At 43.5% G+C, this 135,589-nt stretch overlaps 1 protein-coding gene and 1 pseudogene across 2 annotated transcripts; both read left to right on the plus strand.

Moving 5' to 3' along the window:
• Window positions 1-10,014: 10,014 nt before the first annotated feature.
• On the plus strand, window positions 10,015-74,993 carry LOC149440899 (class I histocompatibility antigen, F10 alpha chain-like; annotated as a pseudogene). The gene is made up of 6 exons (XR_016307469.1): window positions 10,015-10,150; window positions 21,389-21,649; window positions 61,021-61,299; window positions 69,925-70,204; window positions 73,643-73,756; window positions 74,944-74,993. The product of XR_016307469.1 is annotated as a class I histocompatibility antigen, F10 alpha chain-like (transcript).
• Window positions 74,994-91,492: 16,499 nt separating this feature from the next.
• LOC149440900 (class I histocompatibility antigen, F10 alpha chain-like) lies at window positions 91,493-115,082 on the plus strand. The gene is made up of 5 exons (XM_089658013.1): window positions 91,493-92,128; window positions 100,803-101,063; window positions 103,924-104,202; window positions 111,027-111,299; window positions 115,027-115,082. The coding sequence occupies exons 1-5, from the start codon at window positions 92,080-92,082 to the stop codon at window positions 115,080-115,082; spliced, it is 918 nt and encodes a 305-aa protein (XP_089514139.1). The 5' UTR covers window positions 91,493-92,079.
• The last annotated feature ends 20,507 nt before the right edge of the window (window positions 115,083-135,589 follow it).

Consider the following 135,589-nt stretch of genomic DNA (forward strand, 5'->3'; position numbering starts at 1 on the left):
GATTAATAATTGTAGCAACAGAGCTCCTGGGTAACTCAAAACTGATAACCTTTAGGGACTTTTAAAGCATCACGTAAGCTGTTTAATTTTTTTTTTTCGCTGTTCACGTGCATTTTAATGCTTGACATGTTGGGTATCTATTTACTCGGTGCAGCTTCATATTTTTTATATTGCAAAAAATTGGGTACTTTATTGCGATTGTGTGCCCTAGAATTAACTTTGGTGTATTTTTTTACTGAAATTTAGCATTTCATAACCCATTTGACTAATTTCATGTGCTAAAAATTTTAACTACCACAAATGTATTCTATAAGGTGTCTGCTTTCAGAAAACATATAATGTTTGGGGGGGTTAGGTAATCTTCAGGCCTAAAATTATTTTTTAATCATGTAAACAAAAAATGCAAAAAAACCCGAACAAAATGCTCCAGGCTCAAGTGGCGAAGGACTCCAGCTAGTGGATGTAAAACAAACTAATGTAAAAACTAAACTGATATAAGCCGATGTAAACTGAATTTGTTCTTTGAAAAAACATGACTGAACTGATGCAGCAAAAACTGATGAAGCAGGCAGGCCACCCGTGTGAAAAGTGCATCCCGATTCACATATATATGTGCACTGTGGCTTGGTAACTCCGGTTTCAGTGCAAATTGAAAAGCAGTCGATCAGCGGTTCAGGTCCAGTTCAGGTTCGGGTTTGAAGAGAGGAAACCTTCCTGAAACCGTGTTCACAAACTCATGACATGTGCAATTCAGAAGCAGTTCCCATAGAAGTCAAGTCACCTTCTTCTGCACTGCTCAGAAATGGGACAGGACTCTTTTTCAATCCAGTGCACCGGACATATGTGAACAGACACCATAGGAAGCAATGTTATTTCACATGTTGTGCAGATTGGATGCGGTTCAAACCACTCAGACTGCGATTTTTTTTCAGGACAAGATGGACTCTCATTTGGTGGTAAATGAATGGATATATCCTGATTTTTTTATTATCAAAGAAAATCTGACATTGCTATCACCATATCTTACCTCCAAAGAACAATCCAAAATAAATTCTCCTGCTCCTGACGATTGCGTCCATACAACGTGTATGTTTATTGTTTGTACCCGCGGTAGGACCTGGAAACAATAGCACACATTTTGCTTTTTTTTTTACCCTACTTTAAACACACTGATACTAACGGACACAGAAACTAATTTAAAAAATGCTTTTTTTTATTTCTTTTTTTTTTATTTTTGTAGATTTGAATCTGATCATGACCCCTTAATTCTAACTGTAAGCCTGGTGCAAAGAATACCTAATCATATGTGAGGAAAATGTAAAAACAAAAAACATTTTTGCTTGCTTGAGATTAGATGATGGCAGAAGCTCTACTTCCCCTCATTTACTAAGCTCTGGAGCAAATGCCCTTGCACAACACAACTGCACTTGCAAAGTGCACAGTCTATTTGCCTTTAGTAAATCAAACCCAGTATATCTTTTTCTCCATTCAAAAGGAGAAAATAACACAGGTGTGAGCTGTAAAGTGATCAGAGGCTATCACAGCAATCAGGTGATTGGAAACTGGGCCTCCTAGTTCCTGATTGCTCAGACAGGACCCTGGTGTATTGGTGAGAGCTCGGTCTCTGTGCTGGGAGAACGATGTGCAGTGCGCTTCCAGCACAAACACAGGTTACACATATATGCAGCATCATGGATGAAGACATAAAGTGTTACTAAACTCACATCAGTAAAATAAGTATGTATATGCAGTAAAGCATGCTTGTTATACTCACTGTGGAACCTAAGGGGTTAATCCCCATTGTGTAATAAGGCTGCTTGATCCTGTCTTCTTTGATCCTTCCCTTCTACTGTCCCCAATCCATCTACTGATAATACAGAACTCTAGGAGTCATTCTGCACATGCTCCATTTAGTAGGTATTGCTATAGAGTTTTTTTATTTCTTTGGAAGGGTGCATGTGATCAGCACAGGGCCAATCAGCACTGTCCAGACGGAGAGTCAGGGGACTTTTTTTATTTTTAATATTTTATTAATTTTCAAATTTCAACATATTTCATACATTAGTGATCAACTATCATATCATTACATCAAAATATAAAAATACAAATACTAAATCCCAGTTTTTACCTTCCCCCACTCAAAACCACACCTCTCCGTCCACCCCCCAGACTCCCCCCCTACCTTTTTCTCCTAGCTCCACGTTCTTCACAGCTCATAGGAATCCTTGGACTTGTCATCTCCCCTTTTTATCTAATTTATACCTTTTTAATTATCCACATCCTTCAATTCAACATATTTATTTGATCTCCTAAACTCTTCCCATATTTCCCACCTTTTACGGAACCTATTCATCTTATCTTCATTTATATGATAAAGTTCCTCCATTCTATACATATAATCCACCCTTCCTATCCAATCCTTTATTTTCGATACCTCTTTTTCCCTCCAGAACTTATGAGATAGAATAACCCTGAGTTTTTATATTTTTCCATTGTAAGCTCAGTTCCATAAAGTAAGCAGACCCCTGGGTCTTTTGGAATTTTAACCCCAGTTATCTCCTGAGTCTGGTGGATTATTCCCTCCCAATAATCCTGAATTTTAGGACATTCCCACCAAATATGTGCCATTGTGCCTTTTTCACCACATCCACACCAACACAAAGGTGAATTATGTCCATATTGCTTGTGTGGTACACTCGTTGTAATATACCACCTCACTAAACATTTAAAATTAATTTCCACCACCTTCATATTTACAGTCCCATGTGCTAATCTATAAATCTTACTTTTTTATTCCTCAACTAATAATATTCCCAATTCCTTTCCACATTTCTCCATATATAAAGGGGCAGCGCCTTCTATCATTCTCATGAGAATTTTATAAATTCGGGAAGTCCCATGCTTCCCGTCCCTGCGTGTACTCAGTAATTGTTCAAAAGGATTCCACTCAGCTTTTGTCCTTAGGGGCCTAGGGCGCTTTTCCACAAAATGTTTTAATTTAAAATACCTCCACTCATCAAATCTAAAAGACAACTCATTCTTATTTTTCAATTCCTGAAAGGAACAAATCTCCTCACCATTCATTATATCCTTTAATTGTGCATCTCCCTTTCCCATCGAATTCCTCGCAATGCTTTCATTCCCAGGTGGAAAGAAATCTGTATCCACTATAGGCATCAGCATAGAGTTAAATTTCCACCCCATTTGTTTGTGAACTATATCCCAAATTTGTAATACATTACGTGTATAAGTGCTTGTGCTTTCTGTCAAGCTACGATATTGCGGTAACAACCACACCATCCTATCCAATTGTATCTCGCTTAGTGTATTTTCTATATCTATCCAACTTTTCGCACGTGCGTTGTGTGTCCAGTCAAAAATACGTGATAGTACTACTGAATGATGGTATCTCTTAAAATCCGTCACCCTCAGTCCCCCATTTTCCTTATCTCTACACAGCGTTGCATAGCTTATTCTAGGTTTTTTTCCCCCAGATATACCTTGTTAAAATTTTTTAATTATTTTAAAATACATTTCTGGGAGCTGTATAGGCAGCATGTGGAATTTATGCAAAATTTTTGGAACAATTACCATTATCAAATGTATTCGTCCTATCCAAGATAAAGCTCCTGATATTACTTTCCTTAATTCATCCTTGATCTCGTTTATTAATGGGATATAGTTTACTTTGTATAGATTTTTTGAGGATGCGGTTAAATTTATTCCCAGATATTTTAATTCCCTTTCCTTCCATGAAAAGGGAAATTCTCTTTGTAAGATTTTCTTCTCCCTATTAGGGAAATTAACGTTTAAAATCTCAGTTTTAGTTGGATTAATTTTTAAAGTTTGATAACTCACCATACTCTTTCATTATTTTCATTAGATTAGGCAATGTTATCCTGGGGTTAAGCACATAGAACAACATGTCATCAGCATATGCTGCCACCTTGTGCTCCACCTCTCCTATTCGGATCCTTTTTATGTCTAAAATTTTCTTTATCGTTGCTAGGAGAGATTCCAGAGATAAAACAAACAGCAGAGGTGACAATGGGCATCCCTGCCTTGTCCAATTATACATCCTACAAAACTCTGATAACTCTCCATTAACCTTTATTGCAGCAGAGGGTTGGCTATATAGCTTCCTTTTCTATTCTCTCATTCTAAAATCTATCCCCACGACTTCCAACGTATCTAGCATATACCCCCAGTCAAGCCTATCAAATGCCTTCTCTGCATCCACAGACAATAGCAGGGCTGGAACTTTTTCTCGCTTGCTTCTTTAAATAAGAAGCAATGATCTTAATCCGTTGTCCCTACCTACCCTCCCTCCCTGGGACAAACCCCACCTGATCCATATGAATCCTTTCTGGCATTAGGGCTTTCAACCTATTTGCCAATACTTTTGCATATAGTTTAGTGTCTGTGTTTAATAGGGATATAGGTCTATAACTAGAACATTGGGTTCCATCTTTTCTTTCTTTCTGTATGATTGTAATATGTGCTTGCAAGAACTCCTTCCTCATTTCCATCCCTTCCCCCAGTGCATTCATATATAACCTCAACTTGGGAATTAATTGATCTTTAAATTTTTTTATAGTATCTCACTGTATACCCATCCGGTCCCGGGCTTTTCCCTGCTGTTGTACTCTTTAATGCCACCTGAATTTCCTCCTCCGTTATTGATTTTTAAAGGGCTATTAACTGTTCTTGTTTTAACCTCAGTAATCCTGCCTCTTTTAAATATATTTGTCTTTTTTAAATTCTTTCTTCCTCTTCTCTTATGGGCCCTTCAGAGATAATATTATATAACTTACTATAGTATTTTTTAAATACCTCAGCGATATCCTTAGTTGAATACACAAGATCTCCATTAGAGTCTCTAATTTTCCCTATATAGTTCCTAGATTTCTTTTTCCTCTGAGCTCTCATTAAATATTTCCCTGGTCTATCTCCCCAATGATATCTCTCGCTTGCCATCCTATTAAAAGCTCTCCTCATTTCTTCCTCTAGTACATTACTTAATTCCGCTCGCTTGTCTATCATAAACTGCTGAGTCTCGTTATTCACTTTTTATGAAGCTGTTCTAATTCACATAGATCCCTGAGAAGCGTGTTTATTCTCTCTTTTCTTTCCTTTTTTTGCCTTACCCCAATCGCTATTAAGACTCTTCTAATATAGGCATTATGGGTTCCCACACCGTTGCCACTGAAACTCCTTCAGTCTCATTCCTTTCAAAGTACTCTAGAACTATGATCCTGAAGGAGTGTCTCATTTAATTTCCACATATTTAACTTATTTTGCTCTCTTCCCCATAATGTCATTGTGACAGGTGCGTGGTCTGATATTGTTACAACTTCTATATTTACTTTAACCAAGGATCCCACAAGTCTATGGTCCAACATTATATAATCTAACCTCAAATACGTCTAGTGTGCATGAGAGTAGAATATATAATCCCTGTCTCTCGGATATTTGATTCTCCAAGCATCCACAAGTTGACATCGATGCAGCAAACTCCGTATAGATTTCAAGGGCTTATTCGCCACTCTCTGCACAAGCGACGTCATGTCAATCTGAGGGTCCATACAAAAATTAAAATCTCCTGCCACAATTAGTTTGCCTTTTTTAAAATCCAGGAGCTTTCTCTGGATATTTTTTAAATAAACCTCAGGTTTTCTATTAGGACAATAAATGTTTGCCAATGTACATTCTATTTCCTGTAGTTTCCCCCTTAAAAACAGGAAGCGCCCCTCAGGGTCCTCCATCTTTTCTTCCTCATAAACCTTACATTTTTAGCTATACCAATTGCCATTTCTTTAGCTCGCTTGATCAGTGAATCTGCATAAAACCAGGTTGGATAATACCTGGAGAACAGCTTAACATTTGTTTCCTGCAATTAGAGGGTTTCTTGTATAAATGCCACAGCAATAAATCATTGTTGTAATTCTCTAAAGATCTTATACCTTTTCCCTGGACTGTTTAACCTCTTAACATTGTAGGTCACAAAATTAACCTCCTCCATTTCTTATACATTTTTCCACTTCCTCCCCAGGAGTCTTCCTTGATGGAGTACCACCATCTTTCTCACCGAACGTGGAGCTTGCCTCTACCCCCCTACCCATCCACCTCCCCTCCCCCCACCCATGACCCTCTCTAACCCCTCTTAGGCTTTTAATTTGCCTACAAATCTTTTTTGGTCCTAGTCCTACCATCAATCTCACCATAGGGAGGGACTCTGGCCATGCATGCCTCTCCATTTCACTTATCCTGTCCCCCATGTCCCGCCTTTCAATGAAGAGGGAGAGAGAAAGAACAACAAAAAAGGAGAAAAAAAAGAACAAAAATCAAAAAATACATACACATTATTAAATAAAATTGAAATACATTTCCCCCTCCCGCACAAAATAGGTGCGGGGGAGGAGGCAGGGGGAGAAAAAGGGAAAAAAATGTATATATACATATATATATTCATTCCCTGTTGTCTCTTTGGGGTCTGTTTCTCTTGTGAGGGTATGTACCTTTTAATTGAACTTGTTTGGGAAGCCTTTGGCCCTCCTCCAATTCAAGCCGCATCCAATCCGCATTTATGTGAACCCGCACTCAGTCTATTGCAGAGCAATGAGGATGACAGGCCAGTATGGTGTACAGACTTCTGCCTTGACAACATGGGCTGCTCACCACGCAGGTTCCCCCCCGCACAGTCTCTGCACACTGTTCCTCTGCGGAGTTTCAGCTGAAAAATAAAAGTCAGCAGCTACAAAAACTGTGCTGCTGACTCTTAAAATAAGTCACTTACCTGTTCCTCGGTCTGGCGGTGTCCTCACCATGGCTGGTTTCACTGGCCATCTTCTCTCCCCGGCATCTTCAGTGTGGGCACCCGGCTGAGACAGCTTGCGGCTTCACAGCCGGGTACCCACTGCACATGTGTGAGAAGCGCTGCACTTTGTGGTCTTCTAGGACTTGTCATGTGTCCCAAAAGACTACAGGGAGGGAGGGGGGAAGACGACAACTTCCACTTCCGATCGCATAGGTGATCACAGCGGAAGTGGGAGCTGGTACCTGTCATATTCAGGTACCCCCTCCCCCCCGCTCCCCAAAAGTGCCAATCCTTAATGGGGAGCGGGGGACAAAGGTTTAAAGTGGAATTTCCCCATTTGGGTGGAGCTCCACTTTAATAATAAACTGTATCACTCCGCCGGAGAAATGTAGAAGAGGCCAGGACCTGTCACTGGATTGCCTAAGCTGCCTGCAGGAGGAGACACAGAACGGTGTTGGAGACCCATCCCTCCCCCTACCTCCTCCCCAGAAGCTCGGTCCAGGAGATGACAGGGAGGACTCCGACATCCCCAGCACCCCCCAGGCAGTGGCAGTTGGTGGGAGGGGGTGCAGCCAGCCTCAGCCCCCCTTCATTCTACTAGTGAAGTGTCAGCAATGGAGGTGAGCGCTGTGCTGGGGTCGGGGATTTCCACACCTGCTGGGCTATTATAGAAGGGAATAAAGTCTGCAATGGGCACATCTCTCCGGATTTCTGGCAGCACTGACTGTGAGATATCGGGATTAAATCTACACTGTCCAATGTCTCCCAGTCAGGACACAGCCAATGAAAAAAAACTTCTACTTCTATCTACAATATTAGAACAAAGTGCTGTGTGCCGACAAAGATGGCGTCTCTGTATTCATGAGGCATTGTCCTGACTGACAGAAATTACACAGTGTCCTTGTAAACCCAATGTGTCCCAGTCAGTGCTTGCTGACGCCATCATCGCACATTGCAAAAATTGATGTTGAGCCACACCCACAAGTGAATGCCCCACCCCCAATTAAAATGATACCTCGCCCACACCACCTTTCTGGACATACATTGGGGCAAAAAAGTCTTTAGTCAGCCACCAATTGTGCAAGTTCTCCCACTTAAAAAGATGAGAGAGGCCTGTAATTGACATCATAGGTAGACCTCAACTATGAGAGACAAAATGAGAAAACAAATCCAGACAATCACATTGGCTGATTTGAAAATAATTTATTTGCAAATTATGGTGGAAAATAAGTATTTGGTCACCTACAAAAAAGCAAGATTTCTGGCTCTCACAGACCTGTACCTTCTTCTATAAGAGGCTCCTCTGTCCTGCACTCATTACCTGTATCAATGGCACCTGTTTGAACTTCTTATCAGTATAAAAGACACCTATCCACAACCTCAAACAGTCACACTCCAAACTCCACTATGGTGAAGACCAAAGAGCTGTCGAAGGACACCAGAAATAAAATTGTAGACTTGCACCAGGCTGGGAAGACTGAATCTGCAATAGGCAAGCAGCTTGGTGTGAACAAATCAACTGTGAGAGCAATAATTAGAAAATGGAAGACATACAAGACCACTGATAATCTCCCTCGATCTGGGGCTCCACGCAAGATCTCACCCCGTGGGGTCAAAATGATGACAAGAACGGTGAGCAAAAATCCCAGGACCACACGGGGGGACCTAGTGAATGACCTGCAGAGAGCTGGGACCAACGCTACAAAGGCTACCATCAGTAACACACTACGCCGCCAGGGACTCAGATCCTGCAGTGCCAGACGTGTCCCCCTGCTTAAGCCAGTATATGTTCGGGCCCGTCTGAAGTTTGCTAGAGAGCATTTGGATGATCCAGAAGAGGATTGGGAGAATGTCATATGGTCAGATGAAACCAAAATAGAACTGTTTGGTAGAAACACAACTCGTCGTGTTTGGAGGAGAGAGAATGCTGAGTTGCATCCAAAGAACACCATACCTACTGTGAAGCATGGGGGTGGCAACATCATGCTTTGGGGCTGTTTCTCTGCAAAGGGACCAGGACGACTGATCCATGTACAGGACAGAATGAATGGGGCCATGTATCGTGAGATGTTGAGTGCAAACCTCCTTCCATTAGCAAGGGCATTGAAGATGAAACGTGGCTGGGTCTTCCAACATGACAATGATCCCAAACATACCACCCGGGCAACGAAGGAGTGGCTTCGTAAGAAGCATTTCAAGGTCCTGGAGTGGCCTAGCCAGTCTCCAGATCTCAACCCCATAGAAAACTTTTGGAGGGAGTTGAAAGTCCGTGTTGCCCAGCGACAGCCCCAAAACCTCACTGCTCTAGAGGAGATCTGCATGGAGGATGGGCCAACATACCAGCAACAGTGTGTGCCAACCTTGTGAAGACTTACAGGAAACGTTTGACCTCTGTCATTGCCAACAAAGGATATATAACAAAGTATTGAGATGAACTTTTGATATTGACCAAATACTTATTTTCCACCATAATTTGCAAACAAATTCTTTCCAAATCAGCCAATGTGATTGTCTGGATTTGTTTTCTCATTTTGTCTCTCATAGTTGAGGTCTACCTATGATGCCAATTACAGGCCTCTCTCATCTTTTTAAATGAGAGAACTTGCACAATTGGTGGCTGACTAAATACTTGTTTGCCCCACTGTACAGGGAAAAAAAGTGTCCCTAAAAATTTTTTTGGAAATGTTGCCAACTTTGCCATTAGAGCAGCCTATCAGTGCCCATCAGTGCAGCCTCATTAGTGCCCATCAGAGTGATGGTGCGCTGGTCTTCTTTCAGTGCCCATCTGTGCTGGTTTTCAGTGCCTCCTCAGTGATGCCTGTCAGTGCCACCTATCAGTGCCCATCAGTGCTGCATATCAGTGCCTCCTCATCAGTGCAGCCTCTCAATGCCAATCAGTGCCACATATCAGTGCCTCCTCATGATTTCCCATCAGTGTAGCCTATCAGTGCCCATCAGTGATATTGTGGTGTCAGTGGGCGGGGCGGTGTCAGTGGGCGGGGCGGTGGCCCTCTGGTGGGAGGAGATTGGACATTTGTGAACATCACATTTCTCTTTCACTTTCCCCTTCTATACATTGCATTGAGCCATCCTGAGCACACTCCCTCTACCCGGCAACTGGTGATCAGCTCTGAATTCATTTTCCTATTGGTCAGAGAGCCAAAATCATCCAATCAGCACACAGTTCCGCCCTCCTGTACAAGAGTCCTGACTCACCGTGTGACTCCCCGCGCTATGTGTGGTGGACGGAGCTGAGTTTTGGGGTCTCTGTGAGGAGGAAGAAGATGATCCCCCTCATCCTGATTATTATCGGGGTGTCCGGGGTGTATGGAGGTGAGTCTGGGGGGGAGGGGCTGTTATTTATAATTATGATGTCATATATTTCCTGATATTAGGAGAGACAACGTTATATATTAGTGATGTCACAGCTGTACGGATATCTCCTGTATATGGGGAGTAGTGATGTCACACCTGTACGGATATCTCCTGTATATGGAGAATAGTGATGTCACACCTGTACGGATATCTCCTGTATATGGGGAGTGGTGATGTCACACCTGTACGGATATCTCCTGTATATGGGGAGTGGTGATGTCACACCTGTACGGATATCTCCTGTATATGGGGAGTGGTGATGTCACACCTGTACGGATATCTCCTGTATATGGAGAGTGGTGATGTCACACCTGTACGGATATCTCCTGTATATGGAGAGTGGTGATGTCACACCTGTACAGATATCTCCTGTATATGGAGAGTGGTGATGTCACACCTGTACGGATATCTCCTGTATATGGAGAGTGGTGATGTCACACCTGTACGGATATCTCCTGTATATGGAGAGTGGTGATGTCACACCTGTACTGATATCTCCTGTATATGGAGAGTGGTGATGTCACACCTGTACGGATATCTCCTGTATATGGGGAGTGGTGATGTCACACCTGTACAGATATAAATGTACAGGGGTGTACAGCCCCCCCTCTATGACCAGCTGTATGCTCTACCAGGAAATGCTGCAGTTTTCCTCTAGACCAGTGGTTCTTAACCTGGGTTCGATCGAACCCCAGGGGTTCGGTGAGTCAGTCTCGCGGGTTCGGCGGAGGTGAAGACCCACACCCGACTCATATGATTCGTGATGACATGCCCCACTTGTCCATCATTGGCTGCAGGTGGTCACGCAACATCGCTTAGCCCAGTGGTCGGCAAGCCGTGGCTCGCGAGCCACATGCGGCTCTTTACACGCTTTAATGCGGCTTTTGTGTGCCGGGCGCCCGCTCCCCTCCCTCCTCTCGGGCGGCAGGGACTCTGCAGCGTGATCCAAAAAAAAAAACAGCCAGGGCAGCGCGCTCAAATGCAATGATTGGCCAGTCTCGCTGCCACTCACATCCTGATAGCCAGTGATTGGCTGTCAGGATGTGTGTAGGCGGGCCAGCGTGACGAACGTGAGAGGAGCTAGGCTCCTCTCACAGTCCGCCCTGAAGACCGGAGCGGCGCGGGAATACGGCGAGAGGAACGCGCGGAGCAAAGGTAAGTGAATTGACACAGGGGGGACTTGGCTTACTACTTGCTACTTACTTACTACTACTATATAAGGGATGAATTAATATGGGGGATGAATTACTATGGGGGATGAATTACTATAGGGGGATGAATTACTATAGGGGGGATGAATTACTATAGGGGATGAAGTACTATATGGGGGATGAATTACTATGAGGGATGAAGTACTATATGGGGGATGAATTACTATGAGGGATGAAGTACTATATGGGGGATGAATTACTATATGGGGGATGAATTACTATATGGGGGATGAATTACTATATGGGGGATGAATTACTATGGGGGATGAATTACTATATGGGGGATGAATTACTATATGGATGATGAATTACTATGGGGGATGAATTACTATAGGGGGGATGAATTACTATATGGGGGATGAATTACTATGGGGGATGAATTACTATAAAACAGTGGTTCTTAACCTGGGTTCGATCGAACCCCAGGGGTTCAGTGAGTCAGTCTCGCGGGTTCGGCAGAGGTGAAGACCCACACCCGACTCATATGATTCGTGCAGTAAATATTCATTATTATGTTTTTGTGTGAAAATCATGTTTTAATGGTTTTGTTCTTAACGGTTTTGTTCATTTTGTGCACCTATGTATAAATATATACCTATGTTTTGAATTTTAAAAATCATATTTTATTTTTCCAATTAAGAAGGGTTCGGTGAATGCGCATATGAAACTGGTGGGGTTCAGTACCTCCAACAAGGTTAAGTACCACTGCTCTAGACATATCACACGCTCGCTCAGCATTCTACCGCTCAGCCGGAATCCTCACAAAGCCGTATTTTCTGCTTTACAATTTGATATAAAATATCTCGTAGAGTTTTTCTCATATTTTTTTGCAATTCACAAAACCCCCCAATACTAAAACACGGCGTGCAGCATTTATCTCAGGACGTGATATCCAGGGGGATGGATACAGTGGGGAAGGGTTAGAACCCCTGTCAGTTTTTATTGCTAATAAAGAGGTAATGTTGTTGGATTGGATGGTGACAATAGTGGATCTGCACGGCATCTGAGCACCCAAACCAAACACAATATTTCATTCATTTTTATTATTCAGAGCAAGCTCCCCCATCCCTCCATGTCTTCATGCTTTATTTTGGTGAGAAATCACTTAGAACCCCCTCCCCCCCAGGCATTTCTGGCTGTGGCCATTTTGAGTAAGGGCAAATAATTCATGTAGCATATACTTCCTGAAATCCATCTACCCTTAGCTCAGGCATGTATAGGGTGCTTAGCTGAAAAAACTCCTCCTCTCCTCCCCTCCCCTCCTAAAGACTCCTGGGATGTATGACATAATTTGCCTAGGCATGGAAACCAGGAAGTAACTGAAGAAATTAAAAAAGTTTACAAGGAGTAAATATGATTTACCGTATTTTTCGCCGTATAAGACACACTTTTTCTTCCCCAAAACTGGGGGGGAAATGTCAGTGCGTCTTATAAGGCGAATATGGAGAGGCCGGTCCGGTATTTCCACCGCGGCCGTGTCAGAATACCGGGCCGGCCGCTCAGCTCTGCAGTGGGACCTTACCTGTTCCTCTATCCAGCGGCGTGCTGTCTTCCCGGCTTCTGTAGTGTGGGCACTGGGCATGACAGCCGGGTGCCAAGTGCACATGCGCAAGAAGCGGTGCTTTTTGTGAATGGTAAGGCGGTACCTGGGACACATGACAGATCCCAGAAGCTGCCGGACCAATCACAAAGCGCAAGTGCTTCTCGCTCATGTACACTGGGCACCCGGCTGTCATGCCGAGTGCCATTACAGAAGCCGGGAAGATAGCGCGTGGCTGGATCGAGGAACAGGTAAGATCAAACAAAAACTCTGCGGAAATAAGAACGGGTACCTGTCAAATTCAGGTACCCGCTCCCCACCTCCCCAAAGGTCAGCAGTCTTCTGTACTGTCCGCAGTCTCTGGTCATCCCTGTGCTGTCCGCAGTCTTTGGTCATCCCTGTGCTGTCCGCAGTCTTTGGTCATCCCTGTGCTGTCCGCAGTCTCTGGTCATCCCTGTACTGTCCGCAGTCTCTGGTCATCCCTGTGCTGTCCGCAGTCTCTGGTCATCCCTGTGCTGTCCGCAGTCTCTGGTCATCCCCTGTGCTGTCCGCAGTCTCTAGTCATCTCCTGTACTGTGTCTGCAGTCCATTAGTTCAGAATTTTTTTTTTCCTGTTTTCTGCCTCTAAAACCTAGGTGCGTCTTATGGTCAGGTGCGTCTTATGGTCAGGTGCGTCTTATACGGTGAAAAATACGGTACCTTCCTATCTATTTACTAATGCTGGCAGCATAAAGATGAAATATAATCAATGTTGATTGGAGAGTGAAGATCCTCTTTAATACAAGGTTTGCCACCATTTGGACTCATGACTTCCTTACAGAATTAACCAAATTTCAGGGTCTCACTCCTGGAGAATGTTGGGGTTCTCCACCTTTTCACAGCCATATTGGGAAATGTCTGAAATCCATTAGGACGGCAATCTGACTTCTTGCTGATTAATCAGACCTTTGTGCAGTGCCTGTAATGGTGCCATGCACTTCAGGTGGAATGTATCTCTCCATATCTGACATTTGTGGATCTCGGGGTGTTGGACGGCCCGCTTCGGTCTGACTGTATGAAGGGTCTGGTAATGTCCTCCCAATACCTCAATCCATCACACCTTTTGTTGGGTTCTCTTCTATCATTCTCTAGAGCCCGGTGGGGGTCAGACCTGAGGGAATAATGGAGGAAGTTTTATGGCTCCAAACTAGCATTTCTTTGTCTCTTTGTCACAAATTGCCACAACTTTTACTTTCCATCATTTTTATTGTTTTAGTAGAAGAGAAAAAAGAGTTACAAACATTTGATAAGACAGAGGACTGAGTAAGGCACAAGGAATCGCCAACTAGGTACAAGTATACAGAGAACACGGCACAGTGTCATAGAACTGAACTCTGCATAGATGGAATAGTTGGAGCCCCTCGTCTCTACGGAGAAATAGTCCGTGTCATGATTTGTAATAGTCCACATGGCTTATCAGCCCCCTGGAATTCCTCCACAGGATAGGTATACATGACTCCCCTAATTGCTCTAAATGTGGGCTTCCCCCAAGTGACCTTATCCACCTGTTATGCCAATGACCAGAACTATTTAGATTAGTTTTTAGAAATGCGTCAGGTAGAGCCTCCCTTGTGATGTCATCTGACGTCATCGCGTAGTAATTGACATTTTTACCGTTCCTTGCTGTTTGAGGATTTTATGATCGCTATAAAGTTCATGATGCTTGTAAGTTCGGTTCGTTTTGTTCAATAAATGGTCTTCTAAGTTATCTGCACTATGAGAGGCGCCTTTTTTTATTTTTACATGAGTTCATGTCAACCCTACGAGATCGGGACGGTCTGAGGAGTCTTTGATGATACATGTGGTCTGACTTGAGTTATATGAGTCTGGATGGAAGTATTCAGAACAGGCGTTTGTTGACCCCCCTATAGTTAAGGGGTCAAAGGATCTGGTAAGCCCCCAATCTGTCATCACGGTGGTGCAGGACTCACATTGGTGGTTATATTGGAATGAAGATTTTTGGCTATTCATCACAAAACAAGAGGACTGTTCTATAGACCCTCTAGGGACTGTTACACATATGTCAGCCCTATTCACACCACAACTTCTGGCATTGGTTCACCATTGAGCACTTTTTTCCCTGTTTATCATTGGTTATGTAATAATTGTACACTATTTCTGTATTATTTCTGTATTTTGTTTTTTATTTAGCGCAACACTAGAGATTTATTTGTGTTTGTGATTTAGAGAGGATTTCCTCTTGGTGTGTTTGCTGCTTTGTACATAATTTGGTTTGAGTATTTGTGTGGATTTTGATTTATTATATGACCATTAAAGTCAGTTAAAGTAACGCAGCGCCGTATCGCAAGAAATGACCTGGTCAGGAAGGGGGGCAAATCCTCTGGAGGGCGAGGGGTTAAAGAGTCTCCTCTCTGGAGGGGGTGAGTTAGGCAGCAGGGCTGCATGTGCAGAAGATTAGGAATGCTGAGTACAGGGGGGGGGGGGATTTACTAAAACTGGAACGTGCAAAATCTGGTGGATCTCTGCCAGGGTGGATTTGATTTAAATCACTAGTCAGTAAGGCTTGATATAAATCCTAGTTTTCTACATAAAGACTAATTCTTGCTGGTATAACTTTAATATACAAGTAGATGAAGATTTTTAGAACAACTTTTCATATTAGTTTTTTATCCCCAGTTTAATAGGTTAATCATTCATATTTGGACAACTTTTCTGTTGTACTTAGGAAGGAGAAAAATAATCATTACCTTAATAATAACAATTTAAATAGATTTATTCAACTGAAACAATAACATTCCAGCATATGTGATTTGCTTAAACATCCATGTTTGTTAACTAATTTGGCTTAACAAAATACCGTATTTTACGCTCCATAAGACGCACTTTTTACCCCCCAAAAAAGGGGGGGAAATGTCAGTGCGTCTTATGGAGCGAATATGGAGTGGCTGGTCCGGTATTTCCACCTCCGCCGTTTCAGAATACCAGGCCAGCCGCTCAGCTCTGCAGCGGGACCTTACCTGTTCCTCTATCCATCCGCGCGCTGTCTTCCCGGCTTCTGTAGTGTGGGCGCTCGGCTTGACAGCCGGGTGCCAAGTGCGCATGCGCAAGAAGCGGTGCTCTTTGTGAATGGTAAGGTGGCACCTGGGACACATGACAGATCCCAGAAGCCGCCGGACCAATCACAAAGTTCAGCGCTTCTCGCTCATGTGCACTGGGCAACCGGCTATTAAGCCGAGCGCCGACACTACAGAAGCCGGGAAGACAGCGCGCGGCTGGATAGAGGAACAGGTAAGGTCCCGCTGCAGAGCAGACACTAATTAAAGAACAACTCTGCGGAAGTAAGAGCGGGTACCTGTCAAATTCAGGTACCCGCTCCCCCCCCCCCCCCCCCCCCAAAGGTCAGCAGTCATCTCCTGTACTGTCCGCAGTCTCTTCTCATCCCTGTACTGTCTGCAGTCTCTGGTCATTTCCTGTACTGTGTCTGCAGTCCATTGGTTCCGAATATTTATTTTCCTGTTTTCTGCCTCTAAAACCTAGGTGCGTCTTATGGAGCGAAAAATACGGTATATATAATTTATTTACCAAAAAATTAACATATACAGCCTTATTCTACATAATTAAAAAACTAATCTTTATTTCATGATGGAATAACCTTTGGATGGTAATATATTTTCCTCAAAAAGCATTTTATTTAAAAAAATCCGATTTTTTTTTTTTTTTTTTCTTTTTTTTTTTTTCTTTTTTTTTTTTTTTCTTTAAATCATTGATTTTTATCCACCCTGATCTCTGCATAGAAACCAATCAGCTTTCAGGTTGTAGTGTCAAAGCTTAATTAAACAAGCTGAAGTTAGAAGCTGATTGGCTCCCATGCACAGCTGCACCAGATTCTGAGTGCTCCAGTTTTAGTAAATCCCCCCCCCCGTGTACTTGGTACGAATTGCACCTTTGCCATTACTGGCATTTCTTCTGAGGACTCTGGTTGCTTGGCTGTCATGTACATCCACAGGCTTCGGTGCTGGCTGAGTGATCAGAGGAGTGCAGCAAGTAAAGCTCGGACTTGTCATCGTCTTACTTGCACCCAGCAGTGAATAGCAGGAACTCCAGCTTTGTCTTGTATACAGAATATTGATCTGTGATGTGGCAATGTTCTAGGGGTGTGCCAAGAATAATCCTGAGCCTAGGCTGCCCCCCCTCATTGACCTCACAGTTGCTGCAGGGAAGGTCTTTGCTGCCGACACTTACATAGACTATTCTGCCTGGCAGGGGGCAGTGTAGGCCTCATGTACACTGGGCATGTATCCGGGGGGGGGGGGGCATGACACTCCAGCATATAGGTACAGACAGAAGGCACTGGTGCACCATTCAGCCCCATTGCTGGCCGCCTGTACAACTCTATAGGATTCTGACAGCTGCTGGATGGTGCACCGAGCACTACTAATGTTTAGAGCGGTCAGTCTGTCTGCAGTCGCAGCGGGACCCACCAAAATTGCACTGGAACGCACATGTCTCTATGTAGATTGAAGGAAAAGAGAGGGAAAAAATGAGCCAGAAAGCATCAAAAACATGCATCTGGAACGCATTTGGACTGCATTTCTATAGTGTGAACCGGCCCTCAGAAAAGTCCATTCTCTTGCTCTCAGCCTCCTCCAAATCTTCAGTTTCCTTTTTTTGCTGCTGTGATCCAACTTCCCGTTAGAGGGTAGCCATGTTTATTATCTATGGTCCCACTGGATGTAGGGACTACCCATCCTTGCTTGTACTAAGATGAACTAGGGACTATGGACAATGGAAGTTGTAGTGCAGAGAGCAGTGTACATGACTGCCACTAACATGCACTGCTCATTCCAAACATGAAATGGAAGTGAGGAGGAAAAGGAGAGGTGTGGGAGCTCACAGAGGACATTATACAGAGGAAGAAAATAACAGAAAAAAAATCATGACAAATAGATTACAGGACTTTTAAGTAGTGGATGTAAATGGATTATTTTTGGAGAAAAAGATACAGTTTAGTGTCACTTTAATGGATCGATCATCTGTCAGACCTCTGTTGCTTCCTGGGTCCCTGTTGGAGGGCCAGTTCACACTCCATGCGTTTCAGTTGCTTTTTTTCCTCCATCCAAAATGCACAGAAAGTAGGTGATATGGCTTTCGATGTCATAGTTTACATCAGTGCTTGCAGTTCCAGTTGCAGAAAAAAAGTAGAACATGCTGCATTTTTTCTGCACAGAACTGGTACGCGGTAAAAATGTACCGGAACGCACCGAAACACATAAAAAAATGCACTTGAACGCACATGTCCCTATTTTAACCACTTGCCTACAGGGCACTTTCACCCCCTTCCTGTCCAGGCCAATTTCCAGCTTTCAGTGCTGTCACACTTTGAATGACAATTGCGCGGTCATGCAACACTGTACCCATATGAAATTTTTATCATTTGTGACAGAGCAAAATTTTGGTGGTATTTAATCACCTCGGGGTTTTTTATTTTTTCTTAAACCAAAAACCACTGAAAATTTTGAAAAAAAATGTTTTTTCTTAGCTTTTGTTATAAAATTTTGTAAATAAGTGATTTTTCTCCTTCACTGATGTGCGCTTATGAGGCTGCACTGATGGACACTGATGAGGAGGCACTGGTAGGTGGCACTGATGGGCATTGACAGGCATCAGTGAAGGGCACTGAAAGGTAGCACTGATAGGTGGCACTGACTGGCAGCACTGATAGGCGGCACTGACTGGCACTGATAGGCGGCACTGACTGGCACTGATAGGCGGCACTGACTGGCACTGATAGGCGGCACTGACTGGCACTGATAGGCAGCACTGACTGGCACTGATAGGTGGCACTGATTGGCACTGATAGGTGGCACTGACTGGCACTGATGGGTGACACTGAAAGGCAGCTCAGATGGGCACTGCTATGTGGCATTGATGTGCACTGGTAGGCACTGATATGTGGCACTGATGGGTACTGGCACGAGGCACTGATGAGCACTGACATAAGGCACTAATGGACACTGACAGGTGGCACTGCTGGGGCTACACTGATCATCAGTGCCCTGATGATCAGTGTACATGTCCCCTCCGCAGAAAGCCGATTACCGGCTGTCCTCTCCTCTGTCAGCGTGACAGCTCGAGAGGAGAGAAATGCCAATAACCGGCATTTCCCTGTTTACATGTGATCAGCTGTGATTGGACACAGCTGATCACATGACCGAGCCGACATCTTCGGCTCTTTCCGTGACCGCCGATCGCCGTGCTGCGCGCTCCCTGAGCCGTGCATGCGCAGTGAGAATGGGAGGACGTCATATGATGTCCTCCCAGAACGAGAGAACCACCTTGTGCCCGTCATATTACTATATGGCGGGCGGGAGGTGGTTAAATTGAAGAAAAAGAGAGGGGGAAAAATGAGCGGGAATGCGTCAAAAACGCATAAAAAATGCTCATGCAGAAACGCATCCAAAACGCACCAAAAATGCGCAGACAGAAACGCATCCAGAACGCATTGGGACTGCATTTTCTATGGTGTGAACTGACCCGGAGAGTTTTGCCTTCACAGATGCAGAGAAATCTCTCCAATAAGGACACAGCAGGATTGTAAATTGTGAAATAAAACCTCCCATCTGTAATCATTCCAGACTCTTTACCCAATTTAACAATAACAATCATTGGCTGAGATTATAACGGAAGTGAAAAAAAATAATTTGCTGAGAATAAAAAAACTTCTCCCTTGTTTTACCCAAAGCCTGGGCAGCCTAGATCCCATGGTGTGCTCTGTGTACATGATATACTCCTGACCCCTGCACTATGGATTGTACCTGGTTGTTGTCACGATCGCCAACACCAACATGCGACAATCGCACGACCGCGACCAACAGTAATACGTCACGATCGCTGCGTCAGACCCCAGACCTTCTCACCAAACTCGTGACCGAAGGACCGACCGATCTAAAACCATGGTGTGACGCGCGTAACAAGGCCACACCCAGCTGCACCCTGCACAGCGATTGTCCAGCAAATGGGCTACAATCTGTGCGTGCAGCCTGAATGCGCTTGTTACTGGGTCGGGTTAATTACACAACTAACCCTTTCACACTGCCACCACCACTTTTTTTTAAAAAAAAAGGAGACTGGGAAACTCCTGTTATCAAATATACACTATAATGATTGAAAAGTCTCCTGTCCAATGCGGATCCCGCAGGCCAATTGGGCAGAGAATTAAACAAACACAGTAGCGTCTCTTCGAAAGGCAGGAATTCATGAATTGCAGGTAAGCGCTTAAAAACAGTTTAACACTTTTAGAAAGAAAGATTTATTACTAAAAGAGTCAAACAGGTGCAATAAAATATTTTCAAAGAGATGTCACGAAAATATATATATATATGTATATAAAGATACAGCAAAGAGATAATAGGAAGGAAGTTACAGGGTTAGGTTACTTGCCAGCATGCCTTGGTAGCAGATCCAAGTTGCAGAGCAGGATGGTTCTTTGATCTCCTCGTTCGATGTTAAGCTTAGGAGATGTGTGTTTCTTAGCTTCCAGGCTTGCAGCCTGTCCTTTTTAAAATCCCCCTGCAAGGGGGGGGGGTGGCTTTGAGTCTGCCCAATACAATATTTTGGCCAGGATGTCAGTGGACTCTCAGTTAAAATTAACAGCTTCATACTCCATGATATGAAACATACAGTTGACCTGAGGAATGTTCAATTAACTGCTGGTCAGTTTTATGATGTGTGGGCCTACACCGTTTTGAGTCAGTGCTTCCCAATTCTTTGAGAAATGCTGGCCTTATCAGGACATAGGTGAGAAGGTTACACTTTCGCAGACTGCCTGGCACCTTACGGAGGATACCTTAACTTGGGTTGACCCCCCATCTGTCAGGAGATAACCTTTGCCTCTCAGGAAGGGAGGGGGTAGGGAGTGTGAGGAATACTTCCAATACAAAGAAAAGAAAAAGGGGAACTTCGCGTCCAACTCTGATGAGCTAATTTGCTACAGTTGTCATTATACTTGCTGCCTTTTTCTTCTCCTCTGGGTGCCCAAGAGGGCCCCTGTCAGATCGGTTGTATAGGGCCAGCCTAATTGTGATTCATTGGCTGTACAGGTAGTGCAGTCAGCATATGTTTGGAAATCTTCTCAGTCTGATAGTTTGCTGGGTGATCACACTGATCCTCATAGCATTCCTGCAGGTGATGTCCTGGAAATATGTGTTGGGATTTGTATTTCCTCTCCCATGATGACGTCAGTCTAGGCTGAATATATGCAGTGCTGTGTAAAGGAAAATTGTCTATTCCTTTTATTATTAAGTGCAGTAAACCATGGCAACCAATCTGATTTCACTTTATAGCTGTCAGGTGACTGAGAGAGGAAATCTGATTGGTTACTATGGATTGTTACATTCAGAACTTGGCTATTTGTGTTACTGAATACCCTCCATGTCTCTCTATCAGACAGTCACTCTATGCGGTATTATGTCACTGGAGTCTCCTCTCCGGGATCCGGGCTCCCTGTGTTCTCTGCAGTCGGATATCTGGATGATAAGGAGATAGCAAATTATAACAGCGACACTCGGCAGTGTCTTCCCAAGACTGAATGGATGAAGAAAGTGGAACCTGACTACTTGGAGAGGAACACACAATTAGGTCGGAGCAGTGAGCCTGTGTTTAAGCACGGTGTACAGATATTGATGAGCCGATTCAACCAGACTGGAGGTGAGACAATTCTTACATTTCTATTTCTTTATTACACCAAATACAAACATGGAATAAAATGTATACAAATGTGCCAGAAATGTGTCTGATGTATGAAAAGATTGGGGGCCGTTTACTGAATGCTCAGTGAGTATGGTATACATCGGGGGTAGAAACCCGTCAATCACGATCGACTGGTCGACCACGGGGAGCCGAAAGGTCGATGATGACAGCGGTTCTTCCTCCCCACAGCCCCCGCCGCTCTCATGTTATCAGCAGAGCAGGAGGCAGCATAGTGCTGGATGGAGGGCGGGGTAGGGGGCAGAAGCTGCTCATTGATTAGTTGCTAGGCAGTCCTATAAACCAATCACCAGCTTGGTATTATGAACTCCAGAAGCTCCTGCTCCCACCTTCCACCCAGCACTATGTTGTCTTCTGATCTCCGCTCTGCTCTACACACGCTTACAGGTAGGCAGTGCTACCCCTGTGTGTGATATGGGGGGGGGGCAGGAGACACTGGGGGGGGGGCAGAGGAGAGACTGTGGGAGGGGGGCACAGGAGAGACTGTGGGGGGGGGGGGGGGGCACAGGAGAGACTGTGGGGGGGGCACAGGAGAGACTGTGGGAGGGGGGCACAGGAGAGACTGTGGGAGGAAGGGGGGTTTAGGAGATACTGTGGAAGGGGGACAGAGGAGACACTGTGGGAGGGAGGGGGGACACAGGAGACACTGTGGGAGGGAGGGGGATGACATGAGACACTGTGGGAGGAAAGGGGGTTAGGAGACACTGTGGAAGGGGGGGGACACAAGAGACTCTGTGACTGTGAGAGGACCGCATAGGAGACACTGGGGGTGGGGGCAGAGTAAACTACAATGGGGGGATTTTGATGAGACAGAGGACACTGCTCTGGGGGAGTGGATACAGAGGACACTTTGGGGGGGGGAGAACACCGCTATGGGGCAGGGTAGAGTACACTACACAGTGGGGGGTGATACGAAGGAGGGCAGAAGACACTGGTTTGGAGGGGGGGGATACAGGACACTACTGGGGGGCAGAGGGTACGACAGTGGGGGAGATGTGGTGTGAAGGGGGGCAGGGGACACTGCTTTGGGGGGTACAGGACACAGCATTGGTGGCTACAAAACACTACTGCGCTGCCTAGTAACCCCCCCCCCCCCAAGGGGACCTCATCCTCGGAAAGGTTGCCTACCCCCGGTATACATGGTGAAGTTGTGTTCATTCCAATTATCAAAACCAATGTGACAGCAAACAATCCTGTCTTTCCTCTCCCTTGTACATGATTGGGTATATACAATGAACAGAGATCTGTCTTATTACTAAGCTCAGTGAATGTTCCCTTTGCATTGTGATCTGTCTTTTCCTTTAGTAGATGAACCCCATTGCTGTGACTTCACAAAACAGCTAAAGTTGGAGAGATGACATGAACAGCGATCCCAGAGAAATCTCTTGTAGCAATGCTGTCTGTCTCGGGGCTGGAGAGCTGTGACCCCCCACCGTACTAGGATTCTTATAAAGACAGTAATGATCTGAAGTCAGAGAACTTCACTAGATAAGTAGTTACCCCCAGAGTCCTGTATGTGGTCCCCAAAAACTAGATTTGTCTGGTCCTGTATTTATAGGATTACCAGGGACATGTCTAGTACTCTGTATGTACACCGACATTCCATGTGACCTCAGATCATGAAATCAGAGGATACTACAAAGATTACTACTGTACAGAAAGTGTGCAGAACCTTTGTAAGGCTACGTTCACACCTATGCAGGTTGTGTTTGACCCATTTCTACGTTGCTTTTTACGTTTTTGTACCCGTGTTTTTGATGCGTTTTTTTTTTTTTTTTTTTTCTTGTTGCTAAGCAGATTTAAAACTCTGCAAAAACTCAATTCATGCTTTTCTGCAGCGTTTCCATTGAAGTCTATAGAACAAAAAAAACTCAACTTTTTGCATTCAAAAAAGCCTCTGGCCCTTTCCAGAAAACTCACCGGGTGAAAACGCGGAGATGTGAACATGTCCCATAGGAAATCATGTTAAATGGACTGTACTGCGTTTCTGCAAAATGCTGTGAAAAACACTTAGGTGTGAACAAATATTCTTTCCCAACGAATTCTGGAGAGATCTCGGAGTATGAGGCCCTATTCACATCGTGTAGCAGAAATGCGATTATCACGCAATTTTAAATGTTGCATAGAGTAGCCCATTCACTTGAGTAGGCTGCGCTATGCACGTTTGTCACCTAAAAAGCTCCTGCTCAATTCCAGTTACAAGCTTCACATAATTTTGAAGGGGGCAGTTTGCCACAATAGCCGCGCAACAATCGCGTCAGAGTCGCATCCCATTTGGGGTGTCATTAAAGGATAATGTTTTTATGTTGTGCTGCGGCTGCCACATGATTCAGGATCGCAGGAGGAATCGCAGCGATTCTTCTCACAATCCCAAATCGCAAGGTGAAATCGGGGCCTAAAATCTCATAGTCCCTATGGGGCTGAATGTGGTCACATGGTTCTGTGCAAACATAATGATGTCACACTTGTGTGATATAATTGGAGCTTTCAGTGGGTGGGTGGAGCCTGCCGGCTGAGATTTAGAGTTCCTGTTCTGATTGGTGGATCAGGTGAGATGGGAGCCAGAAAATAAATGTTGGTTGGCTTACAGATATTACTGCAGTGCAAAATTGTATATAAACACAGAAATCACACAGACAGTCTATTCATGTGAGATCAAAAATCCCAGAATTCCAAACTGAATGACGCTCACCAGACTTTTATCTTTCTGGTATAGAAAGGTAAAAGACGTTTTATCAGACCTCCATGGCAGCACACCTCCAGCTTGGTCCACTCCACCCTCCGCTGTACTTCTCCAACATCCAGGTAAACAATAAAAGGCACAAAGAACAAAACCGCAATAGTGCAAAATCATGTTTATTACTTTAAAAACACACAAAATGGTCCATATAGACTCCCATTTGTCTTGTGCAGCAAAGCACTATGTAATAAAGCGCTAGTAAAGGTGCCAACCAGTCCGCCTAGTCAGCTCCCCATCTATCATGCTGCAGCTCATCCGCCAGATACATCCAGCTGCCAATTTGCACCATGACTCTGCCCTTCTGTGATGTCATCAGGCTCCGCCCCCATGCATTTTGTTCCAAATGGAGTCTGTGAGGAGTACAGTCTGGTCATGCATCCCGCTGCTTATACTGTATAACCCATTATGGTGAATTAGACTCCAGATGGCAGCAATCTCCTTCTAGTTAGATGTTGAACAAGAATATTATTGTACTATTAACCCTTCCATACCAGCGGTATTAATACAAAGGTGAACAGAAGTGGATTCATGGAAACCTACAAATAAAAGCAATTATTAATTTCAAAATGAAGAATTACAAGTACATTATAATGGGATATAAATCAATAGATTAAGCATGCGCAATATAATAACTGAGTCTGTGTCTGAGCACCACAAACTGAAAATGCTATTTAATTCATTTTTAATATTCAATGAAAACTCCCCCATCCATCCATGTCTCAATGCTTTATTTTATTGAGACACACCCCCTAGCATTTCTAGCCACAGCCATCCTGAGTAAGGGCAGATGATTCGTGTAGCATTTACTTCCTGATATCCGTCTGCCCTTAGTTTAGACATGCAGGCAGGAGAGTGTGCTTAGCTGAGAGAGCCCCTCCTCCAGATAACAAAAATGTCCATGAAGACTCCAGGGATGTATGACATCATTTTGACCTAGGCTAGAAACCAGGAAGCAACTGAAGAAATGTAAAAAAAAGCTTTAAAAAAGTAAATCTAATGTACCCTCCCATCTATTTACTAATGTCAGCAGCATAAGGATTTAAAATAATGTTGATTGAGAGATTTTAATTCTGCTTTAATGGCAAACAACTCTGTATAATTACAACTCTACAATGTGGAAACGTAACAACACGGAGTTAATGGCCCACTTGGGACAGCTCACTGAGTCTAGGTTCACGCTGCTGTGCTGCAGTAATCATTGATGTGCCTTATTCTGGGAGTTATTCTGCATTACATGAAAGCAGCCGATTCATTTACAACTACTTTCTGCATCAAATGGCAATGATGTGTACATGTTATTTTATGTTCTGTATTATGATATTATATGTAACATAGATTTTGTAGCACAGCACAGTGCATGGTGGTGCATTACTTGTGTTCTGATGCATTTCTTTGGCAAAGTGCATTGAGATGCCATTAAAGGAGAAGTATAACCAAAGCTTTTTTGGCTGCACTTCTCCTGTGGACCAGAGGAGTGCAGATAGTTCTACACTTATGTGATCCGGACTGAAGCCCGCTGTCAGCTGACGTCATAGAGCTGGTCCAGGCTCTGGAAAGATCCCAACCATTTGAACGTGAACTTCCCAAAAGCCTGGACCAGCAGCTAGCTCAGCCTCTCTGCAATCTGCTGAGAGTCTGAACCAACTGTTCCTGCCCCTCTCCACAGTCCAGCACTCCAGTGAGCGCTAGAGGAGAGAGCCGGAGACTGACAGTCCCCACTCTTTGCTCACAGTGGAGGAGGAGAACTGAATGATCAGCGGTGTTCGATCATTCAGCTCTCACTACAGAGACAGTGGGGGACAGATGCAGTATTGGATCAATGTTGCATTCACCTAGGTGAGTATAATTTTTTTTTCTAAACCCATACTTCTCTTTTAAGAACAGATTTCCAATGTGCAAAATGTTTTTCCACTAGTTGTGGCAATGCGTGTGATACCCCGGCACAAAAGTGTGAACTAAATCTAATAGCTGAAAAGAGAAGTATGGGGTTATTTTTTCCCCCCATTATACTTACCTAGGTGGATGAAGTATCGGTCCGATGCTTCATCTGTCCCCAGCTGGCTCTAAGGGTGAGAACTCAGCGATCACATGATCACTGATCACTGAGTGCTCCTCTCTGCTTTGAGCAGAGAGTGGGACTGTCAGTCACCGCTCTCTGCTCAGCTCCCCCAGCGTTCACTAGAGCATGGGCTGTGGAGGGGGAGGGAGTGACTTGCTGAGGCTCGCGGCGTTTCACTGAGAGGCTGAGGTAGGTGCCGCTCCAGATTCTGGGGTGGATCCTGACTGTGAAGTCACCATCTTTCCCCAGTCTGGACCGGCTGAGTGACGTCAGCCAACAACAGGCTTCAGTCCGCTGTCAGCTGAAAACAGGTCACAGGAGTGTGGAACGAACTGCACTCCTGTGATCCACATGAGGAGTACAGCCAGGAAAGCTTTGTCTGTAGTTCTTTAATTCACATTTGCTCGGGACTTCTCACTGAGGGGTACATGTACATAGACCACTGCTATTACAGCCAATCAGTGAGGTCTGTGTGCTGTGGGGACCATCTCACTACCGGGATGGATGCTGGGAAGTGATGTGTATAGGAGGGGGGGGGGGGGTACAGGGAACCACCAATGTGTCTGCTGGGTTTGTACAAACTTTCTCTGTTCAGCTAAATTCAAGAATGGAGGCTGAATCCCCGAGAGAAAACAAAAGTGGCAGTTAGGCTTTAAAATGTTTGTAACCAGAAATCATTGATGTGTGGATGTTCTGGCAAAAATGATAAGTGTCAGTATGGGGTTGATTTACTAAAACCAGAGAGTGCAAAATCTGGTGCAGCTCTGCATAGAAACCAATCAGCGTCTAACTTCAGCTTGTTCTGTTAAACTTTGACAATAAATCCTGGAAGCTGATTGGTTTCTGTGCAGATCTGGACCAGATTTTATACTCTCCAGTTTTAGTACATCAACCCCAATGTGTCTGTAACTGGAAATAATTCTGTGACTTCGTTGCTTCCTAAATATTTATTATATATTTGTAAAGCACATATATGCCTTTTATTTGGTACACTTTAGAGTAGAGTTTTACTAGAAAAAAATATATATATACAGTGAGGAACAGAAGTATTTGAACCCCCTGCGATTTTGAAAGTTCTCCCACTTAGAAATCATGGAGGGGTCTGAAATTCACATTGTAGGTGCATTCCCACTCTGAGAGACAGAATTTAAAAAAAAACAATTCAGGAAATTCCATTGTATGATTTTTAAAGAATGTATTTGTCTTGCACTGCTGAACATAAGTATTTGAACACCTGAGAAAATCAGTGTTAATATTTGGTACAGGAGCCTTTGTTTGCAATTACAGAGGTCAAACGTTTCCTGTAGTTCTTGACCGGGTTTGCACTGCAACAGGGATTTTGGCCCACTCCTCCACACAGATCTCCTCTAGATCTGTCAGGTTTCGGGGCTGTTTCTGTGCAACATGGAGTTTCTGCTCCCTCCAAAGATGTTCTATTGGATTTAGGTCTGGAGACTGACTAGGCCACTGCAGAACCTTGATATGCTTCTTACGGAGCCACTCCTTAGTTATCCTGGCTGTGTGCTTGGGGTCGTTGTCATGTTGGAAGACCCAGCCACGACCCATCTTCAATGCTCTGACTAAGGGAAGGAGGTTGTTGCTCAAAATCTCACAATAAATGGCCCCATTCATCCGCTCCTTAATACAGTGCAGTCGTCCTGTCCCCTTCACAGAAAAGCACCCCAAAGCATGATGTTACCACCCCCATGCTTCACAGTAGGGATGGTGTTCTTGGGATGCAACTCATCCTTCTTTTTCCTCCAAACACGACGAGTGTAGTTTAGACCAAAAAGTTCTACTTTGGTCTCATCTGACCACATGACTTTCTCCCATGCCTCCTCTGGATCATCCAGATGGTCATTGGCAAACTTCAGACGGGTCTGGACATGTGATGACTTGAGCAGGGGAACCTTCCGTGCAATGCATGATTTGAAACCATGACGGCGTAGTGTTCTACCGACCGTGACCTTTGAAACTGTGATCCCAGCTCTCTTCATGTCATTGACCAGCTCCTCCCTTGTAGTTCTGGGCTGATTCCTCACCTTTCTTCTCATCAGTGATACCCCACGAGGTGAGATCTTGCATGGAGCCCCAGTCCGAGGGAGACTGACAGTCGTCTTTAGCCTCTTCCATTTTCTAACAATTGCTCCAACAGTTGATCTATTTTCACCAAGATGCTTGGCAATTGCCCCGCAGCCCTTCCAGCCTTGTGGATGTCCACAATTTTGTCTCTGGTGTCTTTTGACAGCTCTTTGATCTTGCCCATGGTAGTAGTTGGCGTCTGACTGACTGTGGGGTGGACAGGTGTCTTTAAAGAGCTCAGACAGGTGCTACTAAGTTAGATTAATGAGTGGAGTAGAGGTGGACTTTTTAAAGGCACAGTAACAGGTCTTTGAGAGTCAGAATTCTTGCTGTTTCTTAGGTGTTCAAATACTTATGTTCAGCAATGCAAGACAAATACATTCTTTAAAAATCATACAATGTGATTTCCTGAATTTTATTGTTTTAAATTCTGTCTCAGAGTGGGAATGCACCTACAATGTGAATTTCAGACCCCTCCATGATTTCTAAGTGGGAGAACTTTCAAAATCACAGGGTGTTCAAATACTTCTGTTCCTCACTGTATGTGTATATATATATATATATATATATATTTTATTTTTTTTTTTAATATAGGCAGACATGCAAAAATGTTTTTTACGTTAACTTTTGTTTTTTGTTTTTTTTGTGTGTGTGTGTTAATCAGATTTTTTTTGTCATGTTTCAAACATTTTGTCATACTGAAAAACAGAGACTTGCATGGTTAGGATTACCTTATTAACAAGAACAGAGAAAATATAGTGGTAGAGCTTCTTGTTTTGATAATATAAGTACAATTTCTCTCAGATATTAGAGATGGGATCAATCATTACAAAGTTTTTTTAACCACTTTGGAAGGTTTTACCCCCTTCATGACCGGGGCATGTTTTGCAATTCAGCACTGCGCTACTTTTAACTGGTAATTGCTTGGTCAAGCAACACTGTATATTTTTTTTTCTCACAGGGTTTTTGATTTTTGTATTCTATAAACGATAAAAGACCAAAAAAAAAAAAAAAAGATATTTCTACTTCCTGTTATAAAGTATATCCAATAAAATCAAATTCCTTCATACGTTTAGGCCAAAATGTATTCTGCTACATGTCACAAGTGCTGGCGTAAGCTAGGCTGATCTTGCTAAAACTACAGTTTTGGGGACACTATACTATTAGAGTGACTAATATAGTTCTGACTGTGCCCAGGATACTGATCTGTACAGACACTATACTAGTGATAGTGTGGCGGGCAATCAGGGACTGCCGCTAACTGACATTGGCTGGGAGGGACGCTAATTGACTCTAACTGACACGATCTGATGTTGCTAGTGATGCTAATACAGTGATAATACCTTACACTGACACCGTACTACTAATGACACTGGCTGGGTGATGGGGGAGATCAGGAGGACAATCAAAGGGTTAACTCTGTGGCTAATAAGTGTATGTGTGCTGCTTTTACTCACAGACTGGCTGACTTTTCTCCCTGATTTTAGCTCTGAACAGTAAGTGAAATCGGGGAGAAAAAAAACAGGCAGATCTGCGTTGTTTTTTCCAACTCAAAACAGCGCAAAACACACAAAAAACAATCTGTAAAATACCCAACCTATAAGTAATATTAGTGCAGATATTACAATTTATATATAAGTGTCAAAAACAAAATAATTTGTGACACATACAAAAAACAAGAAAAGTCCAGTGACATGTCCAAAAAAACATCCCGTGATAAAAAAACAAACTTATATTTTCATAAATTTCTTCAGTGCCAATAATAGTCCTTCCACCATCCACCAGTGCAAAACCAACATGAACCGCACTCACCAGATGTTTGGTGAGTATAACGCCTTTCAGGATTATTAAGGGCTCCTGGACCCCCTTTTTAACCTCCAAATATTGCCTCCTCTAGGACATAGAAACCTCCTCCGATTACTCCCCTCACCGACTCCACATTTTAAAAGATATTAACCAGCATTTTATTGATGTATAAATGATTTTCCACAGATCTTATAATAAGACCCCACAGCCAGGTAACACAGCAGGATGACAGACCTCAGAAGCAGCTTCCTCCACTAGGCAAGATGGCCGCTGGAACGCACCGCTCGGCATGCGTTCCACTCACCGGAAATTACATCGGACGCCGGGACGAAACAGATATGTTGTGTTTACGAAAACACACATATCTGTGCTGTGATTGGCCACAGCAATGAGCAGGTTCACAGCCAAAATCATTGACTGCAAGCCTGCTGATGATCTACAACATGAGAGACACCGCACAGGTGAGCACAAACCTGTAAACCTGAAAGTTCGGCATGACGCACCTGTACGTTGTGTTGCTCGGGGGAGCCGACTGTCAGCAGTAAAATTACTACTGACCAGTCAACAAGAGGTTAAATAGAACAATTTATAACCCCAAAGGACCAATAAGACCAAATACTGTCATTCCTGCATGGCATTGTGTAGATAATAAGTGTGCCTCTCAAAGGCAAAACACCTGTTCAGTTCACATATCCGCTCTTCCACCAAAGGAGGTGTTAAAGCGATATTAAACCCAAAACCAAAAATGTCATCAATTGCAACTTACCAATCATTAGATACGTTGGCTGCCCTAAAGTGTTACTAAACCCACAACAGTAAAATCAGTCTGTAGATGCAGTAAAGCACGCTTGTTATACTCACTGGGGAACCTAAGGGGTTAATCCTCTGCATTGTGTAAAAAGGCTGTTTGATCCTGACTTCTCTGATCCTCCCCTTCTTCCAGTGTCCCCCTCTTATGTACTGATAAGACATATCGTGTGGAGACACTCTGCACATGCTCAGTTTGGTGTGTATTGCTAGAAAGGGTTTTTTTTTTTTGTGTTTGTTTTTTTTCTTGGGAGAGTTCATGTGATCCGCACAGGACCAGTTAGCACTGTCCAGACAGAGTTCAGGGGTTCTGCATCCTCCTAGAGCAAAATGAAAACTCCTTCTACAAGCATCAACATGTGCTGAGCTGGACACTGATAGAAGTCATAAGACTGCTCTAACTGCTGATGAAAAAAAGTATTTAGCAGTTTATATTTACTAAAATAATTGCACTTCCATGTTCTGTGTACTGTGGAGACCAGATATAGTGAATGCCGGGTCCGGGGGTTTAGCAACACTTTATTCTGGCCAATAACACACCTCCTCTGGATGAATGAGCACAGGAGGCATAGCAGACAGCAGCCTTGTCAGTCTATGGGGAGGGGAGTGTTAGATATACTGGCAGATTTAGATACCCAAGCAATTACAGGAACAGCTTTTTTCCTTTTGGGATAAAAGTTTTACCTAAAGCTGATCATTGTAAGCATCCCTGCCATTGGTAAATGGTTTGTCTCAACCCTCTAAACTGCTACATCTGCAGGAGAGCTTGTTTTGTTGAAAAACAAGAGTTACTGGCCAGATCACCAGGTAAAAATAAAGGAAAGAAAACCTAAAAAAGAACTAATGCAGCCATCACATCTAAGAAGTGGTATGGTGCAATATAACAAATGTTTTCTTTTGTGTTTAATACCGCTTTAACCCTTTCACTGCCTGAGATGGTTTTGTGTTTTTTGCACACTTGTTTAACCACTTGCCCTCCAGAGGATTCCGTCCCCCCCCCCCTTCCTGACCAGGCCATTTTTTGCGTTACAGCGCTGCTTTACTTTAACAGACAATTGCGCGGTCATGCAACGCTGCGCCCATATGAAATTTCCATCCTTTTTTTTTCCCCACGAATAGAGCTTTCTTTTGGTGGTATTTGATCGCCTGTGCGTTATTTTTTGCACTATAAAAAAGACTGACAGTTTTGAGAAAAAACAATGTTTTTGACTTTTTGCTATTAAACATGTCCAGTAAAAAAAAATTTGAAAATCAAATTTTGTAATAAGTTTAGGCCAAAATGTATTCTGCTCCATGTCTTTGCTAAAAAAAAATACCAATATGTGTAAATGAATTGGTTTATGTGAAAGTTATAGTGTTTACAATCGGCGGTATATACAGTTGTGACCAAAATTATTCAACCCCCACTGAAATTGAGTGTTTTGGCCAGTTTGACATTGCTTTTGATCATTCAGTCATCTTGCTTACATTTACATTAAAGAGGCACTTGTAGGTCAGACAAATATAACATAACAGTTATAATGAAATAACCACAAATGTCTTTTCTGTGCTCACAGCATTATCAGTTTTATTCAACCCCCAAGTGACATTCAATCTTAGTACTTAGTACAGCATCCTTTTACAGTTATAACAGCTTTTAAACGTGAAGCATAGCTTGACACAAGTGTCTTGCAGCGATCTACGGGTATCTTCGCCCATTCTTCATGGGCAAAGGCCTCCAGTTCAGTCACATTCTTAGGCTTGCGCACTGCAACTGCTTTCTTTAAGTCCCACCAGAGGTTCTCAATCGGATTTAAGTCTGGTGACTGCGATGGCCACTCCAAAATGTTCCAGCCTTTCCTCTGCAACCATGCTCTAGTGGACTTGGAGGTATGCTTGGGATCATTGTCCTGTTGAAAGGTCCAACGTCTCCCAAGCCTCAGGTGTGTGACGGACTGCATCACGTTTCCATCCAATATCTCCTGGTACTGAAGAGAATTCATGGTACCTTGCACACGCTGAAGCTTCCCTGTACCTGCAGAAGCAAAACAGCCCCAAAGCATGATTGACCCTCCACCATGCTTCACAGTAGGCAAGGTGTTCTTTTCATCATAGGCCTTGTTCTTCCTCCTCCAAACATAGCGTTGATCCATGGGCCCAAACAGTTCTAATTTTGTTTCATCAGTCCACAGAACACTATCCCACAACTTTTGTGGTTTGTCCACATGGCTTTTGGCATACTGCAGTCGACTCTTCTTATTCTTTGGAGACAGCAAGGGGGTACGCCTGGGAGTTCTGGCACGGAGGCCTTCATTACGCAGTGTGCGTCTTATTGTCTGGGCTGAAACTTCTGTACCCACATCTGACAAATCTTTTCTCAGTTCCTCAGCAGTCACACGGGGACTTCTCTCCACTCTACGCTTCAGGTAGCGCACAGCAGTCGAAGTCAGCATCTTCTTTCTGCCACGACCAGGTAGCGTTTCAACAGTGCCCTTTGCCTTGAATTTGCGAATGATGCTTCCTAAGGTGTCTCTTGGTATGTTTAACATCTTTGCAATCTTCTTATAGCCATTGCCCTTCCTGTGAAGAGAAATCACCTCTTCTCTTGTCTTCCTGGACCATTCTCTTGCCTTCACCATGTTTGTAACCACACCAGTAAATGTCTAGAAGGAGCTGAGTATCACAGTCATTTTAAAGCTGCCTAATTGGTGCTTATTATGCTTGATTGCTGCTCGGTGACATCCACAGGTGTTTTCAATACCTGATGGAAAGCACCTGTATGAACCTCTGTTCTTCAGAGTGGTAGTCTTTAAGGGGTTGAATAATTGTGGCAATGAAGAAACCACATAAGAACCATTTACTACTGTATTACATAAACAATTGATGTCATTTTAGTTGCATTTGGGTAGTTACAACGTCCTTGTAGGATTTGATTCTGAATACAATTCCAAATGTACACTATAGTCCCTAAACCCCTTTACAGCATTGGGGGTTGAATAATTTTGGTCACAACTGTATACTGGGATTTTTAAAAAATGATTTTTACTAGTAATGGCAGCAATCAGCGACTTATAGCGGGACTGCGGCGGATATTCTGACACTGGGGGGGGAATTGACTTGGTGTCACTGACATCCCCAGTGACACCAATACAGTGATCAGCGGTAATAAAAAGCACTGACACTGTACTAATGGCACTGGGCAGGAAGGGGTTAACGTGGGGAGATCAAAGGGTTAACTGTGTGCCCTTTATAACTGCTTCACAGTGTTTGTGCTTCACAGTGTGCAGGAGCTGACATGGAAGAGAACTGTTTTGTTTACAAACCGTTCTCTCCCACCCCCTCGTCGTGCTCAGCAATCACCAGGCGCCGGCGAGTAATCACTGGCTGGGACCCGGTGATTGACAGCCGAGGTTGTGAATGGTGGCGTGGGTAGGGCGCGCGAGTCGCGCGCCCCGTACCTGGTAATGTGAAATCCGTATATATACGTGATTTTGCATACCGCTGCCGCCCTTTAGCAGTATTTATGCTATGGAGCGGCACTAAAGCAGTTAAAATAATCACTTTAGCCATGAACATTGCATAAAACCCCAAATATTATATATTTTCTTAAACCAGACTCACTAGAGAATACAATAGTGGTAGTTCCAATTCCATATGTTACCCAATATTGGCACAAAATGTCAGTAAACAATAAACTAAAGTTAATTTTAGGTCACACCTTATAGCAGGGCTTAACATTTCCAGTCTAGATCTACTAGCCAGGCACAAACCTTACTCTCCACCAGTTGCCCCACCCAACCTTGCCCAGGTCCGCCCCCACCCCCAGCCTTGCCCCAACCACACCCCCTTAAAGCTTATGAAATTACATTTTTCTTTAGACTAAAGAGTCCAAAATATAAAAAACTGCAATTATAACATCGCTTTATTATGTCAATTTAAACACAACAGCAATAGCTTAATAGCAATAGGGTGCAATCAAAATATCACGTTTTACAGCTTTAAACTGTAGTAAACATTTTGTATTTTTTTTGTTTATCTCCTGCATCATTAGTAACTAAAGTCTCTTTTAAAGATGTAAGTTTACTTTACAGAATTATATATAATATAATGTTTCTTTTATATCCTTGTATATAGTTATATATTAGGTATGAGTATCAGTGTAATGGCAGTGCCGAAGAAGAAGTCGGAAATCGGAACTTAGCTTCACAATGAGGCTTGGAACGCAGGTGGAGCCGCTCCATTTGTGCTCGCCACACAAGGATTTCCCCTCAAATTTGGCGAGTGGCTTTTTCAAGCCCTGCCCTATAGCACCCTGTATTTGCCATAGGCAATGCTTTAAAAACTTCCTATAGGTCATCAGTTCAGAGTTACGCAGAAGCTCCAGTGCTAAAATGTTTTTTCTCAGTCCGTCGTGCACAGCGATATGTACTGTAATGTGTATTGCAATCGATGTTTTTGCGCATAGGTTGCCCGACGCTTACAGCTGTATGTGGGGGTGGGGGGCTCAAAAATTTGAACGGATTTATGATCTTGGGTGTAACTTTAATTTTTTACATTTTTTCATCACATGGGGGACAAAGAGTCCACTATGTGGTGATTTTTTTGTGGTAGGTTCTTTTAAATGAGATACAAAGGGTCTAAAAGACGCTGGATGTCTCACGTGTCCTCCAGTAAAGTGTAGATCACACTGTATTAGATTCTTCCTCAGCCATACTGGCCAGGGAAAGTGAAAGGGGGACCAAGAAGTGACATTATACTTGCCACTGCTGGGTCATCAATAAGAAGATGACAGGACCTGCACAGGACACTCACATGGGGGGGCAGCCATTACAAGGGGGGTTGGAAGCGATGACGCAGCTGCTGTCAAGGTCCTACTTTTCCCAGAGATTGTGCGGCTTCATGTACTGGCTTCCATCTTGGGTTTCTGCAGAGCATGGTGGGAGTCTTTTATGCCTTCAGGTCTCTGAGGTCCATCCCCCAGAGGGGTGTGGCTGAGTACATATAAGCCTGTGATCCACACATGCTCTTTGCACTTGTGTCTTGGTCTTGCTACAGCTCTGTGTATACTCTTGTGACTCTTCTGGTATCTGACTCAGCTTGTGACTAGACCATTCTCTGTGTTTTCCTTTGATCTGACCTTCCGTTGCTGAACCCGGCCCGTGACCTGTGATTCTTGTCTACTGTTCTGTACCGTTTTGTACCGTTGTTGTCGACCTGGCCTGCCTGACTACGCTATTGTCATTTCTACCAGCTACACGCCATTGGCGGTGGCCATTATCGCAGCCGGGGTGTCTTGGGGGCCGCGACCTGGTTCCTGGCTGCGTCAATTCCATCCCCACCATCAGGGGCCCTGGTGAAGGGCAGCCTGGGACTTGGACTCCACGCCCTGAGGGACTTCGGTCTGTTGGTGGTGGTTGTCGTCAGTCAGTGCGTTACCCTGCCACTAGGCCTACCTGTCCGTTCCACAGCCCTGCCCTGACATTACACAAGTGCCATGAATCCTGACGGTGCAGGTACGCCTTCGCTTCCAATGTTGGTCGCCAGACTGGATCAACGGGATCTCCTGTTGGATCAGTTCGCTCAGGCGTTGCAAACTCTGCTTGCACGCACCGCGCACCTTACTCCTGGTGCTATTAGGCTGGTTGTCACTCCGGTGGTCGCTTCCGCTGCTGTTCCGCTTGTTGTGCCCACCGCCACGGCTGCTGCGGCACCCGCAGTGCCCAGAGGTATGACTGGTTCAGCCCCTCTTCCACAGCGCTTTGGGGGTGAGCCGAGTCAGTGTCGTGGGTTCCTCAACCAGGTGGGGATTTATTTCGAATTCATACCCCACGCTTTTCCGAATGTGAGGTCAAAGGTGGGTTTCCTAATATCGCTGCTCTCAGACAAGGCCTTGGCCTGGGCAAATCCCTTATGGGAGAGGAATGACCCGGTGATTCACGAGTTTTCCGCTTTTGTCGACGCCTTCCGTAGGGTATTCGACATACCGGCTCGCTCCGCCTCGGCTGCCAAGCTGCTCATGTCTATGCATCAGGGTTCACGGACCGTTGCCGAGTACGCCATAGAGTTTCGTACCCTGGCGGCAGAGGTGGGTTGGAACAATGAGGCTCTGGTGGCTGCGTTTTCTCAGGGTCTTTCTGATGCATTGAAGGACGAGATTGCAGCCAAGGAATTGACTGTGGAGCTGGAAGCACTAATTTCCTTTCTGATCCTGATTGACACCAGGCTCAGGGAGAGGCCTTCACTAAAGGAACGCCTGCGGAGGCCTTCCAGTCGACTGGCACCTGTGTTTTCTGTCCCACCCGTTCCTCCCTCTCCTCCCACGCCTCCTGGGGATAGATTGTCTGGTGGTGAGCCCATGCAGCTGGGGTTTGCTCGCCTTTCCGAGGGAGAGCGGGCCGCTCGGTGTCGGGAGGGTCGCTGCCTGTACTGTGGCCTTGGTGGGCACTTTCGGCAGTCCTGTCCGGTCCGTCCGGGAAACGCTCGCACCAGAGATCCTGTCGGGGACAGATCTTGGGTGGAGTCTCCTCGTCCCCGGCATTCCGCGAATATAAACCGCTGATCACCGTTGTCCTCTCTTGGGCGGAGGGTTCGGTGACGGCCCAGGCGTTGGTAGATTCTGGGGCCGGCGGGTTGTTTATGGACAGCTCGTTTGCTGCCCAGCACTCCATTCCCCTGCAGGCTCGAGTTACCCCATTGGTTCTCGAGGCAATAGATGGCAGGCCCTTGCAACCACCGCAGGTTACCCACGAGACTAGGCCAGTTGAAGTAGCTATTGGGGCTGTTCACAGGGAGTTGGCCTGTTTTTTCAGGTAATTTCTTCCCGCACAATTTGGTGGTTTTGGGGTATCCCTGGCTCCAGAGGCACAATCCAACCTTTAATTGGCGAACGGCCAAGATTCTCTCGTGGTCTCCACAGTGTGGGGCCGGGTGCATCGGTGGGCCGGTTAAGGTGTTGTGTGCCTCCTCGGACTCTGCGTTGCCCACCGATTATGGGGAGTACCTGGACGTGTTTGATAAGGTACGTGCTGGTGCCTTACCTCCTCATCGTCCCTACGACTGCGCCATATCCTTGCAACCCGGTGCCACTCCTCCGCGTGGCAGGATGTATCCTCTCTCGGTTGCGGAGAATAAGGCCATGGAGGAGTACGTTGCGGATGCGCTTTCCCGGGGGCACATTCGTAAGTCTACTTCCCCAGCAGGAGCGGGCATTTTCTTTGTAAAGAAGAAGGGTGGTGAATTGAGGCCTTGCATCGATTATAGGGGTCTCAATCGAATCACCACTAAGAATGCATACCCAATTCCCTTGATTACTGAGTTGTTCAACAGCCTTAAGGGAGCAACAGTCTTTACCAAACTCGACCTTAGGGCGGCGTACAACCTCGTACAGATCAAACCGGGGGATGAGTGGAAGACCGTGTTTGACACCAGAACCGGTCACTATGAATACCTGGTGATGCCCTTCGGGTTATGTAACGCGCCCGCGGTTTTTCAGAAATTCATAAACGATGTCCTTCGTGACTTGTTGCAGCAGTGCGTGGTAGTTTACTTGGATGACATCCTGGTTTACTCTGCCTCCATGCAGTCCCATATCCAGGATGTCAAGCAGGTGCTGCAACGCTTACGTGAGAACAAATTTTTTTGTAAACTCGAGAAGTGCGAATTCCATCGATCCCAAGTTGCCTTTTTGGGCTACATCATTTCTGTGGAGGGATTCTCCATGGATCCTCAGAAGGTTGCGGCGGTTCTGCAGTGGCCTCGTCCCAATGGTCTTCGGTCCATTCAGCGCTTTTTGGGTTTCGCCAACTACTATCGGAAGTTCATCAGGAACTTCTCCACGCTGGCAAAGCCTCTCTCAGACCTAACCAAGAAGGGCAGTAATACTCACGAGTGGCCATCCGAGGCCATCATAGCTTTCGAGGCTCTGAAATCCGCCTTCGCTTCGGCTCCGATACTGTCTCATCCCAATCCTGGATTGCCCTTCGTCCTCGAGGTTGATGCTTCCGAGACGGGAGTAGGCGCTCTCCTGTCTCAACGTCGGTTGCCCGATGGACCCCTACTTTCCTGTGGGTTCTACTCCAGGAAGCTTTCCTCTGCAGAGTGCAACTACCAGATTGGAGATAGGGAGTTGTTGGCAATCATTCTGGCTCTCAAGGAATGGAGGCACCTGCTCGAGGGCTCCGCGGTTCCAGTTCTCATTCTTACCGATCATAAGAACCTGACTTATCTTTCGGAGGCCAAGAGATTGACACCCCGTCAGGCCAGATGGGCCTTGTTCTTGTCGCGGTTCAACTATGTGGTCTCCTATTTGCCTGGTTCCAAGAATGTCAGGGCTGATGCATTATCGCGGCAATACTCTGAGTTGTCCAGGGAGGACTCTGAGCCAACCTCAGTCATACCTCCGGATCAGATCCTGGCTGCCATTCGCACCAGTCTGACTTCTCCCCTTGGGGAGCAGATTTTTGCGGCTCAAACTGACGCTCCTCCCGAGAGACAGGAGGGTAGATGTTTCGTATCCGAGGGGTTGCGCACCCGTCTGCTGCGTACCTACCATAACTCCAAAACTGCCGGGCATCCGGGGAGGAACCAGTTGTCTTGGGTTGTCTCTCGTTTATTCTGGTGGCCAACTCTCCGTGCCGACATCTCCTCTTATGTAGTGGCATGTTCGATCTGTGCCCAGAATAAATCTCCACGGCATCTTCCAATGGGTCTTCTGCAACCCATTCCCAGTGGGGAGCGTCCTTGGTCACACCTGGGCATGGACTTCATTTTAGACCTCCCTGTGTCTCGGGGTCATACGGTCATTCTCATGGTCGTCAATTGTTTTTCCAAAATGTGCCATTGCATTCCACTCAAGAAATTACCAACAGCGCAAGAACTGGCCACGGTTTTTTCTAGGGAGATTTTTCGCCTGCATGGGTTGCCCAAGGTGATTGTCTCAGACCGCGGGAGTCAGTTTGTGTCCAGGTTCTGGCGCGCCTTCTGCTCCCAGTTGGGCATTAGTCTCTCCTTCTCTTCAGCCTACCACCCGCAGTCCAATGGGGCTGCGGAGCGTTCCAACCAGGCCTTGGAACAATTCCTTTGTTGTTATATCTCGGACCATCAGGACAATTGGGCCAATCTCCTGCCTTGGGCAGAGTTTGCCAGGAACTCGGCTGTCAACTCCTCCTCCGGGATGTCTCCCCTCATGGCCAACTATGGGTTCCAACCTGCGGTATTACCTGAGAGGTTCTCACCACAGGACATTCCGACTGTGGAGAACCATCTTGCTGCCGTGCGTTCTTCATGGGGACAGATCCAGAAGTCCTTGAGGGACTCGCCACAGCGCCAGAAGTTCCAGGCTGATTGCAGACGGCTGCCCGCTCCTTCATACCAGGTTGGCGATCGGGTGTGGTTATCTACTCACAACCTCAATCTGCGGGTGCCCGCACCTAAACTAGCCCCCCGTTTTGTTGGCCCTTTTCGCATTCTCCGCAGGGTGAATCCGCTGGCCTATGCTCTTGCTCTTCCTCCTGGGATGTGGATCTCCAATGTCCTCCATGTATCCCTGTTGAAGCCTCTGGTCTGCATTCGCTTCACTGCCTCGGCCCCGTCCCATCCGGGTTGACGGTCATGAGGAGCATGAGGTGAGCCGGATCCTGGACTCTCGATTGGTGCGCGGTCGGGTGCAGTTCCTGGTTCATTGGCACGGTTATGGTCCCGAGGAGCGTTCCTGGGTTCCTTCCGCGGATGTCCATGCCCCTGCCCTCCTCCTCGCTTTTCATGCCCGCTTTCCTCTAAAGCCTTTTGTTGAGCCGCGGAGGGGGAGGGGCCCTTGAGGAGGAGGTACTGCCAAGGTCCTACTTTTTCCCAGAGATTGTGCGGCTTCATGTACTGGCGTCCATCTTGGGTTTCTGCAGAGCATGGTGGGAGTCTTTTATGCCTTCAGGTCTCTGAGGTCCATCCCCCAGAGGGGTGTGGCTGAGTACATATAAGCCTGTGATCCGCACATGCTCTTTGCACTTGTGTCTTTGTCTTGCTACAGCTCTGTGTATACTCTCGTGACTCTTCTGGTATCTGACTCGGTTTGTGACTAAGACCATTCTCTGTGTTTTCCTTTGATCTGACCTTCCGTTGCTGAACCTGGCCCGTGACCTGTGATTCTTGTCTACTGTTCTGTACCGTTTTGTACCGTTGTTGTCGACCTGGCCTGCCTGACTACGCTATTGTCATTTCTGCCAGCTACACGCCATTGGCGGCCCTGGTGAAGGGCAGCCTGGGACTTAGACTCCGCGCCCTGAGGGACTTCGGTCTGTTGGTGGTTGTCGTCAGTCAGTGCGTTACCCTGCCACTAGGCCTACCTGTCCGTTCCACAGCCCTGCCCTGACAGCTGCCCAGCCACCAGATCTCTTCCATCTGACAGCCAGCAGTCTCCTTGTTACATATACAATCTGACAAGTGTGTAGAATCCCCCGTTGTCAGGTCCGTACGATGGATGGAAGAGGCTGAAGAGGAAGCTTTGTGTGGTATGGGTTTTTATTATATATCAGAACAGCTAACCCTTTGTGGAGGTTATTAGTGGAGTGGACGTGGTAGGAGAGGGGCTAAGAAGGATGGTTCTGGCACACATTTTGGAACTAGACGCATATATCACATGGTGTGTATGAAGGATATTCACAGCAGATAAAGTCTGAGAATTCATAATTGGTAAATAAGAGATGTGATGTCTGATTCCAGATGTCTGAGGTGTGCAGGTCTAGTTAGATGGGATACAAGCAATAGTTGGCAGATGTTAGAGCGGCACACAGGGATATGTTGGAGATGTATCAGGGAGAAGTGCGCAGTGTGTGGCCAGTCAGCATGGGGTACATGGAAAGATATCAGGACCGAGCGGATCATCCACAAGTCACACTAAGCAGAAGCCTGGGACCCGATGTATCTCCAGGGGGCCCAGCTACTGTTCATCCTCCATGCTCCAGCAGAACACCAGTAGGACAATGCAGATGGTCCATGCTGTGTACCTCTCTGCTACTCGGTGAGGCCTCGGTCACACGGTCAGACTTCAGAGTACACCCGTGTGCAGGGCTGTTTTTGCCCGCATGGAATGCACAGGTATTATGTACATCTACATACAGGCAGTCCCGTACATGCCTGTATGGACACCGTCACGGCTCACAATTGGACATCCATGCAGGAGCGTGTCCCCTAATGCAGACAGTGGGAGTGTGAGGACATGCAGCTGCTCATGAATGGGACTGCCTGCACACGTATGGAAGGAACACGTGTGTATCCTGTGCGGACAAACAGCCCTCTGCACAGAAGTACACTTTAGTATGTCCATGTGAATGAGGCCTGAGGGAGGATGTACTTGTAAGCAACTGGATCATGTCAGTACAACGCAAATAGTGCCGATTCATTGCGCCTATTGAAATCCTTATCAATGCCAATTGAAGGGCTGGGTAAGGACAAAGCTGCTACCTTGCCTCGGGCCTCTTTGTGACTTCATTCATCATTATGTAGGGGAGACGTGTGCAATGTGTGGATGGGAAGCAGAGTGTTGATGGGTATTAGGGCAGTACAGGGCACAGGGATCATTCACAGACATGTCAGGGAGATAGGAGTGAGGTGCGGGTAAAGGGCTGATTTAGAGGTGTCAGGGACAGGAGCACCCACTGTGGGCAAGCGGCAGAACATTGATGAGAAGTGAGTGAGGGATGGAAAATGAGCACAACTATACATACAAAGGTCAGCTCCCCCCAATATGTTCCATCTACATCCACAGGACTCTGCCCTGCCGTAACACAAATGGGAGGCTGTTCAGTGAGCCACAAATATAAATCAGAACAATGGAGTATTAAAGATCATCATTTGAGTAACAGCTCTGAGCCTGTCCGGGGCTACTGACTTCTCATCCAAGATGGCAACAACCAGCAGCAGTCCCAGGCCTGTTCAGTGTCATAATATCACCAATCATTACAGGGAGACAAAACAAAGTCATCTGACATGTGATCTTATAGGAAGATTGTTGCTGATACTAATATTATGGGAACAGGATCTCTAACTTCAGCCCCAATCTATGCTTTATGGTACACTTATTAGGCAGAACTTCACCCAAAAGGGAAAGTTCCGCTTGTTTGCATCCTCCCCCCACCTTGACTGCCATATTTGCACTTTTTGGGGGAGAGGGGGGAGCAGGTACCCGGTTTTGAGAAGTACCCGCTCCCACTTCTGGTCTGATGTGCCGCAGCGATCTGAGCCAGAAGTTTGCGTCCCTCCTTTTCCTGCAGCCTTCTGGGATACATCACAGGTCCCAGAAGACTGCGGGACCATTCACAAAGTGCAGCACAGGAAACAAATGGCTGTGTTCACACTAGCTTTGTCAAAAGGCGTTAGGCAGGCGTTTGAGGAGAGTGAAAATTCTACACATGGCAGCACATAATGCTGTTCACACTGAAGCATTAGCGTCGCGTCACAGCAAAATCAGGAGGAGTTGAAGCCTCCCATTCAAGTCTATGGTGCCGATGCTCAAACACCTGGCAGGCATTTGTGAGGCGGTTGCGGAACATTAATACCATTAAACTTCATTATAGGCGTTTGTGGTGCGGTTTTAATGCTTATCAAATACCTAAAAAATGCGCATAGGGCATTTGGCGAGCATTTGAGGAGTGTTATAAACACTTCTCAAACGCCTGTCAAACGCTATAGGGGCATTTGGCAAGCGTTAGAAATTAGTCACATGTGAACGAGCCCTTAAGATGCAGGAAGAAGAATCGGCTCGGCTGACGACATCGCTGGATCCCTGGGCAGGTAAGTGTCCTGTATATTAAAAGTCAAATATTTAAATTTTTTCAGGGAAGCCTGGAGCTCCTCTTTAACTGCTTCCTGTCCGCCCCATAGCAGAAGTACTGCTGCAGGGCAGCATGGGTGTACAAAATCACATATATATATACTTGATTTTGCATTTCCGGGTAGGGGGGCGCGCACCCTACCCGCGTCGCCATTCGCAGCCACAGCTGTCAATCACCGGGTCCGGGCTGGTGATTACTTGCCTGCTCCCGATGATTGATGAGCATCTCTGCCGGGGTAGGGTGGTGGGGAAGAACTGTTTGTAAACAAAACAGTTCTCTCTCCTGTCAGCTCCTGCACACTTCTTTGCATGGCTGTCCAAACACACAGCCTCATAGTAAAACACACAGAGCACACAGTTAACCCTTTGATGATCCCCACATGTTAACCCCTTCCTGCCCAGTGCCATTAGTACAGTGTCAGTGCTTTTCTTTAGCACTGACCACTGTACTGGTGTCACTGGGGATGTCAGTGACACCAAGTCAGTTCCCCCCCCAGAGTCAGAATGCCTGCCACAATCCCGCTATAAGTTGCTGATCGCCGCCATTACTAGTAAAAATAAAAATCCCAGTGTATATAAACCACCATTTGTAAAGACTATAAACTTCATGTAAACAAATTAATTTACACGTATTGGGATTTTATTTATCAGAATATATTTTGGCCTAAATGTATGACGAAATTTGATTTTAAAATCTTTTTACTGAACATGTTTAACCACTTGAGCCCCAGAGGATTTACCCCCCTTAATGACCAGGCCTTTTTTTGCTGTTTGGCGCTGCACTAATTTAAATGATAATTGCGCGGTCATGCAATGCTGTACCCAAACAAAATTTACGTCCTTTTTTTCCCACAAATAGAGCTTTCTTTTGGTGGTATTTGATCACCTGTGCGCTTTTTATTTTTTGCGCTATAAACAAAAAAACCACGAAAATTTTGAAAAAAAAAATATTTTCTACTTTCAGCTATAAAAAATATATCGTAAACTCAAAGTTAGTCATAAATTTAAGCCAAAATGTATTCTGCTACATGTTTTTGGTAAAAAAAATCCCAATAAGTGTATATTGATTGCTTTGTGTGAAAGTTATAGCGTCTACAAACTATCGTATAGATGCTGTAATTTATGCCTTTTTTTGCTATACAGCGCTGCACTAACTCAAATGATAATTGCGCGGTCATGCAATGCTGCATCCAAACGAAAATTACGTCCTTTTTTCACACAAATAGAGCTTTCTTTTGGTGGTATTTGATCACCTGTGCGCTTTTTATTTTTTGCGCTATAAACAAAAAAACCACAAAAATTTTGAAAAAAAAACAATATTTTCTACTTTCAGCTATAAAAAATATATCGTAAACTCAAAGTTAGTCATAAATTTAAGCCAAAATGTATTCTGCTACATGTTTTTGGTAAAAAAAATCCCGTGCATTAGCGGGCAAACTGGCGCTATCTAGGAGGGGCGCTAACACTAACGGAAGTCACCAGTGACACTAATACAGTGATCAGTAAAAATCTGTTCACTGTAATCAATGACACTGGTGACAGGGCAGTGAAGGGGTTAACTGGGGGGGGGGGGCGATCAAGGGGTTAAATGGGATTTCTGGTGCACTAGCGGGCAAACTGGCACTATCTGGGAGGGGCGCTAACACTATCGGAAGTCGCCAGCAACACTGATACAGTGATCAGTAAAAATTGGTTCACTGATCAGTGACACTGGTGACAGGGCAGTGCAGGGGTTAACTGGGGGGGGGGGCGATCAAGGGGTTAAACGGGATTACTGGTGTACTGGCGGGCAAACTGGCGCTATCTGGGAGGGGCGCTAACTCTATCGGAAGTCGCCAGCGACACTGATACAGTGATCAGTAAAAATTGGTTCACTGATCAGTGACACTGGGTGACAGGCAGTGAAGGGTTTAACTGGAGGGGGGGGGGGCGATCAAGGGGTTAAACGGGATTACTGGTGTACTGGCGGGCAATCTGGCGCTATCTGGGAGGGGCGCTAACTCTATCGGAAGTCGCCAGCGACACTGATCAGTAAAAATCGCTTCACTGATCAGTAACACTGGTGACAGGGCAGTGAAGGGTTAACTGGAGGGGGGGGGGGGGGCGATCAGGGGGTTAAATGTGTCCTAGAGTGTTCTAACTGTAGTGTAGTGCTTGTGTACTCACTTTTTGGATGTCTTCTTCTCTGTCTGGAACGGAATGTGTCCAGGCAGAGAAGAATGACATCATATCCTGCCCTGTGTAAATATCAACACAGGACAGGATAGGACAGGGACCGATCATGTGATTTCAGCCAGAAATCACTGGCTGAAATCTAATGCTTGATCCCTCCTGGATCAAATAGTATCACCCGCGGGTCGGCGGGAGCGCGCGCGCGCGCGCGCCCCCTGCCGGCGAAAGTGTCGGGAGCGCGGAACCCGTTTTTAAACGTGGTTTTGCGCTCCACTGCCGCCCTGCACACGTATAAACACAGTGGCAGGGCGGCAAGCGGTTAATAGCAAAAAGTCAAAAATATTTTTTTTCTCAAAATTGTCAGTCTTTTTTTTATAGCGCAAAAAATAAAAACCGCACAGGCAAGCAAATACCACCGAAAGAAAGCTCAATTCATGGGACAAAAAGGACGTAAATTTAGTTTGGGTGCAGCGTGCAATTGTCAGTTAAAGCAACACAGGTCCGTAACGCAGAAAATGGCCTGGTCAGGAAGGGGGGCAAATCGTCTGGAGGGCAAGTGGTTAATGGGCAAGTGTCAGGGGGTGGGGTTTATGCCAGCAGTTCAGGTAAGACCTCAATAACAAAGTGAAATCCATCTCAGACAGGACACTGAAGACATACTGGGTTCTCGATCTAAGACCGATCTTAATGCATCAGAATGGTACATAGTAAATACACAAAATACCTGATGCAAAAATAAAGAAATTGTTTGCCAATTGCACTATAGAGATATAGACAAAGGGGATTTTTTAAATACAAAAATGTTTTTGTAATCTATAAATATATGCAGTTAGGCCCATATATATTTGGACACAGGCACAATTTTAGATTTTGTTCAGGTATTTACCAAAATATATTCAAGCTATAGTTATATAATGAATATGGGCTGAAAGTGCACACTCTCAGGTTTAATTTGAGGGTATGTACATCTAAATTGGAGGAAGGGTTTAGGAATTACTGCTCTTAAGAGTAGCCATCCCCCATTTTTCAAGGGACAAACAGTAATTGGACAAGTGAATCAAAAGCTGTTTCATGGCCAAGTGTGGGCTACTCCTTCATTATTATGTCTTCATCAGTTAAGCAGGTAAAAGGTCTGGAGGTGATTCTAAGTGTGGTATTTGCATTTGAAATCTATTGCTGCGAATTTACATCGTGCATTCAAAAGAAATGTCCATGCAAGTGAAACAGGAGTGGCCAAATCGACAGTTTGCTACATTCTGAGGGAAGAAGAACGTACTGGTGAGGTCAGCTGGACGTCCATGGAAGACAACAGGGGTGGATGATCGTAGGATCCTCTGTGGTAACGAAAAACCCATTCACAACATCCAGACAAGTGAAGGACACTCTCTCCAGGAGGGGGGGGGGGGGTATCATTGTCAAAGTCTACAATCAAGAGAAGACTTCACGAGAGCAAATACAGAGGGTTCACCACAAGGTGCAAACCATTCATAAGCCTGAGGAATAGAAAAGCCAGATTAGACTTTGCCAAAATAACATATAAAAAAGCCAGACCAGTTCTGGAAAAGCATTCTTTGGACGGATGAAACGAAGATTAATCTGTACCAGAATGACGGGAAGAAAAAAAGTGCGGAGAAGGCTTGGAACAGCTGATGATCCAAAGCACACAACATCATCTGTAAAACGTGGTGGAGGCAGTGTGATGGCATGGGCATGCATGGCTTCCTGTGGCACTGGGTCATTGGTGTTTATTGATGATGTGACAGAAGCAGCCGGATGAATTCTGCAGTGTTTACAGATATACGGTCAGCCCAGATTCAGCCAAATGCAGCAAAGTTGATTGGATGGCGCTTCGCAGTACAGATGGACAATGATCCAAAACACACTGCAAAAGCAACACAGGAGCATTTGAAAGAAAAGAAGTGGAATATTCTGCAATGGCCGAGTCAGTCACCTGATCTCAACCCAATTGAGCATGCATTTAATTTGCTGAATGCAAAACTAAAGGCAGAAAGACCCACAAACAAAGAACAACTGAAGACAGCTGCAGTTAGAGCCTGGCAAAGCATCAGCAAGGAGGAAGCCCAGTCGTTGGTAATGTCCATGGGTTCCAGACTTCAGGCAGTCATTGCCAGTAAAGGATTCTCAACAAAATATTAAAAATGAACATTTTATTTGTGATTATATTCATTTGTCCAATTATATTTGAGCTCCTGAAAATGGAGGGATTGTGTATAAAAATGGTTGCAGTTCCTAAAATATGTACTTTGATAGTTATGTTCAACCCCTTGAATTAAAGCTGAAAGTCTCCACTTCAAATTCATTTGGATTGTTTTGTTTTAATTTATTCTGTTGGCCAAAAGTATGAAAATTGTGCCTGTGTCCAAATATATATGACCTAACTGTATAAAAGTTACAAGGACAATACTGTACATAAAGGACAAACATTCTGTATCCTGAAATCAAAGATGTTAAAAATAGTCTCTAATTACTAATTGTCCTTATATACATGAGATACAATTTGTACAATACTGAGCCTCACATATGAACCCATTTATTAAAGTTGTTTGATAAAAGTATCTGATATCTATTAGCACCGTCTGGCCTCATGTACATGGGCAGAAAACCGCAGATAGAATGAGTTTAGGTCAATATACTTCTAAACCCCTTATGCCTGTAAATGTCAGGGGTGTGGACAATTTTTAAAAAACTGCTTGTCCAGGGACTAAATCGGGGCCCAAATCTACTTGTCTCTCATGACAATCTACTTGTCCTGATAAAAAAATCTTTTTTTAACCAAAACTTTATTTAAATTGGAGGTGATTTTAGGCTTTTAAAAGCAAAAGGGGCTTTATTGCGACTTAAATGTGTAATATTAACATTGCACTGTTTATCTCCTCCTCCCCTCCTTGCCTGTCTCCAGCACCGCACCCGGAGACTAGCATAGAGGGGAGAGACCTTGCAGTGTAATGAGCACCGATTGGCTGCTCGACAGGAAAGGGGGGGAGGGGCTTATACTTTATCCCTTTCACTGCCAGAGTAATTTTTGCGTTTTCGCTGCCAGATCCATGTTTGCATTTTTTGCACACGTTTAAAAAATCATTTTAGGCCTGAAGCTTACATAAAACCCCCACACATGATATATTTTCTGAAAGCAGAGACCCTGGAGAATAAAATAGTGGTAGTTTCAATTTTTTATGTTGCATGATTTTACCAGAGAAATTTAGTAAGAAATACAAGCAAGTTAATTTTAGGGCACAAACAAGCAATTACCTTTTTTTTTTGTAAAATATAAAAGATGAGGCTGCAGTGAGTAAGTAGATATCCAACTTGTCAAACATTAAATTTGTGCACGCTCGTGAAATGGTGACGAACTTCAGTACCCTATATTTTCTATAGGTCAACACTTTTAATGCTCCTTATAGGTCACCAGTATAGTAAACAGAGGAGGTCTGGTGCTAGAATTATCGCTCTCATCCTGGTGTGTGTGGCGATATGTGACATGAGTATCACAATCAGTGGTTTCATGCGTAGGTGCCCCAGTGTGTGCTTTTACGTTTGTACGTGCATATATGTGGAGGTGGGGGCCTCAATATTTTTTTTTGGGGGGGGGGGGTGGTATGTGCTTGGGTGTAACTTTCATTTTTTACAATAAAAATAAATAAAAAAACTTTTTCCCTATGTGATGTTTTTTGGTAACAGGTTCTCTTTGAGACATCCACAGTCTAAACAACCCTGCATGTCTCCCCTCTGCTCCATTGAATGTAATGTGGTGCACATCGGACCATATTCCATTCTTTCCCGGGGATTGTATTGCAATCTCCCATCGGGGACCCGGAAGTGACATTGTAACGTCACTTCCCGGTCAGCACAAGAAGGGGAGGGGAGTGGACTTGTCTTCTCCTTTCCCTCTAGCTGACGGCAAGCCGGGCCCGCAGATGGGTAAGCGGAGCCCGAGAAACCTCATGAGAAACCTCATGCTGGGAATGCGGAAAGGCTGACACTGTGTGAAGCAATTGGCGGCAGTGCCGCCGCCAATTGCTTCACCTGACAGGTGAGCCCACTGCTTGCCTGTAGCAGGGCTAAAGGAGGAAAAAAAATACCTGTCCGGCACCCGGAACTAAATGTCCCGGGCGTCGAGTGATAGGAATCAAACATCCCTGAAATGTGCACAAATTACACACCAAAATGAGCATTGTTCATGCTGGCAGCTCCTGGCAGAAAGATCCAGCGTAGATCAGAGTATTTTAGTACACCCGTGTGAATGAGGCCTAATAGAGTATTGTACATGCAGAAGGAAATAAAGAACTAATCGTGTAAAAGATTGAATCTGTGTTGAATAAAGTCACTTGGTTCCTGTGACAGATTATACTGAAAGTCATATATTAATGTAGTACCCTCCTAGATAGCTAGGGGGAGCTAGAGGTTATTTTTAGATAGGGACTGAGCAGCAGCCCAGGTGTAAGGGCTCATGTACACTGCAGATGATAAACTCACGTTTAGGAGCTGTTCAGTGTTTTTTTAGCAGCTGCTGAACTCTCCCTAATGTTTTCCTATGTGTCCATGTACACATCTTCGTTTACAGGCAGTTGAGTTTACAGTCGTTTTTTTTTAACGCGTTCAGGAGTAGATTTTATAAGCGTTTAAAACGCTAAATGCAGCTAACCGCATTAATAAGCGTTTGAAACAATTTTTTAACTCTTCCATTTCCAGATGCTGTCCAGAGCCTTTTTTCATCATGAAAAATGCATGTAAAGTGTTTCCCGGTACCCAAATGTACATAGCACACCATACTTTGAGGTTTTGCGTGAAAGAAAATATGTTAGACATTGCTGCAATAATTTCTGCACAGAAATGAGCTGGAACACATCCAAACACCAATAAAAAAAAACAAAAAAAAAAACAGCTAATCTCAACAAATACTGCTCTCTCTGCTTCTGCTCTCTCTATTTATCTCAAAATGTCTGAAACAGTTAATTTTGTACTGTTTTTCAGTGCATTCTGGGCATTTTGGAAGGTCTCTTGAGATTATCTTTAAAAACTGCTTCTAAACGCAAACGCTCATAAATGCAGCTAAACAGACGTTTTTTAACCTACGTTTTCCAACAGTCCGTTTCCATCGTTCAGAAGTGTCCTGTGTACATGGGGCCTAATAATCAGAAGGGGTCAAATTTCAAGGCTGAGAGGCTCTGCAGACTAGCTGTCTCTGACTTCCCTCTGTTCTAGAATTTTGGAGAAAGTTCTAGAAGCAGGGGGTGGGAGTACGAAGTGGCTGGTCTGCACTCTCAAGGGATCCTAGCTAATCCCCTACAGGAGGCTTGGCAAGGGGCCAGGACAGCTCTTAAGAATGCTTGAGCCTGCTCAGCAGCATGGAGAGTTTGGGTGGAAGATGGAGAAGTGAGGCTGGAGAGCAGAAGCTTGGGAGGCAGCCCAGATGGGAAGGGGCTCATTGACATGCAAGCTTAGAAAGAGGTAAGCTTGGGACCTCACCGGCCCCCAGAGAGGACCACCTGTGTAGTTGGGAAGGAGTGGCCCAGCTAGAAGGCCTGAGAGCAGCCACCGACCAATCAGCCCACAGACTGAGGACTGAGTAAGTAGACCTGCACCCCCTGGGCCAGTAAGGGGAAGGAGAACTGTCACGGATCCAACCCACACGCACACGCCCACAGCTAACCGAGGCGCAGACGTGACTTGGGATAAGAGGGAATAAGGGGGACTTAACTTGAATATATATACGTATATAAAATCGTCCGTGATATACTTTCACAGCCTGCGCTACCTCTGGACACCACTAGAGGGAGACTCCACTCCAATCTAGCTGGCTGACCACACACACAGGTAGACCCGAATCTTACATACAATCTGGTGCACTAATTAGGGTTGAGGAGCAGCCTAACAAATTGACACACCCTTCTAGGATTCCTCCAGCTGTCCTACAAGCTAGAAACCCGGGGTTAATCACTCTTCCACTGTCCATACACCCCCACACCAGACACACCACAAACGGTAGCTTGCCACCACCCAACAGTTTATTCGCAGAACGGTCTGCTGGGATACCACACACACACACACACACACACACACACACACACACACACACACACACACACACACAGATCTCCGTCTGGCAGACCTGTCACCCTTACAATCTGCCAACACGCAGTGCAATTGCATGCAAAGACCGAGCATATAAAGAAACTAAAATACAATACAATCTAATCTCTCCGGAGATATGAGCCCGAGCTTAAGTACCTAGAAGTCACTGATTAATTTTATGATTTTAATATTCCGAAAGTGGGCAGTACATAAAATATGTACAAAGTATAAAAAGTTACAGAAAATACAAGAAGACACACAATTGACTATTCACTATAAAATAAAAGGGAATAAAAAACGGAAATAAAACTTTTACCAAGATTTATCCTGCGACTGGAGGAAGTCAGAGAAAGTCCGCAATCCGTCAGTCAATAGGGCGGGCTCCATGCGAATTATGACGTCCATATTCCAGGTCCTCAATTTATGGGAATATGGTCGTAGGCTGGACATTAGACCTTGGCCAGTTGACTCTGGGGGGTGTTCCTGTACCAGCCCACAGGACACTCTGGGTCCTGAAATGCCCAAAGTCGATTGGACCAGGAACGGTTTGAATCACCAAGTCAGGGATTGAATTACCGACACCAGCGCATCAGTCCGATTGTTCAGCTGTCGCCATCAGGCGCAATATAACCATTTTCTGCCTTTCTCTGGGACCCCACATAGGCTACAAATACAGTTTTACATGCAGATGTAGCCTACAGAGTGTCCAATCAGAAGGAAGTATTTTCATCTCTCTGCAACTAATATTTTAGCTTTTATGAGAGATGAAACATATTCCTTTGATCTACTGATATAATTTGTAGCTCCCAAACAGATCGGAGCTCTCCTGGTCTCCTGCAGCCGAAATGTCTGGCGTCCCTCTTTCAAGCTTCAAGAAGGTGGCAAAGTCTGATTATATATAGGTGACAATCCTACTTTGGTCAATGCTCGAGAGTAGATTTTGGTTAATGGGGTACCACAAGTGCCTGGTGCAGATCAAAGGTTTCCTCATTTTGCGTTGAATGGGGACTTGCTTTATCGAGTAGTTGAAAGTCGAGGGGAAACTAGAGCAATTGCTGGTTCCCCACCCTTATAGGCAGATGTTCCTTGATATAGCCTATAACAACACACTGGGAGGTCACCTGGGGGCTGAAAAAACAGGGGCCAGAATAACCGAATGGTTTTACTGGCCAGGGATGAAGACTTGGGGGGAAAAGGTACTGTGTATCCTGCCCCGGAGTCACACTACAGAAACCCCCTGGTACCTTTGCCCATAATTGAGGTGACATTTGAACGGATCACTATGGATCTTGTGGGACCCTTAGTGAAGTCAGCAAGGGGACAACAATATATATTAGTAGTCCTGGATTACGCAATTAGGTGTCCAGTAGCAGTCCCTTTTAATCACCTCTGGGTTTTTTATTTTTTCTTAAACAAACCAAAAACCACAGAAAATTTTGGAAAAAAAAATTTTTTTTCTTAGTTTTTGTTATAAAATTTTATACATAAGTGATTTTTCTCCTTCACTGGAGTGCGCTAATGAGGCTGCAGTGATAGGCACTGATGGACACTGATAGGTGGCACTGATGGGCATTGAGAGGCATCACTGATGGGCACTGAAAGGCAGCACTGATACATGGCACTGACTGGCGGCACTGACTGGCACTGTTAGTTGGCACCGACTGGCACTGATAGGCGGCACTGACTGGCACTGATAGGCGGCACTGACTAGCACTGATAAACAGCACTAACTGGCACTGATAGGTGGCACTGATTGGCATTGATAGGTGGCACTGACAGACACTGATGAGTGACACTGAAAGGCAGCTCAAATGGGCACTGTTATGTGGCATTGATTTGCACTGGTAGGCACTGATATGTGGTATTGATGTGGCACTGATGGGCACTGGCAGGTGGCACTGATGAGCACTGACACAAGGCACTGATGGACACTGACAGGTGGCACTGCTGGGGCTACACTGATCATCAGGGCACACTGATCATCAGTGCCCTGATGATCAGTGTAGATGTCCCCTCCGCGGAAAGCTGATTACCAGCTCTCCTCTCCTCACGAGCTGTCAGCGTGACAGCTCGAGAGGAGAGAAATGCTGATAACCGGCATTTCCCTGTTTACATGTTGTCAGCTGTGATTGGACACAGTTGATCACATGACCGAGCCGAAATCTTCGGCTCTTTCCGTGATCAGTGATCGACACAGCGCACCGCCGATCGCCGCACTGTGCACTCCCTGAGCCGCGCATGCATGGTGAGTATGGGAGGACGTCATATGCCGTCCTCCCAGAATGAGAGAACCATCTTGCGTGCGTCATATTACTATATGGCGGGCAGGAGCTGGTTAAGGAAAACTTATTCTAAAGCCATGGCCCAGGTATTTCAAATGCTTTCACGAACTGGGTTCCCCAAAGAGATAACAGACCAGGGTACCCCTTTTATGTCGGGGGTGATGGTGGACTTGTGCAGACTATTTCAGATTATGCAGTTGTGGATGTCTGTTTATCATCCGCAGACAGATGGCCTCATTGAGAGGTTTAATAAAACCCTGAAATGGTAAAAAGAGTGGTTCAGAAGGACAGGAAGGATTGGAATATGTTGCTCCCTGCCCTGTTGTTTGCCATTTGGGAGGTTCCACTATCATCCACGTGATTCTCACTGTTCGAGGCAGTGTACGGGCGAAGACCCTGGGGGGCTGCTTGATCTAGTAAAGGAGACGAAGGAAAGTGAAATCTCACCACACAAAACAGTAGTAGAGCATATCATATAAGAGAGAGTGGGTAGAGTGATGCAGTTAGTGAGGGAACATCTCCAGAAGGCTCAGGATGCCCAAAGGAGGGTGTATAAATGGTCAGCTAAAGTCAGACAGTTTCAAATAGGAGACCGGGTGGCTTTTCTGATACCAACGGTGGAGAGCAAGTTTTTTGCCAATTTCCAGGGGCCGTTTGATGTAATGGAAAATGTGGGTAATGTGAACTACAAGGTACACCAGGCAGGGAACAGAGAGCCATACCAAATGTATCATGTAAAATTGTTAAAACTCTGGAGAGATAGAGAACAGTTGTCTGCTGGGGTAAGTGTCAATTTAGGGGAACCTGCGGGAGTTGATTGGGTGCAGGTAGCTGGTACCCTGTCTAGGCCACAAACCCAACAAGCAAAAGCGTTTTTGCAGAAAAATAGAGAAATGTTTTCAGGATTGCCTGTCTCCCCAACATCAATGAGCATGATATTGTAACAGAGCCCAATGTAAAGATCTGTTTAACCACTTGCCAACCGCGCTATAGCTGAATGATGGCTACAGCGCGGTTGCCCAGTTCTGGGAGGGCGTCATATGGTGTTTTTCCAGAATGCGCCCTCCTACGTGCCCCAGGGGGCTCGCACCCAGCGATCTCCGTGATCGCTATGTCCTAGGGCCAATCACAGCAGCCTTTTACCACTTGATCAGCTGTGTCCAAAGACAAAGCAGAGCACCGGTAAATGCAGTTTCCGGTTATCGACTGCAATTTCCTCACGCTGTCACAGGTTGAGGAAAGTATTGCCGATAACCGGCATTTGTCAGAGGACGGATTGGCACCGATCATCAGGGCATTGATGATCAGTGCCCTGATGATCAGTGCCCAGCAGTGCCACCCACCTGTGCCCATCAGCTCTGCCTATCAGTGCCTCCTCATCAACGCACATCAGTGAAGGACAAAAATTACCTGTTTGCAAAATTTTATAATAGAAACAAACTTTTTTTTTTCAAATTTTTTTGCTCAGTTTTTTTGTTTATAGCGCAAAACATAAAACAACCAGCGGTGATTAAATACCACCAAAAGAAAGCTTTATTTGTGTGAAAAAAATGATAAAAATGTCATATGGGTACAGTGTTGCATGACCGTGCAATTGTCATTCAAAGTGCAACAGTGCTGAAAATTGGCCTGGGCAGGAAGGGGGTGTAAGTGCTCAGTAGGCAAGTAGTTAAAGCCCTATCATATCCCAGAAGCCCATAGAAATGTAGTGTCTGAAGAAGTGAAAAGAATGCTTGAGCTTGATGTCATTGAAGAGTCGCTGTACCAAAGCCCAACAGCTCCCTGCGCTTCTGCAATGGCTTTAGGAAACTTGGTTAGATGAGCACATTTAACCCTTTAATCACCCCGTCACCCAGCCAGTGCCATTAGTACAGTGTCAGTATATAGAATTTTTCAGTGATTGTATTATTGTCACTAGCAACATCAGATAGCGTCAGGATCAGATAGCGCCCCTCCCAGCTAGAGTCAGCTAGCATTAGATTGCCCGCACACTATCGCACTCACACTATAGGTCGCTGATCACCGCCATTACTAGTATAGTGTTTGTACGGATCAATATATTGATCACTAACAGAGCTATACTATGGCCTCCTTTGTATAGTGTCCCCAGAAACGCAGAGTTAGCAGGATCAGCCCCGTTCGCTGCCAGCACTAGCGTTTAGCCCCTCCGCTGTTTTTCTTGGAAGATTTGTACCAATTGATTGTGGGCTAAAGCAATTTATACGCACAATACATCGCCGCCCTCCCAAATTCAGCTTGTGCCAGACAATTTGGATGGAAACCTATCAGTTTCTGAGGTTAAAACTTTTTTTGGGCCTAACCCTCAACATGGGCATTACATAAAATAATGATTTGTGGTCATATTGGTCCACAGACCCAATTCATCATATGGCCATGTTCTCTGCTGTTCCATATATACCCAACATGGACCAGCAATGTACTGGTACATCGCTGGACTTTGAGTGTTTTTTTTTTTTTATTTTTATTTTTTGCTCTCTCGTCCACAGGAGGATCCGAGAATTCAGTTTGCCGTTCTGCCTGCTGACCATAGAGCTGATCAGAGACTGGAATGGCTCCAATCATGTCTATGGTCTAAGAAACTGGAAGCTACAGTATGAGCATTTCATTATTTCCATTTTGCCTGATATCAGCGCCATTTTTAAATTGGGAAAGCATCTGATCACACTGATTTCGGTGTTATCAGATGCTGTAAGGGCAGAGGAGAGGTCTAATGTCAAAAAGACCCCGGATTTCTCAGAAAAGAATACCTGTAACAGGATATTTATATTCCCTGTAATAACAAAAAATAGGGACAGTGTAAAAATAAAAAATTGTTATAGGAGTGGGTGGTGTGTGGCATAAGCTTTTATGTTGGCCTGAAATGCCAGGATAGTAGAAGTGCAACCCCCCCCCGACCCCTTTTTGAAAAGTAGATAGTCCAAGGTATTTGCTAAGGTGCATGGTGAGTGTTTTTGGAAAATGAAGAAAGAAAACAAAGATGTTTCAAAACCCTGTGATAAATAATGAGATCTGCAAAATACTCACCATGCCTCTTATCAAATTCCTTGGGGTGTCTGCTTTCTAAAAAGGGGTCATTTGGAGGGGGGGAGGTGTTTGCACTATCCTGGCATTTTAGGGCCTCAAACTTTGATAGGTAGTGAGGAATTAAATATGCCCTTTGAAAGCCTGAAGGTGGTCATTGGGTTTTGGGGGCCTGTATGTGGTTAGGCTGCCAAAAAGTCTCTCAGAAGTGGTATCCCCATAACTCGGGAGAAGTAGCAGAATGTGTTTTGGGGTGTTATTCTGCAAATAGCCATGGCATACGTCAGCAATATATCAATATATGATTTTAAGTGACAACTTTGTGTGTAAAAACAAATTTAAAAAAATAGAAAAACTTGTGGCCAAAAAAAAAAAACTTCCATGGACCATTTCAATACCGTGCAATTTTACCCCTTCCTGCCCAGGCCATTTTTCAGGTTTCAGCGCTCTCACACTTTGAATGACAATTGCGCGGTCATACAACACTGTACCCAAACTAAAATTTTATCATTTTCTTCACACAACTAGAGCTTTCTTTTGGTGGTATTTAATCACCGCTGGGGTTTTTATTTTTTGCTAAATTAACAAAAAAAGACCAAACATTTTGAAAAAAAAACACATTTTTCTTTGTTTCTGTTATAAAAGTTTACAAATAAATAATTGTTCTTCATAAATTTAGGCCGAGATGTATTCTGCTACATGTCTTTGGTGAAAATAACCCAAATTAGGATGTATTTTTTAGTTTGTAGGAAAGTTATAGAGTTCACAAACTATGGTATAGATCTGAAAATTGATCAATCCTGAAGTACTGACGGCCAATCTAATTTCTTGAGGTCCAAGAATGTCAGAACAGTACAGATATCCCACAAATGACCCCTTTTTGCAGAGTAGACAGTCCGACGTACTTCATAAGAGGCATGGCGAGTTTTTTGAAGTTGTATTTTTATGTCATAATTTTTCGGAAAATGAAAAAATTAAAAAAATTATTTTCACTATTTTTTTTTTTACATACTGTCACCAGTGCAGTACCGCGTCATCATATAACTGGCATGGCGGTTAACAGGGACACTGACTGGTGACAGTATGAAAAAAATATATATATATATTTTTTTTTTTTTTTTTTTTTTTTTATTATATTTAATTTTTTATTACATTTTTTTTTTTTTTTTAAAGATTTTTTTTCATATTTTACTATGACCAAAGTAGTACAATGGTACCATAGTAACACTGTACTACTTTGGGGAAGTGATCAGTATTTTTTTTTTTTTTTTACACAATTTGCTTATAGCAAAGAATTACTTTGCTATAAGCAAGCATTTACCTGAATGAAATCGATTCATTCAGCTTTTTTTTTTTTTTTTTTTTTTGTGTGCTTAGCTGTGATTTGGTCACAGCTAATCACATGACATGTGCATGTGATTAGCTGTGACCATTCACAGCTAGGCACTAGTATAGAATGGATGGCATCATGAATGAAGCCATCCATTGTATACAACTGTCATGTGACCTGCTGTGATTGGTCACAGCAGGTCACATGTTACCAGCAACGGGAGCCGGTACTCGGATCTGTCATCGGCCGTGTCAGAGGTGCACGGCCCGTGACAGATCCCGCTGCTGCGCCGCTCTGCATTACCGCAAACGGCGCATGTGCGGGAGCACGCCAAATGGCGTGCACCCGGAATGAAGAGGCACATCTGAAGCCGCCAAACAGCCATTGGCCGGGCGGCTAATGGTTAACATGCCTCTCAACCAATTCCTTGGGGTGTCTACTTTCCAAAAAGGGGCCATTTGTGGGGGTTTTGTACTGTCCTGGTACCTCCAAGAAATGTGATACGCTGACTGTAAAAGCTGCATAAATTCCGGTATATATACCATAGTTTGTAGACTAACTTTCACAGAAAACCATTTTTTTATACACGTATTGGGATTTTTTTTTTTTCACCAAAGACGTAGCAGAATACATATTGTCATAAATTTATGACTGAATTTGAGTTTATTTGGATACTTTTCATATCAGAATGTAGAAAACGTGAGTTTTTTTTTTCCCGAAAATTCTGTAATTTTTTGTGATTTAAAAAAAAACCAAAAAAAATAATCCATTGATCACCCAGTGATCAAATACCACCAAAAGAGCTCTGTTTGTGTGGAACAAAAGGACTTAAATTTAGTTTGGATACAGTGTTGCATGACTGCGCATTTACCAGTTGAAATAGTGCAGTGCTGAATAGCAAACCATGGCCTGGTCAGGAAGGGGGGGGGGGGGGGGGTAAATCTTCTGGAGGACAAGTGGATAAATATAAGATAAAGCCATTTACTCCATGAAAACCTCTCAATTATAAGTGATGATGGTGAGTCGTGTACAATGGACTGATCCAGGGAGGAGCACAGTACAAGGCTCCTATCCTCAGCTGGCCATACATGTGAAGATCTCTTTATTTCTGCCTTCGGGTTGATTTCTCTAACAGAATCACCTGCTGGGGGCCCCAAATATACACCAACAATGCCTTCATCTGATTGGATGCAGGAAGGATGGATGTTCAGTCAACAATTCTCCACGTGGCTTCTTTGATAAATATAGATTGAAAAATTCAGCTTTTGTCAGTCCGTGTGGTTCTGAGAAGAACACCCAGGAAATGTACTTTGCCCGGTTTAGTGGATGGACCCCTCCCCCCCCCCCCCCCCCAGTGATACACAATAAAGAGGAACACTGCAACCAGCATACTGTGTATAGAGGGGGAGGGGAGGATGATGGGTTATGGGTGTCATGGTGGAATGGGCGCTTCTCAGGAGCTTGTCCGGGGAATGTGGTGTTGGGTCATTTGTATGGATTTTATGGGTCCTATGTTGTAGTATGGCTGGTGTTGGGACTTCCTCTCTTACTGATCTGGGAGGAGGTTTGAGGTCACATGACAGACATCAGGGAAGGTGATAGGACAGAGAGGAGCGCACAGGAGTCATATATTACACATAGAGATCATGTTTTATACTAATATGTATATATATAATGTGTGTGTGTATATGTATGTATACATCCCCCACCCCTCCATACTGTCACCTCCTACATATCACACACCTCCATCCCTGTACATATCTCCTCCCTATACCGTCACCTCCTCCATCATCACATATCACACACCTCCATCCCTGTACATATCTCCCCCCTATACCGTCACCTCCTCCATCATCACGTATCACACACCTCCATCCCTGTACATATCTCCTCCCTATACCGTCACCTCCTACATCATCACGTATCACACACCTCCATCCCTGTACATATCTCCTCCCTATACCGTCACCTCCTACATCATCACGTATCACACACCTCCATCCCTGTACATATCTCCTCCCTATACCGTCACCTCCTACATATCACACACATGGCACCCTCTGATCCCGGCTCACATCTCCCTCTTCTCTCTGCAGGGATCCATATCTACCAGTTGATGTACGGCTGTGAGCTGAGAGATGACGGCACCACTGCGGGGTATGGTCAGCACGGATATGATGGGAGAGAATTTGTGTCTCTGGACACACAGAGATGGATCTGGATCCCGACCATGAATGGAGCTCAGATCACCACACAGAGATGGAACAGTCCGGAGGTCAGAGAGGGGGAGAGATGGAAGAATTATCTGGAGAATCTCTGTCTGGAGGAGCTCAAGCAATTCATAGAGTACGGGAGAGAAGATCTGGAGAGGAGAGGTGACTGTATACATGTTTATTATCCACGCAATGTATACACAGTACACCCTATATACACGCTACACCCTATATATACACCACTCCCTATATACACGCTACACCCTATATACACGCTGTACACTATACCAGGGATGCACCAATATACAAGCGGCCAGAATGTATCAGCCGCAAATATTGTTAGCGTTTTGCCGATGGGAAAAAGGAGCTGATAATGGCCACTGAAAACGTGCAATATTACAGCGATTAGGGTGCGTTTTGCATAGTCATGTGACTCAAAAAAAGCATCAAAATACAACACGTGTGCATTTTCAATGCATTTCAGGCCTGGTTCACACCAGCAGTTTGCCTTTTTGTCTGTTTTACATGTGCATTTTGTACACTTTTTTTAAATGCATTTAGCATTTTTTTTATTTATTTTGACCAACTTGTTACCGGGCAGATTAAAAACACAAAATGCATCAAAAACTGAATACATGAGTGTTTCCATTTTTGCTGCTTTCAGTACATTTCTGGCCTGTTTCACACCAATGCAGTTTGCGGTTTTGTCCTTTTTGCAGTGTGTTTTACACGCATGTTTTTGACACATTTTTTGATGCAGTTTGTTTTTGTATGGTTTTTTTTTTTTTGGCCAACTTGTCGCTGGACAGATTAAAAACGCATCAAAAAGGCAACACGTGTTTGTTTTTGATATATGCTTTCGATGCATTTTAGGCTACACCCTATATACCCTGTATACACTCTACACCCTATATGCCCTGTATATACTCTACACCCTATATACCCTGTATACACTCTACACCCTATATACACTCTACACCCTATATACCCTGTATACACTCTACACCCTATATACCCTGTATACACTCTACACCCTATATACCCTGTATACACTCTACACCCTATATACACTCTACACCCTATATACCCTGTATACACTCTACACCCTATATACACTCTACACCCTACACACTATATACCCTGTATACACTCTACACCCTATATACCCTGTATACACTCTACACCCTATATACCCTGTTTACACTCTACACCCTATATACCCTGTATACACTCTACACCCTATATACCCTGTATACACTCTACACCCTGTATACACTCTACACCCTATATACACTCTACACCCTACACCCTATATACCCTGTATACACTCTACACCCTATATACCCTGTTTACACTCTACACCCTATATACCCTGTATACACTCTACACCCTATATACCCTGTATACACTCTACACCCTGTATACACTCTATGCCCTGTATACACTGTGTACGCACTATACACCGTATACCAGGGATGCAGCAATATACCAGCGCTCAAAATGTATCAGCCGAAAATATTGTTAGCACTTTGCCAATAGGAAAAATGGAGCCGATAATGGCTGCTGAAAATGTGCAATTTTTCATGATTTTACCGCGATTATGGTGCAGTTTACATATTCATGTGACTAAAAAACCATCAAATTGCAACACGTGCATTTTTGATGCATTTTCAATGCATTTCAGGCTTGGTTCACACCAGCAGTTTGTGTTTTGCATGTGCATTTTTTGCCCTTTTTTTTGTGCTTTTTGTAAAAATTTTTTCTTTTTTTTTTGGCCAACATGTTGCCGGGCAGATAAAAAATGCAAACTGCATAAAAAACTAAACACATGATTTTTTGACGCATTTTTGCAGTTTGCAGTGCATTTCAGCCTTGTTTCATACCAATACAGGTTGCGTTTTGTCTGTTTTCAGTTCTTTTTCAGCGCATTTTGCGTTTTTTTTTTTTTCAAGTGTGTTTTTGATGTGCTTTTTAAAGTTTTTTTTTGGGGGGAGGGGGGGGGGCAACTTGTTGCTGGGCAGATTAAAAATGCAAATGCATCAAAAACGAAACACATGAGTTTTTGACTCATTTTTGCAGTTTGCAGTGCATTTCAACCTTGTTTCATACCAATACAGGTTGCGTTTTGTCTGTTTTCAGTTCTTTTTCAGCGCATTTTGCGTTTTTTTTTTTCAAGTGTGTTTTTGATGTGCTTTTTAAAGCTTTTTTTTGGGGGGGGGAGGGGGGGGGCAACTTGTTGCTGGGCAGATTAAAAATGCAAATGCATCAAAAACGAAACACATGAGTTTTTGACTCATTTTTGCTGTTTTCAGTGCATTTCTAGCCTGTTTCACACCAGTGCAGTTTGCGTTTTGTCCTTTTTGCAGTTCATATTGTGTTTTATGCACGCACGTTTTTGACACCTTTTTTAGGTTGTTTTTTTTTTGTTTTTTTTTAATTTTTTGGCCAATTTGTTGCAGGGCAGATTAAAAAGCAAGACTTGTGAAAATGCGTTAGAAATGCACTACATGCGTGTTTTGCATCTATTGATTTCTGTTGCACCAAAACCGCACTGTTTTGCATTTAAAAAAAGTCCCTGACCCTTTCCAAAAACGCAGCAGCTCAATAAAGCTCAAAAAAGCATAGATGTGATTGTGTCCCATAGAAAGTCATGTTTAATGGACTGTAGTGCATTTCTGCAAAAAAAGCCGTAAAAAACGCATTGATGGTAGTCAGGCCTCAATGGGGAGGTGCATTTTTGGTGCGCCCAAAATGCGGCAAGCAGGATTTAACACCAAGTACAACACAAGGGAAGCGCAACAGACCAGTGTGAAGACATACATTGAATTTAAAGGGATGCATTTTTCTTTTTTTTTTTATTCTTGAGCTTTTCCTGTGCCTTTTTTTTTTCTTTACTCAAAAGTGCTGCAAAAATTGCTGAGTGTGAAAGCAGCCTATTGCTATGGAGGCCCCCACTGCTCCATTTTTGTATTCGCACATTGAGCTGTGGCTTGGCCCCGCCCCCTCTCTGCTCATTGGCTCACTGGCTGTGATTGACAGCATTGGGAGCTAATAGCTCCTGCTTCTGTCTCAGCCAAGAAGAAGAGGGAGACGCGGGATAGCCAAGAGTCCAGTGCACATCACTGAAGTGAAAGGGGGCTAGGTGAGTATTGGGGGTGGGGGTGGGGGGGGGGGGGTGCTGCACACAGGTTTTTTTTACCTTCATGCATAGAATGTATGAAGGTAAAAAACCTTGAGCCTTTAGAACCACTCTAAGTACACCCATATGAACAAGGCCTAAGAATCTAAGATCACAGAAAAGCTCAATCTGTGCAATAGTGTCATGAAAAACTAATTTTATTTTTGGAGCTTTATTTTGGTGGTATTTGATCATCACTGAATTTATTATTTTTTGTAAATGTAAAAAGACCAAACCTAAAAAAAAAACAATATTTTCTATTTTCTGTTATAAGACATATCCAATAAAATCAAATTTCTTCATAAATTATAAAACAAAAGAAATCCCAACGTGTATATTAATTGGTTACAGCGTCTACAACCCATGGTACATACAGTGGGTATAGAAAATAATCAACCCCCCCCCCTTTAAAATGATTACATTTTGTTGCTTTGCAGCCTGAAATGAAGACACACAGTTTTTGTTTTATCCAGCTGGATTCACTCAGTGCAACTTATAACATCCGGGTGATATAACACCAACATGTCAGAATTTATTTTTTTTTTTTTAAATTCAAAAACCGAATCACTGAGTTGGAAAACGGATCATCCCCCCCCCCTCCTAACAATTACTAGTAAAATCAATCAGGTGTAGCTAATCACCTTCTCAATGGCACACAAAGCCATTTGATTTTCTACTGTGATCAGCTGTGGTCATTTTGATTAGCTCAGCATAAAAAGAGCTATCCTGGAGCATTTCAGTCCCTGGTAGTGAAACTGTAGAAAACGATCAATTATGGGTGGCAAGGCACTGTCTAAAGATCTCTGGGATAAAGTTGTGGACAGGCACAAGTCGGGATAAGGATACAAACAAAAATGTCAAATAATTTATCAATGCCTAGAAGCACAGTGAAGTCTCTTATTTAGGAGTGGAGGGTATTTGGTACAACACAGACCCTCCCTGGATCAGTCCTCGCCTCAAACTGGATGAAAGAGACAGGAGGAAACTGGTCAGAGAGGCTACCAAGAGTCCCCAGCAATTCTGAAGCTGTTGCAGGAATCTATGACAAAGAGCAGTCATTGTGTGCATGTGACAACAATATCACAAATCCTCCACAAATGTGGCTTGTATGGGAGGGTGGCAAGAAAAAAGCCGCTCCTCAAGAAAGGCCACATGTAGTCATGACTGAGCTTTGCCAAAACACACCTTGAAGATTCTGAGGCTACATGGAAATAGGTGTTCTGGTCAGATGGGACTAAAATGGAATGATTTGGCCTCAACACTAAATTTATATGTCTATAAATCCGGCTCACCATCCAAATCCCACCATTCCTGCAGTAAAGCATGGAGGGGGGAATATCCTGGTATGGGGGGGTTTTCTGCAGCAGGGACTGGAGCACTTGTCAGGATAGAAGGAAAAATGCCATCAAAATTCTGAGGAAAATCATCTGCCAGAAAGTCCAACATGGCAATGACCCAAAGCACACAGCAAAAAAGACCCCACAGAGGTTGGGGGAGAAATGGGTGACAGTCCTTGCATGGCCGGGTCAGAGCCCAGACTTAACCACTTCAATACCGGGGACTGTCACCCCCTTCCTGCCCAGGCCAATTTTCAGCTTTCAGCTCTCTGGCACTTTGAATGACAATTGCGCAGTCATGGAACTCTGTACCCAAACTAAATTTTTAGAATTTTGTTCACACAACTAGAGCTTTCATGTGGTGGTACTTGATCACCACTGGGGGTTTTTAATTTTTGCTAAATAAATAATAAATGAATTGAAAAAACATTTTTCTTTGTTTCTGTTATGAAAACTTGCAAGTAAATAAATGTTCTTCATAAATTTAGGCCAAGATGTATTCTGCTAAATTTCTTTGGTGAAAATAACCCAAATCAGTGTTTATTATTGTTCTGGACATTAATAATGAAAATGTTATAGGGAACTCCTAACCTCCTATTGATTGGTGGGTCCAAATTAATAACTACTGCAGTGGGGAACAGACACAAACCTTACACTCGGCATCTTTCCAAATAACTGTTCTGTTTATTTGTATTTGAAGTATTTTATACACATGATTATGTAGGGATCACATTAATATTACAGTTGTACTTTATGGTAACGAGGGGCGTTACATAGGCAGGCTGATTTCTAATCAGGACTTGAAGGAATGCAAACATGTAATGAGAACATTATTAGTGGCGTGTGCACAATGAGTGCCGTGTACAATACATAGGCAAAGCACACAAAATAAAATGCAGAATTTACAAATTTCCTTTACAATTAGTCTGTAGGAAAGTTATCGAGTCCACAAACTATGTTCTATATCTGAAAATCGATCAGTCCTGATGTACTGATGGCTGATCTAATTTCTTGAGACCCAATAATGTCAACAGTACAGATGACCCCTTTTTTTTTTTTTAAAGTAGACAGTCCGAGGTTTTTAGTAAGCGGCATGGCGAATGTTGTTTAAGTTGTAATTTTTTTTTTCATAATGTTTTGGAAAATAACGAAATTTAAATTTATTTTTCACAAATGTGGGTTTTTTACATACTGTCACCAGTGCAGTACAGCATCATCATATAGTCAGGTCCATAAATATTGGGACATCAACACAATTCTAACATTTTGGCTCTATACACCACCACTATGGATTTTAAATGAAACAAACAAGATGTGCTTTAACTGCAGACTATCAGCTTTAATTTGAGGGTATTTACATCCAAATCAGGTGAACGGTGTAGGAATTACAACAGTTTGCATATGTGCCTCCCACTTGTTAAGGAACCAAAAGTAATGGGACAGAATAATAATCATAAATCAAACTTTCACTTTTTAATACTTGGTTGCAAATCCTTTGCAGTCAATTACAGCCTGAAGTGTGGAACGCATAGACATCACCAGATGCTGGGTTTCATCCCTGGTGATGCTCTGCCAGGCCTCTACTGCAACTGTCTTCAGTTCCTGCTTGTTCTTGGGGCATTTTCCCTTCAGTTTTGTCTTCAGCAAGTGAAATGCAGGCTCAGTCGGACTCAGGTCAGGTGATTGACTTGGCCATTGCATAACATTCCACTTCTTTCCCTTAAAAAACTCTTTGGCTGCTTTTGCAGTATGCTTTGGGTCATTGTCCATCTGCACTGTGAAGCGTCCAATGAGTTCTGAAGCATTTGGCTGAATATGAGCAGATAATATTCCCGAAACACTTCAGAATTCATCCTGCTGCTTTTGTCAGCAGTCACATCATCAATAAATACAAGAGAACCAGTCCCATTGGCAGCCATACATGCCCACGCCATGACACTACCACCACCATGCTTCACTGATGAGGTGGTATGCTTAGGATCATGAGCAGCTCCTTTCCTTCTCCATACTCTTCTCTTCCCATCACTTTGGTACAAGTTGATCTTGGTCTCATCTGTCCATAGGATGTTGTTCCAGAACTGTGAAGGCTTTTTTAGATGTTATTTGGCAAACTCTAATCTGGCCTTCCTGTTTTTGAGGCTCACCAATGGTTTCCATCTTGTGGTGAACCCTCTGTATTCACTCTGGTGAAGTCTTCTCTTGATTGTTGACTTTGACACACGTACACCTACCTCCTGGAGAGTGTTCTTGATCTGGCCAACTGTTGTGAAGGGTGTTTTCTTCACCAGGGAAAGAATTCTTCGGTCATCCACCACAGTTGTTTTCCGTGGTCTTTCGGGTCTTTGGTGTTGCTGAGCTCACCGGTGCGTTCCTTCTTTTTAAGAATGTTCCAAACAGTTGTTTTGGCCACGCCTAATGTTTTTGCTATCTCTCTGATGGGTTTGTTTTGTTTTTTCAGCCTAATGATGGCTTGCTTCACTGATGGTGACAGCTCTTTGGATCTCATCTTGAGAGTTGACAGCAACAGATTCCAAATGCAAATAGCACACTTGAAATGAACTCTGGACCTTTTATCTGCTCGTTGTAATTGGGATAATGAGGGAACAACACACACCTGGCCATGGAACAGCTGAGAAGCCAATTGTCCCATTACTTTTGGTCCCTTAACAAGTGGGAGGCACATATGCAAACTGTTGTAATTCCTACACCGTTCACCTGATTTGGATGTAAATACCCTCAAATTAAAGCTGACAGTCTGCAGTTAAAGTACATCTTGTTCATTTCATTTCAAATCCATTGTGGTGTATAGAGCCAAAAATGTTAGAATTGTGTCGATGTCCCAATATTTATGGACCTGACTGTAACTGGTGTGGCGGTGATTGGGGACACTGCCTGGTGACAGTATGAAGAAACAAAAAATGTGTTTCAATGGTTTTTTATTACATTTTTTTTTTTTTAAGATTTTTTTTTTTTCATATTACACATAATACACCTGATTTAATTCAGGTTTTTTTGTTGTCATTGGCCACAGCTAATCACATGACACAGATGGGCTGTGATTGGCCCAGTCTGTACATGTCACCAATCACAGCTAGTGACACAATTGTGTATAATGGATGGCATGAATGGAAGCCATCCATTGTTTACAATTATCATGTGACCTGCTGTGATTGGTCACATGGTACTGGCAATGGGCCGGTATACAGATCTGTCATTGGCTGGGTCGAAGGTACACAGCCAGTGACAGATTTCGCCACAGTGCAGCGCGATCTCGGAAGGACGTCATGACACCCACTTGGATCAAAGAGAGTCCCGCTCGGCCATCATTCTGCTATTGGCTGGATGGGAACAGGTTAAAGACGACCCTAATCATGTCTCTCTGCAGAGCTGAGAACACGATCCATCACTTCCCCTAGTAAAAGCACCACATAGTGTACACCAAGCACATAGCTAGGCACACACTTAACCCTTTGATCACCCTAGATGTTAACCCCTTCCCAGCCAGTGTCATTAGTACAGTGTCAGTGCATATTTTTAGCACTGATCACTGTATTAGTGTCAATGGTTCCCACAAAATGTCAGTTAGTGTAAAAATGTCCACCGCAATATCGCAGTCCCGCTATAAAAATTCCATTTTATGTACCATAGTTTGTAGATGCTATAACTTTTGTGCAAACTAATCAATATACACTTGTTGGGATTTCTTTTACAAAACTATGTAGCAGAATACATTTTGGTCTAAATTTTATGAAGAAATTTGATTTTTTATTAGATATGTTTTAAAGCAGAAAATACTTTTTTTTTTTTTTTCAAAATTGTCACTTTTTTTTGTTTATAGTGCAAGAAGTACATACATTTCATTTTGGTGCAGTGTTGCATGACCGCGCAATTGTCAGTTAAAGTAAAGCAGCTCCGTATCGCAAATAATGGCCTGCTTAGGAAGGGGGGTAAATCCTCTGGAGGACAAGTGGTTAAAAGACAAAAGCGCTGATCAGTGTGAGCCATCCTGGGAGTCAGACAGGCCGCTTCCTGTCAATGGGATGCATGATGGATCGTCTTCTGAAGGGATGTCCTCAGGACTGCTCTGTGTTGATGGATCTACACCCCACTGACATCACTGACAGCTCACCTTCTATTAGAGTGAATGGTGGGGACTGTGGCCTCATAGTTCTATGCTGGAGATCATCATACTGTATGTGTCCACATTCATCTCATAGGAGAACATGGATTACATTTGTCAGTAGATCACATACCTTGTTTCCTCTCTCTCAGTGCGTCCAGAGGTGAAGGTGTGGGGCCGCCGTCAGTCGGATGATGTGACCAGACTTCATTGCCTGGTGTACGGGTTTCACCCCCGACCTGTGGATGTGAAGTGGATGAGGAATGGGGAGGACCATGTTCCTTCAGATGAAATGACTCCCAATTCTCCCCCATCCTGATGACACCTATCAGATCAGAGTCAGTGTGGAAGTGCCAACCAAGGAGGGAGACACTTACTTCTGTCATGTGGACCACAGCAGCCTGGGGGATGAGACTCTCAGTGTGAAATGGGGTGAGTAAGTAGGACTTCTGCTATCTGTCCATACACCACGGGGTTATTTACTAAAATCTGGTGCAGCTCTGTATAGAAACCAATCAGCTTCCAGGTTTTATTGTCAAAGCTTAACTGAACAAGCTGAAGCTAGAAGCTGATTGGCTCCCATGCACAGCTGCACCAGATTCTGAGTGCTCCGGTTTTAGTAAATCTCCCCCTGTGTGTTTATCACAAGTAATGCTAAAATGGAAACATCCTTTGTAATAAGCCGGCTGTGTTTGTGTCACAAAATGAATGAGAACGAGTGCAACCGAGGAACAAAACAAAGTACTGAGATACAGAAATAGCATTCAGACCGTACACAGCAGTATCTGGGGTAGTATTTCCTGCACTGTGACTGGTCGGTGATTTGTTGAGATTTGAAATCCATTTACAATGAAGGATCTGCCTTTGTATGGTTATCTGTAGAAAATTCCAGAATCTCCATGTCATTGGCATGTCATCATTTCATATTGTACCAATGATCACTGTCAGATATATAAGATATATTGTTCTTGATATATTAATCATTAGCAAAAGTATTTCTCCCATGTTCTGTTCTGTAACATTGCCAATGGAGGGATTTGTTCTTCTTTTGTACCTCGGTAACTCTGGATTTAAAGGGTTAGTTCATACATAACTGAGAATTTACAGATAAAGTGTTACTAAACCCACAACAGTAAAATCAGTCTGTATATGTTGTAAATCATGCTTATTATACTCACTGTGGAACTTAAGAGGGTAATCCTCTGCCTTGTGTAAAAAAAGCTGTTTGATCCTGTCTTCTCTGATCCTGCCCTTCTTTTGCTGTCCCCAATCCATCAGCCATACTTAGAGCAGCAGTGGCACGTCTACACATGCTCTGTTTACTGTGTATTGATAGAGAGGTGTGTTTTTCATTTTTGTTTTTTCTTTTGGGAGAGTGCATGTGATCAGCACAGGGCCAATCAGTGCTGTCCAGACAGAGGGTCAGGGGTTATGCAGCTTTGTAGGATAGTCAGAGGAGAATGAAAACTCCTCCTACAAGAGTAGCCAGTGCTCGGCCAGACACTGATAGAAGTCACAAGACTGCTACATACTGCTGGTGAGAAAAGGTATTAAGCAAATTTATATTTCCTAAAATAATTGCATTTCCATGTTCTGTGTACTGTGGGAGACCAGATATAGTGAATGCCGGGTCTGGGGAGACCAGATATAGGGAATGCAGGGTCCAGGGAGACCAGATATAGTGAATGCAGGGTCTGGGGAGACCAGATATAGTGAATGCAGGGTCCGGGGAGACCGGATATAGTGAATGCAGGGTCCGAGGAGACCAGATATAGTAAATGCAGGGTCCGGGGAGACCAGATATTGTGAATGCAGGGTCCGGGGAGACCAGATATAGTGAATGCAGGGTCCTGGGGAGACCGGATATAGTGAATGCAGGGTCCGGGGAGACCAGATATAGTGAATGCCGGGTCCTGGGTTTAGTGACACTTTAAAGGAGGCCATAGAGGCTGCCATTGCTGACTGGTTGATAATTGCCTGTTTGTCACACTGACCCTTTTGCCTTCACAAACCTAGAAAAGGTATACAAATAAAGAATCCAAATTTTACTCTGACTTAGTTGATTCGCATATTTGTTCCAGGTCAATGACATAGAAAATAATGAAACCAGAGGGTCAGCATGATAGCCAAGTAAATGTCGGACACACTGGCTGGTCCCGAGAGAGCCGTGGAAGGCAATGGGGGGGGGGGTTCCCCTCCTGCTGGTGCAAGCAATAGAGCTGCTAGTTAGCCGAGCTCCAGCTGTAAAAAACGGTATCGGGGGGAATGCCTGCAGCTGCTGGAATCGCTCCGGTACAACCACCAAAACTTCAGAAGTGGCTAAGCTGCTCATGGCCGTGGTCGCACTCTTGCCTCCTCCATGGAGAGTTAATAGTGAAAGGACCACACATAGGCTGGAGTTTTGGGTGGAGAAGAGGACAACACTGGACTGGGGGTGAGGGTTAATTATATTGTTTGATTCTACCCCCTAGACCTACCCCCACTACAAGGGTAGATGTTGACTAACTCCTGTAGCTGGGCTTTATAGTAATGGGCAAAAAATATAAAAAGGAATGCGCTAAATACCAAATCACATGAAAATGCAGATAAATACATAAATAAAATAAAAAATATATTTATAAATGTCCGTAATTCATATATAAGTCCAAACACCAATATAAGTGAAAAAAATCTCTTAAACAAGAAAAAACACCGTGTAGCAAAATCCACCACCGAATGAAATGGGTAAACTCACCAGAGCTATTTGCTGATCAAATTATAAATCAGCAAATATAGCAATTGCTCTGGGAGCGATGATCTGTTGGAGTATCCAGGAGCAATAGCCTGCAGTCAGCCAAATCAGCACACATGGAACAGCCTTAACTGCAAGTGGTCATCATGCCTTCATAACTTTGGAAATGCTCGGGGAATCAAAGAAGAGTATCATGCGCGATCACAGCCGACAGTCTCGAGGAGTGTCCTGATGTCCCATCCACTAAGCCCCGCCCTATGCATTTCGCCATCCGCCGTCTTCATGCCGCCCTTGACGACGTCGGATGACGAAACACGTAGGGCGGGGCTTAGTGGATTTGGACTTATATATGCATTACGGACATTTATAAATATATTTTTTATTTTATTTATGTATTTATCTGCATTTTCATGTGATTTGGTATTTAGCACATTCCTTTATATATTTTTTGTCACTTACCTTTTCTTTGGTTAGGTTTGCAGCTTTATATAGAATTTATTGGTGCTGTGTCTATATATTTTACATTTATAGTAATTGGGAAGGACTTTTTCTTTGCAATGAGGTGCATTGATGGTCTATTCAGAAAGCTCTGTTACAGTGAGAATGGGCCCCAGTTATCTGCTTCTACTATTAGTTGCTGTACCATACCAGTGCACTGTGCTGTACACAGACATTATTCTGTATATAGAACCTCTTTATCACACCTTCTCTTTGTAAATGATTTGGAAGAATTTGCACCCTTCCCGAGGTGTTCCTTCCACAATGATCACACTAATGCCTGCTGACTGCACTGTGTTATTTATGGTGGACTGGTGATTGTTATCCTTCATGTTCCCCCCCAACACCGCACACATGTTTATGAAGTGTCAGGTCTATTCACATTCCAGGAACCCAAATCTCTGTGGACCTGGCTGAGCTCAAATCCATCCTCCTGGCACTGACATCATCCATGTGTGAGTCTGTTTCTTCATTATAGACCATTATATCTCATTTAGTGAATTATAATGTGCACTTGTAATGATATGATGGAACAATGTAGGAACAATGGGCTTCTATGACCTGCAATCAGCTGATTCTGGGACTAAATACACAAGACTGTCAGTAGATCTCACATCATGTTACTTCTGTGTTTCCCCCAGATCCCCCTAAGGACAATATTCCTATAATTATCGGGGTTGTTGTGGTCGTTGCTGTAGCACTGATTATCGGGGCCGTTATTGGAGTCGTCATATACAGGAAACGCTCCGTTTCAGGTGAGATTACTGCACATTACACACCAGAGCTCTATTCATCATATAGGAGAACCAGACATGAGTCCTACACACTGATCAGCAGGAAGCCCTTGTATATGGACAACGAAGAAAATGATATGTCAGCACAGAGGGATATTTATAGTGGTTGTAAAGGTTCAAGGTTTTTTTTACCTTCATGCATTCTATGCATGAAGGGAAAAAACTTGTGTGCAGCAATGCCCCCAGCCCCCTCATTTGTTATTTTATAAAAAAAAAAAAAAAAAAAAGAACCTTTTAGTATCACTTTTAAAGGCCTTTATATGGTTCTGTTATCAAACATTTCGAAAAGCAAGCTCTCCAATTACAGTCCCTAGTTCAGTATGTTAGATTTTAAAGTTGTAACAGAATTGGTAATTGGCCAGACGGTGACTGTAACTTGCAGTTCACTAAATCTCGCCATACATTATATAATTTTGTTTAATTTCTTTTGGATCTACCTTCACCTATGTAGTGCAAGGGCCTGTCTGATTGCATACAAATTGAAAGTGTTTAGCTTTGACCTCATATGATATGGTTTTGGTAAATCTAAAGGAAAATTGTATAATGTATGGCCATCCTAAACAGGTACAATGTTAGAATCTATAATGCAAAACAGGTCCAGAATGGGGAAAGCATGAATACACTGCAGAATAATACACAATAGATGATGAAAGCTGCACTAACATGGAGTCCTCCCAGCAATGTCTATGTGGCTCAGTCATGGTAACATGTGGCTGTATAGTATGGTCTCTATTAGAAGTCTGGCTGAGAATCATCACTTCAGTAAACAGTTCCCAACAAGAACAGCTTCTTGCTATTATCCTCATAAACCGCGTCCCTCACAGTGAAGTCCAGGGTGGCTCCGGTAACACAGGCAAACGGCTGGAACAGATATTGTACAGATATTGTTCAGGATTATCTCCAAAATTTAGGGCAATTTTGGAAGACCATTGATGTCATTTGGAACAGGAAATCTCACCGACCAGCATCAGTGAAAACCATCCGAAGGTCTCCACTTCGTTAAAAACAAAGTACCAGCAAATACAGAATAGAGATGTATACTTTTTAATGTGATAATTAATTGAAGATATGTGTGTGACTTATTATATATGAAGAGTTTCAAAAACAATTTTCTGGTTCCTAATGTATCAAATTCTGTTATACTTTAGGAAAGACGCCTGCTGATCGCAATATTTATGTTCCGGCTCCCAGTAAGTAACATTATTATGTGTTCTGTCCCCTCCGCAGTGTTATATTATGGGGGCTGAGCTGTAGAGTGATGCATATTGATCTGATATTGAGGCAACATTGTTTACAGAGATCACACTGGGGACAGGAGTGAAAATTATCTAGAAACAGATTGCATGCTGCGGGTTCATTCTGTGATTATCTATTTTCCAGTTCATTAAAGTAAATGTGAACCCTCCCTTGTAAAACAACCCATTGAGTTTAAAATATAAATGAAAGGCAAAACATTTGTGTATAGATATAAAAAACCATCAAATACAGTTTTGTTTTTTCTTTGTTGTTTTTTCCTTTTTTTTTTAAATTTTTTTATAAGGCCTCATGCACACAGGGCATTTTTTTACAGCCACATTTAGGGGCGTCCGGTGATATTATTATATTTTATTTTTCTTCAAAACAGCCCTCCATGTTATCCTATGTGTCCATGCACACATAGACTTTTAGAAGCTTTTAGTAGCAGTAGCGTTTAGCAGCAGGGAAAAAAAAAAACAGGGTCAGTGTATCCAGGAGCAGCAGCATTTTGGCAGAAAAAACGCTTGATGTGAATAAACGCATTTGAACTATAGTCGCGTTTAGCACTTGAGCGTTAATTCATTTCAGTGGCCAGAATAAATTATCATTCTGGCCAATTAAATGAATTAATGCCCAAGCGCTGGATGCTTCTAAAGGTGTTAGATACTTTTACAAGCGTCAGGTGTGTTTTTTTTTTTTGCAAAAACGCTGCTGCCAGGAGGACAGCTTCTAGGGGAGTTTTTTTTTAATGTCTCGTGTGCAAGAGGTCTTAGTGATCACATTCTCTCTGTTCTCAGCTGCATAAGGAGCTCAGCGAGCCGGGCGAGGAGAAACAGTGACATGCTGAACTTCCCAGTGGGGGTGGCATGTCAGGATAAGTCTGATCAATGGAGGAGAGCAGGCTTAGTTCCCGGCACAGCTATAGAACTGACCACGCTTATACTCTCACGCCTAGTGTGGTCAATTTTTGATAGGAAAGCAGAGGGACTGGCAGAAACACCAGGGATTTCACACAATGGAAGCAATACAAAGAGAACCGGATACTTTTTCCTACAAGTACATGGTACAGCAGGTGCATATCAGGAATATTAAATGTTGGGTTTTTAAAAGCTAAATGACTGTTGAGTATGAATCTAACTTGCTGAGTCACACCCAGAGCTCTCCAATCAGCAGAGGAACTTGAGCTTTGTTGATTGCAGACTAATAGGTCTGACTCAGCCGGGGTATATCATACTAATGAAGAGTGCTGACCATGCCCATCCTTTATGCCCCCCTCCTCCATTCATAAAAGACATATTATGGCTTCTATGAATGAAGTGTGATATGTGAATAGAGGACAGGCTGGTGATTGAACGGTCTGCTCCCTCCATTCATACATCTTTTTTATTCATATAAGCTATAGTACAGATAGAAATAGCTGGCTGGGCATAGTGGGGTCCTACAAATCCTATCGGAGCCTCTTTACAAAGTGAGTCCCTTCTTGTTACCCCCCATGTAGGAACACACAGAGATCTCCATCCACCAGAGGTTTCCTATACATCCCAATTCACTGGGACCTGCAGTGTGGATAGAAGTGAGATCCATTTATTCTTCATTGTCTTTCATTCATCCTTCTCTGTTGGTGCTCTGTGAATGATATTTTGTACATACACGTAGATGGACTGATCACCTCGGGGGGGTAAAGGGATTTCGTTTACACAAAGTATCATTACAAATGCCATATCTGCAGAAAAGAAAAGGAACACTTACCTCTTCTACTCATTACAGTATACAGTAGTGATGTTTGTGATCATCAGGAGGAAGAAGGGAAAGCTGCAGGTAGTAGGAGAGTTACTGCGAGACTTCCTTGGCTTCTCTGCAGGTTTGGCATCTTTAAAGATACTATGAGTAAAGCTGAGCATTGTCGGTTCAAATCTCGGCCGGTCCCTGCTAAACCAGCCGAGATTTGAACCATGTATAAGCGGGCTGAATTTAACCAAGTTGATCGATCAATCAACCTGAGTACAATCAGGCTGTCAGATTTTAGCAGTAACCACTGTGTTCTTCTGGCAGGAATGGCTTCCCCCGCAACAACCCCCCAGCAGAATCAAGCGACTTTCTTTGCAGCAAAGAAAATCGCTCCGTCCATGGCCGGGTTTAGTGACAGTAACTGTTTTAAAGGGTAGAGTGATGGGTGAGATAGACATTGTGGGGGAAGACAGGGAATGTTTCATTCAGCATGAAGTAGTGCAAATGTGATTTTGGCCGTTCCATCACCTGTTATGATATATATTTCCTAATTGCCAATTCATACATACAGTTGTGTTCAAAATAATAGCAGTCAGACATCACTAACCGGATCAATCACTGTTTTTGGTAGAAATTATATTTCTACATGGCAAATAATTTACTAGCAGGTGTAGTAGAGTAATAGAAATCCAACAGACCCAACAGTCATGACACGCATGCTGCTGATTCTGTGTAATTGAATCACTAATTGAAAGGGGCATGTTCAAAATAATAGCCGTGTGGAGTTCTATTAGTGAGGTCATTCATTTTTTGAAAAACAGGTGGATAATTGCCCTTATTTAAGGAAGGAAGGCAGCAAATGTTGTACATGCTGGTTACAGTGCATTTCTCTTTGAAATTCTGAGGAAAATGGGTCGTTCCAGACATTGTTCAGAAGAACAGCGTACCTTGATTAAAAAGTTGGTTGGAGAGGGGAAAGCATATAAAGAAGTACAGAAAATGATAGGCTGCTCAGCTAAAATTATCGCAAATGCTTTAAAATGGCAACCAAAACCTGAAAGACGTGGAAGAAAGCAAAAAACTACCATTCGAATGGATAGAAGAATAGACAAAATGGCAAGGACTCAGCCAACAATCAGCTCCAGGAAGATGGAAGAAGGTGTAAAGTTCCCTGTGAGTACTGTTACAACTAGAAGACGCCTATGTGAAGCCAAGCTATCTGCAAGAAGCCCCCGCAAAGTCCCACTGTTGAAAAAAACACATGTGCTGAAGAGGTTACAATTTGCCAAAGAGCACATTGACTGGCCTAAAGAGAAATGGCGCAACATTTTGTGGACTGATGAAAGTAAGATTGTTCTTTTTGGGTCTAGTGGCCGGAGACAGTTTGTCAGACGACCCCCAAACACTGAATTCAGGCCACAGTACACTGTGAAGACAGTGAAGCATGGTGGAGCAAGCATCATGATATGGGGATGTTTCTCATACTACGGTGTTGGGCCCATTTATCGCATACCAGGGATCATGGATCAGTTTGAATACATCAGAATACTTGAAGAGGTCATGCTGCCTTATGCTGAAGAGGAAATGCCCTTGAAATGGGTGTTCCAACAAGACAACGACCCCAAACACACCAGTAAACGTGCAACATCTTGGTTCCAGACCAACAAGATTGACGTTATGGAGTGGCCAGCCCAATCCCCGGATCTTAATCCAATAGAAAACTTGTGGGGTGACATCAAAAATGCAGTTTCTGAGGCAGAACCAAGAAATAGAGAAGAACTGTGGAATGTGGTCCAATCATCCTGGGCTGGAATACCTGATCACAGGGGCCAGAAGTTGGGTGACTCCATGCAACACAGATGTACAGCAGTTCTCAGAAACAGTGCGACTACAACCAAATATTCATTAAGTGATTCAAAGGAAAGCAAAATCTTCAAACATTTCTCAGTTTATATAGTGAATGTTTGAGTTTGTAAAGAAGAATACAAACACTGCTATTTTTTTGAACCGTCTAATATTCACTTTTCTTCCATTTTTTTTAGAGGAACAACACAAATTTGATATATTTTTCTTCATGTTTTGATTTGGAATAGAATGTGTCGTGTTCCCAATGCATTTGTGTGGATGGAAATAAAAGCTATTAGAAGGATTTTGAGCTTTATTCACTTTTTTCAACACGCTGCTATTATTTTGAACACAACTGTACATGTTGTGATAGAGGTCAATGACTTACCTGCTTTCTTCAGAATTTTCTCTGATTGGTCAGGCTACATGCACACGGGTGCTTTGGTCCATCAGCATCAGATCTGTGTTTTTGGACTACCGGGAGGCATAGGTGCAGCATCCTCCTCTGCTGCCAGAAGCCGGTCAGATCTATGACAGGTAAAATGACATGGCGGGTGGACGTATGCCCTGATCACAGGATTCATGTGGGAATTGGTACTGATGGGTCAAACTATCTGTGTGCAAGAGGCTGTCTGAGGGCAGGCATTCATATATCTGTAGGCTGAAACTAACCATAGTTACCAGCACATTCTATCTGCAGACAATGAAGAGAATGCTTCTAACTCCTCCAGCAACTGAATGTGAGTCCCTGAATGTCGGGGTTGCATACATGTCACTAGGGGCCCACCCCTTACATAGTTAAGAACTGTCAAGCCAGCGGAGCAGTCAGACGGCAGGAGCCAGCGTTGAGAGCAGAGCCTTTTTTCTTCTTTTTTCAGGTAGTGGCAGTGGGCATCATGATTGACCTTGATTCTACTTTGTGGGACATTTTTTTATATTTCTTTGTATAATAAATGACTTGTCAAAGACTGTCTCCTGTCATTTTTCACTCTAGTGTTTTTTTTTTTTTGATAAATGGCAAAGATCATTATTTAAGGCAAGAGTTGGTGGTGAAAATATGTAAAGTCACAGTGAACATGTCCATATGATTTGGATGCAGAGTCAGTAACAAAAGAATCACCGTTGGTATCCTTAATGTAATTGAGATGGCAGGGCCCTGCCTCAAGGGGTTTCTTCACCGCGACATGCGGTCTATTAACCACCTTAATATTGATGAAACATGGAGCCTGCTGGGTCCTCTGTATCTTGATATATATATATATATATATAGGGTGCCAGTGAATCACACTGTCCCCATCCTGCAACAAATCAATGACAAATGGACAGTCAATCAATATGTATTCTCCTGCTGGTAAATATATGTAATGGCGGACACACACCTCATTCCATATTGCTGTGTGACAGTTCACTCACCACCCGAGCCATAGATGATACTCTCTCAGAGTTTTCTTTGTCTGGATTACCAGGCATAGTCGCGGAGGCAGCCGCCACCATCAGAACTGTATCTGGCGGGTTCCGTTCTCCCCTTTTGTGCCTGTGCAGCCTTGCACCACTCGTGGCCAGCGTGTTTGGCCTCTTCCCTGCTGGTCAGCGTGTGTGGCGCCAATGCGTATGACCGGAAGTGATGTATGACGTCAACGCGTTTTGCAGATGAGCGTATCTCACTCGGCTTTGTCAGGACCAATGACACATCCCCTATCTGGTGGTGTAACCAATGTGTTGGTGCTGCAAATGTATTAGACAGATGTTTGTCACTATGTATGCAGCACTCTGGAATTCAGACCGGTCTTGATGTTGCTTTTATGTGATTTTAGGTCTTTTTGTATTATCTCATACTGAGGTGATGGTGAATCAGGGTATTTATCATAACTGTCCACATTTATATTGTGTAATAAAGCATACATTTTTGGAACGACTTTGAGTATCGCATTCTGTCCATAATGTACCGTATTTTCCGGCGTATAAGACGACTTTTCAACCCCTGAAAATCTTCTGAAAAGTCGGGGGTCGTCTTATACGCCGGTGCGAGCCGGTGTCAGGGCGGCACTTTTTCAAGGGGCGGCGCGGCGCCGCCCCCCCTCCTCTTCCAACGGACACTAAGTACAGGGGTGGGCAGAGGGGCTGCTGTACCTTACCTGGCTCCGGTCCCACGACGATCCGGTCCAGGAAGCGCGGCTGCTCCTTCTTTCAGTTTGGCCGCTCGATGGTCACGCGGCCGCTCGGCTCCGCCTCCTCACCGGTGATTGGGCGCCAGCACTGGAAAGGCACACAGGCGACCAATCACCGGCGAGGAGGCGGAGCCGAGCGGCCCCGCGAAAATCGAGCGGCCGCACTGGAAGAAGGAGCAGCCGCTCCTCTCCCCCACTGACACTAACGATGGGGCACTATTCCTCCTCCTCACTGACACCAACGATGAGGCACTGTTCCTCTCCCACTGACACCAACGATGAGGCACTGTTCCTCCCCCACTGACACCAACGATGAGGCACTGTTCTCCCCACTGATACCAATGATGGGGCACTATTCCTCCTCCCCACTGACACCAATGATGGGGCGCTATTCCTCCCACTGATACCAATGATGAGGCACTATTCCTCCCACTGATACCAATGATGGGGCACTATTCCTCCCACTGATACCAATGATGGGGCACTATTCCTCCCACTGATACCAATGATGGGGCACTATTCCTCCCACTGCAATGATGGGGTGCTATTCCTCCCACTGACACCAATGATGGGGTGCTATTCCTCCCACTGATACCAATGATGGGGTGCTATTCCTCCCACTGATACCAATGATGGGGTGCTATTCCTCCCACTGACACCAATGATGGGGTGCTATTCCTCCCACTGATACCAATGATGGGGTGCTATTCCTCCCACTGATACCAATGATGGGCCACTATTCCTCCCACTGACACCAATGATGGAGCACTATTCCTCCCACTGACACCATTGATGGGACACTATTCCTCCCACTGACACCAATGATGGGGCACGATTCTTCCCACTGACACCAATGATGGGGCACTATTACTCCCACTGACTAATGATGGGGCACTATTCCTCCCACTGACTAATGATGGGGCACTATTCCTCACACACTGACACTAATGATGGGGCACCATCATTGGTGTCAGTGGGAGGAATAGTGCCCCATCATTGGTGTCAGTGGATGAAATAGTGCCCCATCATTGGTGTCAGTGGGAGGAGTAGTGCCTCATCATTGGTGTCAGTGGGAGGAATAGCACCCCATCATTGGAATACCATACTGAAATACCATACCATATTGAAATCAAATCTGATGTTTTTTTATTTGGTGTGCGTTGGAAGAGGGGTAGTCTTATACGGCGAGTATAGCTCAAACCCTATATTTTAACAGGAAAATTAGGGGGTCGTCTTATACGCCGGAAAATACGGTAACCACTTTTTCTGGTGAATCTCTTTTCACTGTCCTTTTTTGCTTGTGGGAAAGACCCTTGTCAAGGTGCTTTGGGGGGGGGGGGGGGGGCACCCCCATATTGAGGGCATGTGGCCTGATATGGGGGGGAGGGGGCGCTCTCTCGTCCCCCACCCCCCCTTTTTCTGACATTCCAGGCTGCATGCTCGCATAAGTGTCTGGTATGGATTTTGGGGGGACCCCATGCCATTTTTTTACAAATGTCATGGGGGTTCCCCTCAAAATCCATTCTTAGACCCGAAGGGCTTGGTATGGATGGAGGGAGATCCCGTGCCATTTTTTAAATTGTTTTGTTACTTGCCAGCAATTCTTTCTTTTACATTCAGCTGTCAGCAGGGAACCCTGCCTCCTGAGACTCCTCCTCCCAGCAACCAGTTCAGAAGGCAGGCTCTGTGAAATGTGTGACACAGCAGTGCCTATGAACAGGGCAGAGTGAATATGTGTGACAATAGAACTTATTTTAAGATCTGAGAGAACCAGTTTGTTTTCTTCATATTACACACAAACCCTGGAGCCCCTCACCATGTGTAGGCGAAAACCCAACGTGACACATACTGTATCCACCGTCTACAAGCCTGCCACCCAGGGACTTACTGTACAATATACAGTATATTGCAGCGCTGGAAATATGGTGCAGCAAACAGAAAAATGTTAAACTTGCCCTCCAGAGGATTTACCCCCCTTCTTGACCAGGACATTTTTTTGCAATACGATGCTGCATTATTTTAACTGACAATTGCACGGTCATGCAACACTGCACCCAAATTAAATTTACATCCTTTTTTTCCCCACAGATAGAGCTTTCTTTTGGTGAAATTTGATCGCCTGTGTGTTTTTATTTTTTGTACTATAAAAAAAAACAAAACTATTTTGCGAAAATTATTTTTTTACTTTTTTAAAAAAAGTTTTTTACTTTTTTATATTATACATGTCCAGTAAAAAAAATTTAAATATCAAATTGTCATAAATTTAGACCAAAATGTATTCTGCGACATGTCTTTGCTAAAAAAAAAATCCCAATACGTGTAAATTAATTGGTTTACGTGAAAGTTATAGCATTTACAAATGGTGGTATATATACTGGGATTTTTTTTTTTACTAGTAATGGCGGTGATCAACGACTTATAGTGGGACTTCAGCGGGCATTCTGACACTGGGGGGGAACTGACTTGGTGTCACTGACATCCCCAGTGACACCAATACAGTGATCAGTGCTAATAAAAAGCACTGACACTACTAATGGCACTGGGCAGGAAGGGGTTAACATACGTAGCAATCAAAGGGTTGTGTGCTGTGTGTGTTTCACTGTGGGGTGGTGTGTTTGTGCTTCACTGTAAGTACACTGCCTTTTATGGCTCTGCTACACACAGCCATGCAAAGCAGTGTGCAGGAGCTGACAGGGGAGAGAACTGTTTTGTTTACAAACAGCTCTCCCAACACCACCAACCCCCCACCCCCGGTCAGAGATGCTAGGCAATCACCGGGCGCCCCCTACCCAGAACTGCAAAATTGCGCACCCTTCTGCCCTGTAGCAGATTAAAGTTATATAAAATTATTTAATGTAATTATATCACAATACATAATATACGTTTACATATTCTCCTTTATATTGGTGACATTGGGCCCCATTGCAAGAGAGGTGTCAGATCAGAGGTCCTAGTTAGTACAAAGACTTCTGTCATTTTATATTTTAACATTTACATTGGAGTACAACCAAAGATAAAAATCTCTGTCTTTACAGGATGACAATTGTCTGAAGATCATCAACAAGGAGACTGAAGATATGGAGCCGTTCTGCTTTCAATCTGCCGGCTTGTTTTAGAGTTTTATTCTCTACTTTCAGGTGGACCCGTCTTCTATTGAATAATGAGCACTTTGTTCAGGATGTTTGGAATGAAGAATCATTTTTAGATATAAATTTATTTTTAGCATTCTGTTTAAGAACCATCCTTGCCTGTATTAATTCTGGATGGATGAATTTTTATTGGTGTCTGTAACGTAGATGTAAGATTTGAATAGCTGAGATGTGACCTGTAGAAAATAGGACACTGTAGTTTTATTTTCATTCCTTGTCATTAAAGAAATATTCAGTCATAGGTATTCAGAGACCTGTGCTCAGCCTTTAGCATCTGAAAAGACAGAGCAGCTTCCAGGCTGGAAGTGACACCTGGGTACCAATAAGATTTATTAATAATCAGACTTTGCCACCTTCCTGAAGTATAAAAGAAGAACTCAGACGTTTCGGCTTCATGACACCAGGGGGGCTCCGATGTGTCTAGGGAGCTTTAAAGTATATCACAGATCAAAGGAATAGATTTCATCTCTCATAAAAGCTAAAATATTAGTTGCAGAGAGGTGAAAATACTTCCTTCTGATTGGGCACTCTGTGGGCTACATCTGCATGTAAAAACCGTATTTGTAGCCTATGTAGAATGCCAGAAAAATGCAGAAAATGGTTATATTGTGCCTGATGGCGACAGCTGAACATGTGATTGGTACTGCCGCGATTGGACTGATGCGCTGGTGTCGGAAATTCAATCCCTGACTTGGTGATTCAAATCGTTCCTGGTCCAATTGACTTTTGACATTTCAGCACCCAGAACATCCTGTGGGCTGGTACAGGAACACCCCACAGAGTCAATTGGCCAAGGACTAATGTTCAGCCCACGTCCATATTCCCATAAATTGAGAACCCTGGGGTATGGACGTGATTCGTATGGAGCCGGTTCGATCCACTAACGGATTACGGACTTTTTCTGACTTGCTCCAGTCGCAGGATAACTCTTGGTAAAAGTTTTATTTCTGTTTTTTATTCCCTTTTATTTTATAGTGAATAGCCAATTGTGTGTCTTCTTGTAGTTCTCGTATTTTCTGTAACTTTTTATATTTTGTACATATTTTATGCACTGCCCACTTTGGGATATTAAATCATAAAATTAATCAGTGACTTCTGGGTATTTAAGCACGTGCTCATATCTCCGGAGAGATTAGATTGTATCGTATTTCAGTGTCTTTAAATGCTCGGTCAAGTTCATTGCCTATCTGTATGCAATTGCACTGTGTGTTGGCAGATTGCGTGCAGATTGTAAAGGTGACAGGTCTGCCAGACAGAGATCTGTGTGTGTGAGGTGTCCCAGCAGACCGTTCTGCGGATAAACTGTTGGGTGGTGGCAAGCTACCGTTTGTGGTGTGGGGGTGTGTGGACAGTTGAAGAGTGATTAACACCGGGGTTCTGGCTTGTAGGATAGCTGGAGGAATCCTAGAAGGTTGTGTGATTGCTGGGCTGCTCCTCAACCCTAGTTAGTGCATCAGATTGTATGTAAGATTTGTATCTGCCAGTGTGTGGTCGGCCGGCTGGATTGGAGTCTCCCTCCAGTGGTGGCCAAGAGGTAGTGTGGGCTCTGAAAGTGTATCACGGCCTGTCTTTTATACTTTTATATATTCAAAGTTAAGTCCCCCTTATTCCCTCTTACCCCAAGTCATGGCCGCGCCTCGGTTAGCTAATTGCTGTGGGCGTGGCGTGCGGGTGGACCGTGACAGTGTCTATTACCTGATTGAACGATTTTATCATACTTCCTGTTCTGTCTGACACTCTTCAAAAGAAAGGAATTGGAGGGAAATTTCCCAGACAGGGTCCACACAGCAATAACAATTTTATAGTCCCAACTCTTCCCTACTTTGTCTATAATAATAATAATAAAAATTTAATAAAAGTATTTCTGCTAAACTGATCTTGCCATTTGTGAAATCAGATCTGTGTATTGCAGAGTAGATGGGAAGAATGAACAAATCCTATTTTATTATTAAAGTTGAATACTAGGTTTGCTGTTTCTTGCACAGTTACATTGGCCTGGCTTAGATCAATGTATGTATGTATATCACATACCTCACCGCTCCCTGTATAACACTGGAAATTGCTGTAGTAGCTGCTGTTGCTGCTACTACAGTGATATCAGCAGTCTTCTGGGTCCAGTGCTGAGTGTCTCCCTTCTGTGTACTAACCTCAGGGGGTCATTCGCTCAGCACTGGTGCCAGTTAGAGAATGCCTGCATGGAAGATTTGGGTCTACCCCGTGTAGCCAGACAATTGCATTTTGGTAAAGTCTTCCTCTAGTGGTTGCCAAAGATATTACAGGCTGTGAAATATGTATTCTAGCTGCCCAAATCAAGTTCTGCTCTCATTCCTTCCCCCTACAAGCAAGGTCCTCCCCTCAGTTACTAGTCCTAGCAGGTTGGTGTCTGACATCTGGGGGTTTATTTACTAAAGCTGGAGAGTCCAAAATCAGACTCCCTTCTGCATAGAAACCAATCAGCTTCCAGGTTTCATTGCCAAAGCTTCATTGAACAAGCTGAGGTTAGAAGCTGATTGGTTTCTATGCAGAAGGGAGTCTGATTTTGGACTCTCCAGCTTTAGTAAATAAACCCCCTGGTGTCAGCTGAGGGATATTAGAGCATGCTTGTGTTTGTTCAGCTATCACTCCTGTCTGGACTGGAGAACTTGAGGTTCTTGCAGCAATCTTCCAGCATATTGGTTGGTTTTTAGAGATGTGTGATGGACGGCGATACCTTGCATGTCAGCCGACCTCCCTCATTGCTGCACTTTTGGAACCCAGATCTGTGACACTAACAATTGAGCAAAATCTATGCAGATGATCTGGTAAAAAGTCATCAATGTAGCTGTGACAAACAAAATATGGAGGATGGGTGGGAAATGTCAGAGGAATGCAGAGGAGCTCAGAATATAACAGATCCCACCCCTTTCAGTGGAAAAGAGACCCTTCATTTAATATGTCTTAGATTTCTGCTCATAATGACAGGTTCCCTTTAAGGGTTCATCTGATACATTATGGTGTTGGTTTTGTTAAAGATCTCTGATTTCTATTCTACAAGCATTTTGCTATCAATAATTTCTTTTGCAATGGGGTTGTGTTTGTCCTTTACTGTGTCCATATTTATACTCAGTTTATTTTTTAAGTCATTTTTATGTGATAATGAAACATTTATATTACAAAGCAAAACTTTAGTGGAATAAACATTGCAGACAGGGAGAGTTCAGGCAATGCCTGCTGGGAAATAAAAGGATCATGGCCAATATTCTGTACGGTCAGGTCTGGTGCTTAGGTGAGGTTCACCACCCAATGAGAGTGCAGGAGTGGAGTGTGTACAGTCAGGGCTGGAGAGATGGAAATGATCATGCTCGGTATGTGACTGTATGGGGGGATTTGCTGGGGGTGAAGATTGCAAAATACAAGGTGGACAGTTAAAGTGGTTGTAAACCTCAGACATGAAATATGAACAAAGCATATCCCTCTATAGTGTGTGCTTGTCTCAATTAAGAGCATTAAGTGTCATTTCTGTCTGCTGCCTCCTTCCTCTGCTGTCATCATGACAAGTTTTCCTGACACCAAGAGAAAAATGGTGATGGGGAGGGAGCTCCATCAGATTGATAGCCTCAGCTCTGTACCTATATGCTGTCTGGAGGGGGGGGGGTGTCCGTTTCCTCCATTCAACTCTCAGAGCTCTCGTCATTGAGCTCTGCAGTGTGTAGTTTCTGTTCCCTGTCCCCTTTTTCTGAACTCTCAGACAAGCTTTAAACATTCCACACTGTGAATAGATGTAGAGACGACTGCAGATAAACAGGTACAACTTATGTAGGAGGATTTGTTTCATCTCTGTGTATCCCCTGAGGCCAGTCACTTCACTAGGTATATGTAAGGATTTACAACCACTTTAAATGTGTACTGATCCTGCAATCCATACAGCAGCAGGCTTGGTGAGGGCATGTCACTTTAATGAACTGCTACATGTTTCAGCACTTTGATTGCCAAAAGGATCCCTATATAGAGAATCTGACTTTGCCCGCTCAGAACAAAGTAACAGTCTATTTAAAGGCCACCCAACCTACTTCTAGTCATGTCACCCTCCTCTCTCACTTGTCAGGGTTCTGGCTGGTCGCTCATCCCCAAGCACTGCATTCTGGGAGGATGTCACATCCTGTCCCACACCCAGGTATTTTTGGGGGGGTTCAACAGAGTGGGGTATCACTGCAAAAGGAAATGTAAATGTGTTGGGGGAGTGAGCTTTAAAGAGACCCTGTCACTTCGCCCTGAACTCTGAAAGTAGCAGTCTGTATTATATCTGATAGCAGGGTGTTTGAGACCCCAAATATAAAAATGTGTCAGCATTATATGTATTGTGATTGGATGAAGACGTACATCCCCCCCAGCCTAACATCCTTCTGCCCTGAATATATTAAACCATCATATTGTTCAGCAGGTTTTCTCTTCTTCTATGATGACACCCGTTAGACAACAGCAATCCGGAGCCTAAACCATGAACATGTTGTGAGGATTTATTGGGTTTGAAATAAAAATAATTTGTGAAGCTGCGAATCATTTCACTGTCATGTCTTCCCAAACCTTCTCCTGTCCTGAAGCAGATGTACCTTCTAAGGAGCAGACATAGATATAGGAGGGTATGATGTATACATTACAGACCGGCCTTATTAGGGCTTGACCGGACATGTGGCAGCGCTTGCTGCTCCTCTGAAAAGCAGTGACAGGCGGCTGGGATGGGATATGTCACCTCCTCTCTGCCTGTTTTAACCCTGAAAATGGCTAATCACTTCCCTGCAACTACATACATCGCACACGGCTGCAGGGCAGGTGCAGCACAGCCCCATTCCTTTGCATGGGTCACCATTGACATTGCGGCTATGACGTGTACAGCCCTGAGGGGTGCATGTCTTGGGTGGTCAGGAGTGCTGAATTTGCTGCCCCTTCCACATCATATAGAGAAGAGTTATCACCATCTTTTACAGTACGGAGTTCCTGATAGGGCAGAGTCCATGTAGTACTGTATCCCATCATCCTTGGTGCCCCGGAACACTAGCCGTGATGTTAGACAGGGTGCCCCTCCCCCCTTAGTGCATGGCTGCCCCACAACACAGCGAGCAAGGAGATGACTGCTTTGATAGCAAGCACCTGCCTCCAACTAACAGCACATGTCCAAGGCAAGCACAGGCAAGAGGAATGCAGAAGAAGGTGATGTGTGTCGCCTCCCTTCCCTCGGCATTGTTATTGCTGGTGCTTGCCTCAGACAAGAGCTGGGAGCTGGAGACAGTCGTAGGGAAAGCAGCCGTCTCCTTGGTAGTGGTGTTGTTGGGCAGCTGTGTGCCAAGGGGGGCATCCTTTCCATCATCACTGCTCGTGTTACAGGACACCTAAGGAGATGGGGAAATGCTGCATTTACTTTGTCTCATCAGGAACTCGTTAGTATAAAAAAGTGATAAATTCTTCTTTAAGTTACATTTTGCTCAACGTAAGAAGCTGCTTGGATGGCTGTGAAATGTAAACATTACAGAACAAGTCCGGTTACATGTGACTAAGGTCCGGTTCACACTAGAATGCGGTGCAGGAAATCCGCCATCCATGTGGGTTCCCCACACCGCATTCTGCACTGCCCTTGTGATCTGCAGGGGGGTTAGTGCAATGTTAATGACACCACAAACACAGGTCACAAATGCAGTGCGTATCCTGCGCCAGATTGCAGGGTACAACATGACCATGTGATCTGGTTGCAGTGCATTTCCAGACTTGGTGCAGAACTTGGGTGCCATTTGAGTGGATTCAAAATGAATTGGTCAGCTTGCACTGCACTGAATCACATGTGAATTGTACAGAATGCAGTCTGCATCCCTGTGTGATCCATAGTGGGAACCTAGGCTAACCCCCGCTAGATATACCATGACCTGGATACATTTCACCCTTCACAGATATATTGCCAAATCTGCATGAACAAGTTACAAGTACAGATTTCGAGAAAATAATTTGACAGTTTTTATTTGTAAACATTGTTACTTTTCTGCACAAAAAAAAAAAAACTGTTTTGTGAATCTGGCAGTTATCTATACAGAATTTTGTAATGTAATCAAGATAAATTGTATTTTAATACATTGATATGTTTAGATTATTGCAAATTTCCTTTTTACATATTTGCACTGTCAGTAAATCTTTTCTAAAGTTTCTATATTTTTCTGATTTGTGGGATGGGGTCCCTGGTGGCACAAATAACTGCACTGGGTTTGTTCAGTAAGGCACCACATAGAGAAAGGATGCCATGCAGTAATCTCTATCCACCAATCACATTCCAGTACAGTCAGTCTGTGCTGAGAAGGGTTCTATAGTGGGGCAGTGGAAGGACCGATGTGTGAAATCTCTGCGAGTCTTCATGTGAACTTGTCTGCCATGGTATTAGGGAAGTTGAGTTTTTTTTGAGAAAAAAAACAATATTTTTGACTTTTTGCTATTAAACATGTCCAGTAAAAAATTTTAAAAATCAAATTTTGTCATAAATTTAGGCCAAAATGTATTCTGCAATATGTCTTTGCAAGAAAACAATTTCCAATACGTGTAAATTAATTGGTTTCCGTAAAAGGCATAGAGTCTACAAATAGCGGTATATATACTGGAATTTTTTTTATTTATATATACTAGTAATGGCGGCGATCAGTGACTTATGGCGGGACTGCGGCAGGCATTCTGACACTGGGGGGGAACTAACTGCCACTGACATCCCCAGTGACACTAATACAGTGATCAGTGCTAATAAAAAGCACTGACACTGTACTAATGACACTGGGCAGGAAGGGGTTAACATGAGGGGTGATCAAAGGGTTAACTGTGCGCTGTTTTACAGTGTGTTGTGTGTGCGCTTTACTATGTCAGCACATTGCTTTGTATGGCTCTGCAATGCAGAGTCATACAAAGCAATGTGCAGGAGCTGACAGGGGAGAGATCTGTATTGTTTACATAAAGGTCTCTCCCCCATTAGTGATACTCGGCGATTGCCGCGCACCAGCCTGGATCCGGTGATCGACAGCTGAGGCCGTCAATGGTGGCACGGGTAGGGCACACGCCCCTTCTACCCGATTCAAATCACACCGCACAGAATTCACATGTGATTTGCACAGGAATGCGATGCGGTTCCAATGCGAATCACATGCGATGTGCTGCACCGCATCAGTGTGAACCCAGCCTTAGGCTCTGACAAAACCTGGAAGCTGATTGGTTGTGATGTGCAGCTGCACCCAATTCCGTGCGCTCCAGTTTTAGTACATCTCCCCCATTGCATCAACACAAAACAAGTTACACATTCCCTTGGATGCGTCAATAGAGCTGCAAGGATTGTAGTCTACTATGAAGGGGCTGATTGATGACAAGTTCGGTGATATACAGTAAGCAGGATCTAAATTTATGTACGTAATAATAATTCATGTGTCAAATAAATCTTCCAAATGTAAATCAATGCATCGGAAGGAATTAAAAATTATTTCAGTTGCACAAATAACACAAAGCAATGGCATTTTGTATGTGTTGAATTTTAGTGAATTCATACTAAGATATTTTTTTTTTTAATGGAAAAAAGTGTCACTGTCACCTTTTTCCTAAACTTCTTAGTGTTTATATTTCCTGCTTGGCAGCTGATGATGGCCTGCTTTTTATTTATTTATTTATTGGTCCATAGTCTACAGCAGAGAATTTCCCTTCTGTGTGTGAAGGTAATTAGTAACCGAACTGTATGACTGCCCTGAGTAAAGCTGATTCCTGCTTCTCCAGTTAGACGGGTTCCATGGTGCTGAAATATAAAACACATTTCCCTATTTCTGCTTTAAAGACGTTTTTTGAGCCATACGACAGGACTGAGAAAGAGAAGAACGTTTGTTCTTGGACATTATTCTACTATTTATCTTGGAAAAGAAGAACTCAATGCATTTAAATTTAGGAATATTAACTGGGACTGTTTATTTTACATTTTTAATAACTTCCAAAATCGGGCTGTTTTACACTTCATGAGTTATATTGCTGGCTAAGCACAGAAATTACAGCTCTTCTTGTATTGCTGGGCCTGCCTTGGTTGGATTTTTATATCTACATCAGACCCTCCTGGAATTAGGGGATTACAAAGCACTGAGGACACTGTGTAAGGTTCACACAGGAACTTCCCTGCAGAAGGATGAAGATGATTCTACTCCTAATTTTAGAAGTGACAGCTGTATGTTCTGGTGAGTGCCTCAAATGTTTTAACAACTCAATAAAATGTAAAAAGAACAATATAAGGACAGATCACGTAGCTGAAGAAGTTATAGAACCTCATTGTTAGTTATTTTATGTCATTGTAATTTTAGCCTTTAATATGGAGTTGGTTGCTGTTTGAGACTTAAAAGCCTCTTTCACACGGGCCGGATCTGTTTTTTTTCTCAGCAGGGGATCCGTCCGTTGATCCCCTGCTGAGCTGATAGGAGTGGCCGGACGACGGGTCCTCGTCTATCCTCCTTATGCAAAGCGGACACAGACACAGCCCGCTCTGCTCTATGGGCAGTCAGATGTAAACAGACCGGCTGTCTGTTTACATCCAACTACCATCTGATCCGATCGGTCCACATAGAGGGGAACAGATCTCCTTCCTGTTTTTGCTGCATTGGATTGGACCCAGAGGACACGGGTCCATTTACATCCGACTCCCCATAGAGGAGAATGGAGAATCCGATCAGGTCCTGTTAAAAGACAGAAATCTGGACCCAATCAAACCTCTCATGTGAAAGAGGCCTAACAGTCTCCTCCCTTCTGGGAAGGATTTTCACAAGATTTTGGAGTTTGTCTGTGGGAATGTGTGCCCATTCAGCCAAAAGAACATTTGTAAGATCAGGTACTGATGTTGGATAAGAAGACCTGACTTTCAACTGATAATCCAGTTCATTCCATTGGTGTTCAGTAAGGATGAGGCCAGGGATCCATGTAGACCACTTGAGTTCCTCCATACCAAACCTCCGTAATCAAACCATGTCTTTATGGAGCTGGTTTTGCATTATTATTATTACTACATCGAGTTTATATAGCGCCAAAGGGTTTGCTCAGCGCTGTACAATAGATGGGGGAACAATACATGGCACAGTACAACAATAACAAACAACGCATGAGGGGTAACAGGGCCCTACTCTTTCGAGCTTACAATCTAGAAGGGAGGGGGTAGTGGTACAGGAGGAAATGGCTGTGGGGAATGGAGTGGTGAGAGGAATGAGGGAGAACGGCCGTTAGGTGAGGGTGGGGTAGGCTTCCCTGAAGAGATGGGTTTTGAGGAAGCGCCTGAATGTGAGGAGGGAAGGTGACAGTCTGATGGATTGGGGCAGTGAGTTCCAGAGGATGGGGGAGGACCTGGAGAAGTCTTGCAGTCGTGCGTGGGAGGAGGAGACCAGGGAGCAGGATAGAAGGAGGTCCTGTGAGGAGTGAAGGGTACGGGTATGGCGCTAATTGGGGATCAGGTTGGTCAGGTAGTCAGGGGCAGTGTTGTGAATGGCTTTGTAGGTCAGGGTTAGAAGTTTAAATTTGATGCATTGGGCAATCGGGAGCCAGTGGAGGGATGGGCAAAGGGGGGTGGCAGAGGTGGAGCGGTTGGTGAGGTGGATGAGTCTAGCCGCTGAGTTCAGGAATACATTTATGCTGGAATAGAAAGCGATATATGGAGAAACCCCCCAATAGAAAGGGACTTTAACGACACCAGTAAATTAAAAGTTAATATACATCTTTATTAAATACCATCATAAAACCTTCAAATATAAAAATAGTCATGCTGGGATAGAAACGGACCTCCCCCAAACTGTTGTCACAAGATAGGGAGTGCCCAATTGTATCTAGGATGTTTTTTTTTTTGTTGTGGGGCTAAATGTCTTACATTCAACATAATTATTGGTCACCACCCAGCAACACGGAATTTGTGTATATTCCCTCTAGGGCCTAAGGTGACTTAACAGCTTTTGTATGTAATATTCTGCTCTTGAGTCACAGAAAATCTATTATGGTTACTAAATTATACAGGTGTAAATCATTATTCTTTAAATCTGGTATATAATATATATTGTCCTGTATAATAATAAATCCTGTATAATAATATTGCAAACATTATAAAATCACCTTATGAAGGAAAGAACTCCAAACAAGTGGACAATTGTCTATAGTGTCTTTGTATGCTGCAGCACTACCAAGCATCCTTCACTCAACTCCTTAGTTTGGAGGGGTATCCAGATATAGTAAAACTGGACATACAGTCAGGTCCATAAATATTGGGACATCGACACAATTCTAACATTTTTGGCTCTATACACCACCACAATGGATTTGAAATGAAATGAACAAGATGTGCTTTAACTGCAGACTGTCAGCTTTAATTTGAGGGTATTTACATCCAAATCAGGTGAACGGTGTAGGAATTACAACAGTTTGCATACGTGCCTCCCACTTGTTAAAGGACCAAAAGTAATGGGACAGAATAATAATCACCTCCAATTACTGTGACTCCCCTACAACACAAATCAACACCCTTCCCTAAAGGTGTACAAAATTATATCAGTGAAAATGTGTTTTTATATAATTTATCCGAAAAATAAATTATAACTCGTGAATTTAATTCCTACATATATCATCCAATATTCATCTTAATCCCTCAATGTTTTTATAAAAATTGTTAAATAGTCCACTACTAAATAAAAGTCCAAAAATAATATAAATCAATAAAATCCACTCAAAAAATCAGGCCAATTCTTCCTCCGAATCCACCTCAAAAAAAAGAAAATTCATATAGTGCATTACTTATCATGATTAAGTCGATGACGAAACGCGTCAAGGGAAAGTGACGTCAAGACGTATACCGGAACCGGAAGTCGACTGGCGGCCATTTTGGAGAAGGGAAAAGAACGTGTAAGCGCATTGGGACGTTTTCCTGGATGGCTGTGAGATTCCTTCTATTTCCCTAAAGCGGTTTTTAAAGTTTTACCATGTGAGCAGTTTGGAATAAAAATTCAGATTACAAATTTGATTGGCGGTATTACACTATGTTGTCCTATATGTTTTTTTGGAGACATTGAGAGCAGAGTGTCTGAGGAGCCCAGAGAGTGTCGTGGCAACAGGATATATATGAGGTCTAGTTTGTGCAGTCCCTGGAATGTGATAGGCATACTTTATGTGGATGGTTGGTAAGGGTACCCTTACAGCAAATAGAAGTGTACACCTGTTTGAATTGGTTTTGGTGTGGCACTAAAGAGTGTTATATACACTTTATTTTCACTGCTTAATCACGTTTTTTTCACGTTTTTTCACTGGTTTTTCACTGTTTCACTTTATATGAAGCTGATAATTTTATTTTTTAAAAGGTAATGCACTATATGAATTTTCTTTTTTTTTAGCTGGATTTGGTGGAAGAATTGGCCTGATTTTTTGAGTGGATTTTTATTGATTTATATTTTTTTTGGACTTTTATTTAGTAGTGGACTATTTAACAATTTTCATAAAAACATTGAGGGATTAAGATGAATATTGGATGATATATGTAGGAATTAAATTCACGAGTTATATTTTATTTTTTGGATAAATTATATAAAAACACATTTTCACTGATAGAATAATAATCATAAATCAAACTTTCACTTTTTAATACTTGGTTGCAAATCCTTTGCAGTCAATTACAGCCTGAAGTCTGGAACGCATAGACATCACCAGATGCTGGGTTTCATCCCTGGTGATGCTCTGCCAGGCCTCTACTGCAACTGTCTTCAGTTCCTGCTTGTTCTTGGGGCATTTTCCCTTCAGTTTTGTCTTCAGCAAGTGAAATGCATGCTCAATCGGATTCAGGTCAGGTGATTGACTTGGCCATTGCATAATATTCCACTTCTTTCCCTTAAAAAACTCTTTGGTTGCTTTTGCAGTATGCTTTGGGTCATTGTCCATCTGCACTGTGAAGCGGCGTCCAATGAGTTGTGAAGCATTTGGCTGAATATGAGCAGATAATATTGCCCGAAACACTTCAGAATTCATCCGGCTGCTTTTTTCAGCAGTCACATCATCAATAAATACAAGAGAACCAGTTCCATTGGCAGCCATACATGCCCACGCCATGACATTACCACCACCATGCTTCACTGATGAGGTGGTATGCTTAGGATCATGAGCAGTTCCTTTCCTTCTCCATACTCTTCTCTTCCCATCACTCTGGTACAAGTTGATTTCGGTCTCATCTGTCCATAGGATGTTGTTCCAGAACTGTGAAGGCTTTTTTAGATGTCCTTTGGCAAACTCTAATCTGGCCTTCCTGTTTTTGAGGCTCACCAATGGTTTCCATCTTGTGGTGAACCCTCTGTATTCACTCTGGTGAAGTCTTCTCTTGATTGTTGACTTTGACACACATACACCTACCTCCTGGAGAGTGTTCTTGATCTGGCCAACTGTTGTGAAGGGTGTTTTCTTCATCAGGGAAAGAATTCTTCAGTCATCCACCACAGTTGTTTTCCGTGGTCTTCCGGGTCTTTTGGTGTTGCTGAGCTCACCGGTGCATTCCTTCTTTTTAAGAATGTTCCAAACAGTTGTTTTGGCCACGCCTAATGTTTTTGCTATCTCTCTGATGGGTTTGTTTTGTTTTTTCAACCTAATGATGGCTTGCTTCACTGATAGTGACAGCTCTTTGGATCTCATCTTGAGAGTTGACAGCAACAGATTCCAAATGCAAATAGCACACTTGAAATGAACTCTGGACCTTTTATCTGCTCATTGTAATTGGGATAATGAGGGAATAACACACACCTGGTCATGGAACAGCTGAGAAGCCAATTGTCCCATTACTTTTGGTCCCTTAACAAGTGGGAGGCACATATGCAAACTATTGTAATTCCTACACCGTTCACCTGATTTGGATGTAAATACCCTCAAATTAAAGCTGACAGTCTGCAGTTAAAGCACATCTTGTTCGTTTCATTTCAAATCCATTGTGGTGGTGTATAGAGCCAAAAATTTTAGAATTGTGTCCATGTCTCAATATTTATGGACCTGACTGTAGATTGATAGTGTTTTGTTCAGCTAGTGGGCTGAGTGAAAAACAACTGGCAGTTTCCTCCATTCACACAAATGAGATGGAGGAAACCCCCGTGTCTGAGCATTGTATTCTGACAGAAGAACCACTGAGGCAGCCACTGATCAATGAAAAGATTTCAAGCAGGTCCCTTTGACAGAGGTTGATCGAATGTTTGAATTCTGCTTAGGATGCCTACAAACCGATCGACATTGGTCTGGTCCCTGCTGAACTGGACACAATCAGTGTATGTCTAGCTTGAGGTCCTGTTCACATCTGTAAATTGCTGATCATTCTACAAATGCAGCAAAATGTGCAGTGAAGAAAACGCATCCCACTCTGCTCCAACAACAGATTTGGAGCTTCTTTGGGGAACTTGTCACACGTAGGGCAGCCCATTCAAGTAGAAGAGCTGCACTGTGTGCAACAAGCAGAAACCCCCCAAAACGCACAAAAGAAAAGTGTGGGAACCCAGCCGTTGTGTGATGGTCAGATGTCCACAAATAGATCAAAAAGGCGCAGCGCTAAAAGCAAATAGTGCCGAAATAATATAGTCAAGAAGATAAATATGAGCATAAACCTATTTAATAAATTATATCAGATAAACAAGACAACAGTAATAAAAGTGCATATATGGGTGACTGGTTAGTGTCAGAAAAAAGTGCCAAAGTCTATGTATTAAATGTATGATATAGTGATCCTTCGTGTGTCTTCCGGTGATCAAATATTCGAATTATAAACTCACCAGATGCATAATTCCAATATGCATATAGAAGACTTCTTCACATCTCAAGGTCTCAAATGGAATCCTCTTATGGACTTCTCTAACATCTCTGGGCACCTCTGTCCATCTGGGGTTCCCTTTGGATCATCCGATAAGATAAAGCACCTCTCAACTACCTTCCCTGGTGGCTCTGCTAAGCTCTCAGTAAATACTGTCAGTGTCTGCCCCCCCCCCCCCCCCTACACTCTGTAACTGAAAAGGATGCTCCCTTGGCACAGTAACAAAGGATGGCGCTGGTTTGATTCCTATATCCTGAAGGCTGGCAAGCTCTTCATTGAGGGTAAAAAGACACCTCTGTTTTTCCTAAGCTTTCCCACAGCAGTGGGCGAAGGCCTCAGGAAGGGGTGAAGTGGGAAAGCTTAGGATTGTCAAGAACCAAGGAAAAACAGAGGTGTCTTTTACCACACCACAATGGTCTGCTAATTAAGCAGAGGGGGTAATTGTTCACAGGTGCTCCAGGTACTATATAACTTTCTGTAGAACTCATTCTGAGCATGCTCATCCTCTTTTTGCTCGGTCACATTAGAGATCTGGAGGAGCAAGCTGCAACACTGGGCAGAACCGACAACCTTGAAAGGGGTCTTCTGCTTACTGAGCAGATAGTTATGGGATTGATGTGGAGGGCGGAGGGGCTAATCAGGATTATCAGGTAGGAAGATGGGTTCCTGTAACAAGAGGCAGTGGTAGGGGCTCACAGAAAAGGAAGGCCGGCCCTGGGTTTCAGCACTCAAATAAATTTGCCAAGTTGGGTGAAGATGTGGGGGTGGCAAGTTCAGGGGTGGCAGCCCTGGATGTCACTGCTCTCCCTGACAGCCGGGAGGGCAGACCATCTGGGAGGGGTGGTGAGGGTAGTGCAGGAAAGCCTAGACAGCCGGTGGTAGTAGGGGATTCTATAATCAGAAGGACTGATAGAATCATTTGTTGCCAGGATCGCCTCAACCAAGTGGTTTGCGGTCTCCCTGGTGCCAGGGTTCGGCATGTGGTGGACCGGGTTGATAAATTACTGGGAGGGGCTGGGCATGACCCACCTGTCTTGGTCCATGTTGGAACCAATGACAGAATACATGGAAGGTGGAGGCTCCTTAAGAATCAATTTAAAGAACTAGGCTGCATGTTGAAGGGAAGGACCTCCAAGGTGATATTCTCTGAAATATTACCTGTGTCATGCGCAACTCAGGAAAGACGGGGAGATTAGAGAACTCAATGCATGGCTGAAGACCTGGTGTAAGAGGGAAGGATTTGGGTTTCTAGAGCACTGGGCTGACCTTTCATTGGGGTGCAACCTATATACTAGAGATGGTTTGCACCTAAATGGAAGGGGGTCTGCTGTGCTGGGGGAGAGGTTTATGGGGAGGCTGGAGGAGTATTTAAACTAGGATCGAGGGGGGAGGGAGAATTAGATTATAATGGGGTAGACAGATCAGACAGGGGTCAATACTTATTGGTGGGTGGAATGGGGAAAGATGGGCGGAGGGCTATGGAAGGTGATAAGAAGGTTCCCATGTTACAAACAACCATTGGAATTGGTACCATTTGTACTAAAATAAAAAAAAGGAAAATTTGCATGCAAAATGTGACAATGAATTAAAGTGTTCGTTCACCAATGCCAGAAGTCTGCCAAGCAACATAGGTGAGTTGAAAAGTTGGTGCATGAAGAGAACTATGATTTAATTGGTATTGCTGAATCTTGGCTTCATTCTTCACATGACTGAGCCATTAATATTCCTGGCTATGTTCTCTTTGTGAGAGACAGAGTAAATAGGAAAGGTGGCGGTGTCTGTCTCTATGTGAGAAGTGATCTCAGAGCGAGTGTGAAAGAGGACCTAGTTGATGGAGAGTGTGATGAGGCTGAAGCATTATGGATGGAACTGCACATGGGGGTGCGTACTACAAAGGTAATCATTGGAGTTTGTTTTAGGCCTCCCAGTGTTAATGAGGTGGAGACTCTTTCTATCTGTGCCCTTTCTATCTCAGCCCTTTCTATCTGTGCAAGGAGCTGGGACAGTGATGATAATGGGGGATTTAACTACCCGGAAATTGACTGGAGTAATGGTACTGCAGGAACAGTTAAAGGGCAAAGATGTATAAACCTACTACAGGACAATTGTATGGTACAGTTCATAGAGGCCCCAACTAGGAATGATGCTCTGCTGGACCTGGTAATCTCAAACAATGCAGAGCTTATTACTAATATAAATATGTTCATATAAAAGAACATCTGAGTAGCAGTGACCATAAAATTATTTCATTCATTGTTAGCTGTAAACAGCAATCACATATGGGAAGATAAAAACTCTCAACATTAAGAGAGCAAATTTTTCAAGGCTGAGAGCTGCTCTCCAAGACTTAGACTGGGAGGAAATATCGGCATCGATGAACACTGAACAGAAATGGGAATTCTTCAAAACTACCGTATGCAAACACACTGCAAAATATATTCCCATAAGCAACAAGTTCAAAAGACTAAAAATAAAACCTATGTTGCTCACGGCCAAAGATAATAAAGCTATAAATAACTAGTTTAGGACTGCCCTATAGCAGATTTACTGCTACAGGGCAGCCATTATGTGCAAAATCACATATGGAAACCTGATTTTGCACTTCCTGGTGGGGGGGGGGGGGACGCGCACACCCGACATGTTGCTTCTGCTGTGATTAGTCACAGCAGAAACTGATCAACAGGTGCCAGCCAATGGATGAGCGCCGGCACCCGTTGATCTACGAGGAGAGTGACAGAACACAGCTTTGCCTATGTAAACATTCTGGCAGAAAAAAAGCTCTCAGAAACACAAAACAGGTTTTTTTTTTCTCTTTCTAAATGCTGAGCTCAAAAAATGTCTCAAGACTACCTAATGTGCATGGACACATAGGATAACATGAGTTGCTTCTACAGGAAAAACACTAAACTCCACTGGGGGCTTTATTTAAGCCAGTGTGCATAGAGCCTAAATAGCATTAACTTCTCTCCATATTTGTGAACAAAGAAATTGTAGTTTTTAATATTGTCATATTTTATAGCCTTCTATCTCACATCATAACATGTCTTCTCTTTATCCCTCAGAAAGTCACTCACTCAAGTATTATATCACTGGAGTCTCTGCTCCGGGATCCGGACTGCCTGTTTACTCTGTGGTTGGATACTTGGATGACCTAGAGATAGAGAATTATAACAGTGACACCCGTCAGTATCTTCCCAAAGTTGACTGGATGAAGAATCTGGAACCTGAATATTGGGACAGAGGCACAACTCTGAATCAAAAACAGGAGCCTATCTTCAAGCAAAATGTGCAGATAGCAATGAGCAGATTCAACCAGACCGAAGGTCAGCTATGACTTTATTTTCACTTTTGAAGGCCAACGATGTAGTATTTCAAAACCCAATATGGTATAACGCGGGTCTCCTTTGTCTTGTTTTTTTATTTACTTCCTATGAGCAAGAGCAAATTCTTCTAGAAGCTGAAACAAGGGAGCTAGGCAAGCAGTGGTAGACTGGAACAGTCTATAGCAGAAGTGTCACACTGGTGGCCCTCCAGCTGTTGCTAAACTACAAGTCCCATGAGGCATTGACAAGATTGACAGTTACAAGAATGACTCCCAAAGGCAGAGGCATGATGGGACTTGTAGTTTTGTAACAACTGGAGGGCTGCCAGTTTGACACCCCTGGTCTATAGCTTCACAGCTGGGGACCATGAAGTTAGCTTGTAGCACAAATAAAAGCTCTACTCACAAGTCCTGAGGCAGGATTAGTCCATAGGTTCAGTTCCTTGTAGTCCAGCAACCAGTCCTGAGAAGCCCCCGGGGCAAACAGCCCTCTGAAGCTCCATTCCATCACAGGGGAAGAAGGCCATCTGTCTAGGGTTCCAGACAATTTAACAGCATCCCAGCCACCATCTAGGCACACCTCCCCAGGGATTGGCTAGGCTCCACTCAACATTTAGGCTGGACAGTTGAATTCTACCTCCCTAAACTCTAGAACAGTGGTTCTCAAGCTTCCTAATGCCATGACCCTTTAATACAGTTCCTCATGTTGTGGTGACCCCCAGCCATAAAATTGTTTACCCATTAATTATAATATAAGTGTCGTTTTACCTCCAACACTGCTGCTTTCAGCACAGTAGCTGCTTTCAACACAGTAGCTGCTCTTTACACATCAGAAATATGTGTTTTCCGATGGTCTTAGGGGACCCCTGTGAAAGGGTCGCTCGACCCCCAAAGGGGTCGCGACCCACAGGTTGAGAACCACTGCTCTAGAATATTCTTCTAGAGGCAGAGGGAAGCAATCAAACTCCTAGTCTGTGCAGCCCTGAACAAACCAGACTAAACCATCACTGCTCCTCTGATTACAGAAAGAGCCAAAAACTAAATGCACCTAGCAGTCTAACTAGAAGGGTGCTACATCTACAATTTGCTTTCTTTAGAATGCAGGCTCATATTTAGTAGAAAAGCCTGTCCCCTGTCCCCAATGTGGGACCATTGCTCTCTGTGTGGAAGCAGTGGTCTCTCAGCAGAGGTCCAACATGGTTGAATAAGAGCTAGAGCTCTCCAATCAGCAAATCTCATGCCTCCTGCTGATTGAAGGGGACTCATCTGACTTAGCAGGACGTGTGTCAGACCTCTTCAAAGACACCACTGCTTCTACACCAAGGGCAAGGGTTCCACTCTATGGCATCTGGCAAGGCGACAGGCTTTTCTACCGAGGCTGTGGCTGCTTTCTAATGAAATCCAGGTAAGACTTTGAACACCTTTTTGTTTTGAGGCACTTGACATGTATTTAGCTGATTTAAACTGTAGGTTTAGTTCTGCTTTAACCACTTCTGCATCGCTCTATAGCAGAAATACTGTTACAGGGCAGCACGGGTGCACAAAACCCCATATATATACGTGATTTTGCAGTTCCAGGTAGGGGACGCGTGCGCTCCCTACCCGTGCCACCATTTGTGGCCTTGGCTGTCAGTCACCAGGTCCCGGCCGGTGATTCCTCGCCGCTCCCCTGTGATCGCCAAGTGTTACCAACGGGGGAGAGACCTGTGTATAAACAACACAGATCTCTCCCCTGTCAGCTTGTGCACACTGTTTTGTATGGTTCTGCATAGCAGAGCCATACAAAGCAGTGTGCTTATAGTGGAAAGCATGCACACAGCCAGGGGCGGACTGACCATTTGGAAAACTCGGGCACCCCCTGAGGGCCCGGGGTCAGTAGGGGGCCCGATGAGATGCCCCTGGTACCTTTTTTATAGGCTTTTTTGAGTTTGGGCAAGGACACAGGGGCCCCATAATCCCCTATTGCCCGGGGGCCCCATGAGTTGTCAGTCCGCCCCTGCACACAGCCCACAGTACAACAGCACACAGTTAACCCTTTGGTCACCCCACATGTTAACCCCTTTCTGCTCAGTGCCATTAGTACAGTGTCAGTGCTTTTTATTAGCACTGATCACTGTATTGGTGTCACTGGGGACAGTGACACCAAGTCAGTTTCCCCCAGTGTCAAAATGCCCGCCTCAATCCCACTAAAAGTTGCTGATTGCCACCATTACTAGTAAAAAGGAAAATAAAAATTCCGGTGTATATATACAGCCATTTGTAAACGCTATAACTTTCACCAATTAATTTACACATATTGTGATTTTTTTTTTTAGCAAAGACATGGAGCAGAATACATTTTGGCCCATTTTTTTGTTTATAGCGCAAAAAATAAAAAACAGACATACCACCGTAAAAAAAAAAGTTCTATACATGGGGAAAAAAGGAAGTAAATTTAATTTGCGTGCAGCGTTGCATGACCGCACAATTGACGGTTAAAGTAACGCAGTGCTGTATCACCAAAATGGCCTGGTTAGGAAGGGGGGGAAATCCTCTGGTTAATATATTTTTATTCATATTATAAGAAGCTCACACTGCTGTTTTTGACTTCCCTTTTCTGGTGTGAAGAATGTGGCTGGAGTGTTGGGAGTCCACAAAGGAGAAGTAGACCTGGGGAGATGCAGCACCCAGATGACCAGAAAGACAGAAGTAAAATGGGTGATTTAGTGGTCTTCCTTCCGGCCTTAACTGAAGTATTAGATTGGGGTGGAATGACTTTAGGCACACCTTGTAACCGGGACCCATTATTCAGCCTGCTAAACCTATCATAACCTCTTACACAGAAAACATACAAGACGTAACATGTTCTGTGCTGTACACAGGGATCCACATCCTCCAGTCAATGCACGGCTGCATGCTGAGTGATGACGGCACTGTCTTGGGGTATGAACAGATCGGATATGATGGCAGAGATTTCATGTATCTGGACACACAGCGAGGGATCTGGATCCCGGCCAGGTATGAAGCTGAGATCACTACACAGAGATGGAACAGTCCGGAGGAGAGTCAAGGGAACAAGAACAAGAATTACCTGGAGAATGAATGTATTGAGACTCTGAAGACGTTCCTCAGACTTGGGAGATTTTATATGAAAAGCTCAGGTGACTGCATTACATACATGATAGATGTCATATCAAAGTATTGCCACTTGTAGAATAAATGCTTTTAGTTCTGGATAGAGCAGGCTGCTAAATGTTTATTGCTGTATGCGGCCCCACTGGGAAGCTTTAATATTTCTTTGTCCTTTTTACTAGGACACTAATGCAGGCCATAGATGGGTTGAAAATCGGCCGATTTTTCGGCTAAAAATAAAATCGGCCGATTTTCGGATCGTTAGTGGGTTAATAGGTCGGCCGTTTTTCGGTATTTTGGGCGATTTTTTTTTTTTCAGCGGTAAAGTTGGAAAAAGATCGGCCGATTTTCGCAGCAATTATGGGCAAATCGGCTGATCTTTTTACCGATAAAAAAATCTGCGCATGAGCAGTGACCTGCAAGAGGAAGACAAAAAGAAGAAGAAGAGGATGAAGAAGAGGATGAAGAAGAGGATAAAGAGAAGATGAAGAAGAGGATGAAGATGAAGAAGAGGATGAAGAAGAAGAATTCCAGTCCGGCAAAAAGTGTCCCTGCAGAGAGCACCGCTATTTCTTTGACATTTATAGCGGTTGCAACATTGTATCTATTTGTTTCCGAATAAAAACATCTGTATCCTAAATGGATACAAATAGATACATTGTTGCAACCGCTATAAATGTCAAAGAAATAGCGGAGCTCTCTGCAGGGACGCTTTTTGCCGGCTGTAGACGGGATGAAAATCGGCCGGGTTTTTTTTTTTACCATTCCTGGTAACGTTGGTCGCTTGAACGACCGATTTTTCATTTTTTTAAAGATAAAATCGGCCGGTTTTCTTCCCATCTATGGCCTGCATAAGGCTGGCCATACACTATACCATTTTCTTACAAAGTTCTGCCTAATTTCCTTTAGATTTACCTTCAACTGTGTAGTGCAAGGGCCTGCCTGGTTGGATACAATTGAAAATGTTGTTTAGGTTTAACCTCATTATGTTTTTGGTCAATCTAAAGCAAAATTCTCAAAATTGTATAATGTATGGCCAGCCTAAAGCCGGCCATACACGGGTCGAATTCCGAAAGAATTTTCTTTCGAAAATCTTTTCTAAGAATTTTCGTTTGAATTTCGCACCATTACTGGGTTACAGAAATGGCCAATTTTCGTGTGACCATCGAATTTGAGTGATCGGGCATTTTGGAAATTTTTTGAAAGGCGAACAAATTTCTAATCAATGATGGGAGAATCGTGTGAGAAATGTAACTGAAAAAGAAATGAGTGTGAGCTGCGACCTGGAAAGAAAAGAAAATTCTTGGCCACAAAAATTCTTTCTGTATCAACAGGAGGTGAAATTGAAGGCTTGGATGGTCAAATTTCAAAATCAATGGTGGCGCCATTGGATTACAAAATGCACAAAATTTCTGATTTTCTAAAGATAATTAGTTCAGAATTCGACCTTATTCGTGTATGGCCTGCATAAGTGGGTTTTTTCTTGCACACTGGAGAGATTTCCTCACTTCCTGCTGCACCTCTGGAACTAAAAGTACAGAAAAGTCCAATGGGACTCAGACAGCAAAAAACAATCACTTCTCAGCCTTCCCTATTTTATTTCCAAAATTAGAGAAAAAATAATTTTCCATAGATATAAACTACTTTACATACTAAAGTCGGTCACACATGGACTTGATATGAGAAATCAGAGAAATTCATTGACAATTATGTAGACTGAGAAGAAACTAAACCATTCCTTTCATTGTATTCAGTCACTTCCAGTAACCATAGATATTAGAGGGAGGTTGGATGTCCAGTCATGAACTAGTCACCCAAAGGCCAAACCCAAAATGTGTGCCAGCTGACCCGTGTCTGAACATACGGGGACAGATTGGGGATGATTTACTAAAACTGGAGAGTGCAAAATCTGGTGCAGCTCTGCATAGAAACCAATCAGCTTCCAGGATGTTTGTCAAAACTTAATCGCCTCTGAGCTGCCCTATACAGAAATGCTGCTACAGGGCGGCACGGGTGCGCAAAATCATGTATTATATATGCGATTTTGCAGTTTCAGGTAGGGGGGGCGCGCCGCCGTTCACGGCCTCGGCTGTCAGTTACCGGGCGCCAGCCAGTGATTACTCACCAACACCCGGTGATTGCTGATGGGGGAGAGACCTGTGTATAAACTACACAGATCTCTCCCCCGGCCAGCTCCTGCACACTGCTTTGTACGGCTCTGCATAGCAGTGTGCTTACAGTGAAACACACACACACACAGCCCCCCATAGTGAAACAGCACACAGTTAACCCTTTGTTCACTCCACATGTTAACCCCTTCCTGCCCAGTGCCATTAGTAAAGTGTCAGTGCTTTTTAGTAGCACTGATCACTGTCTTGGTGTCACTGGGGATGTCAGTGACACCAAGTCAGTCCCCCCCCCCCCCCAGTGTCAGAATGCCCGCCGCAGTCCCGCTATAAGTCGCTAGTCGCCGCAATTACTAGTAAAAAAAAAATTAAAATTCAATTATATATACCGCCATTTGTAAACGCTATAACTTTCACGTAAACCAATTAATTGACACGTATTGGGATTTTTTTTTAGCAAAGACATGAAGCAGAATACATTTTTACCTTATGACGAAATTTGATTTTTAAATTTTTTTTTTTATTGTACATGTTTAACAGCAAAAAGTCAAAAGTATTGTTTTCTCAAAATTGTCAGTGTTTTTTGTCTATAGTGCAAAAAATTAAACACCGCAGAGGTGATCAAATACCACCAAAAGAAAGCTCTACTTTTGGGGAAAAAAGGGCATAAATTTCATTTGTGTGCAGCGTTGCATGACCGCCCAATTGTCAGTTAAAGTAACACAGCATTGCATCGCAAAAAATGTCCTGGTCAGGAAAGGGGTAAACCCTGTGGAGGGCGAGGGGTTAATTGAACAAGCTGAAGTTAGAAGCTGATTGGCTACCTTGCACCGGCTGCACCAGGTTTTACACTCTCCTGTTTTAGTAAATCAACCCCATTGATTGACTGTTTGCATTTATGGAGGGAGGTGGCAGAGGGGCACTGCAGAACCCCCCAGCAATCAAGGGATAATAAGAGAGCAAATACTTTGCCAAGCCTGGATGGACGTGTCTACTGGTGCCGCCTACATCATAGATCTCTTCCCATTCCTTCTGAAAAATGGCCTGCTCAGCCTGTCAGCTAATGGCTATTGGCATTTTTAGGCCCTCGGGGCATGGAGCAGTCGGGGAATTTTTGTAGGTCTGTAACGAATGTGAAATAAAATCTATGTACAGGAAATAAAAATGATACTGGTGAAGATATGTGAACACTGGCCCTCACAGTGACGCATAGCATCACACAGCCCACCACTGGAAATATTATTTACTGCATTACTGTTATCAAAATGTAGATTATGTAGCCCGGGTGAGTGCTTTACCCCTCGCCTACCGGGCACTAATACCCCCTTCCTGCCCAGGCTGGTTTTCAGCGCTGCTGCACTTTGAATGAAAATTGCGCAGTCATGCAACATTGTATCCATATTAAATTTTTATCATTTTTTTTCTCACAAATAGAGCTCTCTTTTGGTATTTAATCACCGCTGGATGTTTTTATTTTTTGCACTATATTTAAAAGTTTTTTTTTTGTTTCTATTATAAAATTTTGCAAACAGGTAATTTTTCTCCTTCACTGATGTGTGATGATAGGGCTACACTGATAGACAGCATTCATGGGCACTGATAGACAGCACTGATGGGCTCTGAGGTGGCACAGATAGGTAGAACTGATGGGCACTGATAGGCGGCACTGATGAGCTGGCACTGATATGCAGCAAAGATGGGCACTGTTAGCCAGCACTGATGGGAACTGATAGGTGGCACTGATGATGCTGCACGGATATGCAGCAAAGATGGGCTCTGTTAGCCAGCACTGATAGGCGGTACTGATGGGCAGCACTGGGCACTGACTGGCAGCACTGTTGGGCACTGATGGGCAGCACTGATGGGTGGCACTGATGGGCACAAGTGGGTGCAACATTTGGGCACTGATCATCAGTGCAAATCTGTTCTCTAACAATTGCTGGTTATCTGCAGTACTTTCTTCATATATACCTTAAAAATAGTGAAGCGCTAAATAAATAAATCAATATATATATATTAAGGTGCCATCAGTGAATATAAGTGCTATGGTGTTAATAGTTCCTTGCTAATCAATGGAACACTACAACTAATAATATATATTAAATTAACAACCTCATATTCATAAATAAAAAAATCAAACTGAATCCATAATATATCAGTGATAAATGATATAACCTGTGACAAATAGTATTATATCTACAATAAATTCCTACTTCTCATTCACTATTTAAAGTGAAGAATACTAATCAATAATTTAAAGTGAACAAGTGTATATGACCAACAAAACCTTTCTATGTGCATATACAAAATATATATATAAATATTATATATATATATATATATATAAATAAAGTCCATGCAGGTGTAACTTGTGACAAAACGGTGATCTTCACTTCTAGTGCTCAAACAAATCCTCAAATGGCAGCAGTGCCTGCTCACCTCCCCGCACTGACCCTCAAGGGGCCAAAAGGCTACTGATCTCCTCTATGGCCAATCTTTTTTTCCCGGTAGCTCAGCAGGGGATCGCAGGGTCTCCACTTCTCCTCCACTCATACGTCATATAGGACACAAACAGAGCTTCCCATAGTGTAATATTGTTTAATACAAAAACACTTCTAATACATATTGGTTGCACTCACATTTGTTTCCTGGTTACAAAAGCCTTCCACCTCATCCCATAGGTGTATCTCATGAACACAGGGGAAACCAATATGGCCGCTCCGTGCGTCAGGAACCCTGATGAAGTCACGACGCACGTGACGCAACGCGTCGGTACGCCATATCCGGTTTGGAATTACGTCACTTCCGGTCACATGGGGACGCATGTCCGAACGGAGCGGCCATATTGGTTTCCCCTGTGTTCATGAGATACACCTATGGGATGAGGTGGAAGGCTTTTGTAACCAGGAAACAAATGTGAGTGCAACCAATATGTATTAGAAGTGTTTTTGTATTAAACAATATTACACTATGGGAAGCTCTGTTTGTGTCCTATATGACGTATGAGTGGAGGAGAAGTGGAGACCCTGCGATCCCCTGCTGAGCTACCGGGAAAAAAAGATTGGCCATAGAGGAGATCAGTAGCCTTTTGGCCCCTTGAGGGTCAGTGCGGGGAGGTGAGCAGGCACTGCTGCCATTTGAGGATTTGTTTGAGCACTAGAAGTGAAGATCACCGTTTTGTCACAAGTTACACCTGCATGGACTTTATTTATATATATATATATATATATATATAATATTTATATATATTTTTTGTATATGCACATAGAAAGGTTTTGTTGGTCATATACACTTGTTCACTTTAAATTATTGATTAGTATTCTTCACTTTAAATAGTGAATGAGAAGTAGGAATTTATTGTAGATATAATACTATTTGTCACAGGTTATATCATTTATCACTGATATATTATGGATTCAGTTTGATTTTTTTATTTATGAATATGAGGTTGTTAATTTAATATATATTATTAGTTGTAGTGTTCCATTGATTAGCAAGGAACTATTAACACCATAGCACTTATATTCACTGATGGCACCTTAATATATATATATTGATTTATTTATTTAGCGCTTCACTATTTTTAAGGTATATATTTGGCTACTTAATGGTTTAAGGTAAAGTGACAGCAGCTGTTGATTTAGGGATCTTGCCTGTATTGAGCGCAGGAGGATATTTCCAATTTTTTTAGTACTTTCTTCATGCTGTCAACGCTGCCACGTGTGGTGGCAACCAGGTGAGGAGTACAAAAACAAGTGTGTCTTGCCTACAGTCAAGCATGGTGGTGGAGTGTCATGGTCTGGGGCTGCATGAGTGCTGCCGGTACTGGGGAGCTACAGTTCATTGAGGGAACCATGAATGCCAACATGTACTGTGACATACTGAATCAGCATGATCCCTTCCCTTCGGAGACTGGGCCGCAGGGCAGCATTCCAACATAACCACCCCAAACACACCTCTAAGATGACCACTGCCTTGCTAAAGAAGCTGAGGGTAAAGGTGATGGACTGGCCAAGCATGTCTCCAGACCTAAACCCTATTGAGCATCTGTGGGACATCCTCAAACGGAAGGTGGAGGAGCACAAGGTCTCTAACATCCACCAGCTCCGTGATGTCGTCATGGAGGAGTGGAAAAGGACTCCAGTGGCAACCTGTGAAGCTCTGGTGAACTCCATGCCCAAGAGGGTTAAGGCAGTGCTGGAAAATAATGGTGGCCACACAAAACATTGACACTTTGGGCCCAATTTGGACATTTTCACTTAGGCTGGCCATACACTATACAGTTTTCTGCCCAATTTCTGTTAGAATTACCTTCAACTATGTAGTGCAAGGTCCTGCCTGATTGGATACAATTGAAAGTGTCATTTAGGATTAACCTCATATATTTTTTGGTAAATCTAAAGCAAAATTCTCCAGAAAATTGTATAGTGTATGGCCAGCCTTAGGGGTGGACTCACTTTTGTTGCCAGTGGTTTAGACATTAATGGCTGTGTGCTGAGTTATTTTGCGGGGACAGCAAATTTACATGTTATACAAGCTGTACACTGACTACGTCACATTGTAGCAAAGTGGCATTTCTTCAGTGTTGTCACATGAAAAGATAGAATCAAATATTTACAAAAATGTGAGGGGTGGACTCACTTCGGGTAGATACTGTATTGTGTACTCACACTCTATCTGACACTATTTAGCCAATGTTTTAATGTTTTTCTCTCCTATTCTTCCAGTCCCACTAATGGTAAAGGTCTCAGGACGTAAGTTGGGTGACGTCACCAAGCTTCACTGTCAGGTGTATGGATTCTATCCCCAAGCTGTGACTGTAAAATGGATAAAGAATGGAATCGATACAATGATTGGAAATCAGACCAATCCTATCCTTCCCAACCCTGATGGCACCTATCAGACCACAATTAGCACTGATGTGCAGATCAGGGAGCCCGACACTTACTCCTGTCATGTGGATCATAGCAGCCTGCAGGAGACAGTCATTATTCTCTGGGGTGAGTTTAATCCAGACCTAAACTACTGCAAAATCATGTTGTTGTTTGGTTTGTTTTTTGGGGTTTTTTTTGCAACCAAGTAACATCTTTCAGTGTTTGAATGTGAAGATCTGTGAATGGAACCCGGAAGACAAAGGTGATCACTAAAGATTTCCAGCTTCCACAAGGATCCCACAGGTATGGCATATACATACATTGGTCCAAAGTGGAGGAATGTAACTATGCTATACTATCCATACCTGGAATTCAGCTTTAAAGCCCAATTAAAGTCTCATGTAAAATGCAGCCAATAGATTCAAGGTGCACAGTAAAGGAAAGTGATGCTGTAGAGAAGAACACTCACTTTCTAGGCTTTCTATTTGAGGTTTTAAAGAGGAAAACCATTGAGCTTGAGTGCAGTGTATGCATACCTTCCCTTGTTCCCTCTATCCCTGTTCCCAATCAACATTTAAGAAATTAAAATGTAAATACACCGCTTTTGGGACCCAGTGACATCATCACTTTCTAGCTGTTTTTATGGGACTGTAGGCAGTATTCTTTATTCTATACAATAAAGACCACAACTCTTATTGTTTTGGTGCTAACTTGGCCGCAGCCGGTTTATTATTGGTTTAACCACTTGCCGCCCAGCCACTGTAGAAATACGGCAGCAGGGCGACACGGGCAGGCAAAACCACGTTTTAAAATGTGTGTTTTGTAAACAGGTAGGGGGCGCACGCGAGGCGCGCCGCCGCCCTACCTGTCCCGCCAATCACAGCCGCGGATGTCAGTAGCCGGGTCACAGCCGGTCCTTACCGGCTATCTCCCAGCGATCGGCGGCAATCAGTGACAGAGAGCACAGCTGCAGTAGCTGTGCTTTCTGTCACTTCCCTGACAGCTCGAGGACAAGCTGATCAGGACAGAAGAGTTTCTCTCTCCCGATCAGCCTGTCCCCATCCAGCACACACCCCCGCCCCCTAGTAACACTCCCCTCACACAGATAACCCTTCCCTGAAAAATAAATTAACCCCTTCCTCCCCATTGCCATTAGTACAGTGTCAGTATTTTTTTTTTGCACTGATCACTATATTGGTGTCACTGGGGATGTCATTGACCCCAAGTCAGTACCCCCCCAGTGTCAGAATGTCCGCAGCAGTCCAGCAGTCCCGCCATAAGTCGCTGATTGCCGCCATAAGTCCCTGATTGCCGCCATTATTAGTATAAAAAAAACCTAAAAATCCCAGTATCTTTCCCGCCATTTGTAAATGCTATAACTTTCACGTAAACCAATTAATTTACACGTATTGGTTTTTTTTTTAGCAAAGACATGTCGCAGAATGCATTTTGGCAGAAATTTATGACTAAATTTGATTTTTAAATTTTTTTTTACTGGACATGTTTTATAGCAAAAAGTCCAAAATATTGTTTTTTTTCCACAAAATTGTCAGCCTTTTTTTTTATAGCGCAAAAAATAAAAACCGCACAGGCGATCAAATACCACCGAAAGAAAGCTCAATTTGTGGGAAAAAAAATGGATGTAAATTTCATTTATGTACCGTATTGCATGACCGCGCAATTGTCCGTTAAACTAGCGCAGCGCTGTATAGCAAAAAAATGGCGTAAATTGCAGTATCTGTACCATAGTTTGTAGACACTATAACTTCCACACAAAGCAATCAATATACACTTATTGGGATTTTTTTTACCAAAAACATGGAGCAGAATACATTTTGGCCTAAATTTATAACCAACTTTGAGCTTACTATATATTTTTTATAACTGAAATTAAAAAATATTGTTTTTCTTAAAAATTTTTGGCCTTTTTTTGTTTATAGCGTGAAAAATAAAAAGCGCACAGATGATCAAATACCACCGAAAGAAAGCTCTATTTGTGTGAAAAAAAGGACGTAAATTTCGTTTGGGTGCAGCATTGCATGACCGCGCAATTATCAGTTGAATTAGTGCAGCGCCGAGTTGCAAAAAGAGGCCTGGTCATTAAGGGGGGTAAATCCTCTTGAGGTCAAGTGGTTAAATATCATTCTTTATAACACTTTATTTTTTACATATTTAGCTTACTAATAATTGTAAAACATTTTTACTTGAATTAATCTTACTCAAACCCCCATATTAGTCACTACGACTCAAGCTGTACTTATTAACACAACACTTATCAGCCATACTCATTAACCATACAACTTTGTTCAATTTACATACTTATGTATTTTACCATCATCAAATATGATACTTACCAATAATAATTGGCCGCGATGGAAAGGGGCGGGTGGGAGGTCGCACCACAAAGATGCCTCCCAGGTTTCTGAATCTTTTGTTAACGGACCCCCCTTTTTTAGCCCTCTCCTCTCTCCAATTCTTCCTATTGGTCACTTTTTCCTTACAGGAATGTCCAGGTGTAGTGGGGGGCCAGGGGCTGACTGACAACTCATGGGGCCCCCGGGAAATAGGGGATCATGGGGCCCCTGTGTCCTTGCCCAAACTCAAAAAAGCCTATGAAAAAGGTACCAGGGGCATCTCATGGGGCCCCCTACTGACCCCGGGCCCTCGGGCAGTGCCCGAGTTTCCAAATGGTCAGTCCGCCCCTGTGGGGGGCTAAAAACTTCCAATTCTAAAATCTTCCCCATTATATAATATACCCTGGGGGGGCTTAAAACTTCACAGGTGTAGTGGGGGAGCTTACAACTCCTTTTTTCTTGAAGCTTCTCCATTATACTATTATATCATGGGGGAACTTGACACTTTAACGTTTTTTTCCTCCTCCTCACACCAGTGGGGGGGGGGGCTAAAAACCCTTCTGACCTTCTAGAATGTTCCCCCTCTGTATTTTTACAGTGGGGGACTTCAAACCTTATTTCCCTGCCACAGTCCCATAACAAAGGGGGGGGGGCTATTTATTCCCCCTTTCTTTTCCTATGGGACTGCAGGCAGTATTCTTTATTCTATACAATAAAGACCACAACTCTTATTTTTTTGGTGCTAATTTGGCCGCGACCATTTTATTATTAGTTTAAATATCCTTCTTTATAATAACACTTTATTTTTTACATATTAGCTTACTAATAATTGTAAAACATTTTTACTTAAATCAATCTTACTCAAAAACCCCAGTTTAGGCTGGCCATACACTACAATTTGCTGTCCAATTTTTGCCCAATTTCCTTTAGATTTACCTTCAACTGTGTAGTTCAAGGGCCTGCCTAATTGGATAAAACTGAAAGTGTTTGGGTTCGACCTCCTATTATTTGGTTTTTGGTAAATCTAAACCAAAAATCTCAGGAAAATTGTATCAGGTATGGCCAGCCTTGGTCACTACGACTCAAGCTATACTTATTAACACAATACTTATCAACCATACCATTAGACAAGGGGGGGGGGAGGGATGGGTAAACAAAAACCCCACCTGTAACACAACCACCCGCACTGCAGCCAATTCAATACAAGTATGGAGGTCCTCATTCAATATATCTAAACCTATATCATATAAATGTACGCCGTCATCTCCATACATATTAATTAAACCATCTTCTAATTCCAAATGACGATATGAGAACCCATTAACCAGCCCCATAACTTCGTGAATAGCCCTATTGATTTTTTTTTTTTACAAATTTTTTCAAACGGTTGTAGAGACGAAGTCTCAAGCCAGCGCAAACGTGGAATTATTTCTGAGAAAACAATTACCATCTTTGGATAAAAGGAGTGTAACAGCTGAATATCATCCTTCATTCGAAAGATCGAGTCCAATGTTTTAACTTGTCCTATGTCATTTCCCCCAAGGTGAATTATTAAAATGTCCGGTGTTGGCCAGAAATGACCTAGCCTGCCTAATTCAAAAAACAAATCTGACCAAATCATACCTCACCGTCCACTCCAAAATACCTGAAAGTGGTCATTGTTCATTCCTAGAGTTTCAGAATATACTCTGTTGGCAGCTTGTGCATGCGCCCAATAGATGAAGGAATGTTCCAATATCCAGACTACCTGAACGACACCTAAAATTATTTATTGGTAAGAATCAGGCCTGATATAGGATTTAAAACAATTCGATTTCCATCTTCCAACTTTTTAATAACCGTCTCATCTAAACCCAACCTAGAAGCCTCTGTGGCAGCTCCTATGTGGAATGAATGAGAGGATATTTTAATGTCAGACAATTCTAATATATAAAGACATTTATTAAACACCGTATTAAACTGGTATTTTGTGAGAGGAGAACCATCAGCATGTATAAAAAATACAGTACCTGAGGAAAGACGGATTTGCAAATAATCCTTCATCAGAGCTACAGGACAAATTGGTGAACCATGTAACTCGTTAAGCCTTAACCAAGAACCTTTGCCAAGCCGATCCATTTTTTATTTACCAATAAAAATACGTAAAAATGTATTGTGAAAAACCATATCTGGAAACTGAAGCCCAGAATGACAGTTCTTATTTGCCGCAATTAATTCAGAAATTTTAAACTCTGAGAAAAAGGCTAAAGAAAAGACAGCTTTAAATAAGATGGATGCAAAATGGGGAAAACACACAGAAGATGTAGCGTAACCCAAGCTCTCCAACAACTGAGGAGTAATAACCCATCTGGAATCCACAGTAAAATGTTGTTTCTTCTAACCTTTTAAAGCCTGTCGTACTGAAAAGAAAATTAAAAAGGGTGTTAAATTCTGCAGTTTTAGAAAAAAGAATATGCCCGCAATCGTTTTATAAACACGAGTCCAGGAGTATCCTTTTTGTAGTAAACTGTTAAGAAAAAACAATAATAATGGTTCAGAGAATGCATCTCTACTTTCATGAACTGAATCTAGAAAACTTAGCCAACCGAGCCAGGCCGACTCATATCCAGCCATTGTTGAAGGAGCCAATGAATGTTTAATATAGTTATTAATGCCAGCTAAATGAGATCCCACAAATGAGGATAAGCTATTCCGACTGCATCTGCTTCTGGAAATAATTTGAAGAATTCTGTCATCTGAAAGCGAGACAAAGAATCCGCCATAACATTACTCTTACCCGCAACATGTTTGTCGTTTAACCAAATATTCAAACTAAGACACTTGAAAATTAAATAGCGCATTAAGACGATAACTGGTGGGGATTTAGAAGAGAGACAATTTATAGCATACATAACGCCCTTATTATCAGAACTCAGAAAACTACGCCTGTTCTTAAAAAAAGGACCCCAATAACTTGATTGCAACAACAACAGGGAAAAGTTCAAGAAGGACTATATTCTTTAACCCGTCAATCTCCATGTAAAATGCCAGAATTCAGCACACCAATGCGTACGCCAAATGGCTGCAAAACCAAGAGACCCAGCAGCATCCGTAAAAAGCTGCATGTCAGCATCAAAAACAAAATCTTGTTGCCAGACTGTCCTTCGATTAAAGTGGTCTAAAAATTGATACCATGCCAACATGTCTTCTCGCATGTCATGGGACACCCTAACATGGGAGGACGAGATTTCAAGCTGGACATAGCCACTGTCAGGGATCGGGTGTTCTGCTGCGATACACCGGGCAGCGCATGCGCAGAACACCTATACGCTCTAGCCAGCGGGCAGCGGGACTTGGGCGATCGCGGCAGCCCCTTATGCGCACTCGCGATCGCGGACACGTGCCTGGCGCCAATGACAGCGCAGGGCGTGCTATTTAAACGGGACAGAAGGTATGTGCATTGCTGTTTGGTCTTACTGTCCTGTTTCTGTGATCTGATTTGTGAAGCTTCCTGTTGCCGACCTCTGCTTGATCCTGACCCTGCTGATTGTCTCCTGCTTGACCCGACCATTCTTCTGCCTGCTCCTCCGGTACCTTCTTGCCCTTAATTGTTGAACCTGGCTCGTGACCCTGACCATTCTCTGTCTGCTCCTCTAGTACCTCGCTGCCCGCACGTTGCTGACCCGGCCTGCCTGACTACGCCTTACATTACTCTGACTGTCCATCCATCCCGCATGGATCATTCCATGCTGCTAGGCCTGCCAGCCTCTTCACATTAGGCTCTATTTCCCACACGCCTCTGTCGGTGCTCTCTACCACTGCCGGACGTACTCAGGGGTCGCGACCTGGTCTCAGTCTGCTCCAAGTCCATCCCCACCATCAGGGGTCCTGGTGAATAAGCAGATTGGGACTTAGACCCCACACCCTGAGGAACCCCGCGCTGTGGGTTGCTAGAGATACCGCCAGGAGGTGTCTGACAGCCAGATTAAGTCTGCGAGAGCAAATTCTCCTGACAGGCAAAACCCTTGTGGCAAAAGCCAAGAGGCCCAGAACAGATTGCAATTCTTTCAAGGTTACTTTCTTTTTATGAATCAAGATAATTAGTAAATATTTAATTTGCCATATTTTTTCAGCTGGGAGCCTGAATTCCATATGCAAAGTATCAATAGTGATACCGAGAAAATCCAAACAACACGATGGAAAAAACTTTTTTTCATGCTCAAGAGGAATTTCAAAATGGTCACAAACATAGAGAAAATCAGTTAATAATTTACTGCAGCCTTCAGTCCCCGCCGGGCCCAAAAAAAGGAAATCATCAAGTTAATGGATCAATGAATCAGAACCCAACACTTGAGACATGACCCATTCCAAGAAAGTAGAAAGCCTCAAAAGAAAAACAGGAGATAGAACAACCCATCGGGAGGCATTTATCAAAATAAAAGAATTCTTCAAAGAAAATAATTAAAGAATTAAAACAACTAGGGTGTACCGACAACAATCTTAATGCAGATTTGATGTCCGCTTTAGCTAAAAGTGCCCCTGGACCTAATTGCCTAAGTTTCTTTAAAGTTTTCTGGAAAGAAGCATAACACACTGAAACAAACAATCTCCGAACAAATCTGATCATTTAAGGAATACCCTTTTGAAAACGACAGATGGTGAATTAACCTATATTCATTCGGTTCCTTTTTTGGGCTAATACATAGCGGAGATATTCTAAAATCGCGAAAAGGCGGAGAAAACTGGCCAGCCAACCTATCTTTGTGCAATTCTTTAAACAATTTTTTGCGTACAATATTATGCAAACTGTCCACAGATTTTATATTTGGCACTAAAGTACAACCTACCCCAGTGAGTGCGTCCAGTTTCACCGGGGACATTGCCTTTACAAAAGATTTCCCTTCCCAATTGGTGTGGATTATTGACTAGATTTTTTGAAACATTTGGCAATGAGAAGTGCTCTGTAACAAAAGGCACACTCATGTCGATATTTGCATGAAGCTGGCCATTTGCATATTGCATCATTGTAGGAAAAACAAATTCCTTTTCTGTAAGGGGTACTGGTTGCGGGGGGTTTGTAGGCTGTGGTTTCGCAAAGGTTGATCGTTGGGGTAGAAAAAGATTAAGCCATAAACTCACATCTTTAGTATCCCACTGCAAGGAAGGGTGAACCGCCAAATTCTGTCGAAAAGATTCGTCATACCCAAACCAAGAAATTCCACCAAAATTTTACATGCTTCCAGAATAATATCAATGTGGTGAAAAAAACCAGAACTCCTATCCGAATACTTTTCGCACATCACACTAGAAAAAAATGCAAAATGCCTGAAGCCAATTGTTAAAAGAATGAGCCACCGGCCTCCTACGGTCCTCTTCTGATCTGTCCTCTTTTTTCTCTTCTGATTTATTTATTATTTATTTCAGGTACTTATATAGCACCATCAATTTACGCAGCGCTTTTACATATTGATTGTACATTCACATCAGTCCCTAACCCTCAAGGGGTGTACAATCTAAGGTCCCTAACTCACATTTTTTAAGATATACCTTAGAACATGGAAGAAGGGAAAGGGTATCAACAAAATCACCCTGCCATATTTTGTCTTTAACTCCACTAGCTAGATGAAAACCAAGCGGTGAAATAAATCATGGCAAAGATTCTTTTAAACAAGACTTAGGTACATTAGGTTTGGGAAAAACTGATACAGTTGCAGTGTGATCAATAGTACAACCGTCATTAGAAAAAGATCCACTAGATGGCGACCAAACACCTGCAGCAGTATCAGCAATATTCCTATTAGCATTATCTACATGATTAACATTTGACTGTTTAGTTGAACCCTGAAGTAGCCAACCAATGTAGCAGTAATGTCCATTAGGACCAGGGGTGGACTGACCATTTGGGAACTCGGGCACTGCCTGAGGGCCCAGGGTCAGTAAGGGGCCCCATGAGACGCCCCAGGTACCTTTTTCATAGTCTTTTTTGGGTGTTGTTTGAATGTGGGCAAGGACATAGGACCCCATGATCCCCTATTGCCTGGGGGCCCAATGAGTTGTCAGTCCACCCCTGATTAGGACCATTACATTTTGTAGCTCACCTGTATCAGATGTTTCCATGGTGTCACCTGTGTCTCAGAAGCAACCAAAGGGATGTGCCGCGTGTCCGTTACTGATTGGGGACGACCAGGTCCCAGATCATCACATTCATTTGTCGCCTCCATTTCTGTCATCTCTGCCGCTGACTCTATATTGAAGTCTTCCTGTGCCCTGCAGAATGGAGGCACAATTGTATTGGCATCTTTAGATTTTTGAATTTGTAATGTACAGCGCTGAGTGAACTATTGGCGCTTTATAAATACTGAATAATAATAATAATAATATGGCGCTGGCCAGTCACCTGACCATCACATCGGCCAGCCGTGGCCACACCTCTCACTGCAGTGCGCCTGTGCAGAGAACAGATTCCAGCAGGGTGGAGAAGGGGAGTACATATCCATGCCAAAGCACCGCTTCTTCCCGGAACGCACTCTGCCTGCACTGCTCTCTCCTCTCATCTTTTGGCGACGACCCAGAAGCGATGCCGCACTATCCGATGCCTCTTCTTGTGGCAGGGACATGGATGCAAATGTGATTACAGTGAAGCCAACACACACCGCTTCCTAGTAAAACACTCCCAGCACACAGTTAACCCTTTGATTGACCCACATGTTAACCCCTTCCTGCCCAGTGCCATTAGTACAGTGTCAGTGTTTTTTTTAAGCACTGATCACTGTATTGGTGTCACTGGGGTTGTTAGCGACACCAAGTCAGTTCCTCCCAGTGTCAGAATGCCCACCGCAGTCCCGCTATAAGTCGCTGATCACCGCCATTACAAGTAAAAGTTAAAAAAATCCCAGTATATATACCGCCATTTGTAAATGCTATAACTTTCAAGTAAACCAATTAATTTACATGTATTGGGATTTTCTTTTTAGCAAAGACATGGAGCAGAATACATTTTGCCCTAAATTTATGGCGAAATTAGATTTAAAAATTTTGTTACCGGACATGTTTAATAGCAAAAATCAAAAATATTGTTTTTTTTTCCTCAAAATTGTCGGTCTTTATTTTTTTTATAAAATAAAAAAACCGCACAGGCGATCAAATACCACTGAAAGAAAGCTCTATTTGTGGGGGGAAAAAAGACGTAAATTTCATTTGGGTGCAGCGTTGCATGACCGCGCAATTGTCCATTAAAGTAATGCAACGCCAAAAATAGTCTGGTCAAGAAGGGGGGAAATCTCCCGGAGGGCAAGTGGATAAAAGTAAAAGAACAACATAAAACAGTGCCATATTATTGACACTGTCTTTGATAAACGAACGCATCCATATCTGGTTGGATGGATGTAGTGGCAATTGTCAATGAATTCTCAAGGTGCTCATCAGATATTTTGGTTCTACTTTTGCCCTTCGTGTGCTTCATCCTTGAAGAGAGTTGCTCACAAATATCAGTGCTGCTGAACACTGATGACATGAATGAGGCGTGATTGTGAGGACTGGGAGAATTTTAGGGGGATTGACACTGTCAAATGTTTCTTTGGCCACATGTGTTTACGAAGTGTAAATGCATTTTTACAAAGAATTCTTTAAAAAAAATCAACATTTGTAAGTAAGTTTATGATTTTGTATTGGACCGCATTCATAGCCATCTTGGACCGCATGGGGCCCTTGGGCTGTAGGTTGGACAAGCCTGTTCTAAGCATTTCTTGGTGCTCTGAATAAACCAGACTGTTACTGAAGCGGATTCAGTGGAATATTGAGAATGACAATTCCTCCTGTCTATATGGAGCTCCTCTGTTTAATACACAGGCACATTCCTTTATAGCAGGGGTGTCAAACTCCATTTTTTTATCGCCAGCCGCATCAGCATTGTGGTTGCCCTTAAAGGGCCGGTTGTATCTGTGAGACTATATAAATGTGTCTCTTCTTTACCATATTAAAAAATTTCCTCTGCATTCCATTATTATTGGTTATAGTAATGACTTCAGACTTAAGCTGTGAAGGAGGCGGGTGCAGACCAGCATGGAGCCCACTCCCACTCCCGGTCCTGTAGCAGATGATGCAAGTCTGAAAAGGAGGGTCGCACACCGCTGGTGTCATCTACAAGGAAGTTTATTGGAGATTGCAGAGACAGAAAATGGTTCTGCTATGGTGTTCTGTCTGAGTTGTCTCTAATAAAGCTTCTTGTGGATGACACCCATGGTGTGCGTCCTTTTCAACAGGCATAGAGTTGTAGTATTCTCATAATAATTATAAGCAGATGTCCAGAACACCCCCCCCCCCCCTCCATCAAAAGTCCCCACCCTCCCTTACCTGTTTCTGCAGCTGGGAAGAAGCTGGGGGTGAAGCTGAGAAGCAGAAAATGCAGGGTCTGGAGGAGGACCAGAGGAGGGCTGGAGTCAGCTGACAGTCTGCTAAATGCTGAGACCAGGGGAGGCAGGGATGAGGGGGTTCTGCGGTTGCACAGAGAGGTGCAGGTTCTGTAGGAGTTCTGTACCCATCTCTGCTGCTGACTACTGAGACAAGGAAAACGTGGAAATGATGGGGGTGCCACAGCTACAGGAGAGGTACGAGGGCCACATGAAATGCCCTGGAGGGCCGGATTCAGCCCGCGGGCCTTGTGTTCGACACCTGTGCTTTATAAGAAGGCTGGCCCTTAAAAACACAAATGCAGGTACTTAGGTGCATTGTGATACCCCTGTTGATGGAGACATTTCTAATAAAGTGATTTTCATCATTCTGAAAAGTGTCATTCTATTCCTCCTGCCTCCATCCATAGGCTTAAGGATGTTTCACTCTTTGTGTTCGAAAAATGCAAAACCCCTTCGGGTACTCTTCAATCATATGTCCTGTTATTTTGCATTTTCCGTAGGGTACAAAGTACATAAGGATCACGGCTCTCATGGTGACAGCTATCCTAATATTGGCCTCATTGTCGGGCTTGTTGTTGCTGCGGTATTTATTGGTGTTCTTGGACTCATCCTATGGAAGAAATTCTCAGGTATGTGAAATAGTATCAGGTATATGTAGCATGTAGAACCAGAGATTGGCTGCTACCCGGGTACTGTCTCAGGGTAGTCTACTTGCTATACACAGCATAATATATATATATATATATTACAGACTCACACAGCATGAGTCACACCACCATAAATGTACCTCCACTAACACTAGTAGCACACTGGAGGGTACTACACAATAAAGGACAGGGATTTATAGCTCTCATATATTGCAATACATGTTTAAGTTGGCCAACTGCATCAGAGCAATCCCTCTATGGCCAATCCCTAACGTGTTCTGCAAAATTCAAATGCTACAGTGGACACAATACCAACATGGGGCAGACAGACACCAACTGGAGAGCTACTAGATCAGGTCTGGCCACTCACCTTATTGCAATCACCTTTTCAGCTTTTGGTTTTAGTTCTGGAACTATGACTGGTAGAGAGCTCCAGGTAGACTCAGATTTCCTAAGTTACCTTTTATAGAGAGCATTGTATTTGTATCTGTGTAGAATGGAACTAGCTATAGTATCTCTAATAAAGTATACATTTCTCCCGTCTTTACAGGACACAGAACAAATGGAGAATGTGCGGTGCAAACACTCATCCTTCCCGTTTCAGGAACATAGAAGGCGAACAATATTTTTCAGTTTATGACTGCCATTTTGGTCTATATAACCAGGAGGTCTTGGTTTGCTATCTCATATCCATCTGTAAGTCTTACAAGAAGTCTGCTGGGCCCTGATTCCAATGCAGCTGGATGAACTGATGTTGTATTAAAGACCTGAACTCAAAAGTAAAGATTGGCTATGTTATAGGGAACATCTATACATTTCAATTGTGCCGAAGCAGTTCCCTGCCAGTCTTGGAACTCCAGACCCTACGGTCTTATAGCTGTATATCTGCAGTGTGAGATCTGCTGCCTCTGACTGCTAGTCTCAAGAGATTTGAAGTGATGCCACTACAGTGGTGCTCACTGTTCTCCTTGCTGGAGGCTCTGCCATGTGGAAGCAAAGCCCTGCCCCTACCAAGATGGCTTCTTCAACACAGAGATTCAGTGCAGTACAAGGCAATGTTGTAAGGATTGGTTGCCAGAGAGCATGTGATCTATGTGATAGCCCTGACTGGAGATACTTTACCACTAGGACAGTGTTTCTCAGCCTTTTTTGAGTCAAGGCACCCTGTAAAAAGTATGCACAATCTTGAGGCACTTCATTATAAAATTTAAAACACAAAATCAAAAGTATTACATAATGCAGCGACAGCCACACATGTAGGGCACCCAACATTGGAGGTGACTTAATCTTCCAAAGGAAATACTCCTTGCAATGTTTTTTCCCTTGTGACCCTACTGCTGATGGAGAGGAGCTGGGCTTGATCCACTCAATGTCATGTATACAATTTTGGGGCAATTTTAGGAGTTTTGCCAAGGCACCCCTGAAGAAACCTGAAGGCACCCCAGGATGCCCGGGCACCCTAGCTGAAAAAGGCTGCACTAGGACATTGATTATAGCAGGGCCGGCAATCAATTGACACATGTTGTGCATTATGCAGCTACCTGCTCCCATTTATACCTATGATCACAGCATCAAGTAGAGAAAAGTCATCCAGCATTTCCTTTGTGGGTTTTAAATGTCATGTGACCAAAGAAAGTGTGTTGCTGGCAGGATCACTGGTTGAAAATGGAAAAAAAAAGAAAACGAATGCAGCCCCCACATCTAAAGACTGTGAAGCTGCAATGCCGGTTTCTGGGGTTTAGATGAACTTGAAATGTGTCCAGTCTGTGTATGCCATGTGATCTCACGCTGCACTCTGATTGGCTGATGTCACGCTGCGCTCTGATTGGCTAATCTCACTTTGGACTCTGATTGACTGATCTCACTCTGGACTCTGATTGACTGATCTCATGGAGTGCTCTGATTGGCTGATCTCATGCTGCGCTCTGATAGGCAGATCTGACGCTTGGCTCTGATTAACAGATCTCACATTGGGCTCTGATTGGCTGAGGGATTTCCTATACTTTCTGCATAGCGCTCATAGTGCCTCCAGCGATCTCGCGGAGGCTCTGATTGGCTGAGGGCTGTGTTACACATGGTGTGTTTCCTATGATAGTTGGCTCCATCTAGTGGCCGTATTGATGTACTTTCCTGTTTGTTGTGTTTCAGGAGAATTCCGCATTGTGTCCTCTAGATGGGGCTGGTGATCACAATACACAACAAGTGTAACTCAGCCCTCAGCCAATCAGAGCACTCCGCAAGATCTCAATGACACAATGAGCACCATGCAGAAAGTATAAGAAATCCCTCAGCCAATCAGAGCCCAGCGTTGGATCAGCGAACTACAAAACAAGTCCCCGCTGTGTAATGGAGGTGAAGGGGGGGTCCTAATCTAGGTGACACCGCTACTGCTCTATACCCCAATGTGCCCAATGTGAGATCAGCAAATTAGAGCCCACTGTGAGATCAGCCAATCAGGCCCACCATGAGATCTGCCAATCAGTACTCAGCGTGAAATCTGCCAATCAGTGCCCAGTGTGAGATCTGCCAATAAGAGCCCAGCGTGAAATCAGCCAATCAGAGCACTCCATGAGATCAGCCAATCGGATTCCAGCATGAGATCAGCCAATCGGATTCCAGCGTGAGATCAGCCAATAAGAGCGCAGCGTGAGATCAGCCAATCAGAGCCCAGCGTGAGATCAGCCAATCAGAGCCCAGCGTGAGATCAGCCAATCAGAGCCCAGCGTGAGATCAGCCAATCAGAGCCCAGCGTGAGATCAGAGGATATACACAGATTCGACACGTTTCAAGTTTATCTAAACCCCAGATGTCCGGCATTGCAGCTTCTAAGTCCCTAGATGTGGCGGCTGCATTAGTTTTCTTTTTTTCCCATTTTCACCCAGTGATCCCACCAGTAACACACTTCCTGTCTTCGGGTGATAACTCTAACTGTACTCTATCCATGAATCAGCAGCGGTGTCACCCAGATTAGGGCCCCCCCTCATCACCTCTAATACACAGCGGGGACTTGTTTTGCTTAGTTTGCTGATCTCACGCTGGGCTCTGATTGGCTGAGGGATTTCCTATACATTCTGCATTGTGCTCATTGTGTCACCAGCGATATCGCAGAAAGCTCTGATTGGCTGAGAGCTGAGTTACACTTACTGTGTATTGTGATCACCAGCCCCATCTAGAGGACACAATGCGGAATTCTCCTGAAATACAAAAAACAGGAAAGTACATCAATACGGCCACTAGATGGAGCCGACTATCATAGGAAACACACCAAGTGTTATGCAGCCAATCAGAGCTCTCCGCGAAATCGCAGATGGCACTATGAGCGCTATGCAGAAAGTATAGGAAATGCTTTAGCCAATCAGAGTGCAGCGTGAGATCAGCCAAACAGAGCGCAGCGTGAGATCAGCCAATCAGAGCACAGCATGAGATCAGCCAATCAGAGCCCACTGTGAGATTAGCCAATCAGTGTCCAGCGTGAGATCAGCCAAACAGAGTCCAGCATGAGATCAGCCAATCAGAGCCCAGCTTGAGATCAGCCAATCAGAGCCCAGCTTGAGATCAGCAAATCAGAGAGCAGCGTGAGATTAGCCAATCAGCGCACTCCATGAGATCAGCCAATCAGAGCCAAACATGAGATCGGCCAATCAGAGCCCAATGTGAGATCAGCCAAACAGAGCCTGTCCCAGCTGCCTGGAGATCATTGACAAGATCCTCACGTGTAGTTCTGGGATGATTCCTCACTGTTCTCATGATCATTGACACTCCACGAGGTGAGATCTTGCATGGTGCACCAGAACTAGGGAGACTGACAGTTGTTTTGTGTTTCTTCCATTTGTGAATGATTGCACCAACTGTTGTCACCTTCTCACTAAAATGCTCGGCGATACTTTGGAAGCCCAGTCCAGCCTTGTGTAGGTCTACAATCTTGTCCCTGATATCCTTAGACAGCTTTTTGGTCTTTGCCATGGTGGAGAGTTTGGAATCTGATTACTTGATAGCTCCTGTGGACAGGTGTCTTTTATACAGGTAACAAAATGAGATTAGCAGCACTCCCTTAAGAGACTGCTTCTAATCTCAGATTGTTACCTGTATAAAAGACACCTGGGAGCCAGAAATAATTTTTTGGGTGCTATTCTGTCTCTCAGTGTTACAATACACCTAACATTCAATTTATAGACTGATCATTTATTTGTGAGTAGGCAAACATTCAAAATAAGCAGGGGATCAAATACGCATTTCCTTGACTTCGCATTCTCTTGTGGTATGCTTGTGATCTTTGACCCTCTCCTGTAGTATGTGTGTTGTCCCTGACCGTCTTCTGTAGTATGTCCACAATCTCTGTCCATCTCCTGTACTATGCCTGCAGTCTCTGACCATCTCCTGTACTATGCCTGCAGTCTCTGACCATCTCCTTTACTAATCCTGCAGTCTCTGACCATCATCTGTACTATGCCTGCAGTCTCTGACTATCTCCTGTACTATGCCTGCAGTCTCTGGCTGTCCCCTGTAGTATGCCTGCAGTCTCTGGCTGTCTCCTGTAGTATGTCTGCGGGCTCTGGCTGTCTCCTGTACTATGTCTGCAGTCTCTGACCATCTCCTTTACTAATCCCGCAGTCTCTGCCCATCATCTGTACTATGCCTGCAATCTCTGACTATGTCCTGTAGTATGTCCGCAGTCTCTGACCATCTCCTGCAGTATGTCTGCAGTCTCTGACTATCTCCTGTATAATGTCTGCAGTCTCTGACCATCTCCTGTATCATGTTTGCAATCTCTGACCTTCTCCTATGGTATGGCTGCAGTCTCTGACTTTCTCCTACAGTATGCCTGCAGTCTCTGACCATCCCCTGTAGTATGTCCGCAGTCTCTGACTATCTCCTGTAGTATGTCCGCAGTCTCTGACCATCTCCTGTAGTATGTCCACAGTCTCTGACCATCTCCTATAATACGTCTGCAGTCTCTGACCATCTCCTGTATCATGTTTGCAGTCTCTGACCTTCTCCTGTAGTATGCCTGGAGTCTCTGACCTTCTCCTGTAGTATGTCTGCAGTCTCTGATCATCTCCTGTAATATGTCTGCAGTCTCTGACCATCTTTTGTAATATGTCTGCAGTTTCTGATCATCTCTTGTAGTATGGTGTACAGTATCAGTGAGCAGTAATGATGTGCTATAACCTCTAGCAACCAATCAGTGAGCAGTAATGATGTGCTATAACCTCTAGCAACCTATCAGTGAGTGTGGACCAGTTCTTTATCTTTACATTATTAAAGTAATACTAAAGTCTTGTTTGTCTTTGTTTGTTTTTTAACCACTTACCCTTCAGAGGATGTACCCCCCTTCCTGACCAGGCCATTATTTGTGATACGGCACTGCATTACTTTAACTGACAATTGCGTGGTCATGCAACACTGCACCCAAGTGAAATTTACAGCCTTTTTCCCATAAATAGAGATTTATTTCTGTGGTATTTGATCGCTGGTGCGGTTTTTAATTTTTGTGCTATAAACAAGAAAAGACCCAAAATTTTGCGAAAAAAACCCCAATATTTTTGATTTTTTGCTATTAGCCACTTGCCCTCCAGAGGATTTACCCCACTTCCTGACCAGGCCATTTTTTGCGTTATATAGCTGTGTTACTTTAACTGACAATTGTGCGGTCATGCAACCCTGCACCCAAATGAAATTTATGTCCTTTTTTTCCCCACGAATTGAGCTTTCTTTCGATGGTATTTGATCGCCTGTGCGGTTTTTATTTGTTTTTTCGCTATAAACCAAAAAAGACCAACAATTTTGAGAAAAAACATATTTTTTACTTTTTGCTATTAAACATGTCCAGTAAAAAAACGTAAAAAATCTAATTTTGTCATAAATTCAGCCCAAAATGTATTCTGCTAAATGTCTTTGCTAAAATAAATTCCAATACGTGTAAATTAATTAGTTTACGTGAACGTTATAGTGTTTAGAGATAGTGGTTGACGAAATGCGTAAGGAAGGCCACGCACACACGCCACTGCGCATGCGCGACTGGCCAGCAGCCATTTTGGAAATTGAAAAACTTTGAAATTTTGCCTCTCTATGCTCAATGATGTCCATTCTTATGTGAGTGCAACCATACTTCATTACCACGAGTTTGAATCCCATCCGGAGAGGTGTAGTTACCCTAATTAGGGTCCATTGCTTGGAGGATCTTTACTTTTCTCTCTTGGTGATCTGGAGGAGGATCCGGTTGTCCAGCTTTCTGGGTTGTTTACAACAAAGCATGATTGGCCACTCTTTGCTTCATCACGGCTTCTGGGGACTTCTTCTATCTGAATATTTTTTGATGGACAATTTTTTGTATGGCACATTTTTCACTGTTTTTTTTCACTAATCATTTGTCACTTTATTAAGCGCTGCACTTTATGTATATATAAGTTGTCTACAGATGCAACAGAATCTATTGAATTTGGTCATTTACGGCCAGGCAAATGGTATTCAGAGTTTGACCAGAACATTGTATTTATACCGTATCCCGAAGAATATTGTTCACTTTGGCTCTTCACTGTTGTTGTGTCTGCGGCACTTTGGAGCGAGCAGTTCAGCCGCCAGCGCTTCTTATTGGTGAGTGTTAGAATAGCATTTTTCTGCAACTAAGATATCTGGTCCTCCCTGGCCTTCATTTTATATTTAGGGTAAAGTAAGACATTTTCAGGGTAACAAAACATTTAATAGCAGAGGCTTTGTTTTTCCAGGTTTCCAGTGTTTCAGGACACCGGTTACCTCAGCAGTGAGCAAAGGCCTACAATGTCCTTAACACCAGTTTTTTGCTTGCAGTTATTTCTGATATGATATTCAATTCTCTTGCCTAAACAACCTGCATTATCCATGCCACTGGCTATTTCTCCTTTTGAGGGCTCCGCAGAACTCTTTGGCCTTTATATGACATTTCATCAAAGTGGTTGTTTCCACACTCATTCATCAAAACTCTTAGTAGGAGTTTCTTTTTAGACTTTGCGTATAATTCTCGTTCCTAAAAGGACTTTAGAAGCCATGTTTACATGCTGCTATCGGGTCATAAATTGCATTCAACGTGTCATGTAATATTGCTACTGCTATGGAATCAATCTGTTCTTCTGCATATGAAACACTTTAGAACGGTTTTCCCACTCCGGCCAGTCTGGTTAGTTAAAGCGGATTTCCACCCAAAAGGGGACGTTCCACATTAAAGACTGGCCCCCCGTTCCCCATTAAGGATTGGCACCTTTGGGGAGCAGGTACCCGAAATTGACAGGTACCCGCTCCCACTTCAACTGCAATCGCCTAGGTGATCGAAAGCGGAAGCTGTCCTCCCCCCTCCCTCCCCGTAGTCTTCTGGGACACGTGACAGGTCCCAGAAGACTAGGGGGCCATTCAGGAAGCGCAACGCTACTCGCCGCAAGCTGTCACAGCCGGGTGCTCACAATGAAGATGCCGGTGCTTGGAACACAGGACGGCTGGTGAAACGGGCTGTGTGGGGAACATCTCGGGATCGTGGGACAGGTAAGTGGCTGCTTTTCAAAAGTCAACAGCTACAGTTTTTTTACAGTGTGAGTGGAAGTCCGCTTTAACTTTTTAGACAGACGTGTTTGCAGAATAGCAATAGATTAGCAAAACAAGGACAGGGAGTTATCATTTCATGCCTTAGGCCACTCACATTGCCCAATAGAGCTGATTCAACAATTTTAACAATTCGCAAAACTTTCCTTTTTTTTTTTTTTGCATGTGAATGGCTCTTTTTTATCAGAATTGTAATAAACAGAATTTATCAGAATTGTAACTTAAATCTGTCCTTAAAGCATGTTGATGGTGCAGGATATGCAGCTGCTATATAGGGAGTTTACCAAGACGTGGATGAGAGTCCTGCTCTTTATATCCGTCTTGCTCTTTCCATTTATTACACACGTCTTTTCTTTTTATAACTATTAATTAAAAAAAAAAAATTAATAGTATGAATAGTTGACATTCGTATGTTTTCTGGTGTGGAGGATTTTTTTTCCTCCTGTTAAAATTCCAGTTCTTTCAGGGTATATGGAATAGCTGGCTGCTCCTATTCCCTATTTGCAAGTGTGAGCTGTGTTGGAAGTCCTTGTAGTTCATCTTGAAGGAAATGATTTAGGTGGATTCAAAATCTTAGTCCTTCTAAATAAAATGGTAACTGTTCTGCCACAAGTGGTTTTCTAGGCCTGGGCTTCAGATCACCATAAAGTTACCATAACATGTGAATTGATTGATATGCTGATTTACTGTATACTCATTATTGGTGACTTCACTTTTTCTCTATTGTAAATTGGAGAGTTTCATCAGAGGTCTAGCAGAGTTTGGCATAGCTCCCAATTGTCCTTCCTTTTGAGACCAAATTCCCCTGCCCCTCGTGTAGCTTCAGTTGTCCCTCTTTTTGGTCTGATGTGTACATCTCTAAATATACTATTTTACTGTCAAGTGTTCTGCTGCATTAAACTTTTTATTCAGCTGATAGATTACTGCATTTGTTATTTATAAAAGTCAATATAAAGGAAACATAGATGTAAGAAATAGCACTTGTGTTGTTTAGCCAATCATTTTCTGCATATTAGATCTTTGAGGTCCCTGTAACTGGGGACATGTCCTTTGCTACTTCGGATGTCCCTCTTTATAATTTCAGAAATTTGGGAGGTATGTTTTTAAAATATTTTCTCACATACTGGTAATGGCATTTTCAATTCTGGATTGTAGAATGATTGTTTAGGCCGCGGTTGTGGAGTGGGGCCAAATTGGTAACCTGGCTTTTGGGTAATTTTGGCCACTTTGTGGCTGGACAGTGGTTGGTAAACTGTTATTTGGTTGGTATAAGATATTGCTGCTGGAGTCTTAGTGACTAAGCATGTTGGTCTGTAAAGGGTTAACAGCAGTTCTGTTTGGTATTAAAGTTTAAAGTTCATTTCATAATTAAAATTGATTTAAACCTAATAAAGGGGCCGCGGCCTAAACTTTTCCACAATTGTTGTGTGTTTATTTTAATATTTATTTATGTTCTTATGGTATGCTGGGTGTTAATGGGGTGTACAATCCCATAGAGGGGAAATCTATACCTACCAACAGTCCCGGATTGGGCGTGACTTTCCCACATTTTCACCTTTGTCCTGCGGTCCCGGTGTACAGGGACTTTGTCCCGCATTACTCTATCTATTCTTTATATGCTAACTTCCAGCAGAGGAGAACCTGCAGCAGTGTGAACAGTGTGCACATCTAGCGCAGCCAGGGATTGGTGGGAAGACCACCGGGGCTTGCAGCCACAGTGAGAGAGAGCGCAGCTGTCAACTCCAACCTGTGATGTCAGGGATGGGCGGGGCCGATATGCTTTACAGCGGATTTTAATTGTACATGAATGTTTTATATTCTTTATATAAAACTATAAGTAGTCAGAGCTCCTAACTATAATATAGCCAGAAAAACATCTTATCAGTTACTGTATCAGCATCACAAAGGGTATAAATAAACTAAATAAATGTATAAATAAAGCACTAAAACCAGAGTTATGTACATTATAAAACTTCAGCACGATTTCAAAGCTGTGGTTCCATTGCTGACAATAGGGTGCAGCTTGTCATGTGATTTGGAACTGTCAAATCGCATGACAAATCGCACCGGTGTGAACGGGACTTCAACCTTATTTCAATCTATTGTGTAATAAAACAAGTTTCCTTCATCAAGATAAATAATAGTCCAGCCAATAAAACCCCAAACAGTCTCTGGAAAACAGCGGGCAATAAAATCAATTCTCATCTTTCACTGTCATCTTCATAAATGTGTTTATTCCATCATCATAACACTCCCTCAGTGGATACAAAGTCACAGATTTGGATACAAAGTCACCGATTTCCTTTGACCTCTTAAGTAAATAAGTAGTTTAAAATAGAGCCGGTGTATTGTATAGCAATGATATCTTTCCTTCCGAGACACTCCAAGCAAACTTCATCACTTCATCATGACATATACGAAGCAGAAAGAAGAGATTCCACAGTGAAAAACTGTCTTATTAAAACAAGGCAGAAAGTTAATAAAATCACTTACAACACAAAAGTTCTCACCCCACACTAAGAATGAATCGATTCGTCTCTTTGGGAGAATGCATCTCCAGCGACTGCTTCCATCTCTGCTAATCACATCCTTTACATTTATTTCAGGTACTTATATTGCTGTCAATTTACACAGCACTTTACATGTATATTGTATATTCACACCAGTCCCTAACCCTCAAGGGGCGTACAATCTATATTGTATATTCACACCAGTCCCTAACCCTCAAGGGGCGTACAATCTATATTGTATATTCACATCAGTCCCTAACCCTCAAGGGGCGTACAATCTATATTGTATATTCACATCAGTCCCTAACCCTCAAGGGGCGTACAATCTATATTGTATATTCACATCAGTCCCTAACCCTCAAGGGGCGTACAATCTATATTGTATATTCACATCAGTCCCTAACCCTCAAGGGGCGTACAATCTATATTGTATATTCACATCAGTCCCTAACCCTCAAGGGGCGTACAATCTATATTGTATATTCACATCAGTCCCTAACCCTCAAGGGGTGTACAATCTAAGCTCCCTAACTCACATTCATATACTAGGGCCAATTTAGACAGGAGCCAACTAACCTACTGGCATGTCTTTGGAGCTTGGGAAGAAACTGGAGTACCTGGAGGAAACCCACACAAGCACAGGGAGAACAAACAAACTCCAGGCAGGTGGTACCGTGGTTGGGATTGTGAACCAATGTCCCTAGTACTGCCAGGCAGAAGTGCTAACCATTAAGCCATGCATGATGATGTCCTAATGCTTTGACTCTGTACAAAGCATTTAATTTCAATAGACGTCATCAGGCGTGACTACACAACTGTAACACCAGCGTACCTCAAATAACCCCATTTATCCCTTCCACTTGGCTGATATAACAATTAGGGTCCATTCACATGGGGTGCTTTACTTCAGGCCCAATGCAGGTCTGTGTTTTCCCAGCATGAGGATAGAAAGGTGTTGTGTGTATCCCCATGCTGGCATCCTATTCATTTCTATTGGGACATGCGGATGCACAGACACAGCCACTGAGTCCTAATATGAGATGCAGGTGAGTGAGGGTAGGGGTCCCCATTGCACCCTGTATGCATTTGGGGACCCGCTCCTGCACACATGTGCATGTCATATTAGGACCCAGTGGCTGTGTCCATGCATATGTGTTTCCCAATATAAATGAATGGGACACCAACACAGGGATGCATGTAATACCTGTGCATCCCTTGCCAGGAAAACAATGACCTGCATAGAGCCCATGTGCCCCATGTGAATGGACCCTCATGATACCAGTCAAAAGGCTGAATTCACAATGTTTTACACAAGGAAAGGGTCTCAATTTTCAGCCATGGCACTTTGCAAATCTCATTGGATTCAGCAAAAAATAACTCACTTTTATTAAAAGAATCCTTACCGTGGTGTTTTAGTTTGTGAATTGAACCTTGTATCTGAATGCGTACTTTATGTTATATAGTTACAAGAGACATATGAGAAGTGCTGGGGGTCCTCAGATCAAGAACTGCCACCTTATGTTTCTGTTGAGAGTGCTAAAGCTGGAAAGCAGGAACAGGTAATCATTGGGATATATTAGCTTTCTGATGTAACATGTATAAAATATTCTCTAAAATAGCCAAAATAATAACCTGGCAGCTCAAAGCCCCCCCCCCCTCCCCCGTACCTACCGGCATAAACATGTGATACCACCAGAATAAGCAGCATAAAAGGAGTCATCTTCATCCTCCTGGCTGGGATATTCAGAGTGACACCCAGGTACTCCACCATGAAGTTCAGAGGAGCTCTGCCAGTCCACATTGCGGTGTGTATGACAGCTGTGTGCTGGTTGTGTAATCACAGGAGATGAACGCACACCATGCACAATGCACTGAATGAGGAACAGCAGCATCTCTACAGACTCTTCCTCATTTGGAGGAATAACCCTCCATCTCTTTTTCCTCCTCAGTTGATCGTCTTTTTTGTTCTGACATATTGTCCTTCATAAAAATGTACTAATTAAAGTGGAACTGGAGTCAGACTGGGGTGCCTGGAGACGACCGGAGGAGGAGAGTCGGAGAGCCCACCGTGCAGCAAAATATTGGTGTAGGTTACCATGAGAGGACGGGTAATCAGGCGTTGCTTAATAGCTGCAGATTATTCGATCTCCAGATAAAAATTGCTTTTATTTTGTTTCTCAATAACCAGAAAGTCAACCCTACCTGTAATCCACTGATACTATGCATATGGTGAATGTTGCTTGCATGTTAACCGCTTTCCTGCCGCCCTATAGCAGAAATACTACTACATGGCGGCAGGGCTGCACAAAGTCATGTATATATATGTGATTCTGCATTTCTGGGTATGTAATACATGACATAGTCAATCCTATTGTTCCAATGCAGGAAAGGGAATAACATAACTGATAATTTAGTACATCTCATAATTATTTTAATAAGGTTATATCATTTTCACAAAAGTAGAAGAATAGATTGTAAGCTCCACGAGCCGGGCCCTCATATTCCTTCTGTACTGAAAGTATTGTAATTGTACCGTCTCCCTTATATTGTACAGCGCTGCGCAGACTGTTGGCGCGATATAAATCCTGTGTAATAATAATACGGACCTGAGGAAGAATATAAATGACCACTAACGTATATAGACCAATAAACCAGCCCTCATGTAACAGTATAAACACTGACGCGTTCCGATTCTTAATCTGTACAATCTTCATCAGGAGTCAATCTGGTGGTGAGCTCTGAAATATAAATACATGTATATCAAAGTCATGAAAAAAATGTATTTTAACCTCTGCCCGATCGCCCTATAGCAAAATACTGCTACAGGACGGCAGTGCTACGCTAAATCACGAATATATACGTGATTTTGTATTTCCGGGTAGGGGGCACAAGCATCAAAAACACACAGGCAATCAAATACCACCAGCAAACACAAATGCTCCTGCG

Source organism: Staurois parvus, unplaced genomic scaffold (genome assembly GCF_062004578.1).
Source record: "Staurois parvus isolate SC_StPar_1 unplaced genomic scaffold, SC_StPar_1.0 ptg001049l, whole genome shotgun sequence".
NCBI lineage: Eukaryota > Metazoa > Chordata > Amphibia > Anura > Ranidae > Staurois > Staurois parvus.

Coding starts and splice junctions, on each gene's coding strand:
- LOC149440900 (XM_089658013.1), top strand. CDS start 92,080: ATGAAGATGATTCTACTCCTAATTTTAGAAGTGACAGCTGTATGTTCT. Junction 101,064..103,923: donor CAGATTCAACCAGACCGAAG/GTCAGCTATGAC, acceptor TGCTGTACACAG/GGATCCACATCCTCCAGTCA. Junction 104,203..111,026: donor ATTTTATATGAAAAGCTCAG/GTGACTGCATTA, acceptor CTATTCTTCCAG/TCCCACTAATGGTAAAGGTC.